We start from the raw sequence: 128184 nt of genomic DNA, 5'->3' as shown, positions 1-128184 counted from the left end.
GGAACTGACTCTTGAAAATCATCCGTAGTCTTCCAAAAGCACAAAGTGAATACACACACACACACACACACACACACACACACACACACACACATACACACACACACACAATGATTAAATAAGTGTAAAAGACTTTAATAAAATAACTGCGGGGACTGACAAGGTGGATCGGAAACTAAAATCGCTGGCCGGGGCTTTCCCAGAGGACCCGATTTGAGTTCCCAGTTCTCCCACAGTGCCTCACTACCTTCTCTAACCCCAGTTCCTTTTCTGGCCTCCTTGGGCACCAGGCATGCATGTGGCACACATGTTATATAGAGGGGAAACTCCTGTATACATAAGGTAAAATAAAAAATGTAATTCCTCTTTCAAGGACAATTTCTTTCCCTCTTCCTCCTCCTCCTCCTCCTCATTCTGTTTTTTTGGGTTTTTTGTTTGTTTGTTTGTTTGTTCGTTTGTTTGTTTTAGAACAGGGTTTCTATGTGTAGCCCTGGCTATCTTTGATCTCAATTTGTAGGCCAGGCTAGCCTCACAGAGATCCACTTGCTTCTGCCTCTCCAGTTCTGGGATTAAAGGCCTGGACCACGACCTCTGGGTCATGGACAGTTTCTATTCAAACGTAGTCCAAACATATCTGGGTACAGAAGACAGACAGCTGACCTCACACACACACACACACACACACACACACACACACACACACACACACACACACCTAGCTTTGTGTATATGCCCAGTAAATCAAGCTATGTCTGCTCTCTGAGTGAACTGTAGGAGAAAATTTTAATTTACCATCTCATGCCTAAGAATAGCTGGGTGTGCACATGACTCAGCTCAGACACATCGCGGGATGTGTGCAATACAGTAAAGCTTCTGTAAATTGTCAATTAAAAGGAAAAAACCACACAAGTCACACCCCTTACCACTGGGCCTCTCTTTTCTTTAGACCATAAAAGAAGCCTTCCGGCCATCACCCGGAGCACAGAGTACTTTCACCCAATTTAGCAGCATCTCCAACAGGGGCCATCACCTTGCCTTTAACTGAAGACTCCTTTTTATTATTTTCATTTTTGAAATTACAATATAATTACGTCATCTCTCCCTTTCGTTTCCCCCGTCTCCAAAACTTCCTATATACAAATCCTTGCCCTCTTTTGAATTCATGGACTCTTTTCTCGTTAACTATTGGTTATTGCATATGTCTATGTATACATATGGACATGGATGTCCTTAATATAACCCGCTCGGTCTGCACAGTGTTGTTTGTAGGGACGTGTTCAGGGCCGGCCTCTTTGGGATTAGATAGCCTGTTCTCTAAGGCTGTTTCTCCCACTCTGGGTGTCCTTAGTTCCCTGTGGTTCTCAGTGCAGGGCTGAGGCTCCTGACCTCCCCCACCCTCTTCAGCTTCTCAGTGCAGGGCTGAGGCTCCTGACCTCCCCCACCCTCTTCAGCTTCTCAGTGCAGGGCTGAGGCTCCTGACCTCGGTGCAGGGCTGAGGCTCCTGACCTCGGTGCAGGGCTGAGGCTCCTGACCTCCCCTACCCTCTTCAGCTTCTCAGTGTAGGGCTGAGGCTCCTGACCTCGGTGCAGGGCTGAGGCTCCTGACCTCCCCCACCCTCTTCAGCTTCTCAGTGTAGGGCTGAGGCTCCTGACCTCGGTGCAGGGCTGAGGCTCCTGACCTCCCCCACCCTCTTCAGCTTCTCAGTGTAGGGCTGAGGCTCCTGACCTCCCCCACCCCCTTCAGCATTCTGTTGTTCCTTTTTCATCTAGTGTTTGAGCCATCATGCCGTTGAGCCTGTGGCTCCAGACATTACTAGGAGACAGGATTTCACGGTAAATTCCCTGATCCCCTGGGTTCTTACAGTCGTACCCTCCTCTTCCGCAATGGCCCCAAACCGTTTCGGATGTCTCCATTTCCAATCTGTGTGTACTGTATTCTTCCATTGTTTGAGTAAGACACCAGGAACCCGGAAACACTCATCCAGACCCTGACACTACCCTGCAGAATGAGACTGTTGGATCCCCATGACTTTCAGGACCCAAAAACAAAAACAGGGGCTAATGAGAAGGCTGTCTCACACACAAATAGATAATTAAATGTAATTTAAAAATTAAAAAAAAGCAAAAATAAATAAATAAATTTAAAAAAGCAAAAAATAAGGATTTGGGCCTGTGAGACAGCTCAGTGGGCAGGGGACCTGCTGCTAACCCTGACAACCTGAGTTTGATCTGAAGATCCACGCAGTAGACAGAGGTGACTGCCCCAGTCCCTCTGATCCTGAGGAATGCGTGTGAACTCATGAGCATACCACACACACCAACTAAAAAACAACCGTAGATGTCAGGCGGCATGCTGGGCAGTGGTGGCGCATGCCTTTAATCCCAGCGCTCAGGAGGCAGAGATAGGTGGATCTCTGAGTTCGAGGACAGCCTGATCTACAGAGTGAGTTCAGGACAGCCAGGGCCACACAGAGAGACCCTGTCTCTAAAAACCAAAAGGAAAAACAAATGAGTCAGGGGCAAGAGTGGGGAAAGTTAATAGGATGCAGGGAAAACAGAAAGCATTCACCAAGCCTCCCTTCTTTCAGTTAATTTATTCATGGCAACAATTAATTTATTCGAGGAAGTCCTGAACAAAGCCAGTCAGCAATATGGCCGCTTTGTGCACTGTTTATAACCCAGATCCTCAGGATGCTGTTTCACTTAGAAACAAAGAATGAACTGAAGGGCCCAGCACACATATATCTTGGGCTGGGGTTGAAGATAACACAGCTAGCATTCACTAAAATGCTGAGAACAGCACAGTTCCTCAAGACTCTTGGCTGCCTCCTCTTCTTCTAATTTTTTTTTTTTTTTGAGACATGATTTCCCCATGTGTAGTGCTGAGCAGCTTGGCACTAGCAGACTGGCTGTGTAACCCAGGCTGACCTGTTTGACAATCTTTTTATCACAGCCTCTCCAGTGCTGGGATTACAGTTGTGAGCCATCACACCCATGCCCGCCTCTTCCTCTTAGGTCCCAACAACAACTGCATGAGTAGACAGCAGAGTTCTTTTCTCTCTTGCTGGGTGGTGAACTCGGGGCCTTGAGCATGCTAGGCAACCCCTCTCCCTCTGCTCTACACCCCAACTCTACAACTACTTTTGGCCAAGGAAACCTCTTTGAGAGAACAGGGCCTCGAATTCTGTCTTGGTTAAGGTTTCTTGCTGTGATGAAACGCTGTAACCAAAAGCAAGTTGGGGAGGAAAGGGTTTACTCAGCTTACACCCCGAAGTCCAGCTTCACTGAAGGAAGTCAGGATAGGAGCGCAAACAGGGCAGAAACCCGGAGGCAGGAGCTGATGAAGAGGCCATGAGGTGAGGGGTGCTGCTTACTAGATTGCTCCCCATGGCTTGCACAGCATGGGGAACCATGGGGTTTCTTATAGAACCCAGGCCCACCAACCCAGCGGTAGAACCACCCACAGTGAACTGGGTCCTCCCACATCAATAACACACTAAGAAAATGCCCTACAGCAGGATCTTATTGCATGCATTTTCTCCCCCTCTCAGATGACGTTAGCTTCTATCAAATTGACATAGAACTATCTCCCACACTAAATTGAGGTGAGTGTGTGGTTATGTGAGAGGCTCTTTGATCAGGGGTTACGTATGTGGAAAAGAAGACCCTTGGGCTGGAGAGGTGGCTCAGTGGTTAAGAGCACTGACTGCTCTTCCAAAGGTTCTGAGTTCAATTCCCAGCAACCACATGGTGGCTCACAACCATCTGTAGTGGGACCTGATGCTCTCTTCTGGTGTACACACAGACAGAGCATTCATACACTAACTAAATAAATAGATAAAGTAAACTTAATTTTAAAAAAAGAAAAGAAGGGGTTGGGGATTTAGCTCAGTGGTAGAGCGCTTACCTAGGAAGCGCAAGGCCCTGGGTTCGGTCCCCAGCTCCGAAAAAAAGAACCAAAAAAAAAAAAAAAAAAAAAAGAAAAAAGTAAAGAAAAGAAGATCTTTAAGTAGCAGCATTTGGCCCTTGAGGGGAGGTGCTCCTCCACGACTGTTCCGGCTATCAACCTGGATCCATGCTTAGAGCTAAGCAGTATCTGAATATTGAGTTACATCCCAGCACTGAAAGGAGTTTAAATCTGACCAGAATCTTTTTTCCCCCAGTTTCTTCTTTTTCTTTTTTCTTTTTTTTTCTTTTTCTTTTTTTCGGACCTGGGGACCGAACCCAGAGCCTTGCTTGCTAGGCAAGCGCTCTACCACTGAGCTAAATTCCCAACCTGTTTCTTCTTTTTATTAACTCATACACAACTACTTGTCTTCTGGTTTGTTGAAGCAGTAAGTCAGACATCACTTGCCATAGTAATGCCTGTCAAAGTGGGTACCCATGGAAACTCCCGCACCACACTCATCAGAAGGGCATTCTTGACGAAGTCAGCTGATTTTGCTATTTTCATCCACCTTATAGTGTTTCAGCACAGTCAACTTAACCTTCTTCCTCTTCTGCTTCCTCTTCTTGGAAATGGGATAAGACTTCCTCCTTTCCTCAGCACCACCACGACGTCTCAGCACCAGGTGGAGGGTGGACTCCTTTGAATGTCATAGTCGACAAAGTACAGCCAGCTGCCAGCTGCTTGCCAGCCAAGATCAACTTCTGCTGATCAGGAGGAATTCCTTCCTTATCCTGGATTTTGGCATTTACATTTTCTATAGTGTCCGAGGGTTCAACCTCAAGCGTGATTGGTCTCCCCTGTAAGGGTCTTCACAAAAAATCTGCACCGTTGCAGCGGCTTCACCCACGATGTCGGACCGGAAAGCCAGAATCTTTTTTTTTAAGATTTATTTATTTATTATATATGAGTACAGTGTCAACTGTCTTCAGGCATAGCAGAAGAGGGCATCAGATCCCATTACAGATGGTTGTGAGCCAGCCTGTGGTTGCTGGGGATTGAACTCAGGACCTCTGGAAAAGCAGTCAGTGCTCTTGCTTTTAATAGTGTAACTGTTACATAGCAGGTCCAGGAAAGGCCAAGGGTGGATAGGCACACCCACGCAATAGCAAGTTTAAAGAATCGTTGCAAGAGGGCAAGGGATGGGGCACGTGGAGAGATGGTTCAGTGTTTGGGAGCACTTGTTCTTCCAAAGAACTAGGGTTTCTTACCCAGACCCACATGACAGCTCACAACAATTTGTAACTCCAGTTACCAGGGATTCAACCAACAACTTCTGGCCACCACAGATACCTAAATGTGTTTGCAGAGAAAGTCTGGTAACTTGAATTCCATCTCCCAACCCGTGTAAAAATGGAAAGAGATAATCAAGTGCCCCTAAAGTCGTCTTCCGGCTTCCGTACGCATATCGTAGCAGAAACAAGTACGAACGATCATGCATACAGGAATAATAACAAATTAAAAAAAAATTGTAGCAGGAGAGTGGGGACATGGCGCACTTGGGAGGTGGAAGCAGAAAGATCGACCATTCAGAGTTCAACACCAGTGTCAGTCACATAATATACTCGAGGCCAGCCTGAGCTCTATGAGCTATATGAGACCTTGTTTCAAAACCAAAAAAAAATAAACAAAAGAAAAGAAAAGATTGTAGTCCATAGTCTTCGCCCAGGGGGAGGGGACAATAAATTCTCAAAATCTTGGAATGCCAATGTAAGGGTTGCGAAATGCAAGGGGTTGGGCACCAGGGGGCGCCAGTCGGACCCGTCCGGGACCCAGCAACCCAGGGTCCCGTGGGCCATGTGCGGTGACTTCTCCGCTCCCCTCCTCACTGTCGTCTCCCAGTGTGAGCGTTGCTGTGCCCTTTTGGGTCCGCGGAGGAGAGGCGGGAACCGCGGCCGCCCGGACGGCGCGGTCGGTCCCTCGGAGACAGCTGTTCTCTCGGGCGGCCGTGGGGGGCAGCAGAGGGGACGGCGACAGGTGCGGGAGCCCCTCCCCGGGCTGAAGTGGGAAGGCGGACTCCCCGGTCTGTTCCCAGGCTGGAAACCGCCCCCGCCCCCCAGGCAAATCCCCCCAGAGGCCGAGCCGGCGCCGGGTCTGCCGGAGGAAGCGGCCGGAGACAGTGCAATTTCACGCGGTCTCCGGGGCTCGGGTTCCCGAGCTGGGTACATGAGTTACGGGGCTTTGCGTCCCGGGGAAACTGAGGTGGCATGAACGCTAGGCTAAAAAACAACCTCCCACTCGAAAAAACTGAAATACTCACACTACGAAAGAAGGAAAAAAAAAATCCCTCAAGTGATCCAACCGGCTAGGGGAGTTGAGTGATTTGGTTAATGGGCGAGGCCAGCTTTCTGGGGGCTGGGCTTCGGAGCGCTCTCCTTACCCGCAGTCACTACCTTTCCCCGGCCTGGGGTCGTTTGGAATCTTGATCTCCTCTGAACCATCTCCGGAGGGAATTGCTGGAGTAAGACCCCTCCTTGACCCTCTTGGCCAGGCTGCGGGCTGGCGGAGCACCCTTGGGCGGGTGTCCCGGGCTACAACCATCAGGACTTCAGCCTCGCACGGGAGGGGGCGCGGCCGTGACTCACCCCCTTCCCCCTTCGCTCCGTCCCTCCCTCCCAGACAGACACCCTCCCCTGCCGCCCCGCTCCGGACTCTGACTCCGGCTCCAGTTGCAGTTTGCAACCTCCGCTGCGGCCGCAGCTACCTATTCGCTGGCTGTTCAGGTGGCTTTCGCTTCGATGTCCTCCTAATCTTGGGGCCCCCGGGCCAGACTCGGCAGGGCTCCCTTCACCATCCGCTGGAATCATGAGGGCGACTGGGACTCTGCAGGTGCTGTGCTTCCTTCTCAGCCTGGCCCGGGGTTCCGAGATGGGCAACTCTCAGGCAGGTAAGCCGCGCGGGAGCCCCAGAAGTCTGGAAGCTGGGAGCGTGTGACCTGAACGCTCGCAGACCCTGGGCAAGGAGTTCGGGCTCTGACTCTTTGAACTGGGGAGTGTGTGTGTGGGGGGGGATGCGACACCGGGTCTGCTCGCACCACCAAGGAGGGGGCCGTGTGCCTCGGTTCTTGGAGTGGAGCTTTCTGGGGGCTGGGACTGCATTCCTGGATGCCTACCCTTCTTCCCAGGGCGTCGCTGACCCTCTAATTGGTCTTATTCTGATTTGGTTAATGAAGAACAGTAGATTCACACTTGAGAGCCTTGGGAGGAGGGCGGGCAGGGACTCTTCTGTAAACGTAAGGAGCCTTGACTTGAAGGGTCTCAGTTTGTTCTCAGGTTCCCTGGCCCCCACCCCATCCCAGGTTTCAACAACCCCCCAGTTTCGTTGTTTTGCTGACAGGGCGGGGCTATGCAAGGGTTGGAAGTTGTTGTTTTCTAATGTTGGAAAAACAAGAGTGGCACCTCCTCTTCCGTGAGTGGGGCTGTCCTGAGAAGGCTGAGATTAACCTGAGGGCCAAGTCCAGGTGACATCAGTGAGAGGTCTCACAGAGCTGGCTGCCTGCTTTCCCATAAGATAAGCCGGTCCCCCAACTTAACCAACGTCTCTTTATCAAGACCCAGGTCAATTCAGTTAACATGTTGGGCATCTATTACACACTACACTATTTCCAGGGTATTATACCCTATTCTGGGGCTGTGGGGAAAAAGACAATCAGACCTATTTCTCTCTCCAATCTGAGGTCACTTCTCCCACCTTCTGAACATTCTATTCTGTGAACTGGCTCCCAGACCCAACTTGTGCCCTCCCCCCATTCGGTGCCATATGAGCCCTTTCCTACGGGTGTCTCTGGGACTACAGACACCTGAAGAACACCGGAGTTGCTATAATTAGAGTCCTGTTGATCTTGCTCCCCCCACCCCACCCCAAGATCTCTGCTTGGGGGTTGGCACAGTCAGTGCCCCTTCCGCAGAGTGGGAGTGGGAGAAACCACCTGTGCTTCCCCCACAGTTGCTGGGCCTAAATTTAGCCCCTGGGATCTTGAGATGTGAACACTCCCAGCTGGTGGAGGGGTGGTCTGGGACTGGGGGGGAGGGCCAGGGGAGTGACTGGAACACTGTCCCATCTGACTGCCCCCACCAACCAGAACCCAAGAGTCCGGGACTCCCACCACCCTCCTCAAGAGGCAGGGAGCAGGCATGCTTGCTTGTCTACCCTTTATCTTCCTCCTGAGCCTCTGGGCATCCGGCCCTGTCTCAAGCCTTGTATAGCCCCTTTGTCCCCTTGTGTATGTGGCAATAGAGGGGAGGCATCTGAGGGGCTGGAGGCTCTTGGTCTGTGCAGTCAATACTCTCTACAGAGAAAGGCTCCGACTTTGATCCTTTGCTCCTCTGTGAGCGTTGTCCACCCTACCCCCACCCGGTATTTTTCACTGCTTCCTTGCCGTGATCCCCAGGTTGCTTGGTCCCTCCTGGGTGGTTGTTTATGCTCCCGTCCTGTCCGCCTGCGCCCTTTGCCCCTGTTTGTGGGATCTGGACTTTACCCTCAGGGTGGCAGGTAACTGAGCCCTGTAGGGCTTTGCAAAGCACAAGACACAAAGTGTGCAAGGCATTGTGGGCAGGCAGGATGGACTGGCCCCTTGTAATGCTTCTGAGTATGGGTTCCAGGGCAAACACTATCTATTTCTGTGCCAGGGTAACTGTGTACATGTTTGTGTGTCAGTCGTACATGTGTGACACTACGCACGCACGCACAGGTACACATCACTTCCCTGTGCAGATATCCTAGCTCCTCCCCTATCTGAGAAGGGTTGGCACCTTAACTTGGAAGAGGGGTGTCCTGCCAGGAAGGGGACAGGGGTGGGGCTGTTCCAGAAATGACTAACCTTCCTAGTCTTTTATTTCAGCCCAAGGACCCTGGAGTTCCCAGGTTCCTCTGGGAGCTTCTAGCTTCTTGCTGGAACTGGCCCACTCTTTCCATCATGGAGAGAGGATAGGGAAGATGATCTAGAAGGGGTCAAACTAGACATGTACCTAACAAGAGAAACTGGGCTTTCTGACTCTCTCTCTCTCTCTCTCTCTCTCTCTCTCTCTCTCTCTCTCTCCCTGCCCCGCCTCAGGGAAGGGTGGTTAGAACAGGTGGTGTACCCCTTACCCCCACCCTCCTCTCCATGTGCTTTTACTGCACCACAGGAAAGAGCTCCAGGGAAGACAGTGAAAGCCCAAGAACTGAAATGGCCTCTCCTCTGGGCTCTCTCCTGGAGTGCCTACTGGGGAACACTGCCATGTTAGCAGTCTCTTTAAAGAATCCTTCTGACGATGAAATTGGCTTTGGAGTGGAGGCTTTGTTCTGTCTCTCTCTGGGCTTCTCTGTTTGGTGAAAAGCACTCAGGGCTGCACAGTGGTGCCCAGGGAGCTGGAGCATGTTGGCTTAGGGGAGGGAATGAGAAGGGAGACCGGAGTTTGGGGAGGGGGAGGCCGCCAGTTCCTTATCGTCCAGCTTTAAAGACAAAGCTCCCATTGACCCCCCCACCCCACTACCAGGGCTTGTCCCTCCAGTGAGGTCACTTTTCTAAGCCCAAAGCTCCGGGGTAGAGGGGAGTGCTGCTAAGGATGGGGTGTCTGAGGCAGGGTGGGGCAGCCCCCTCCTCCTGGATAGAATTGCTTCATTGTGGGCTGAACTGTGGCCCCGGGCACTGCCCCCACCCTCTGCCCCCATCCCACCCTCTGCAGACACAATAGGGGCTGTGTGCTAGCCCCAAAGAGATGTTTATTCCAGGGCCTAGAGAGAGGCAGGATGGGGGCAGAGAAGTAAGTGCCTTAGTTGAGGAGAGGGTAAATGTTCCTGCCTAAAGTGTCCTTTCCAGGGAGAAGAAAAGCCAAGCATGTCTTACTTCTGTATTAACCCCTCAGTGCCCAAATTAGTGCCTGAAGGAGGCACAGTGGGGGCTCTGGTGGGAAAAGAGTCCACCTTCCTGTTTGGAACGGTGAGGGAATCGGAGAAGAATCTTGTGAGAATGAGAAGCAGGGGGGCCCTTGGAGGCCTTGTCAGGGTAACTGGGACAGGGCTTTCAGACTGGGGGCACCTAACTTACCTATCTGCCTCACCTCCACTTTTACAGTGTGTCCTGGGACTCTGAACGGACTGAGTGTGACCGGAGATGCAGACAACCAGTACCAGACGCTGTACAAACTGTATGAAAAGTGTGAGGTGGTCATGGGTAACCTGGAGATTGTGCTCACAGGACACAATGCTGACCTTTCCTTCCTGCAAGTGAGTATGCACAGCCCCTCCCCCAACCTGTCCCCACTCAGCCCCATAGAGCAGGCTTGCCCTCCCTTGAGACCACCCTTTGCTGCAGTCAGCATTGCTGCAGTCAGACTTCCTAAGACTTGCACACTGTAGCTGTCTTCAGACACTCCAGAAGACGGCATCGGATCCCATTACAGATGGTTGTGAGCCACCATGTGGTTGCTGGAATTTGAACTCTGGAAGAGCAGTTAGTGCTTGTAACCACTGAGCCATCTCTCCAGCCTGACTTAGTAGTTCTTAAGGCTCAAACCTAGGGAGACAGTGACTGTAGTATGCCTATAAGCAGGGGTATATAAAAGCTGGCCACCAGGAAGGGAGAGAGCAGGTGGCGTTCTGTCAATCAGAATTGTACAGTAAGCCACCTGAGGAACCAGAGTCACCCGGAGAGGCGAGGACTCCTCACCCTTCTGTTATGACTCAGAGAAGAGATAAGTGGGGAATGTAGATCTGTGCTCATTTCTGTGGCTTGTCTTGGCTCACCGAATGGCATAGTACTGTGACAGCATATCCCTACATATCAGGGAATTCAGAGCTGGGGTTATAGCTCAGTGATGGGGTGCTTGCAGAACATACATGAGGTCCTAGAATCAGTGCCAAGTTTGGGGTTTGAGGGAGAAAAGAAAAGAAACTCAGGGAAGCTGGACACAGGACGGGAGTCAGGGGCAACTGTGGTACACTGGTGGAGAGTACTCACCAAACATCAAGGGCTTGGTGTGGTGGCGCACACCTTTGATCCCAGCACTCGTGAGGCAGAGGCAGGCAGATCTCTGTGAGTCTGTGGCTATCCTGGTTTACAAACAGTGAGAAACCAGGTCTCAAAATAAATAAATAAATAAAATAGAGTTAAAGAAGCCGGAGACCTTTTGTCCTATTCACTGCTGCGGTCTGCTCTGTCACAGTGGATCCGAGAAGTGACAGGCTACGTCCTCGTGGCCATGAATGAATTCTCTGTGCTTCCCTTGCCTAACCTCCGAGTGGTCCGGGGAACCCAGGTCTACGATGGGAAGTTCGCCATCTTTGTTATGTTGAACTACAACACCAACTCCAGCCATGCTCTGCGCCAGCTCAAGTTCACTCAGCTAACAGGTGAGTTTCTGATGCTCCCTTCCAGTCTCGCCCCTGAGCCTTCCTGCCAACAGGCACCTCGTCGATGACCCAAGACCGCTCCCTCTGGTTCGTCTGGGTGCCCACTACCTTGGTGGTCTAAAAGTCCACTACTCTTTAAGCAGTAGCTGGCCCCAGGAGGAAACTGGGGGCATCTGCTCCAGGAAGGACCTTATGTGATGGCGGGGTTGGAGTGGGAATTGAGTCTATTGATAACCCTCCTTCCCTGGAATCCTTTGCCCCAACCAATTGGAGAATGTAGGGGTTAAACAGCCTGGGCACCCGCTGCTCTCCCTGTCTCAGTTGCTTAGAAAACATTCAGGTAGGCCTAGGGGATTGAAGCAGGACGTCCTGCCCCTCCCCCACTGGCTAAACCGAATCTACACAGGTGTCTGAAGAGGCGGGAGATTCTTTAGCCTGACTCCTCCTCTTTGAGAGCCAGCTTTTCTTGAAGCTCGAATATTATTGGTAGGAAGACATAGAAGGGGAGTTGTGCTATAATTTTCAGCCTGTGACTTCTCTTCCCACCACAGAGATTCTGTCAGGGGGCGTTTACATTGAAAAGAATGACAAACTTTGCCACATGGATACAATTGACTGGAGAGACATCGTGAGGGTTCGAGGCGCTGAGATAGTGGTGAAGAACAATGGTGCGAACTGTAAGTGGATGCCATCAAGGCGGCTCACCTCGCCCCAGCAAACTGGAGCGGCTCCTTTCCCATCCCTACTCCATTCATTCCCTCATCTGAACCCACCTTCCTCAAACAGTCACCTCAGACCATTGACCCAAGAGCCTGTCAGCCAGGACCGGGTCAGTCTCCTGGAGCCCAAACCAATGGATCAGGAAAAGAGGCAGAAGTTATCTTGGGTGCTAAGCAGAGAAGCCAGATCTTTGGATTAGCTCCCTGTTGCTCTTGCCAGTATAATATCCCCTACTGCTCCAGTCCACTCAGGCACAGAATTGGCTTGTCTGGAAAGAACCAAGTTCCTGGGATGGCACCAGGCTGAGACTGGCATCTGCCCCAGTCCCTGCCTTTCAGCTGCCCAGTGGGTAGTGTGGAGGAGTAGCTAGCCCCGCCCCTTGTTGACAGGTTCACTTGAGCCCAGCCCTGCTCTCCCAGGGCAGGGAGGGACACAGCCCAGGGCTTTTGCTTCCTGGGATTGAGGTTCCTGTGTGCTGACATCATACCTTGTTGATCCAAGCAAGCCTTTCTCAGCTCTGATGGTCCGGTGTGTCCTCTTGCTTCCCAACCAGGTCCACCCTGTCACGAGGTCTGCAAGGGACGGTGCTGGGGTCCTGGACCGGACGACTGCCAGATATGTGGGTTTGAATTTTCTTGTAAAAAGTTAAAGCTCACATCCTCCCATCCCCTTTACCTGTGCAATCCTGCAAACACTTAGAATGAGCAACGGCCCCTGAATTTAGCCCTGAGCGTCGTGTGTTCTCTCTTTCTGTAGTGACCAAGACGATCTGTGCCCCTCAGTGTAACGGTCGCTGCTTCGGGCCCAACCCTAACCAGTGCTGTCACGATGAGTGTGCTGGGGGCTGCTCTGGACCTCAGGACACAGATTGCTTTGTATGCTCTGACGTGGGGTTACAGGCTTTGGGACGGGGAAGGGGTCTGTGGAAAACATAAATTCTAGGAGTCTTTTACATTCCCAGGCCTGCCGACGCTTCAATGACAGTGGGGCCTGTGTGCCCCGGTGTCCAGAGCCTCTTGTGTACAACAAGCTAACGTTTCAGCTTGAACCCAACCCCCATACCAAGTATCAGTATGGAGGAGTCTGCGTTGCCAGTTGTCCCCGTAAGTGTCAGAGGTGGGAAGGACAACCAGAAATTAGACACAAAAAGTTTGGGATACTAAAGGGATTAAGTTAGGTGTTAACTGGGGGACCTAGATGTGATCATGTGACCTCACCTGGTTAGTGAGTGACATTTCTGTCAGTGCCCGCCCCTCCCAGGCTCTGGGCAGGGGCCACTTGGAACAGTAAAGAGCTAAGAGGCCTGGGGCTGCACCTCAATTGATAGTGCTTCCCTAGCAGTGTGTGTGAAGCCCTGGGCTTGATAACTCCAACACCATAGACACTGGGTGAAATAGTGTACTGGAACCCCAGCACTCTGAGGTAGAGACAGGACGATCAGAGACCCCAGGTCATCCTCTGCTCCATGGAGATTTTGATGCCAGGGCTAGAAACATAGGTCAGCACTTGAGACCAATGGCTGCCCTTCCAAAGGACTCAGTTCTTAGCACCCACATAAGGCAGCCTGGAATAGCCTATAATTCTAGGGGATATCACACCTACTCTGGACTCCTTGGCTACTAGACACAAAAGAGGTCTACACACACATACATACATACATACATACATACACACACACATATATACACACATATAAAGTAAATCTTTTTCTTTTTTGAGATGAAAAACCAATCATTTTTAAAATTTCATTTATTTTTATTTTGTGTGCATTGGTGTTTCATCTGCATGTATTATGTCTCCGTGAGGTTGTTAGATCTTGTAATAGGTGTGACCTGTCATGTGGGTGCTGGGATTTGAACCTGGGTCCTCTGGAAGAGCAGCCAGTGCTCTTAACCGCTGAGCCATCTCTCCAGCCTGCAGTCAGTGCTCTTAACTGCTAAACTATCATTCCAGCCCCTTAAATCTTTTTTTAAGAAGGGGCTTGAGGCCTTATTAAGAACAAAGAGGGGTTGGGGATTTAGCTCAGCGGTAGAGCGCTTGCCTAGCGAGCGCAAGGCCCTGGGTTCATCCCCAGCTCCGAAAAAAAAAGAAAAGAAAAGAAAAAGAAGAAAAGAACAAAGAGACTGTCTCATCTAGAGGACAGACTATAGATGGGGCAAATCCCAGGGCACAGTGGAGAGGAGGGGCAGCGCAGAGGAGAGGTCTCGGTGCTTGGCTATCCCTCATTTCTAATGGCTTTCTCCCCTTTCCTAGATAACTTTGTGGTGGACCAGACGTTTTGTGTCAGGGCTTGTCCTCCTGACAAGATGGAAGTAGATAAGCACGGACTGAAGATGTGTGAGCCTTGCGGAGGGCTGTGCCCCAAAGGTGCAGAAGTGGGAGGCGAAGAGGCAGAAGTGGGGAGAACTTACACCCAGTTTCTTCTGTGAGGCGACTCAGAACGCAGCACTGAGACCGTTCTGTATTTGCAGCCTGTGAGGGGACAGGCTCTGGAAGCCGCTACCAGACTGTGGACTCAAGCAACATTGATGGGTTCGTGAACTGTACCAAGATCCTGGGCAATCTGGACTTCCTCATCACCGGCCTCAACGGGTAGGAGCTTCCGCTTTTCCACCTCGAGTCACAGCCCTATCCACCTCACGGTTCACTTCACTGCCTTAAGTCATGCGGCTGACTAGAAATGTAAATCATGGCAGGTGCACGCCTTTGGTCCCAGCACTCAGGAAGCAGAGGCAGGTGGATCTCTGTGAGTTTAAGGCCAGGCTGGCTACAGTGGGAGTTCTGGGACAGTCAAGGCTACACCGAAAATCCCTGTCTTAAGAAACAAAACCAACCAGACCAAAAAAAACCCACCAAAACCAAACCAAACAAACAAATAAAAAACCAATATAGAAATGTAAGACAGGAAGTCTTAGGGGCTATAAAGGGACCGAGAGAATATGTAACTCCACCTTCCACCAGCTCCAGCGGGAGTCCCTCATGGACATCCTGAGCAGCCGAGTCTTACACCGAGAGGTGACACAGTTCCCCTGAAGGGCTTTAGAAGCTCTTCCTTAAATTTAAATAAAAGGAGGCTGGAGAGTGAGGTCAGTGGTTCAGACCATGCGCTGCTCGGAGGCTCACAGCTGTCTGTCACTCTAACTCGGGGATCTGACATCTCCAGCCTCAGTGGGCACCTGCACACACACACGCATGACAGAAAATAATGATGACCATTGTCTGTTTTTTTTTTTTTTTATTTTTTATTTTATGTATCTGAGTATTTTGCCTACATGCATGTGTCTCTGCAACACGTGTTTACCCGGTACCACAGAAATCTGAACAGGCTGTTGAATCCCTTGGAAGTAAAGCTACAGATGACGGAGTCAAACCCTAGCCTTTTGCAAGAGCAGCCAGTGTTCTTAACTGACCTGCTTTTCACTTTTGCTAGCTTTGTTTGTGTATGTAGACATGTGTGTGCATGTGTGTAGACATCTATGTGTGTAGGCGTGTGTATATGTATATAGATGTGTATGTATAGATGTAGACACATGTGTATGTATGTAGGTGTGTGTGTGTGTGCCTCAGTGAGTGTGGGACTCAGAAGTCAGTGTTAGGGAATCTGTTTTCTCTTTCTACCCTGTGGAGCCTGGGACTAACCCAGATCCTTAGGCTCTGCTAAATCAACCTGGTCTGCTCACCCATCTTGCTGGCCACCTCTTTTAATTTTTTTTTTTTACATAGATATACATTTAGAGTAGCCCTTAAATTGTAAAAAAAAAAAAAAAATGACATTTTCCATACATGCTTTACCCAGATTCCCCTAATATTAGCATAATATAGTGCTTTTATTTAATTTTTTTATTCTTTGGGTTCTTCATAACAGGGTTTCTCTGTACCCCGGCTGCCTTGGAGCTTGCTTTGTAGACCAGGCTGGTCTCGAACTCAGAGATGCACCTGCCTCTGCCTTCCAAGTGCTGGGATGACAGCCAAGCACTGCTCTGCCCAGATACATGTTTTCTTTGTTTGTTTCTTTTCATCAGTTCTCTCTTTTCCTCCTTATACACAGTTTTCGCTTTTGCTTTTTCAACTAAATAATGTCTACACTCATAGCCCAGGCTGGTCTTGATCTTGCCACCCTTGTTTAGCCTCCTGAGTGTTAATGTTGGGATTATAGGCATGTGCTTTATGGACATGGATGGTTTGCCTGCGTATATGTCTGCGCATCATGTGCACGCCTGGCGCCTAAGACCAGAAAAGGGTGTCTGACTCTCAGGCTGGAGTTGCAGACAGTGTGAGCCACCATGGGGGGTTGTCGGGTTTGCACAGTCAACAGTGTCACTGGCTGCATCAGCCCTTGAACACTCCTTTTCTTTTTAAGACAATCCAGGCCTCTGTATATGTCTGTTTCCCCAGCCACCCACATTTCCCCATGCAGTTCTGTGTCCTTTAGATGAAGACTGACTTGGGAGCCAAGAGGCTGTGTTATATAGAAAGGTAGCTTGACCAGAGTGCTGGGGGAAACATCGACATCTAGAAACCGTGTTTTGAGGTGTGGTGACCACTGAGTTGTCTCTCTCCTTTGTTGACAAGTTTTTACTGTTCTCGTAGTGACCCCTGGCATAAGATACCCGCACTGGACCCGGAAAAGCTCAATGTTTTCAGAACAGTCCGGGAGATCACAGGTGAGGAAGAAGGTGGACTTACCCTGCTGGAAGGGGCAGGTGACACAGGGCACACCTTACAGTTAAACCACTTAAAGACAGTCACGCTTGGAGTTTGAAAGATAGCTCAGTGGTTAAAAGTACTGGAGAGGGGGCTGGGGATTTAGCTCAGTGGTAGAGCGCTTACCTAGGAAGCGCAAGGCCCTGGGTTCGGTCCCCAGCTCCGAAAAAAAGAACCAAAAAAAAAAAAAAAAAAAAAAAAAGTACTGGAGAGATGGCTCTGCATTTAAGAGCCTTCCATCTGGAAGAATGGTCTGCTCTTCCAGAGATCCTGAGTCAATTCCCAGCACCCACATGGTGGGTCACAACCATCTGTAATGGGGTCTGATGGCCTCTTCTGGGCATGCAGGCACACATGCAGGTAGAGCCCTCATATGCATAAAATAAATAAAAATCTTCAAAAAAAATGGGGGAGTCACATTCCAGAGCACAGGGAGGCAGGTTACTGAGAACCTTATATGCCTCTCTCCGACCCCTAGGTTACCTAAACATCCAGTCCTGGCCCCCTCACATGCACAACTTCAGTGTTTTTTCCAATCTGACAACCATCGGGGGCAGAAGCCTCTACAAGTGAGTAACGGGCGTGGAGTGTGGAGTTGGTAGCAAGCATCCCTAGACAGTGAGGTGGGCATGGGCATCTTGTTATGGTAGACAGGGCATTTCTCAACCACCAGGCCCTAACAGTCTGCTAATATAGCGAGGTGGAAAGGCAAAATGTCAGGATAATCCCAGATGTGGTTAATTCCAGCACGGACAGGAGGACCACAGCTAGTTCAAAGACCAGTGTGAGCCAGGTCTCAAGTTCCAGACCTGCCTCAGTTATACTCGACAAACCTGCCAGGAGAGGCGACTTCCTCTCTACAGGTCTGACTTAACCTGGAGCGAATTGGTTGAGTGAAAGTAAACCCCCTGTATCTCCAATTTTCCCTTTGCAGTTCATTTCCTAATTCTGACTCCTTATTCCAGCCGGGGCTTCTCCTTGTTGATCATGAAGAACTTGAATGTCACATCCCTGGGTTTCCGGTCCCTGAAGGAAATCAGTGCTGGGCGTGTCTACATAAGTGCCAATCAGCAGCTTTGCTACCACCACTCTCTGAACTGGACCAGACTGCTTCGGGGGCCCTCGGAAGAGAGACTTGACATCAAGTACAACCGGCCTCTGGGAGAATGCTGTAAGAGAAAGGGCCTCCCGGGAGTGAGAACAGGGGTGAGAGGATGTGGAAAGTAGGAATAGGTTTGAGGGATCGAACCGGTGAGGAGGGAGTGGAGGGTGGGGGCAATAAGGAAGAAGCATTCAGAAGGCTTCCTGGTTACCCTCAGAGTCTTCCTAATGTGTCTGTTCTTTTCCAGTGGCAGAGGGCAAAGTGTGTGATCCACTGTGTTCCTCTGGGGGATGCTGGGGCCCAGGCCCTGGTCAGTGCTTGTCTTGTCGAAACTACAGCCGGGAAGGTGTCTGTGTGACTCACTGCAACTTCCTGCAAGGGTACAGTGTGGACAAGGCCAAGAGGGTGGGAGGAAGGCCTAGGGACAGATAGAGTAGTCCAAGTTCTTTATTTATTATATATGAGTAGACTGTCACTGTCTTCAAACCCACCAGAAGAGGGCATTGTATCCCATCACAGATGGTTGTGAGTCATCATGTGGTTGCTGGGCATTGAATTCAGGATGTCTGGAAGAGCAGTCAGTGCTCTTAGCCCCTGAAACATCTCTGCAGCCCCATAAACTGTGTTTCTTTCTCCCTTTTCCTCTCTCTCCCTCTTCATCCCCCTCCCCTCCTCCTCCCCTCCCCTCCAGCCCACTCACACTGTAATCTTTTTGCCTTAACCTTTTAAGTGCTGAGATTACAGCTATGAGCCCCATGTCTGTCTTGTTGTGTGTGCGTGTGCATTTGAGAGAGCAACGGACAGAGAGACAGAGACAGACAGACAGAATCTCATGGTCCTGACCTAGAACTCGCTATATATACCAGACAGGAATGAAAGAGCTCTTCCTGCTTCTGCTTCCTGAGTGCCACCATGCCTGGCCCTCTCTTGCTTTCTTGTTTGCTGGCTGGCCTGCTTGCTTTTGTTTTTAGACAGCACCTCACTCTGTAACCCAGGCAGGTCTTGAACTCAGGGAAAGATGTAAGCCACCACACCTGGCTTCTCAGCTTTCTGCTTGTGCCTTGGTGGGCACGAAGTAGAAGGTCTTCACTACAGGTCAAGGGGATGAAGGGCAGAAGTGATCCTTCCCCATGTCCCCCACTACAGGGAACCCCGGGAGTTTGTTCATGAGGCTCAATGCTTCTCCTGCCATCCAGAATGCCTACCCATGGAGGGCACCAGCACATGCAATGGCTCGGTACAGTAGCAGCCCTGTGATCTGTAAGGGAGATGGGGAATGACCAAATTTCCAAGTCAGACTGGGGAAGTCAGATAGCCCTGGAGTTTGTACACCGACGATGCTGAGGGGATGGGCTGACCCTTACTGGGAGGACTGGAGTTAACCCTGAGATCTCATTCTCAAAGATCATCCTTCTTCTACTCAGGGCTCTGACGCTTGTGCACGATGTGCTCATTTTCGTGACGGGCCCCACTGTGTGAACAGCTGCCCCCATGGAATCCTAGGTGCCAAAGGTCCAATCTACAAGTATCCAGATGCTCAGAATGAGTGTCGGCCCTGCCACGAGAACTGCACCCAAGGGTCAGTCATGGGATGGAAAAGAGGGGCTAGGGAGAGGGTGGGAACCCAGAATTAGCCTGTGGAGCAGCAAGAAGACAGGCTGACTGCTCAAGACTGACTTCCAGCTCTAAAGGCCGGGGGGAAGGGAAACTCAGCACGAGAGTACACCATGCTTAGGGGACGCTGGAGTAGGCTCACTAGAGAGCCGGAGATGGAGGATAGGACTATGGAGGAGGAGAGGGGCGGAGGCCCCTCTGTTTGGAGGTAGGTGTCCGGCTTCAGGATGAGGTGCCACAGTAGGTTTGCTCCAAAGCAAGCCTTTATAAATGGAGGCTCTTGGACTTGGGCCTCTATGGTCTTTAAAACTTTTCCCCTAATTATGTTTATTTATTGTGACTGTGGGAACTATGTGTGCTACAGTGTGCATGTGGAGATCAAATGACAACTTGAAGAAGTTAATTTCTCTCCTTCCCTTACCTGGTTCCCAGGGATCAAACACAGGCCCTCAGGCTTGTCAGCAAGTGTGTTCACCTGCTAAGCCATCTTGTTGGCCCAATCCTCTGCTGTCTACTTACTAAGAAGATGATTTTCTTTTCTAGGTGTAATGGACCAGAACTACAAGACTGTTTAGGCCAAGCAGAGGTGTTGATGAGGTAAGACTGGCTTGGAAATTGTGGAATTCAGGAATGCTTGGGAGAAAGGTTAGGGGAAGAGCAATGCTATTCCTCTGCCTTTTAAAGTTTTATGTGTATCTGGTTGTTTTGCCTGCATTTATGTCTCTGCTCAGAAGAGGGCATGAGCCATTATGTAGGTGTTGGGAATTGAACACAGGTCCTCCACAAGAACAGCCAGTGCCCTTAGACACTGAGCCTCTCTCTAGCAGCTCACTCTGCCCCTTTTAAGTTTTATTTTTTAGCCTGGCGGTGGTGGTGGTGCACACCTTTGAACCCGGCACTCGGGAGGCAGAGGCAGGAAGATCTCTGAGTACAAGGAGCAGCCAGGGCTATACAGAGAAACCCTGTGTAGAAAAAAAAGGACAAAAATATTATTTTTTACATTTTGGTTTATTTTGTTTTTGTAACAGGGTGTCGCCATATAGCCCTGCCTGACATGAAACTTGCTGTGTATGCCAGGGTGTCTTATAACTCACAGACATCCTCCTGCCTCTGTCTCCAAAATACCAGGATTACAGGCTTGCAGCACTATACCTATCTTTGAAAAGCTATTTATCTTGCTTTATGTGTATGAATAATGCCTGGCTGATGTTGTGTGCGCCATGTGCCTGGTGCTCAGGAGACCAGCAGAGGGCGCTGCATTACCTTGGATCTTAGAATGGTTCTGAGCCGCCGCATGGGTTCAGGGAACCAAACCTGGGTTTGAAGCTCTGAACTGCTGAGCCATAGCTCCAACCCTCCCCCCACTTTCAATAATATTTCTTATTTGTTCTTTGGAAATGTAATACAGTTATATGATATCCTTTGATTATACCAATCCACCATTATCTCCTTCCAGCTCACCCCTGTGCCCTCACCCGGATCCTTCCTGATTTCCTGTCCTCCTTTTCATTGTTATTAATAACACCCTGGGTCCCTCTAGCGTCACCTGTATGCACTGGATAAGGGATTGTCCACTAGGGTTGTTCTTCCCTTTTACATAACAGTTTACCATCCCTGGACTCAAGAGTCCTGGCTTCTCACATTCTCTTCCTAAATTAACTTACACCTTCTTAGAAGGGGAAGCCCCATATCTATTGACTCCTTCAGTGCTCGTGGACATTAGTAGAGATGGAGCTAACCCAGATGATGCATATCATATAAATGACATGCGTGAACCCAGGATCCTGACCTTCTCTGTATCCCATAGCAAACCTCATCTGGTAATAGCGGTGACGGTGGGACTGGCCGTGATCCTCATGATTCTGGGAGGCTCTTTTCTGTATTGGCGTGGACGCAGGATTCAGAACAAAAGGGCTATGAGACGCTACTTGGAGCGGGGTGAGGTGAGTACTTAGGGAGGTATCCTTCGCAGTGTGCTCCCAAGGGAAAGCGATGACCCTTAGTTCTCTTACGTGGTCCCTTTCTTTGAGGGGACAGCGTAGAGCTATGGATATGGCTCAGAATGCTTACCTAACATGTATAAGGGCCCAGGTTCAGACCTAGCCACACGCATGTACACGTGCACATATATGGACACACCAGACCATGAAGAGGGAAGATGTTCTCATCTTGGTTTTGCTGTTTGCTCTTGGTTTTGCTCTGTGGATCCATTTACATACCTTAGCCACAGATAGCGTTCATCCTTCCAAGATGATGGATACAGCGGCATGCGCAAGTGCTTTGGAAGCTTAGGCTTTGGTACGTGGCAGTAATCCCGGCACTCAGCCAAGGCAGGAAAGATTGCCCTGAGTTCATCTGATCTACACGGCAAGCCCTCATCTTAGAGGAGAGAGGAATAGAAAACAAGAACTAATCTTGTTTGAAAGGTCTTTGGAGTCAGGTGCCACCATATCTCCTCTGCTCCCTTCTCCTCTGAGAAGGGAACTGGCCCTCTTGACCTTCTCACCTTCTTCAATCCTACTGTGTCCGGAAGGGCGTGCTGTTCCTCAGTAAAATACGAAGCTTTCCAGGACTAAAGATTTCTCCCCTTACCCTGGGCTCTCTGCTCTGCTGCCCTCGGCATCACAGAGACAGTAGGTGAGACAAGGCTTTTCTGAACAACTCCTCCCTGTCCACTCCTCAGAGCATCGAGCCTCTGGACCCAAGCGAGAAGGCAAACAAAGTCTTGGCTAGAATCTTCAAAGAGACAGAGCTGAGGAAACTTAAAGTGCTTGGCTCTGGCGTCTTTGGAACTGTCCACAAGGTGAGTGACTCTTTGGGAAGTCTGGCAAAGTGGGGACAAGATGGAGGGAGAAAAGGGAGAAAGGTTTTGGCAAAAGACTGTCTGAAAAAGAGTGATTTTTTTTTAAACCTCCCTCCACCCCAAACTTTCCAGGGGATTTGGATTCCTGAGGGTGAATCCATCAAGATTCCAGTCTGCATTAAAGTCATCGAGGACAAGAGTGGGCGCCAAAGTTTTCAAGCTGTGACTGACGTGAGTTATAGAAAGGAATTCTTTGTGCCTCTAGAAGAGAGGCGGTGTTGGTCCAGGCATGGAGGCGTGTGATCTTGTGTTGGCAAATGGTGTGTTAACTCTGTCTCAGGCATGCTGTGTTTCAGTGCTGAGGACCTCCGGATGGGTGTGCTTTTGCAGAGCATATGCGAACCCGTTACTTCCTGGCTAACAGGAAGTTACATATATTTTGCAGCATATGCTGGCCGTTGGCAGCCTGGACCATGCCCACATTGTACGGCTGCTAGGACTGTGCCCAGGGTCATCTCTGCAGCTTGTTACTCAGTACTTGCCCCTGGGCTCCCTCCTTGATCATGTGAAACAGCACCGTGAGACATTGGGACCACAGCTGCTGCTCAACTGGGGAGTACAAATTGCCAAGGTGAGGGGGGGTTCAGGGGAGCTTCGATAGCAGCAGCAGCTGGAGAAGGTCAGGGGTGACGTAGGAGGGTCAAGGGTTTGAGGTCCGGAGAGCTGTCCTCAGGGTGTGGGCAGCTGCTCTTGACCAGTGGCTGACTTCCCCAACCATGAGACCACCTCCCCCTCCAGGGCATGTATTACCTCGAGGAACATAGCATGGTGCACAGGGACCTTGCGCTCCGGAACGTGATGCTCAAGTCACCAAGTCAGGTCCAGGTGGCAGATTTTGGTGTGGCTGACTTGTTGCCACCAGATGACAAGCAGTTGCTACATAGTGAGGCCAAGGTGAGGCACTGAGGGTGGGGTGGTTGGGTGGTGGGAGCATGGGGCTGAGGGGCTCTTTCTGAGATAGGTAAATGAGTCGTGGCAGATTCGAAGAGAGGGAACTTGGAGTTTTAAAATAAGGAAGTCTGTGAAAATTGACTAGTAACACCTTTATCTTTAACCTTCAGACTCCAATTAAGTGGATGGCCCTTGAGAGTATCCACTTTGGGAAATACACACACCAGAGTGATGTCTGGAGTTATGGTAAGCACCCCTATGTCAGTACCAGCTCAGGCCCTCTTTTGTGTCTTCTCTTAAAAACTAGATGCCTTCGCAATCCTTGTATTTTTTTTTTTCTTTTTTTTTTTCGGAGCTGGGGACCAAACCCAGGGCCTTGCGCTTGTTAGGCAAGTGCTCTACTACTGAGCTAAATCCCCAACCCCCGCAATCCTTGTATTAAAGCCAGGTCCCCCCCAGCACCATCACATACCCCCTTTCCCTTCGTGCATGTATCTGTTTTTTTTTTTTTTTTTTTTCGGAGCTGGGGATCGAACCCAGGGCCTTGGGCTTGCTAGGCAAGTGCTCTACCGCTGAGCTAAATCCCCAACCCCTGTATCTGTTTTTCATAGTTACCACTCCCCCCCCCCCCCCCCCCCCCCGGAGCTGGGGACCGAACCCAGGGCCTTGCGCTTCCTAGGTAAGCGCTCTACCACTGAGCTAAATCCCCAGCCCTCATAGTTACCACTTAATGTCTTCCTGTATCAGGTGTAACAGTTTGGGAGTTGATGACCTTCGGGGCAGAGCCCTATGCAGGGTTACGACTGGCTGAAATACCAGACCTGCTAGAGAAGGGAGAGCGGTTAGCACAGCCCCAGATCTGCACCATTGACGTCTACATGGTCATGGTCAAGTGTGAGTAGGCCACTGACCCTAGCCTTTTCTAACCGCCTTCCTCCTTTCTCTTCCATGGCTCTGTACTCTCTTCTGACTCAACCTTCCACATCTCTTCCCAGGCTGGATGATTGATGAGAATATTCGCCCAACCTTTAAAGAACTAGCCAATGAGTTTACCAGGATGGCCCGTGACCCACCAAGGTATCTGGTCATCAAGGTGAGTGGGGACTAGAGAAAGTCAAAGTGGTTTAGGGAACAGACTTATCGAGAACGAGAATGCATCTTGACGAATGTCTACTCCTGTAGAGAGCGAGTGGGCCTGGAACACCTCCTGCGGCAGAACCCTCTGTTCTGACCACCAAAGAGTTGCAGGAGGCAGAGCTGGAGCCAGAACTGGACCTAGACCTAGACTTGGAGGCAGAGGAGGAGGGCCTGGCCACCTCCCTGGGTTCTGCTCTCAGCTTGCCTACGGGAACGCTCACCCGGCCACGTGGGGTAAGTCTTCTAACTGCACAAGATTCTGCTCCCTGGACCCAATGAATCCACTCAGAATCACCACTCATCAGCCTCCCCGCTAGGAATAGATTTCTTCCTTCGTTTTAACCCTTTTCTTTCCTTTCTCATCCTAGAGCCAGAGCCTTTTAAGTCCCTCATCTGGGTACATGCCCATGAACCAGAGCAGTCTCGGAGAGGCTTGTCTGGTAAGATGTGCTGGCTTGGGTGTTATGGTCTTGGGTTTATAGAAATGTGGAGATGTTTCGAATCTTGAAGGTTTACTCAGCGTCCGGCAATGGAAAAGGCCCTACCTGAACAGCTGCACCTTCCTCAAAAACTGGGCATGTATATAATCTGTGTAATCCTTATATTGCTTCCTGTGACTTTTCCTCCGTAGGATTCTGCGGTTTTGGGGGGTCGTGAACAGTTCTCCCGTCCCATCTCTCTGCACCCAATTCCACGGGGGCGTCCAGCATCAGAGTCATCAGAGGGCCACGTGACAGGCTCTGAGGCTGAACTCCAAGAGAAAGTGTCAGTGTGTAGGAGCCGAAGCCGGAGTCGGAGCCCGCGGCCTCGTGGGGACAGTGCCTACCATTCGCAGCGACACAGCCTGCTTACTCCTGTGACCCCGCTCTCCCCACCAGGGTTAGAGGAGGAGGACGGCAATGGCTACGTCATGCCAGATACACACCTCAGAGGTACGACTCTTCCAGCGATTTTCTCAAATCTTCCTCTAAGCTTTTTCTCCGAGCTCCCCTTAGTTCTTTTACCTTCTCTGATGACTCACTCACTCCCATTCCTTCTGGTTATTTCTACAAAGTTCTATACGTACTTAAGAGTTTCTCTCACCCGTAGGTGCGTCCTCCTCCCGGGAAGGCACCCTCTCGTCGGTAGGTCTCAGTTCTGTGTTGGGTACTGAGGAGGAAGATGAAGATGAGGAGTATGAATACATGAACCGGAAGAGAAGGGGTAGCCCTCCTCGGCCCCCCAGGCCTGGCTCCCTGGAAGAACTGGGTTACGAGTACATGGATGTGGGTTCAGACCTCAGTGCTTCTCTGGGCAGTACACAGAGCTGCCCGCTCCATCCCATGGCCATCGTGCCCTCTGCTGGCACAACTCCAGATGAAGACTATGAGTACATGAACCGGAGGCGTGGTGCGGGTGGCGCCGGAGGGGACTATGCAGCTATGGGGGCCTGCCCAGCAGCTGAGCAAGGGTACGAGGAGATGCGAGCTTTCCAGGGGCCTGGACATCACGCCCCCCATGTTCGTTATGCCCGCCTCAAAACTCTGCGTAGTTTAGAAGCCACCGACTCTGCCTTCGACAACCCCGATTACTGGCACAGCAGGCTTTTCCCCAAGGCTAATGCCCAGAGAACGTAAACTTCTGCTCCGTGACGCTCTGCGGGCGTGTGGCGGCAGCTAGTGCCTCTTCGAGGGTACCCCTTCCTCATCCCTCTCTCTGAGGTCCCACCTCCATTTCTCCAGTCCTGTACAATGCCATCCAGTTCCTAGAGACTTGTCAACATATCCCCGCAAACTTTGCGGTACGTAGCCCTGTGTGTCTCCTCTCCCAACCCCGTTCCTCCGCTTCCTCAGGGACTCTCCCTGGAGATATGAAGGATTGCTCTCTGGACCCTTTTGCTCAGGTTCTTACTCATGGGGATTAGACTCTTAAACGTCGCCTTTCCTCCCCATCAGACTCTGAAGAAGGGAAATAGAGGAAAGTACACATTTTATGAGACTTTTAATCCCAGGGGAAGATTTAGAAGCTTAAAGCTTTGAGGAATTAAAGTTAAGAGTAGATACCAGTAACTATGAACTGAACATTTACTGTGAGTCAGGCACCTTCATGCTGAACTCTGCCTACAGTGTCTCAATTATAATCTTTCCAGTTTTGTGAGATAGAACTGATCCCACGTTTCACCAATACAGACTCTTTTTGAGTGTTCCAAGATAGCCAGTAGGCCCCTGAATCTGTGAATAATATTGAATCCTGTGGTTTGTTTTTAACATTTTAGTTGGTGTACAAAACTAAGTTCTGTGTTTAGTGACTTTTCCATCTTAAATAAGAACTTATCGTTCTTTTTAGTTTGAGGTGCCACAGCAGAGGTTGTACTAATTTTTCTATTTTTCTAATTTAATGTATTTTTATTATAGACATTACCATATGATCCCCTCCCCCATGTGAAGTCAAGAACTTCCACCTTTTCTCAAAGAAAACGCTTCTCTTTGACATGTCTGAGTTGGCATGACTACTCCTGCACTTTGGGCCTGTTTTTAGATAAAATGGGTCTTTGAACACAAGTAGTATGGTATTGCTGTCACTCGATCTAATAAGCAGGTGGGTAATTGAGTACAGAGCAAGTAGGTTATTCAGTGTGGGCGCACTAGGCAGAGGGATGATTCATCTACCAAGTGGGACAGGAAAGGGTGGCTGTGACTTCATCGTGCTACTCAGAATGGTGTACGATGTAAACTGTAGGGATTATTTATTTCAGGAACTTATCATTCAGCATTTTCAGATTGCAGTTGATCACAGGTCACTAAGACTCTGGACAGACAGCAGAACCTCAGAAAATGGGGGACTGAGCCTTGAAGAAATAAAGCAACAGGTCCAGGATTCAAAATCTTCCCATTTCTCATACCTGTGCTTGTACTATAAAGTGTTGTGTAAAGCTGGGTCTCACTCTGTCAACTGGCCTGAAACCATGTAGCCCAGGATGGCCTAGGACTCCACACACAGCAACCCTAGCTTCACCTTTTGAAGGCTGTGGCTACCAGTCACATTTCTTTATGCACTGAATCAAGCAAATGCTACCAGCCACTTTTCCTCCAGCACCCAGGCCTCTCATCTCAGGAAGGAGTGGAGACTAGATAGAAGGACAAGTAACCAGACATGTTTGTGTAAGCCGCAGGCCATACATGTTGCAGATACATACTCCTTACAAGCCAATTCGCAAAGGTTCCAAGACTTGTATTTTAGGAGCTGTTCTCAACCAGTAATGAGATGGGATAGAAAGAGGATCCACCTTCAGACCTCAGTCTTCCTGGATGGGAACTGGGGGGAAAATGCTTCTTGTACCATTAAAGTTTTTTTTTTATACTGTCTAAAAATGTCAACTTTTTTGATTGTTTTTGTGTACTCCTGTGAAGTGAAAAATGCATGAGGCCGTTCCTTTTCTTGGCTTCTTAGCAATGGATGGCTTTCTCTGCTTCTGACACTCTGTAACAAGTAATGTTCCAAGGCTTTTATTTGTTATGTTTTTATTTTTATTTTTTAAAGATTTATTTATTTATTGTATACAAGTACACTGTAGCTGTCTTCAGACACACCGGAAGAGGGCATCAGATCTCATTACAGATGTTGTGAGCCACCATGTGGTTGCTGGGATTTGAACTCAGGACCTCTGAAAGAGCAGTCAGTGCTCTTAACCACTGAGCCATCTCTCCAGCCCCATTTGTTATGTTTTTAAGATTTTAATTATGTGTATGTGAGAGAGTGGGGGTTTGGGAATGGTGTTACGTTCACGGAGTGCAGTGCCCAAGGAAACCAACACAGTGCTAGAGTTACAGTCATGTAACTTGTGCTTGTGCATGGGTGCTGGGAACTCCCTTCCCGCTGCAAGAATACCAGGTTATAATAGTTGAACCATTTCTCCAGACCCTGTTTATATTCTAGTCCTTTTTACTGGATCGGTACAAAGAAGCAAAAGTGTAAACAATTAGAAACAAAACCCCCAAACTCCGGATTGTTTGGAGAAAATGAAAAACCCCAAGCCTTGGGTTGTTTTTTTATTTTTCCTACACAGGAAAACTTGAAATGACCTAGAACTGGTTGTCTTAAGAGTGACCATATCTCGGGGTTGGGGATTTAGCTCAGTGGTAGAGCGCTTGCCTAGGAAGTGCAAGGCCCTGGGTTCGGTCCCCAGCTCCAAAAAAAAAAAAAAAAAAGAGTGACCATATCTCACTCCTAGTGAAGGGACATGTGGCCTAACTCTTTGGTGAGAAGACCTTCCTGGGAGTATAGAATGGGCAGGATTGTGGCTTCCTGCAGACAGACTCATAAAAGTAACCTGGATGAGACCTTGGAGTTTAGATTTAATTGATTCAACTTATTTAAGTGTGAGGGAAACAGTCATGAAAATTACTTCTTATGGGAGGAGTTTGAATTTACGTTGGAATCTAACAGTTAAAGTCTCCTGTCACATGACCTTAGTTTATCACTCAGTAAGTGAAACTTTTAAGAGTCAGCATTTTCTTAGACCTCTTCAAACCAACTATTATTTTTATATGAATCTCTAAATAAATTAGCTTTCCCCACAAGATAAAGATATAAACCAGCTTCTTGGTATAAATGAAATTTTATGTATTTATTTATAAACAATTTCAATGTATAACTTGAGAATTCTGAAGTTTCCTCCAAATAAAAGAACATGCATATTGAAATGAAAAAAAAAAAAGTGACCATATCTGGGCTGGAGAGATGGCTCAGCGGTTAAGAGCACCCGACTACTCTTCCAGAGGTCCTGAGTTCAATTCCCAGCAACCACATGGTGGCTCACAACCATCTGTAAAGAGATCAGATGCTCTCTTCTGGTGTATCTGAAGACAGCTACAGTGTACTTATATATAATAAATGAATAAATCTTTAAAAAAAAAAAGAGTGACCATATCCCTCCTAAACATTTCCCTTAGATGCCCCCATCAAAACTCATGGTTAGAACAATAGTGCCATTTTATTCTAGTCTAGTAGGAAGCCTGGCTTTCATATTAGCAGGCCACGGTACACAAATAATCACTCAGACTGTCCAGTTAGTGCTCACTCCTTGCATGCACCCTAGGACTTCCACCTCCACTCAGCCCCTCCCTGTTCTCCCGGCACAGGAGGATTTGACCAGCCATGCCGGTCGCACCTGCCGACTCCGGAATCCGAGGCTACGCGCACCGGACGACCGCCCAAGGAGTACACACCTTGACCCTGATCCTATAGCTCCACCCGGCTCCACCCTACCCAGCGGCCTCTCAACCCTTTTCTCCGCGTAGCTCCGCCCCACCTCGCTTGGCCCGCCCCTCGCTGTTAAGAGCTCTGGGTCGGCGCTCTCTTGAATGAGAGGTTTTTCCCGGAGACACCACGCTTTCCTTCAACCTTCCCAACGGCTCCGCCTTCCCGCCGGAGCCAGACTCTTCCCAGCGTGCCCGGCGACTCCGGCGTGCGCAGACTTGGGAGGGCAAGGCCCCCAGGGCCTGGCGGAGGTGCGCGAGGAGCAGGCTGGGAATTGTAGTTCTCGAGCGCTCGAGGGCGGCTGGAGACTGGCCGCCGGCAGGACTCATTGTCCCAGTGTACCCTGCGCCTTAGCCCGCGCGCTCGCAGCTTCTCGCTCTCTGCCCGCCCTCCCGCTCCCTTGCTAGCTCGCGCTTTCCTCGCGGATCGAAGAGACTCCGGCTACAGCTTGTGGCTGGGAAGGGAGACGGAGGCCGCAGCTCAGGGAAAGTGAAGCTGCAGTAGTGGCAGTAGGAAGATGTCGGGCGAAGACGAGCAGCAGGAGCAAACTATCGCCGAGGACCTGGTCGTGACCAAGTATAAGATGGGGGGCGACATCGCCAACCGTGAGTGCGGCCTCGGGGGTCTTGGAATCGAGGCTGAGAGGGAGAGGTTTGGGGCTGTCTCCGAAGGGCTGTAGCGGCTGGGTCTTGCGGAGTGAGCCACCGAGGGGCGCGTGCCGACGGCCGGGGGCGACGTGGTGGGGAGATCTGGTGTCGCCCCGGGAACTGAGCAGCCATGCCTGGGCTGGAGAGTGGAGGTGCGGGCCGGTGACCGCGAGGAGCGCAGAGAGGGGCCCAAGCATGCTCCGACCCTAGGCGGTTGGTAAGAAGGCAAGGCGCGTCGTCTTCTGCCCATCACCCTTCGGTCTATCGGGTCTTTGCTCCTGACTGGCAGCAGTGAGGCCACCTCGAAAGGGAAGCGGCCAGCTGTTGGCGACGGAAGCGCCCCTTTGCCAGTCGCGGCTCTTGACCCGCGGGAGCCGAGCCGGCACGTGTTGCCAGGTCCCTGTACGGATCGCTGACTCCCCACTTCCTCTCCTACCGCTCCTACCGTGCTTCACCACGTGCTTTGCTAAAGTCTTTAGGTCTTCTTGGTGGGGGCCCCCCTTCTCCCCTTGACCTAGCTTGGAGGGACCGTTGGAAGACACGACTGGAGCTTCTAACACAACTCTTAAAGATACCTGGCTCTCGTGTGTGGCTACAGGATTTAGTAGGATTAGCCTTTAATTTTTTGTTTTTAGAGTCTTTGCAGTGTTTTGAGGTTCTGCTTAGACAGCTGGGCAAGCCTGTCAATAATACTCAAAAGGGGTGGAGAGGGATTTTAGGAATATAAGCATTTCTTATATGGTCTTTACTCTCTTTAACAGTTGTCTGCCACTTGGGCAAACAACTTTCCTGTTTTCTTGTTCCAGTTCTTCTCCCTTGCCCTCTTATTTTCTGGGGCTTTCTGTGTAGTCCTGGCTTTCCTGGTACTCCTTCTTAGACCAGGCTGGCCTGAGAGATCCGCCCACCTCAGCTTCCCAGAGTGCTAGAATTAAAGGCGTGTGTAACCACGCCCGGCTCTTTTCCATTTTTAAAAGTCACTTGAGATAAAAACTGTCTTAGGTCTTTAGAAGGTCTTGACAAAATACTTGGAAGAAGGTATTTAGGATGTCTGGTTAAATCTGAGTTCTTTTGGATTCTAAAGAGTAACCAAAACATAAATCATCAAACCTAGAATTCCCATGTATCATAAAGACATACAAAATTAATACTTTTATTTGGGGTGATGTTTTAGTATTTGATAGTGGTTTGAATAAGACAAAAATTTCCAACCCTACAATTGCCTTAGGCGATAATAGCTTTGAAAGGGTTACATGTTTTCTTGATATACTGGAAGTAGACTTGTAGCCCTCTGAATCTTTGAGACCTTAGGTTAATTCCCCTGGGCTTATATCCTTATATGTGGGGAAATACAGCTACATAAATTATGATTACTACTTGGTGTCTGAGGAGGGAAGAAGGTAACATTTAGCAATGCTTCATCTTTGACTCAGCAATTCTCTACCTTCCCATTGTCCCTGACGCCTATAAATTTCTTCTGGTCTGCTTGTGAGTGTAGGGTATCTTGGGGCAGAGTTTCCTGACCATCATGATTCGTATTGCCATAGCATCCTTGGAGTGTGTGAGACTTGGGGCATATGCCCAAGTGTCAAGTAATTTAAAGGAGAGAAGTGAGTCCCCACCTCTTTATTTTTGGAAGGGAAGGTAGAAAGTAGAGCTGGGTGTGGTGGTCACCTTTAGTGATACTTGTGGGAGGCAAAGGCAGGCAGGTCTACACCGTGAATTCTGGGACAGCCAGGGGTATATATGTCCTGAGAACAAAGACATTAACGATCACTCCATTAGGGCGTGTTAGAAACTAAACTGAGCTTCGGGTCCAATCAGATGATGAATGCATACAGAGCTGATGGTGCCACTCTCGTCCCCAGGGGTGCTTCGATCTTTGGTGGAAGCTTCTAGCTCAGGTGTGTCTGTACTGAGCTTGTGTGAGAAAGGTGACGCCATGATTATGGAAGAGACAGGGAAGATCTTCAAGAAGGAGAAGGAGATGAAGAAAGGTAAGAAGGGCAAATCTCCCTCTTAACTTCCTTAATTTCTCCTATTTGAACCCAACCACCTAGTCGCCCTCCCCCGCTCCCCCAATGTCCGGTTAAGCTATTTGGAAATCTGAGTAGCACATGGGATGGGTATGGTTTCCCAGACTGAGCTGAGTATGGAAACCAAGTCCCAGCAGGGGGTGTTCCCTGGTGAGAGCGAGGTGGTAAGGTTGGTGCTCTTTTGCAGGTATTGCCTTTCCTACCAGCATTTCCGTAAATAACTGTGTGTGTCACTTCTCCCCTTTGAAGAGTGACCAGGACTATATACTCAAGGAAGGCGACTTGGTAAAAATGTAAGCTCAAGCCTTTCTGCAGTATTTGTCGTTTTCCTGCGTATTCCAACTGTCAGTTCCTAATGCAGTGCTCTGTCTTGTCTTCCAGTGACCTTGGGGTTCATGTGGATGGCTTCATTGCCAACGTGGCTCACACTTTTGTAATTGGTGTAGCTCAGGTAAGAGCTTTGAGGAGAGGATAGACTGCCGCTTGTGCTTTTAATTTGTACATAGCTTTTTATGTCTTTATTGTTTTAAAATATATAGTCTATGCAGAAGTAAGTGTCCATGACTTGAAGGACGTTTGTGCTTTTAATCTCCATTGTACTACTACAAAATTTGGTCACACATTAGTGGACTTTACAGAATACAGGCTATGTTTCTTTATTTACAGGGGTCCCAGGTAACAGGTCGGAAAGCAGATGTCATTAAGGCTGCTCACTTATGTGCCGAAGCTGCTTTACGACTGGTCAAACCTGGAAACCAGGTATAGTGCTTCCTTGTAATGCCAAAGCTTGACAGGAAAGGTGAAGTGGGCATCTGTAAACAGCAGTTGACTGAGTGCCTGCCATCCATGCAAGGCACAGCACAGAGGGTGTAATTTCTTCTTGTGGAACCCATAAAGGCCATTTTTAGATGTGTGTGTGTGTGTCCATATTTTTTATTATATATAAGTACACTGTTGCTGTCTTCAGACACACCAGAGGGCATCAGATCCCATTACATACGGTTGTGAGCCACCATGTGGTTGCTGGGATTTGAACTCAGGACCTCGGGAAGAGCAGTCGGTGCTCTTAACCACTGAGCCATCTCTCCAGCCCTGAAACACGAGGTTTTACAGTTGTGTGTGAGTGCTGGGTGTGGTGGTATATGCCTTTGCATTTGTTCTTCCTTTTTGTGTGCTTTCTCGTGTGCTAAATGCTCACACTGCACTCAGTTGGTATTCATTCTCCTGATTAAGAAAGTCCCTAGCTGGGGGTTGGGGATTTATTTAGCTCAGTGGTAGAGTGCTTGCCTAGCAAGCGCAAGGCCCTGGGTTCGGTCCCCAGCTCTGAAAAAAAGAAGAAAAATAAAAGTCCCTAGCCTGTACTAAGTTAGGCTAGTTCCTATTTTTCCGTTTGAATTTTTTTTTTTTTTTAAATTGGCTGTTTGCATCATGGTCAGTCCATAGCTGTTGGATCAGACACAGTCTATGAGCTCAATATTTAAAAGTCATCTCTTCCTCCCTAGTGATCCCATCCTCCTCCCTGGATCACCATATGTGATCCTCATCTGTAAACTAGGAAAAGTGTCAGAGGGACTCATAGCTTGGATGAAGAGGAAGATGTCTCCATGGGTAAAGGCCCTCGTACTCTGCCTGCTGACCTACCTGATACAAAATAAGAACTGTCTCTTAGAACTCACATCTATTAGTGATAAATGCATGCACACAAACACTAAGTTTATTTTCTTGTGCTTGTCTTGAAACAGCTCTTATTTTGTGTATGCCAGGCTGGCCTTGAACTCGGATCCTCCTGCCTCTGCTGCCCAAGTTCTGGGAGTAAAGGCATGTCTGCTTTGCCTGGCACAAGTTTTTTTTTTTTTTTTTTTTTTTTTTTTTTGATTTTTTTTTTTCCCCAAATGTCAAGGCCAATGATTCTCACACAACCCCATCTTTTCTACAAACAAACTTATATCCCAGCACTCGAGAGGCATCTGACCAGGCATCTAAGGCAGGCCTTTATAGGTTCCACAGGAAGAACTTACATTCCTAGCAGTCTCATTGGAAAATGTGGGGTTACAGCAAGGTTTCTCCCCTAAATACTTGCTTATCTTTGGACAAATCAGCTAGTTTTTTTGAGTCTGTTTTCCTGTCCTCTGGATTGGGGTGTAGATCTGCTCCGTTCTTGAAGAGGTGTCGATTTGGATCGTGCTTATGAAAGCAGGTTTTTGTGGGTTGAGATCAGGTTTCTTTCCTCCTTGTAGCCCTAGCTGTTCAGGACTCGCTCTATAGACCAAGCTGGCCTTGAACCTCAGAGATCCTCCTACCTCTGCTTCCCCAGTGCTAGGAATGAAGGCGCCACCCTCCCCTGGATATAAGTCTGTAGCAATGATGGGTGAAGGAGAGTCATTGGTGAGGGATGTTAGAAAGTTGGTTGTGAGGAGAGGCTGGAGAGCAGACATAGCCTCACCTCCTTGTGCTTGTGCTTGTACTTGTAGAACACACAAGTGACAGAAGCCTGGAACAAAGTCGCTCATTCATTTAACTGCACGCCAATAGAAGGTGAGACGATAACAGTGCCAAAGGTCTGCCTGTGATGAGTGCTGATAAGTGCTGTAGGATTAAGACCCGTCCTGATTCTGCCTGTTTTCCATAGTCGGTATAATTGAGCCATCAAACTGCTTACATGGGTAGTTTTGGAAGCCATCAGGGGGCCCTATCCCCCCATCCCGGCACCACAAGTTCTGTCCTGTCTGCAGGTATGCTGTCACACCAGTTGAAGCAGCATGTGATTGATGGAGAGAAAACCATTATCCAGAATCCTACAGACCAGCAGAAGTGAGTCCCAACTCCACATCCCTCTCCAGACTACTATGGGTTCCTATAGGTGTTTGATGTTGGGTTTTTTGTTGTTTTTTTTTTTTTTAATTTATTTTATTTATTCCATGTATGTAAGTACATTGTCGCTGTCCTCAGACACACCTGAAGGGGACATCGGATCCCATTATGGATGGTTGTGAGTCACCATGTGGTTGCTGGGAATTGAACTCAGGACCTCTGGAAGAGCAGTCAATGCTCTTAACCACTGAGCCATCTCTCCAGCCCTTTTTAAAATGATCTTAATTATATCTGTGCCTGCCTGCTCCTCGAGCTGAAGTTAAAGGCAATGGCAAACCCACCTGGTTCTAGTGCTGAGAACCAAACTCAGGTCCTGTAAAGAGGAGTGTGTCCCCTGAATTACTGAACTGTCTTTGCCTCTAGGGGAGCGGGTGGGTGTCACTGTGTAGTGGTCCTGACTGGCCTGGAACTGGCCTTCTGATGCTGAGGTTGCAGGCTTGCTCCCTGATGATGTCTGGCCCTCTCTGTTCCTTTTAGGAAGGACCACGAAAAGGCAGAATTTGAAGTGCATGAGGTTTATGCTGTGGATGTCCTCGTCAGCTCAGGAGAAGGCAAGGTAATACCAGAGTTAACAGAGGGATGACTTTTTGAAGATGTGTTCACCAGAACAATTTGACCTGATCAACTTCGCTCTTTCAGGCCAAAGATGCAGGACAGAGAACCACCATTTACAAGCGAGACCCCTCTAAACAATATGGCCTGAAAATGAAAACTTCACGTGCCTTTTTCAGTGAGGTGGAAAGGCGTTTTGATGCTATGCCCTTTACTTTAAGGTACTACATATGGCAAGGAAACCAGTCTGACTCAATTTGTACACCCAGGAATGGCTTCCCATCCTTGGCCCCACCCTCCCTCCCTCGCTCTCCTGCCCAGACTTGTAGCTCCTGCCTGAATGCTATTCCACCCATCTCCTTGTTGAATATAATATAGAACAACCTCAAACATAATTTCTGCACAAGAATAGCAGAGATTAAGAAATGCATGAGGGTTGGGGATTTAGCTCAGTGGTAGAGCGCTTGCCTATCAAGTGCAAGGCGCTGGGTTTGGTCCCCAACGGTCCCCAACTCTGAAAAAAAGAAAAAAAAAATGCATGACTGAGTATGGTGGCAAATGCTTGTGAGGCTGAGGCAGGAAGATCAGGCAAGAGCCTTAAGGCAGCCTGAGCTACATTGAGCAAAACCCTGTCTTAAACAGCAGGCTACTCAGTGTGTACTGTAGCTCAAGAACTGTGTAAGACGACCAACCCAGGTTCAGCCCCTGAAACTCATGTAAGAGTACAGGGAACCAGCTCTACATGGTTGGCCCCTGGCCTCCACACCTATTCCCTACCCCCCCACCATCATACATTCAGTCACACACTAATAAAAATAAATGCTGACAGTTGGTAGGTTGTTAAGAAAACTGAATCCGTCTTTGTCTCCCCAGAGCATTTGAGGATGAGAAGAAGGCTCGAATGGGTGTGGTGGAGTGCGCCAAGCATGAGTTACTACAGCCATTCAACGTTCTCTATGAGAAGGAGGGTGAGTCCTAAGGGCTTTCCATGCAAGAGCTCCCTCCTTGACTTTAGGAAAACTAAGTCAATTTTTACTTTCCCATAGGTGAGTTTGTTGCCCAGTTTAAATTTACAGTTCTACTCATGCCCAATGGCCCCATGCGGATAACCAGTGGTCCCTTTGAGCCCGACCTGTACAAGTCTGAGATGGAGGTTCAGGATGCAGAGCTGAAGGTTAGTGTTGGGTGGGTGTGTGAACATCGGACACTTGTAGACATCTGTGAGAGAATGTCCAAAGTACTACACGTTGTTGTCCCACATTGTTCAGGTTTGCCATCTCCTGTTTTCCAGGCTCTTCTCCAGAGCTCTGCAAGTCGAAAAACCCAGAAAAAGAAGAAAAAGAAGGTGTGTGATCTTAGCAACGCATGCAAGCTCCCCATGCTCTGAGACATCAACGTACAAATCACTTGTCTGTCTCCTGTCCACAGGCCTCCAAGACTGCAGAGAACGCCACCAGTGGAGAGACATTAGAGGAGAATGGAGCTGGGGACTGAGGTGGGTCCCCTCCCCAGCTTGTCACTCCTGCCTCACCCCCTCCCACCGCACCCCAGGCTCTGTCAAGTGCAGTTCGTCTTCTCCACCCAAGACTACCAGCAGAGCGGGGTTCTGCCCTCATCCCGGTCCCCCGCCCACCCGCCCACTCCTTTCAACAAAAAAACCAGCTCCGACTGACTCTGGTGTTGGGAGGCCAGGCTTCCCAACCACCGAAGACTACTTTTAGTAGAAAAAGAAATTGAATAATAAAATCAGGAGTCAAAATCCACCGTCGTCAAGCCCCTCTTTCTACTTTTCTACTACTCTGCCTGGTCAAGGTTTGTGGCCCTACTACAGAACAAAAGAGGAGGCAAGGTTAGCCACCAACATTGGAACCTCAGCTGAGGTTTCCATGACATTGATAGCAGTTCTCACTCGGGTTCTCTTCCTGTTTCCCCTGTCTGTCTTACAGTATTTAATCTGCCCTCAAAGAGGGCTGGCTGTGGCAGACTCCTTGTGATCTGCTTGGGCAGGTATCTGTTCAGGCCCTTACTTCTAGAAACTGAAGTCTCCATTAAGAAGAGATTTTTATCTACTGAATGGATCTTTGTAAAATTTTTAGTCATTTTTCTGTGGAGTCCCTCAATTCTACCCATTTTCACAAAATTGTAAAGTGTTTCCCAACTCTGTTTCCAGTGCATTCCCCCACTTGATTTTAGGCCTACACTGAAAATCCCAGTGGGTTCTTGTTCCCTGTTTAAATGGTGGGGTAGAATTGGTTTGAAACAGGGTCTCACTAACTCTGGCTGGCTTCAAACTATGTGGACTAGGCCAGCCTCACAGAGATCCACCTGCCTCTGCCTCCTGAGTGCTAGAATTAGAGGTGTGTACCACCACACTCAGCTACCTAATTTTTAAGTTGCCTTCCTTGAAAGAAAAACCAGGAACCAGAGGAGTAGACTGAAGAGAACTGACTTTCTGAAGCTGAGGACTTGGATGACTTGCTGGGGGTTTATAGAGGAAGGTTACACTTTGTACCTCTGGCATGCTGTTCCAGGGAACCAAGGCTGGGGTTTTTGAAATGACATGGCATTAAAATAAATTTGGATTTGCTCACTGTTATGTGTTCTCTTTGTGGTGGGGATGAAACAATTTAAGATTTCTTTGTGTAGTCCTAGCTATAGACCAGGCTAGCCTTGGACTCCTTTCTGAGGGCCAGGACTAAATCTAAGCATCACCACTGTCCCCCTGAGCGATGTCTTAAGCTTTTCCTGTTCTTTGGAAGCATGTCACTCAAGGAAGTGACAATCAACTGAAGGGCTATCTATTTTCTCTAGCCTTGGCTGCCCTGGGTGCTTAATGTAGACCAGGCTGGCCCTGAACTCTCAGATCTGCCTCTGCCAGTCTCTCAAGTGCTAGGATTAAAGGCAGATGCCACATTGCCTGGTTTTGAAATCTCAAAATGAGTATGTGCACAAGCGTTGTTAGGTTAGGACCCGGGCACTTAACTAAGTATAAAACCAAGTTTGCTTTTATAGGCATTTGTATGCCTGGATTGTAGTCATATGTTAGTCACAACAGTGCAGTCACAACTGTGTGCGGTACATATGCTAGGCAAGCATCTTCCCAACTGAGTTATATCCCTGGTCACCCCAAATATCTAAGACAAGTTTTCAGTGTCTAGCTATGGTGATTCTTAACCAGTTAAGAACAGTTTTAGTTTCACTACATGAGGCACTGCTGAACCATGATTACTGCAGTGAGCAAAGCAGAAGGGTAAATATACATGTCCTCTAAAAAACAGTGGTTTTGGTTTTCCTGGATTCATGAATTATGTTCTTAAAGTCATGGCAATAAACCACTTGCCTCAGCCTCTGACCCTGGTGTTCTTGGTGTATGTCACCACACCTGGTTGGCTATTAGTGGGCATGCTGATTGACACACTATGGAGACGGGGTAATGTGGAGAAATCGTCAATTATTCTGCAGATCCCAAACCACCAAAAACAAACTAAATGAGCCAAGTTACTTCAGAGTTCATATAAACTGGTAATTCGGATAGGTTTGTAAAATGTTCTTTTCTCCCAGTGTGAGACATTAGCTCAGGCTGTAAAATCGTCCCGTTGAGATTTTTATCTGGATTTTTAAATCAGCTGGAGGTGGAGCTGTGGCCCAGTTAACAGTGTTTATTGTCTGGTGTACGTAAAGCCCAAGGTTGGGTTCCCAGTTCTACATAGTGTATGTCCATAATCCCAGTATTTAAAGGCAAGAGAGTTGGAAGTTCAGAGACATCCTTAGCTATATAACAAGTTTGATAGCAGTTCGGGATACATGAGACCTTGACTCAACAGAAAAAAGGCTGAGGCAAAAGGCTCATGAGCTCAAGTCAGCCTGAGCAATTAGTTTAGTTAAATCCCTTCTCAAAATTTGAAGGTCTGTCTAATCTGGAGACGGATCTCTTGTAGCCTCCTTGTTCCAGAGCAAGTTCCAGGGGAGCCAGGGAAACAGAAACCCTGTCTTGCAACACCAAAATAATATGTTTGAAGGTCTAAACTGGGTGTTGAGGGACCCACTCACTATTCGTCCCAGTATTCTGGAGACAAAAGCAGACAGATTCTGAGGTCCAGGAGAGACCAGGCCTCTCAGACCTTGTGAAGAAGGGAATTTAAAGGACTAAACTCAGTAACAGTTCAATCTCAGCAGTGTGTCCTCTGACTTTTTCTTTTTTTTTTCTTTTTTTTTTTTTTTTTTTTTTTTGGAGCTGGGGACTGAACCCAGGGCCTTGCGCTTGCTAGGCAAGTGCTCTACCACTGAGCTAAATCCCCAACCCCAAGACAATCATTTTATGACGTTCTAGTTGTCCTAGAACTCACTATGTAGACCAAGCTAGCTTCAAATTCACAGAGATCCACTGAGCGCTAGGTTCCTACACCACCATACTTGGCTACAATAGGAAATGTTAAATCACTGAAAAGGAAGGATTATAATCAACATAAAAAAATTCTTGAGGTTGGGGATTTAGCTCAGTGGTAGAGCGCTTACCTAGGAAGCGCAAGGCCCTGGGTTCGGTCCCCAGCTCCGAAAAAAAAGAAAAAAAATTCTTTTTTTTTTTTTTTTTTGGTTCTTTTTTTCGGAGCTGGGGACCGAACCCAGGGCCTTGCACTTGCTAGGCAAGTGCTCTACCACTGAGCTAAATCCCCAGCCCCGAAAAAAAAATTCTTAAGGGGGTTGGGGATTTAGCTCAGTGGTAGAGCGCTTGCCTAGCAAGCGCAAGGCCCTGGGTTCGGTCCCCAGCTCCTAAAAAAAAGAAAAGAAAAAAAATTCTTAAATTTTGAACCAAGTGTGGTTGTGCAGTGTTGATCCCAGTGCTTAATCTGGCTAGATTAAACAGGCTAATCTCTGAGTCTGAGGTTGTGTCATGTATGGATCATGGTTGGTGAAAGCTACATAGACCCATCCTGTTTCAAAACAAAGTTTCTCTCAAATATTTTAACAAGATGAAATCTATACTTAAGTTTCTGGGTTTGTTTGTTTGTTTGTTTTATGTAGACTGGCTTTATACTTGCTGTGTATCACAAGCTAACAGAATTTATAATCCTCAGTCTTCTCTGTGCTATAATGCCTGTGTTCCCTTTCTTTGGGATTAAAGACATACACCACCACAAATAGCCTTTTCTTCCTTTTTGTTTTTGTTTGTTGTTTTGGGGGGTGTTTTTCATGATAGGGTTTTTTTGTGTGGCTGTGGCTGTTCAAAAACTAGGTCTGTAGCCCAGGCTGTCCTCCTTACAGAGATCTACCTGATTCTGCCTCCTGGGTGCTGGGATTAAAGGTGTGTGCCACTACTCCACTAGCCCTCAGTTACTTAGCAGATGTGCTTTGTGGTCAGAAATTCTCTAGTGACATTTGGCCTCTAAATGATCAATGAGGATCAAAGTTGCTTACTGATTCTCTTCCTAAAGAGCTGATCTACCCAGTGGTGAAACCCGTCTTTAATCCCAGCACTTAGGAGTTGGGAAGCAGAGATAGGTAGATCTCTGTGAGTTCAAGGCTAGCCTGACCTACAGAGCTAGTTCCAGAACAGTCAGGGCTATACAGAAAGAAAAAAAAAGAAAAAAAAAAAAAGAAGAAGAAAAAGCAAACAAAATAAACCAAAACAGAATTGATCTAGCACCTGTGATGGCTATTCTTGGTTGTCAGTTTAACTACATCTGGAACTAAAACACAAAGTTGGAAGGCATATCCCTTAGGGTTTTGGTTTGGTTTTGGTTTTTTGTTTGTTTTTTGTTTTGCTTAACTTGATCCACTTTTAATCTTGGTCTTTGAGGTAGGAATGTAGACCTTTCATCCAGATCATTTGAACTGGGAAAATGCACCCCTTTAATCTGGACCTTCTATTGAGAAGACACACCTTAAATCCAGATCATTAATTCAGATTTAATCTGGGCCAGGACTACCAGAATCCTATATGAGGACCGGGAAGAAAGAAGCTTTTGCTCTTTGCCAGTTTGCCTCACCTGCTAGCAAGTCTGTTCCTTTGGGATTCCAGTTTATACTGAAGGGGAGATAAGACATCCAGCCTTGTGCACTGAGCAACTACTGGATTTTTGGACTCTATGTTCATAGCCAGCCATCTTGTAATTCATTCATTTTAATACCCTTTCTCTATAGATTTATATCTAGATCTATAAATTCTATAAATCTATAAATTCTGCTGAGGTTGAGAACCCTGACTAAAACACTACTATAAAAGAGGACTTGGCTTCTTAACTAAACCCCTGAGACCCTCTCAAAACAAAGGGGCAGTAAGTGACAGGTATAGTCATTCCCAGAACCCAAGTCGGGCAGGTCATAACAGCTTGAGAAAGAGTCTCAAGGGATCCAATGTCCTCTTCTGGCTTCAGCTGGTATCTGCATGCCCTTACCTCCATACCAACATACAGACACAATTATGATTATGTCTTTTTACAAAAAGCATACTACAGTATGCTTTCTCTGCTTGCCAATCTTACAGCCTCCAGTTTGCAAATTTTTGGGTTTTTTTCGAAACAGGATTTCTCTGTGTAGCCCTGGCTGTCCTAGAACTCACTAACTCAGGATGTAGACCACGGTGGCCTTGAACTCAGAAATCCTCCTGCCTCTGCCTCAGGGAAAAAGCGTGCACCACCACCTCCTGGCTCTAAAATCTTTTTTTTTTTTTCTTTTCTATTTTTCGGAGCTGGGGACCGAACCCAGGGCCTTGCGCTTGGTAGGCAAGCGCTCTATCACTGAGCTAAATCCCCAACCCCCTGGCTTTAAAATCTTAACTCTTTTAGAAATTCTGATATGGGGCTGGAGAGATGGCTCAACGGGTAAGAGAACTGACTGTTTTTCCAGAGGTCCTGAATTCAAATCCCAGCAACCACATGGTGGCTCACAACCATCTTAAAAAAAAAAAAAAAAAAAATAAGGGTTGGGGATTTAGCTCAGCGGTAGAGCGCTTGCCTAGCAAACGTGAGGCCCCAAAGTCTTTTAAAAAAATTCTGATGTTGACACACAGTTTAACTGGGGGATGGCAGAGGGATCAAATAGAAGATAATTAGTAATATTTTTGTGGGGTTGGGGATTTAGCTCAGTGGTAGAGCACTTGCCTAGCAAGCTCAAGGCCCTGGGTTCGGTCCCCAGCTCCGGAAAAAAAAAAAAAAAAGACCAAAAGTAATATTTTTGTTTATTTACTTTAGGCAGGGTCTCATTATGTAGATCGGATTCACAGAGCTCCGCCTGCCTTTGCGTCTACCTCCCAGCAGATGGTAATAAAGGCGTGCACCACCAAGTCAGGGCAAAACTAGTAATTTTTACTACAAGCCACACCTATCAGTAGTAAGTAGAGATATTTACCAAAAAACTACAATTCCCATGAAGCAACGAGAAGACGGAGGTTATTTTTTTTCCGCCTACTTTTTCTCAGTCCCATACTGGAAACAGGTGCTCGCGCTGAAATAATACAATATCCTTAATATAGAAGGAAAGGTGGGGCTTGGTAACGCGCACTCAAAACATTTTCCTCTAGTAAGGCAACCGGAAGTCACTTACTGTCTCGAGCAGCCCCTCCCTAAGGGAAACAGAAGGGGCGGCTCGGAAGTGACGACACCAAGCACGCCATTAAATAGCAGTAGGCCGGACTCCCCGCTCTCTCGGTCTTAGCGCCATCTTCCTTGGTGAGTTACCGTGTTAGCTGTTGTTTCGACTTCGAGTACAATCCATTAACATCCGACCTCCACATTTACTCTCATCACAGCAGACTAACGGCAATTTCTTCCCTTTCTTTCTAGAGACTCCTGCGCCATGAGAGCGAAGGTGAGCGGTTCATAAGTGGTGAGCTTGGGCGGTAGGAAGGAATTGTGAGGCGGAAAATCAGGCAGTGAATCTCCGCCATGGTTCTTCATCGGGTTTGCAAACGGTTTGCTTCGGGTTTTCACAGAGCCGAGTACAGGCTTAAGTCGTAGCTGGAGGAAGGTGGGAAAACAAGATTCGGATCTAAAATTGAGCCAGTGCCGCACCAACTCTTGATTCTTTGTCAAACCTGTTTTCTGAGTAATGTTCTTACCCGGGCCTACTGCTAACATTCTTTTTTGTCTTCTCACATGATCGGGCTTTTAGTGGCGGAAGAAGAGAATGCGCAGGTACGTTAATTTTTTGACTTAACATTGGGGCAAAGGGGCAAAGCTTGGGGTGGGATGTTTAGAAGAAACTTAATGTGAAAATGTTTGGCGTGGAGGGACGTTTAAGCACGGTTCATCGGAGCTGGTGTTGTTTAATTTCATCGTATTTTGTACGAAGTGCAGATGGTAAATGTGGGAAGGGGAAAAAATTAACTCGGTTTGTGTGCCTGCCTTTCCAGGCTGAAGCGCAAGAGAAGAAAGATGAGGCAGAGGTCCAAGTAAACCATCTTGTGCACCCACGAAGCCTGCGGGAGCAGAAGTAAGGGATGCTGAAGCCCGGAACAAGTGGTTGGACTGTATGCTGCTGTCGGTAATAAGTCTCAGTAGACCCGGAATGTCACCTCGCCGAGATCAGCTGGGAAAATGACTACCTTCCTCACAACCAAAACAGTCCCGCTGGCCCTCTGCCCTGGACCTTTGGCATTCTGGACTAGTTCTGTTCTCTTGTGGCCAAGTGTAACTCGTGTACAATAAACCCTCTTGCTGTCAGCTGAAGAATCAAATCGCTGTTACGTGTTTTTTGCGGCTCCTTTGGGTGGGGAGTTGTGTAGTCCAGTGTAGGCAACAAGAGCCCGGGTGTTTGCGATCTGGCTGGAGCCAGTTGATTTAGTGTGCGCCTGAGTTTAAGTTAGAGTTCGTGCATTCGCAGTGCCACTTCTATGTTTTGGGGGGCCCCTGCGTAGAAGTTGACGCTGTGCGAGTTCCGGGTGCGGAGGAGTCGTGTTACCATGGTGACGCGCAAGGCTTGCTGGGAGCTTCCTGCGGTTAAGAGCACGCAATGGGACCATAGAGTGTGTTTCCGGGTCTGGTGGCTAGAGCGTCCCTTTCTTCCGCAGGAAGCGGAAGAGCCGTAGGGTGGGCGGCTCTTTGTCGAAGCTAGAGGACCGGCAGGCGGCAGCAGCAACTACGGCGGCGGCGGCAGGTGAGGGAGGCGGGAGACTTAGGTGGAGGCCGCGCCCGGAGGGGAGGAGTCGGGGATGGCCCATCGGCTGGGCTCTGCCGGGCCACACGAGCCTCCTCCAACAACCCCCCCCCCCCCCGAACCGACCTGGCTTGGCTTTTCCTCGTTACCCAGAACAGAGCCCTTTTTCTGATTGACCTCGCTTCCCGAGCAAACGCCAGCTCCGTGACGTCACAGCCCTGCCCATCCCCTCAGCTTGATGTCACCCTTAGCCCCCCTCCCCTTTCACTTCGCTTCCTTAGTGTCCTAGTCACCTGGTCCCCGGCTCAGTGCTGGCGCCGCATCACGGAGCCGGCCAAGCCAGAAGACTTCCAGGGGAACTCGTAGGACTTTTCGTGAACTCTAGGGTGTTGGGGACCGTCGTAATCACCGCCCCCAAGTCTTAGATCGCCTTCCCACTGACAGTAGTCAGTTGTTGCCCTTGTCCAGCTTTCAGGTTTGGCGTTCCGAAATCCAACCTTCTGAACCCCATATCCTTCTCATCTTGAGGTAAAGCTCCCCGAACCCTTCTGCCACCAGAAACTATTTTGTTTTTCAGTTCAGCTTCCCAATCTTTATTGGTCGGTCCTAGCCCTATCTTTATTAGGGACTTCTCCCTATGATAGGTGACTGGCACTTTGAACTCTTAAGGGAGCCTAAAAGCCACTTTTTATTAGAATTCATTTCAGTGTATGAAAACCACCTCGTAGCCCTTTCACGTTGTTTTCCTTGTTCTACTCAAATCTCCAGGTTTTTTGTTTCTTTCTTGTTCAGAACCCAGCAGTGATGTGGAGGTGGAGACTCACGGGAGCCCCGGACTTCACCTGAGCTACCTCAGGTATTAATTCTGGGATAATGGGGTGAGGAAGATTATCATATCCAGTTACCTGCTTCTGGTGGGACTTGAAATATAGGTGAGGCTCTGGAGGTATTTAGTCTTCACCCGGTCGTCATTTTTCTTTCAGTAAGGGCTTGTTTTTAACCACTTGTTTCTTTTACTCTGGGTCTGCTCTTCCCATCTTGCATATTCTTGTGTATCTCTGGCTTCTAATCTTGTTAGTTATTTTAGGGAAATCTAAAGGCAAAGTCAAGGAAACGGGTGTGAATGGGATAGGTCAAAGAAATCAAGAAAGGTACCTTTATTCCCAAACGGAAACTATGAACCTCTCCTATTTGACCTGTAGGGGGAGCCTGAGTATTTAGGGAACATTTAGAAGATTAGACACGTGTTAGCAGGGACTCCCAGTCTTACTTAGGGGTAGAGAGAAGGGAGGGCTAGAATTAGGGCAGTGGATCTACATTCCAGACCTCTCTTGAGAAACAGGAGACTTAAAAAGCTTTTATAGAGTCTATAAATAAAGAGGATTTGTATGGGGTAAGGAGTGCTATGGTTTGATATTAGTCGGAGTGCAGTGGGGTGGAGAATGGGGAAAGAAAGGTCACCGTTCCTGTGAAATTAACCCCTTCCCACCTTGAGCATCCCACAGTTTGTCCTAGGATCTAGAAGTAGAAAGTTCAGGTCAGAGCTTCTTCCCCGAAATGAGGGTGTTTGTGTGTGGAACAGACTGGGAGATGAACAGGTTTAAGGATGACCCTGTAACTAGTGACACCAGTCTTTTTACCAAGGGTTTCTACAATTCATGGAGACTTGCTGAGTTCACATTGAAGAGGGATTAAGGGAAGTTCTGTTTCTGGTGTCCCTTCATCCACGAGTTCTCAGAGCAAAATAGCCCAGTGTTCACACACCAACACCTGCTTTAGTTTCTCTCCCACGACTTAGAAGAGAGAAGGTAAAACCTCACACTGCCCCCCTCCCCCTCCCCGGCTCATGTTAGTAAGAGAAGTGGCTTCAGCCCAGCTCTCTCCCTCTTCTGTTAGCCAGGCAAGTGTGAATCACTCCAAATGAGACCAGGTGCACAAGGGCCTAGGCGGGGCTCTGGCAAGGCAGCTGGGCCGGCTGGGCTTCTCCTTGGGCTCTCCATCTCCAGAGCCACTGCCCCAGAGGACTGGGGGCTTCTGGAGGACCTGTTTGACACCGTTCTCTCTCTCTTTTTTAACAGTCACCAAGAGTGGCGAGAGAAGAAACAAGACCCTGAGCTGGGGGGAACCAGGATGCCTGACCGGGACAGCTATGCCAACGGCACTGGGAGCAGCGGTGCAGGCCCTGGAGGTGGTAGCAGTGAGGAGGCCAGTGGAGCAGGGACAGGCAGTGGGGGGGCCACCTCAGATGCCATCTGTAGAGACTTCCTGAGGAATGTCTGCAAGCGAGGCAAGCGTTGTCGATACCGCCACCCAGACATGAGTGAGGTATCCAATTTGGGGGTAAGCAAAAACGAATTTATCTTCTGCCATGACTTCCAAAACAAGGAGTGTAGCCGTCCCAACTGCCGCTTCATCCATGGCTCCAAGGAGGATGAGGATGGCTATAAGAAAACAGGAGAGCTGCCTCCTCGGCTGAGGCAGAAAGTGGCAGCTGGGCTGGGTCTCTCACCTGCTGACCTACCCAATGGTAAGGAGGAGGTCCCTATCTGCCGTGACTTCCTCAAAGGTGACTGTCAGAGAGGAACCAAGTGCAAGTTTCGTCACCTGCAAAGAGATTTTGAGTTTGAGGCTCGAGGTGGAGGAGGCACTGGAGGTGGAGGCTCGACAGGCTCTGCTCCCCCAGGACGACGGCATGATCTCTATGACATCTATGACCTTCCGGAAAGGGGCTTTGAGGACCATGAACCGGGCCCTAAGCGCCGGAGAGGTGGCTGCTGCCCTCCTGATGGCCCCCATTTTGAGTCCTATGAATGTAACTTGGCTCCGCTCCGTGGAGTGGAGTGCAGACTGCTCGAGGAGGAGAATGCTCTGCTCAGGAAACGTGTGGAAGAACTGAAGAAGCAGGTCAGCAACCTGCTGGCCACCAATGAGGTACTTCTGGAGCAGAACGCCCAATTCCGAAATCAGGCCAAGGTCATGACCCTGAGCTCCACTGCACCCGCGACTGAGCAGACCCTGGCCCCCACCGTGGGCACTGTGGCCACTTTTAACCACGGCATTGCCCAGACTCACACTACTCTGAGCAGCCAGGCTCTACAGCCTCGGCCTGTGTCCCAGCAAGAACTTGTGGCTCCTGCTGGAGCACCAGCTGCTCCCCCAACTAATGCTGCACCTCCTGCTGCTCCACCACCCCCACCTCCACACCTGAACCCAGAGATCACACCACTGTCCGCCGCTCTGGCTCAAACCATTGCCCAGGGGATGGCACCCCCGCCTGTGTCCATGGCCCCTGTAGCTGTGTCTGTGGCCCCTGTGGCTCCTGTGGCTGTGTCCATGGCTCAGCCCTTAGCAGGGATCACAATGAGCCACACTACTACTCCTATGGTGACGTACCCCATTGCCTCCCAGAGCATGCGCATCACAGCCATGCCACACTGACAGGCCAAACGGACACTCCCTCCCTGTCATAGCACCTGAGGGCTGCGGTCAGGGGCCCTTCCCCACCCGCAGAGCCCAGCCCTCCCAGGCTCTGTCCAGAGGACCACTCAGAAACTAGGACAAGAGACTACAAGGAATATACTCGGTAGGAGCGTCTCCTGAGGCAGGGTTGTGCTGCTGTGTTCTCCCCACTCTTGAGAGGGTCGTCTCCTTCAGGCCTCAACTCAGACAGGCTTGCACAGGCGTTGAGACTGAAGCCAGCAGAAAGGGCTAAGGGACTGTGTTTTCTCACAGGAATTTGGGGGGGTGTCCCTGGTCTTATTTTCATTGTGAACAGCACAGATTCCAGCACTGATATGGGAGAGAAAGATTCCTCACCCAGAGAGAGCCAGGAAAGATGGAGAAGTGAAAGTCAGTGGTCAGGAGCAAAGACCGCACGTGAGCCTTCAGATGGTTTGGGGCCCAAAAATACTCCTGGGCCCCTGGGGAGGCCGGGACCATAGTACTCCAACCCAGAGTAGGAGAACACTCACTTACCTCGCTTGGCCTGGAAATCTGTAGGGCAGTGCCCACTACTTTCCAAAGAAATAAAAGAACGTTATTTTTTAACAAAAGTGAAAATTGCTTTGATGGCTGTTGGGGAAGATTGGAGCAGAAAGTAGATCTTATGCCAGAAAGGGGGTGGGGGGAAGACCTGCCCCCATGTAGCTGGGTAAGTTGGGACGCAGGGTAAAGATGTCAAATGGCCAAACGGGGCTTTGGTTTGGGGAAGGCACTTTCTGGGATAAAAGAAATGGAGCCACCTAGTCTAGTTTAAAAATAGCCCTGTCTGTCTCTAGTCTCTGTCTTCATGTGCTATTCCCAGGTTGCCTTGGTAACCAGGGCTCTTAGGGTCATTCAGGGGGGCAGGTACTAAGGAGGGCGTCTGTACTGAGAAATGTGATGTTGTGTAGTTAACAGATGCCCTTATTCAAACAGCAGGACAGGCGGTGCTGCCTCACCAAGCCGCTGACAGACGGCAGTTTGTCTTTCTGCTCCAACACATCTTCAGGGCCAGTGCTTTCCAGGCTTCAGAAGTGCTAGGTGTGGGGGCGCAGCTCTAATCCTAGCATTCACTCTGAAGGGGATGGGACCTAAGGATCAGGAGTTAGAGGTCAGCCTCAGCCACACAGTGAACTCCAGGTCAGCCTGAGGCCTTAACTAAAAAACGTAATAATAAAAACAATATGAGAGGGGTTGGGGATTTAGCTCAGTGGTAGAGCACTTGCCTAGGAAGCACAAGGCCCTGGGTTGGGTCCCCAGCTCTGAAAAAAAGAACCAAAAAAAAAAAAAAAAAAAAAAAAAACAATATGAGAAAGGCATTAATCCCTCCCTCCCACTGTGTCTATACAAAGACCAGAAGGTTTTAAAACACTCAAGTGTTGCCAGGGCCAGTGGCCCCATCTACAGCTAATGTAATGGGGGAGCAAACTTGGTATGAGAAATGGTGTTACATCTCTAGTTACCTATTGGCTCTCCTGTCTGGTTGATCACTCCGGGTGGTCACACATAGGATTAGAGATGGGCACTAGATCACGCTCAGACACCGAAAAAGAATGTTTTAAAACTATATGTCCCTGTAATCCCAGCTACAGAGGCTGAAGAGAGGAAAGGAAAACACTAAAGACAGGGTGTGGAGTAGAGAGATGGCCCAGCATAAAGATACCTGTTAACGGCTCTGCTGTGCTGCCTGAGTTCTACAGAGAAGAGAACCAGGGACTGGAGAGACAGCTCAGTGGTTAAGAGCACTGGCTGTTCTTGCAGAGGACCCAGGCTCAACTCCCAGCCCACAACTGTCTGTAACTCCCAATCCCAGGGCTGGCTTCTGACACCCTCACACAGATAATACATGCAGGCAAAACACCAATGAGCATAAAAGTAACATATACTTAAAAAACGAAAAACCCCGTCTTGTAGGTCGGCCTCTGAGCTTCACACGCACTTTCACACACACTATAGCCTGGCACATGCTCACACACACACCTTTTTTTTTTTTTTTTTTTTTGGTTCTTTTTTTCGGAGCTGGGGACCGAACCCAGGGCCTTGCGCTTCCTAGGTAAGCGCTCTACCACTGAGCTAAATCCCCAGCCCCTGCACACACACCTTTTTAAAATTTGATTTATTAATGTTTTTGAAACAGGTTTTCTCTAGGACTCCCTTTGTAGAGTAAACTGGCCTCCGATTCAGAGACCCACTGGCCTCTGCTTCCCCGATCGGTGGGATTAAAGTATATGCCACCATGCCTGGCAGATACAGGTTTTTAAAATGAGTAAATACTGTTTTATGTATTTCAGAAACATCTTGTTAAAATTAATGTTTGTTTGACACAATTTGGATTATTAAAAGAGACAGCTTATTAATGGTTAGTAATATTATTGCCTATACCAGCGTGAATTCTCAAATCCCACTGTTGGGGTAAATATTATTTTGGGTTTTCTACCCCACCTTAGATCATTTAGTTCCCAAAGGAAAGACATAAAGCCTTTATATTTATAATAAGCCTTAAAGCACTAGAGTCGGGCAGATATCAGCCCTCTACACTATTGTGTTAATAACCCCCAGATAATACTTGCCGTGCTCCATCTGGGCCGCTCCTACTCCAACTGGCCAGCATTCATGGCCACGTGCTCACATCCACCTACCCAGTGGACCCTCTTTCTTTCCTGCTCCCCTTTCATGCCCTCTGCCTCCAATACAAAGCCCAGGAACCAAAGCCCTGCCTACTACCTCTCTTCTACCCAGCTACAGGCTGTAGGCATCTTTAGTAACCAATCACAGATAACTTGGGGGTGGGGTTTATATAACAGAAGCATATTACTTGAGTCCCTTCTCAGCTTGAGACAACTAGACCTTGGGATACCGAATTTAACTTTACAACACATAGCAATGGACCAAATCTGAACCTCCTGCCTCCTGTCCTTTATGGAAGAAGTAAATTTGGCAACTTAGATACCAGATGCCTCGCATGAACACACTCCAGCTACTGATCACCAGCAGTGCACATGGGTTGACCAAGTTGGGTTTACTGTTCATTGCAGTGGACAGGATAGCGTACCACTGAGCATCGGAATGTGTTCCAACACGAAAGGGATAGAACAGAGGGTCTGGGGCATGATAGCACAAACGTGTAATCCCCCAACACTTGGGAGGAAGAGGCAGAAGGTGCTGTCCCAGAGGATCTTGGTTCCCAGTAGCCATATTGGGCAGTTCACAACCATCTGTACCCCATCCCTGGAGAGTCTGACCTCTGTACTCAGGGCACGTGCATTCCACGTGCACATACCCACACACAGACTCACAAGTCACACACACACACACACACACACACACACATTTTTTTTTCTTTTTTTCGGAGCTGGGGACCGAACCCAGGGCCTTGCGCTCGCTAGGCAAGCGCTCTACCACTGAGCTAAATCCCCAACCCTACACATACACATTTTTTAAGACTAGAGAAATAATTTGGCATTGGGGGATTATCGATCATATAAGTAGGCGTCTTTTTTTTTTATTAACTTGAATATTTTTTTTTTTTTTGGTTCTTTTTTTCGGAGCTGGGGACCGAACCCAGGGCCTTGCGCTTCCTAGGCAAGCGCTCTACCACTGAGCTAAATCCCCAGCCCCTTTTTTTTTTTGGTTCTTTTTTTCCGGAGCTGGGGACCGAACCCAGGGCCTTGCGCTTCTTAGGCAAGCGCTCTACCGCTGAGCTAAATCCCCAACCCCGAATATTTCTTATATACATTTCGAGTGTTATTCCCTTTCCCGATTTCCGGGCAAACATCCCCCTCCCCCCTCCCCTTCTTTATGGGTGTTCCCCTCCCCATCCTCCCCCCCTTGCCGCCCTCCCCCCAACAATCTAGTTCACTGGGGGTTCAGTCTTAGCAGGACCCAGGGCTTCCCCTTCCACTGGTGCTCTTACTAGGATATTCATTGCTACCTATGAGGTCAGAGTCCAGGGTCAGTCCATGTATAGTCTTTAGGTAGTGGCTTAGTCCCTGGAAGCTCTGGTTGCTTGACATTGTTGTACATATGGGGTCTCGAGCCCCATAAGTAGGCATCTTTAAAAGAGCAGGCTACAGGAATGTTGAAGCTTCAATGGTTAGGAGCAGATGTTTGCTTCTCTGTGGCTTACACGCTAACCTTGTTCTGTGCTTAAGATTGTGAATTAGTTTTTTGTCTTCATCATTAAGACAGTCCTAGTAACACCAAAACTGTGGCTGTGAGCCCGTGAGCTCAGTGATGAAACCTGGCTGGTTCTTTCTGGCCAGTACCTAGATGGAGGGTAGGAGAGAGAGGGAGGGAGGGAGAGAGTGTGTGTAGGGGATTAGTAGATGCTTTCTTCTCAGTGCTTAAGTCGTGCAGATAAAGAGTGCTTGCTGTGTGCATGGGTATCAAGCCTTAGAGAAGTGGCTCAGGGATTAAAAGCACTTGCTGCTCCTGCAGAGAACCCAAATTCAGTCCCAAACACCCACAGAGCAGCTCACAACTGTGTAATTCCAATTCCAGTGAACTCTAATGCTCTCTCCTAGCCTCTGAGAGTGCCAGGCGCATAAATGGTGCACATACATACATACAAGCATGCAGGCATACACTGATACATGTAAAAATAATTGTGGGGGCTGGAATGGGCTCAGTGGTTAAGAGCATTGGCTGTTCTTCCAGAGGTCCTGAGTTCAATTCCCAGCAGCCACACAGTGGCTCACAACCATCATAATGGAATCTGACAGCCTCTTCTGGCACACAGGTTCTATATGCAGGCAGATAGAGCACTCATATACAATAAATAAACCTTAAAAAAAAAAGAAAAACAACGAGAACACCACACCCCCCCACCCCCGTCAGGCAGATAAGTAGGATTTGGAGAATCGAAAAGAACACAATGTTGCATGTGGGGGATTGCAAGTTTTCAGTGATGAGCCCAAGAGCTGTTTAATTTAAAAAAGAAACAGACAACAATGGCTCTGGACAGATGGCTCCGAGGTTAAGTGTATTCTGCTTCTGCAGAGGACCAGAGTTCATTTCCTAGCAGCCATGTCAGACAGCTCACAAACACCTGTAACTAGAGTTAGGACCACGGGGAGTGGACACCTCTGGTTTTCACGGCATTCCTGTGCACATACCCATGCACATAGGCATGTATTAAAAGAAGACGGGAGGGGTTGGGGATTTAGCTCAGTGGTAGAGCGCTTGCCTAGCAAACCCAAGGCCCTGGGTTCGGTCCCCAGCTCCAGAAAAAAAGAAAAAAAAAAAAAAAGAAGAAGAAGAAGAAGAAGGGAAAGGGTGCCCTGGGTTGTGGCTGTGGCTAAGGAGGTGGAGTGTGTGTTTGGCAGGCACAAGGCCCTGGGTTCCACCTCGTACACTTAAGTGTGGTGTCTGGAGCTTGTAATCACAGTACTCAGAAGTGGGAGGCAGAGGGTCCTAAGTCCAAGATCATTCTCAGCACCTATGAAGTTCTAGGCTAATGTAGGCTGCAGGAGGAGCCTGTCTGAAAAACAAAACAAGGGCTGGAGAGATAGCTCAGTGGTTAGGAGCACTGAGTTCAAATCCCAGAAACCACATGGTGGCTCACAACCATCTGTAATGGAATCTGATGCCCTCTTCTGATGTGTCTGAAGACAGTGACAGTGTACACATATAAATAAAATAAATAAATCATTAAAAAAAAAAGGGGGGGCTGGGGATTTAGCTCAGTGGTAGAGCGCTTACCTAGGAAGCGCAAGGCCCTGGGTTCGGTCCCCAGCTCCGAAAAAAAGAACCAAAAAAAAAAAAAAAAAAAAAAAAAAAAAAAAAAAAAAAAGCCAGGCACACCTTTAATCCCAGCTCTCAGAAGCAGAGGCAGGAAGGAAGATCTTTTGAGCTAGTATCTGTTCCAGTCCAGTCAGAGCTACATAGAGAAACTTTGCCTTTAAAAAAGAAAGAGGAAGGGCTGGAGAGATGGCTCAGCGGTTACGAGCACCCGACTGCTCTTCCAGAGGTCCTGAGTTCAATTCCCAGCAACCACATGGTGGCTCACAACCATCTGTAATAGGATCCGATGCCCTCTTCTGGTGTATCTGGTGTACAGCTACAGTGTACTTATATATATGAAATAAATAAAATCTTTAAAAAAAATAAAAAAGAAAAAAGAAAGAGGAAGGGCTGGAGAGATGGCTCAGCGGTTACGAGCACCCGACTGCTCTTCCAGAGGTCCTGAGTTCAATTCCCAGCAACCACATGGTGGCTCACAACCATCTGCAAAGAGATCCGATGCCCTCTTCTGGTGTATCTGGTGTACAGCTACAGTGTACTTATATATAATAAATGAATAAATCTTTAAAAAATAAAAAAAAGGAAAAGAAACAAATATAAAAGATAATAAAAACTATCCTAGATTAGATTATAAAAACCCGTCTGGGCAATAGTGGTAGTGGTACACACCTTTAATCCCAGCACTAAGGAGGCAGAAGCAGGTGGATCTCTAGTTCAAGGCCAGCCCGGTCTACAGAGAGTTTCAGACAGCCAGAGCTACACAGAGAAACCCTATCTGGTGTGCATGAAGACAGAGGGTTAGAGACGCAGTTTGTTGGTAGAGTGTTTGCCTAGCACACAGGAAGTCCCATGAAGTGCGACTATTGCTACACACCCTTGCCCTTGCCCTCAGAAGTGAAGGCAGGAGGATCAGAAGCATCAAGACCAACTTTGATTGCATAGTGAGTTTGAGACTATCATGAGTTGAGATGACTTAAATAAATGAGCGCCAGCAACATGACTTGGTGGGTAAAGGTGTTTACCACGAGCCTGACAACCTGAGTTTATAAATCTTTTTTTTTTTTTTTTTTGGTTCTTTTTTTTTTCTTCGGAGCTGGGGACCGAACCCAGGACCTTGCGCTTCCTAGGTAAGCGCTCTACCACTGAGCTAAATCCCCAGCCCCCACAACCTGAGTTTAATCTCCAGGACCCACATGGTGAAGGAGAGAACTGACTCCTACAAGTTGTCCTCTGACCTCTACACACAAAATAAAATGTAATTTAAAGGATTAACAATTCCATAGATCTCTATGTCTCTGCAGCCTGGTCTACAGTGCAAGTTTCAGGACAGTCATGGTGACACAGAGAAACCCTGTCTTGAAAAAACAATAAAGGGCTGGAGAGATGGCTCAGTGGTTAGGAGCACTGACTGAGTTCAAATCCCAGCATCCACATGGTGGCTCACAACCATCTGTAATGAGATCTGATGCCCTCTTCTGGTGTGTCTGAAGAGAGTGACAGTGTACTTGTATATAATAAATAAAATCTTTAAAAAAAAAAAAGAGAGAGAGAGAGAAAAACCAGTAAAGACCAACTACTCCTTCCTTTTCCGAGCAGCCGCCAAGATGGCCGAAGTGGAGCAGAAGCGAACCTTCCGCAAGTTCACCTACCGTGGCGTGGACCTCGACCAGCTGCTGGACATGTCCTATGAGCAGCTGATGCAGTTGTACAGCGCCCGGCAGAGACGGCGCCTGAACCCAGGCCTGCGGAGAAAGCAGCATTCACTGCTCAAGCGCTTGAAGAAGGCCAAGAAGGAGGCGCCACCCATGGAGAAGCCGGAGGTGGTGAAGACCCACCTTAGGGACATGATCATTCTGCCCGAGATGGTCGGCAGCATGATGGGTGTGTACAACCGCAAGACCTTCAACCAGGTGGAGATCAAACCCGAGATGATCGGCCACTACCTGGGCGAGTTCTCCATCACCTACAAGCCTGTGAAGCACGGCCTGCCCGGCATTGGCGCCACCCACTCCTCCCGATTTATCCCCCTCAAGTAGTGGGGACAATAAAGACTCGTTTTCAGCCCTGAAAAAAAAAAAAAAAAAAAGACCAATTACTCTTCTGGTGTGTCTGAAGACAGCAACAGTGTATTCACATAAAAATAAATCTTTTAAAAGAAAAAGTTCAAGGTCAAAGGCTGGAGAGATGCCTCAGCGGTTAAGAACAGTGGTTGTCCTTGCAGAGAGGGTCTCCGTTAGTTTCAAGTGCCCACATGGTGGTTCACAATTATCTATAATTCTAGTTCTCGTGACCTGCACAGGCATGAGGCATGTCTGTGGTGCACACACATACACTCACCAAAAACATTCATACACACAAAAGCTTTCTTTTGAAAAGGTCAAGCTGAATGGTGGTGGCACACACCTTTAACCCAAGCATTTTGGAGACAGAAGCAGGAGGATCTTTGTGGATTTGAGGTCTACAGTGCTAGTTCTGGGACAACTAGGGCTACACAGAGAGGCCCTGTCTCAAGAAAAGGAGGAGGAGGGGCTGGGGATTTAGCTCAGCGGAAGAGCGCTTGCCCTAGGGAGCGCAAGGCCCTGGGTTCGGTCCCCAGCTCCGGAGAAAAAGAAAAAAAAAAAAAAAAAAAAAAAAAGAGAAAAGGAGGAGGAGAAGGAGAACTGGAAGAATTGCTCAGTGGTTAAGTGCACTGATAGGTTACTCTTCCAGAGGATAAGTCTTGATCTCCAGCACCAACAGGGCTGCTCACAGCAGGCTGTAACTCCAGCTCCCATTACGGCCTCTTCCGGCTTCGGTAGGTTCTGCAAACAAGTGGTGAGGGACATGTATGTACTCCTGAACACACAAATACCCACAAAATAAATTAACAACGATGAATACAAGGTCAACCTTGGCCACTTAGATGGGGAGGGGAACACCCATATAGAAGGGGAGGGGTTGGGGGATGTTGGCCCTTGGGAAGGAGAATAACAATCGAAATGTAAATAAGAAATACCCAAGTTAATAAAGATGGAGAAAAAAAAAAGAAACTGCTGACTTAACCTGATAAACCAGTGAGTTCTTTAGGTTTTATTTTAAGGAGCATGAGTGGTACTCAAACAGCCTAGGAGCCAAAGTGTCACCTCGATGAGCATGATGGTTTCCACAGAGCTGCGTAGATGAGGTTTTCCAGGCCCATGGGAAACATACTGGAGCATCTCCTGAGACCACATGAAACTGGGCAGACTGGCGCAGGAGGAAGTGAGCTGCCGGACTCTCATGTGGAAGGGTCTAATGACCCTACACCAGCCATGGGGCAACTTCAGGCTGAAGATCTTGGGGAGGAATTTTTTTTTTTCTTTTCTTTTTTTCGGAGCTGGGGACCGAACCCAGGGCCTTGCGCTTGCTAGGCAAGCGCTCTACCACTGAGCTAAATCCCCAACCCCGGGGAGAAATTTTTATAGGGTGGGAATCTAATCTACAGTTTTGTGGGGTAGCTGTTCTGGTCAAAACAGATAGGAGAGAGCTAAAAGTGGAGCCTCACATCAAGTTGCCAAGATGGCAAGTGGTAGAGACCAGCATAGCCAAAATGGCTGCATCATATAGGAATCAGAGAAGCTAGGGGAAGAGCGGGCCAGCCTCTGGTTTGAAGAGCTTGAGGTAGGTGGGAGGGCATACCAGCCAGGAGGACTCTGTAACAGAAGTCCTGAGGGTAACTGCTGGCCTGAGTCCCCTTTGGTGTGTGAACAGGCACCTCGGGTAGTCCACTTGTCTTGAGTTTGAGACCTGACAATGAGTGCCTTCTGTTCTTGTAGAGGGACCAAACTACCACCATCTTTAAACGTTCTTCAGGGCCTGCCCACAGAAGCTCATCACAGCTGGGCTATCCCTCCTAGAAGGCAGGAAGGTCACGGACCCTCACCTGAGTATCCAGCCAGTCCTGCCAACCGACTACATGCAATTCTGCCCAATTGCTTTGGGTTCATGGCTCCTGGGGGAGGGGCTAGAGGATACAAGTGGAAAGGCTGAGGGGGGGGGTCTTCTCTATGCATCTGGAGAAGCCATCATCCCTCCTGGGTGCAGACCTTCCAGTGTGGCTGCTTTAAGGTCACCTGTGCTCCTGCTCATAATCTCTCATTCACTGCTCTGTAAGTAAGCCTAATAGTTCCCTGGTTCCCGGGTGAACTTTGGTGGAATTGTACCTTGGTTTGTCTTTGGAATGTTAGAATGAAGAATAGACACCATGTATATCTCCCTAGGGAAAGAATTTTTCCAACGCTTGGCACAGTGTGAGCAGACAGCTGAAGTGTCACTGTCTGCAGGTAGAATTGCAGAGGCAATTATGACATGGTGGCCTGACTCTCTAGCATTTGTGGAGGATACTGACCATGTAACCGTGGTTACTTGCGGACACTTGAAGGTAGGGCATCTGGAGGGGGATCCCTGCTGACCTCTTCTCTGTGATACAAGGCAGCATGACTGCTTGAGGAGTGGGGTCCACCACATGAGTATGGAGAGTCCCTGAGAGAGTAGCACACCAGAGCAGAAACAGAAGTGGGCTACTGCTGGGGGTAACAGGAAATAAGTTCTGGGCCACACATGGTGACACACGCACACTTTTAATCCCAGCACTTAGGGAGTAAAGGCATGTGGATCTCTATGAGTTTGAAGCCAGCCTGGGCTACATAGTGAAACCTCAAACAATCATAACAACAACAAAAAGAAAAGGAAATAGCTAACTTGTGGAGCCAAGTTCAGTGAGACGGTCCTTTTGTTTAAGGAAGGAATTGCACGCATGCAAGGCTTCCACCATGCTAGCCCTTGAGTTGGCAGGGAAAGTGGGTGAAGGAGAGGATGAGCTGCAGACATTGGCTTGCCAGTTCTCATAGCTGGAAGGTCAAGGGTTAAAAAATGCAAATCGGGGCTGGGGATTTAGCTCAGTGGTAGAGCGCTTACCTAGGAAGCGCAAGGCCCTGGGTTCGGTCCCCAGCTCCGAAAAAAAGAACCAAAAAAAAAAAAAATGCAAATCAACTCTGCCTTAACAAACCCTCTTCCTGGGACACCCAAACTCGGAGGCCATGGGAGAAGTTAGGGAGTGAGAAGGAAGGAGCAACGCAGAAACCCCCAACTCCCCTCATGTCTAACCTTCATTATAGAAGGAGGGAAAATCCACGGACAGAACGCACACAGGGTCTCAGTAGAACTCTAGTGCAGGAGACCAGACGAACTCATAACCTGAGAAGGCTCACGAGAGTCAATCTGAAGGACTGCCTGCCTCTCGGCAGCCATTGCAGGCACTCAGGTTACTTGAAGGCAAGTGTGGTAAGATGTGCACTGAGCCCACATTTCTAAGGGAGAAGCTGGGTGAGACTTGGTTCTCAGAAGGCACTGGTGATAAAACTGTACAGGTGCAGAAGAACAAGCTTGTCCTGGGGATATGTGAATATGGGGATATGGGAATGTGTCCAGACTAACCTGGGCACATTTCTCTCCTGCAAAAGGTTATGCCAGGGGTATAGATGGGTGCCCCGGCAAGGGCATCCCCCAGAAAGAAGCATGGTGTGTGAAGAAGCAACTGCTTCAGCTGTAGCCATAGTGCCAACTCGGAGCCTCTCTGACCCAAAGACCCAGCCTGAGCAGCAGGTCGCGCAGCAGGAGTAGGACCATGTGGTGGTTTGTATCTGCTCGGCCCAGGGAATGGCACTATTTGGAGGTGTAGCCTTGTTGGTGTAGGTGTGTCAGTATGGGTGTGGGTTTTAAGACCCTCATCCAAGCTGCCTGGAAGTCAGTCTTCTCCTAGCAGATGAAGATGTAGACTTCTCAGCTCCTCCTGCACCAGGCCTGCCTGGATGCTGCCGTATCCCACCTTGATGATAATGGACTGAACCTCTGAACCTGTAAGCCGGCCCCAATCAAATGTTGTCCTTATAAGAGTTGCCTTGGTCGGGGTTGGGAATTTAGCTCAGTGGTAGAGCGCTTGCCTAGCAAGCCCAAGGCCCTGGGTTCAGTCCCCAGCTCCGAAAGAAAAAAAAAAAAAAGAGTTGCCTTGGTCATGGTGTCTGTTCACAGCGGTAAAACCCTAAGACAGACTTCATCCCCTTGGTAAGCAGTGTGAGCTAGCGCCACTAAGTTCATCAGGGGTGAGGAAACTCATTTGTTTCCAACTTTAATGCCTCCTTAGCTGTGAATGTCTTCCGTCTGGGCCTTCCTCAGAACACATGGTAGTGGACTTTCCCAGTGCTCCATCAGGTCATCCCCACAGTCCCTCTAGTCATTATGGCATAGTGATTTGGAACTATGCATCACTGTTCCACAGATCCTCCTGCAGCCGCAGTTCTCAACCTTCCTACTGCTTCCACCTTTTTTTTCTTTTTTCTTTTTTTTTTTTTTTCGGAGCTGGGGACCGAACCCAGGGCCTTGCGCTCGCTAGGCAAGTGCTCTACGCTCTACCACTGAGCTAAATCCCCAACCCCCTGCTTCCACCTCCCCCACCACCACCACTGAGCTAAATCCCCAACCCCCTGCTTCCACCCCCCCACCCCCACCCCCCCCACCCCCCCCCCCCCCCGGAGCTGGGGACCGAACCCAGGGCCCCAGGGCCTTGCGCTCGCTAGGCAAGCGCTCTACCGCTGAGCTAAATCCCCAACCCCTGCTTCCACCTTTTAATACAGCTCCTCATGTTCTGATGACCCCCAACCATAAGAGCATCTTCTCGATACTACTGTTATGAGTTGTAATGTAATTATCAGTGTTTTCTGACTGTCACAGGTGACTCCTGTGAAAAAGGTCTTTCAACCCCTGAAGGGGTTGAGACCCACCAATTGAGAACCGCTGATCTATAGAAAAGTTCTGTCCTATAGAGACAGCATAATGCTAATCTTTGAGTATTTTACAGATTTAGAGACATGTGAGAGCTTTATGTTTGTATAAGACCCAAGTGACACTCAACCAAGGTGATTAGGAAACTCTGCCACAGACAGGGCCTGTGCATGGGAAAGAGTGAACAAAGGTATCCTGTGAGAGTAGAATTAGATGCTTCCAGAAGCCATAAGCCTGCTAGTTGGGAGTCCTAGTACCATGGGTCATCTCCCAGAGTTGTTGGCTGCAGAAGGCCTACAGGCACCAGAAACAAAGACTGCTGACAGGCTGTTGGTTGCAGTGGTAACCTGCTGCTGGTGTCACACACTTCAGTGAAGACTTGGAGAAATAAAGCTAGGATTGGGCAGGAACTAGTTGCCTGGGGTTCATGGATCTTGGGGGAGGGGCTAGAGGATACAAGTGGAAAGGCTGAGGGGGAGGGGTCTTCTCTATGCATCTGGAGAAGCCATCACCCCTCCTGGGTGCAGACCTTCCAGTGTGGTTGCTTTAAGGTCACCTGTGCTCCTGCTCATAATCTCTCACTCACTGCTCTGTAAGTAAGCCTAATAGTTCCCCGGTTCCCAGGTGAACTTTGGTGGAATTGTAGTTTAGTTTGCCTGTGGAGCTTTAGAACTGTTCAGGCAGAGGACCTGAGTTCGGTTCCTAGCGCCCAAGTCAGCAGCTCCCACTCACCTGTTAGTCTAGATACGCATATGCGTACCCATGCACGAGCACACACAGACAGACACGCTTTTAAAAACCACATGGTCGGGGCTGGGGATTTAGCTCAGTGGTAGAACGCTTGCCTAGTGAGCACAAGGCCCTGGGTTCAGTCCCAAGCTCCGAAAAAAAAGAAAAACAACAACAAAACAAACAAACAAACAAACAAACAAACCACATGGTCGAGTGTGTTGTTCACACCTGTAATTCCTGCACTTGAAAGGCTGAAGTCAGAGGATCAGGAACTCAAAAACAGCCTTAGCACATAGCAGGTTCCAAGGTGCCTTGGGGTGCAAGAAATTCTAGACAGGCTGGAGAGATGGCTCAGCAATTAAGAGCACTGACTGCTCTTCCAGGGGTCCTGAGTTCAAATCCCAGCAACCACATGGTGACTCACAACCATCTGTAATGGGATCTGATGCCCTCTTCTGGTGTGTCTGAAGACAGCGACAGTGTACTCACTCACATTAAATAAATAAATCTTTTTTTAAAAAAATCATTTAAAAAAAGAAAAAGAAAAAGATGCTCACAACCCTAAGTAACTCAAGTTCCAGGGGAATGATTGGGACATACAAGCAAGGCAAAACACTCGTGTGCTCGTGTGTGTGTGTGTGTGTGTGTGTGTGTGTGTGTGTGTGTGTGTAAAGGACTGGGGCCAGCAGCCAGCATTCCAGTAGTCCATCTGACTCCCTAGTATAAGCCATAGAGCTATCCAAGGACAGGAGCACTGTGCGACAGACAGTAGTAGCTTTCGAAGATGAGTACAGAAGAAAGCATCATCAAATCCTGTCTCCCCTGCCGTCTTCCAGAGTGTGCTGAGATCAAGTACTGTCCGACCCTGTGCTTCCCGTCAGAGTTTTTGTACACAACCGCAAATCCAGGAAGTGTAGGTACTCTGCTCAACTCTCGTCAAGACGCGGCCTCTTACAGCTTATGAGCACCAGGTGGCGCTTGAGGCACAATATTGACAACAGATGGAGCCCCACCCTGTTTGTGTGGTTAAGGCATGACACCTTAGATCCTGGGTCCTAGCTGGGACAAAACCGTCCTGAAGATGTTCTGTGAAGGTGTCACGACGTGGTGGGTGGAGGAAGAAGAGAAAGAAATGCATACACCTCTAGAGCTCAGACTGTCAATTCCCCAAGAGCCTTTCGTTCCCTGAGGTGCTGTGCAAGTTTTTGTGTGAGGAAGTTCCTTACTTTGCCATGATGTTATTCCCGCCAAGCAGAACAACCATCTCACCTCCAACCTCTTCTGTTTCTATCTGCTCACATCTGGAAATGTGGAGAACCTGAGTAAAAGAGAGAATTGTGCTCAGGGAGTCTAGATCCTGCCAGGCCTGGGGCTGTAGAGAAAGGGAAGTAAAACTGAACAGTACTTTTTGATGCAGAATAGATTTTGAGTCTTCGTTTTTCTGCTTAGCAGGGGAAGTGGGGTTGGTTAGAAGAGAGAGATTGGGTCTGTAGCTGTGTGTCTCAGTCACTATTCTATTGCTGTGAAGAGACACCATGACCAAGGTAGCTCTTTTTTTCTTTTTTTTTTCTTTTCTTTTCTTTTCTTTTTTTTTCGGAGCTGGGGACCAAACCCAGGGCCTTGCGCTTGCTAGGCAAGCGCTCTACCACTGAGCTAAATCCCCAACCCCCCAAGGTAGCTCTTAAAAAAGACAGCATTTAACGGGAGGCTTGCTTACAGCTTTAGAAGTCTAGTCTGGGGCTGGAGAGATGGCTCAGTGGTTAAGAGCACCGACTGCTCTTCCAGAGGTCCTGAGTTCAAATCCCAGCAACCACATGGTGGCTCACAACCATCTGTAATAGGATTTGATGTCCCCTTCTGGTGTGTCTGAAGACAGCTACAGTGTACTCATATACGAAATAAATAAATAAATCTTAAAAAAAAAAAAAAGAAGTCTAGTCTGTTACATCATGCAGGGGGAGCTTGGCAGCCCCTGCTGGACAAGTATCTAAGAGCGTACGTCTTCATGGGCAGGCTGTTTGTTTGTTTTGTTTTTGTTTTTTTTTCCGGAGCTGAGGACCGAACCCAGGGCCTTGCGCTTCCTAGACAAGCGCTCTACCACTGAGCCAAATCCCCAACCCCAGGCATGGACTTTTGAACCCTCCAAGCGCACACCCTCGGTGACAGGCTTCCTCCAGGAAAGCCACACCTCTTAATCCTTTTTTTTTTTTTTTAAAGATTTATTTATTTCATATATATGAGCACACTGTAGCTGTCTTAGACACACCAGAAGAGGGCATCAGATCCTATTACAGATGGTTGTGAGCCACCATGTGGTTGCTGGGAATTGAACTCAGGGCCTCTGGAAGAGCAGTCAGTGCTCTTAACCCCTGAGCCATCTCTCCAGCCCTCTTAATCCTTTTCAAGTAGTGCCACTCCCTGGTGACTAAGCGTTCAAATCCAAGACCCTATGGGGGCCACTCTCATTCAAACCACCACAACTTGGTGACTTTTATCTGGCTATGCTTGGAGCTGTGTTTCATCAAAGTTGCTTTAAACCTTCTCAAGCCCCACCGTCTATCCTCAGCTCAGCTAGACTTTGGCCCTGGGTCTGCTAGGTCTTAGAGGACCAGGAGATGGTGGATAACTCTGGAAAGGTCAAGTAACTCACAGGCACTCCTCGTCTTTTTTTAGATAGTCTCAGGTAACCCAGGCTGACCTTGACTCTCTAGTCCTCCTGCCCCCACCCCTGAGTACTGAGATTACAGGTGTATGCCACCACCATACCTGGTTTTATGTGGTGTTAGGGATGGGACTCACGGTCTTGTGTGTGCTAGGTACTTAGTTTGGATTTCTATTAATGTCGAAAAGCACCATGACCAAAAGGCAAGTTAGGGAGGAAAGGGTTTAATCAGCCTCACTTCTACATTGTAGTCTATCAGTGAAGGAAGTCAGGACTGGAACTCAAACAGGGCAGGAACCTGGAGACTGGAGACGATAGAGGTCATGGAGGGATGTTACTTACTGGCTTGCTCCCCATGGCCTGCTCAGCCTGCTTTCTTTCTTTCTTTCTTTCTTTTTTTCTTTCTTTCTTTCTTTTTTTAAATACACAGAGTGGAATCTTTTTTTTTAAAGATTTTATTTTATATTTTTGAGTACACTCATTGCAGATGGTTGTGAGCCACCATGTGGTTGCTGGGAATTGAACTCAGGACCTCTGGAAGAACAGTCAGTGCTCTCAACTGCTGAGCCATCTCTCCAGCCCCTTCAGCCTGCTTTCTTATTGAATCCAGGACCTCCCCTTACAGGGATGGCTCCACTCACAATGGGCTGGGCCCTTCCACATTGATCACTAAGTAAAAAACATCCTACAGCTGAGTCCTAAAGAGACATTTTCTCGATTGAGGCTCCTTCCTCTCTGATGTCTAATTTGTGAAAAGTTTGATATAAATCAGTACACCAGGCGAGTACTCAACCAATTGAACAATTTCCTCAAGTAATCTTTACCTGTCAGTTTGATCAGGGAAGTCGTGGGTTTGGACTCCAACCAGCAAAGGGGACTTCACCATAGAGAGAATGTCCTACTGTCTTCAAGGGAGGCCACTGGTCAGGGAAAGGAATTAGAGACACCTCAAGACCAAGTTCTCAGCACAAAGGAGATTGATTTGCCCCAGAGGGACAAGGGACAAAGGCCTGCCTCTGGATGGAGAGGAGACAGATGAAGCCTGTAGGCAAATGGTGGTTTATAAAGGGGTAACCTCATGTTAGGACGAGTTGGTTAATTTTGATTAAGAGTGTTGATTAGGGTAGCAAGGGGGGGTTTCTCATTGCTGGACCTAATACTTTGGAAGCTGGACCTTGTTGATTTGTCTCAGGAATGTGTCAGTGTCCAAATAAGGGAACAGACCTAGGGAGCGAGCAATTCCCTAGGGGGGAATGCAATCTTTTTTTTTTTTTTTTTTTTTCTATTCTTTTTTTCAGAGCTGGGGACCAAACCCAGGGCCTTGCCCTTGCTAGGCAAGCGCTCTACCACTGAGCTAAATCCCCAACCCCAGGAATGCAATCTTAACAGTTTAGCAAGGCAGAGGGAAGGAAGGAAGGAAGGACAAGGCCTGACCAAGCCAAGTTTTCACTCTTTGGCCAGCAAGACCAGCAAGACTATTCTAGTAGATCCCACAACTGGTAGAAAAGAACGAAAAACTAAACAGTTCTTCCCAAGTCCCTACAAGTAGCGCCTGAGGACCCTAACGAGAACAAAATGTGTTCATTTTCTGGCCACTTATCTGGTCTTAAAGACCCAGGAAAATGTAACCAAAATGATAATGCCACAAAATAAAATTCTACAAATCCCCAACCAGGATTCTTTTTTTTTTTTTTTTTTTAAGATTTATTTATTATATATAAGTACACTGTAACTCTTCAGACACACCAGAAGAGGGCATCAGATTCCATTACAGATGGTTGTGAGCCACCATGTGGTTGCTGGGATTTGAACTCAGGACCTCTGGAAGAGCAATGAGTACTCTTAACCACTGAGCCATCTCTCCAGCCCCCCCAATCAGGATTCTTACCCTGACCTGGTCTAGTTCGGGTCACCAATGCTCTTAAAGTCCTAAAAGACAGTAATTCAGTTAACTAGCTATAGCCCATATAAAAGCCTTAATTGTCCATTGTAGAGAGGACCTCTTGTGCAGTGTATAGAAGCATCATCGGGGTTGGGGATTTAGCTCAGTGGTAGAGTGCTTGCCTAGCAAGCGCAAGGCCCTGGGTTCGGTCCCCAGCTCTGAAAAAAAGAAAAGAAAAAAAAAAAAAAAGAAGCATCATCACCTGTTAATAAAAAGCCTACGGCCAATGAACTGAAGCAGGATATAGGAGGTGGGACATCCGGCAGAGAGAGAGTATTCTGGGAAATAGTCGGCCACGGGGAGATTCACCCGGAACTCTGCAGAGAGGGTCGCAAGAATCTGAGAAGAGGTAACCAACCAGGTGGCAGGACTTAGAATAAACAGGTAATTAAATTATGAGCTAGGCAGGGAAAAAGCCACAGCTTATGGCTGAAGCATTTATTCATGAATATTAGGTAGAGTCATTACTTCTGAGAACAAAGAGGCTGGGTGGAAAAGCCTGTGATTACAGTCCTCGGCCCTCCTAACTTTGGAGAGCCTTCTGCGGAGTCTCAGGTGACAAAATCACTAGCTAGGAACCTGCTGTTTTACCATCCCATAGTCAAACTTAAACCCTGCTGCCTTCTGCCAGGCCTTAATGCTAGCTCACAGACGGGAAGATGCTATTAGCCCAGAGAAAGCAACCATTGCCATCAACCCCAGTCTTCTGCCGCTGAGAAGTTCTCAAAGTCCAAGCGAGCAAAGGATGTCAAAGTCTGGCCACGGTCGGTCACCACTGTTCCCCATCTTAAAGGTCAGATCAACGGTGCTAACCAGCACTAACCCACACACCTCTCAACCTTGAAAGAGTTCCCCAGTGATACCACCCGGCTGGCAGCCACGACGAAATGCAGAAACAAACAAAAGCCCAACACTAAAGCCAAAATAAGGAGGCAAGAGCCAGTGCGGCGGTTACATGTCTGCCACCGAGCCTGACTGCCCAAGGACCAAGGTGCGCACTGCTGGAGAGAGGCAAGTCAGCTAAGTCCTCCACTGGCCTTCACTCCCCAACGCCAACAATGGCGGCACGTGCCTTTGATCTCAGCACTCAGAAGGCACAGGCAAGCTGATCTCTGAGTTCCAGGCCAGCTTGGTCTACAGAGTGAGTTCCAAGGAAGCCAGGGCTACACAGAGAGACCCTGTTTTGAAAAACCAAAAAATGAAAATAAAAATAAAATGAAAGTAAATGTTTTAAAACACACAAACAGAACAGAACAAAACTTCCTCTCTCTAAAAAGCAGACCTGACAATTACTTGTGGTGTCAACCGATGCCTAACTTAACGCCTAATGAGCATCATCCCAAACAGCCAGCACCCTCTCAGGGCTGTGGTTCTGAGAATCCATTCACTGTATTTGTGTTTCTGGCCATGGGGTGTGTGTGTGTGTGTGTGTGTGTGTGTGTGTGTGTGTGTGTGTGTGTGTTTACTTACGGGGAAGGTGGTTCAAGACAGGATCTCTCTCTGTTGCCCTGGCTGTTCTGGAACTTGCTCTGTAGACAGGACCGGCCTGTCTTGGCCTCCTAAGTGCTGAGATTAAGGTGTCTGTCACCATGCCCAGCATATTCTTTTTTTTTTTTTTTTTTTTTGGTTCTTTTTTTCGGAGCTGGGGACCGAACCCAGGGCCTTGCGCTTCCTAGGTAAGCGCTCTACCACTGAGCTAAATCCCCAGCCCCCAGCATATTCTTTAAATTTTTTTATTTTATCTGTAAGGGTTTGACCCCATCTTGGAGTCAGCTTAGAACACCTCAAGACGTAAGGTATCAGCACAAAGATTTATTATGCAAGAGGGGGTGCAGAGGAGAGGGGAAATCAAAGACAGCAAGTAGCAGATGTTTTTTGCAGGAGTGGGGTTTTTTTTTTTTAAAGATTAATTGATTGGTTGATTGATTATATATAAGCACACTGTTGCTGTCTTCAAACACATCAGAAGAGGACATTAGATCTCATTACAGATGGTTGTGAGCCACCAGGTGGTTGCTGGGATTTGAACTCAGGTCCTCTGGAAGAGCAGTCAGTGCTACAGTCAGTGCTCTTAACCACTGAGCCAGCTCTCCAGCCCAGGGGTGGGGTTTTTAAGGGGAAAAAGAAGTCTTTGAGTTGGTAAATCCTGATTGGACATGTTCGCCAAATAATGAATTGTGATTGTTGGACCTTGGTGATCATCCCAGGAATGAGTCAGCAGCCAAATAAGGGAACAGACCTAGGGGGCGAGCTTTCAGAATGTAGTGCATTAGTTTAGCACGGGCGACAGCAGTGGGCTGGGAAGACCTGTCTGCAGTGCTTGAGCCTGCTAGAGAGCCCTTCGTTCCCTTCTTTTTGTTTTATTATCAGGTCATTAGGAATTTGCCAGTTGGCATTGTTCTCTCTGGTGATTTCCACCACACTGGGCTGTCATTGTTAGGGACCCAAGGAAGCCTGAATGTTGGTCAAGATGGGGAAGATCAGGCTGTTCCAATGTCCAGACTCTGCAGGACCATCTGGGACTAAGGAAGTGTAGGCAAGGTTAGAGCATTTCCTGAGGTTGGATCACCTGGGGCTAGGATTCGAATTATGAGGGAACACCTGGAGCTGCTTGAATAGTTTGTAGTTGATCTGGAATTTGCTGGGATAGACAGACTAGGGAGTCTAAAGTTATCCTGGTCCTAGATAAAGTTCAGGAGTTTACAGGAAACCTTTCTTTGTGTAGCCCTGGCTTTTCTGGAACTAGCTCTGTAGATAAGGCTACCCTCCAATTTAGAGATCCAACTGCCTCTGCCTTCCAGGTGCTGGGATTAAGGGTGTGTGCACTACTGCGTGAGGAAAATTTTATTTTGGGTGAACATTTTAAACTTTTAAGCCCATGGTCTTGGAAATTGGGTGAAGGTAGTCCCAGAACCAAGAAGGAATGAGAGATCCCACCTCATGAATAGACTGGTGATGGAACTTAGGCTGTTAGTTGACATTATACTTATCTGGGGTTCATTTGAGCTGTGACTGGTGGGCCTGATGCTTAAAAGACTTTACTTTTTTTTACCCCCAGAGCTAAGGAACAAACCCAGGGCCTTGCACTTACTAGGCAAGTGTTCTACCACTAAACCATCTCTCCAGCCCTCAAAGATTTATTTTAAGTCTGAATACACGGTCACTGTCTTCAGTCACACCAGAAGAAGACACCAGATCCCATTACAGATGGTTGTGAGCCACCATGTGGTTGCTGGGAATTGAACTCAGGACCTTTGGAAGAGCAGTCAGTGGTGTTCCCGCTGAGCCACCTCTCCAGCCCAAGGCTTTTTTTTTTTTAATTTTATAAAAGAGATAAAAGCTTTTAGATATGTTAGTATCTAAACTAACTGTAATCTATACTGAAATCCATACTATAAAAAGGGCAGTAGATTTATGTCTTTGAGTTCTAGTAAAAGCTTGGGAATCCAAACAATAGCACAAAGAAAAGGGAATCTGAGACAGCTTTCCGTGTACCTCAAATCCTTTCCTCAGACCTGTAAGTCTCTCTCAAAGCCTCCCTACTAACTAGAGCTTTTTTAACCTGAGGCCTCTCTGACTTGCACTCACAGACTTCAGACCCTCGTGAGTTATACACAGTGTATGGAGGGACAGAGAAGGGGTGCAGGACTATAATGGAAAGTTTTATGTAAGCAGAGAATAATGTCCTGTGCTGAGGGAGGGCTAGCTATACTGCTCTTAGGTTGTGTAGTAGGGTAGCCCGGAGGGAAGGGGAGTAAGTCATTAGGGTGAAGGCTTGACTGGCCCCATCACTGTCTCTACTGACAATGATGTGCCTCGCACAGTAAAAGAGAGGCATAGAGGAGCTCATGACATATGAAGAGTTAGCAATGGCGTTTAGAACACGTGTTCCTTCCAGGGGGCCAAGTGTATTAACAGGATACGAAGAGCATACTTGAAGTCTGTATGCGCCGCTGATGATGTATTGTTGGTGACCTGGAAGGCTCTGGTGAGGGCTATTAATTCTGCCTGTTGCCTGGTCATGTGTGGGGATAGGGACGGTGCTCTGACAATGATATCATCTGAGACCACCGTGTAGTCTGTGACACGGTGGCTGTCTGACAGGAAGGAGTGGCCCTCTCTATAAAAATATAGACAGATGTAGCTAAAGGGCTCTCCTGTATGTGCGGGTGACGGGGGCAGAGGTCTGAGGGTCTTAGGAAGGAGTGAAGAGGGCCTCGAGAACACTGGGTTAAAGGATAAATGAGGGATTGAGGACAATGAGAAATGTTAGTGATGAGTTTTCAGTAACTGAAGTTTGGAGGGATAGAACCTGAGATGGTGTAATTGCTATCCTGGGAGTATAAAGATGGAGGTCTGCCTAGATGAGGGCCAGGCTTGGAAGGAGAGTGGTTCTTTCAAAGAACTGTACATCAGTGGGAGGAGGAGGCCATGGGGAGATCCAGAAGTAGCCTGGTATAGAGGATGTTCTAGAAATCGGTACCCAGTGATCAACGAGCAAGGGAAATTGGGCCCCTCCACAAAGGAAAGCCCATCATATTTTGTTGAGGGTGGAGATAAGGAGCAGAGATGGGTAAGGTGGTCTGACGTGGGGTGTTGATGGGTTGGGGTGAGAGAGAATCCAAGATGGGTGCCCTGGGGAGAGGAGAGTTAAGCTTCAGAAGTGAGATCAGTAACTCCTGAGACTGAGGAAGAGAGGACATCCACATTACCGAAGCAGGTGGAAGGGGAAGAGAAGAAGGCAGGCGGAAAAGGTAGGGCTGCCTTTGAACCCGGGGGAAGGACAGTCTTGGTCAGTTGTTGGGGGCAGTTGAGTATTGGCGTCTGTCCAAGTGAAGGCAAGATCTTTTTTTTTAAACTTATTTTTATACATTGCGGTTGTCTTCAGACTCACCAGAAGAGGGCATCAGACCCCATTGCAGATGGTTATGAGCCACCATGTGGCTGCTGGGAATTGAACTCAGAACCCCTGGAAGAGCAGCCAGAGTTCTTAACCTCTGAGCCACCTCTCCAGCCCCAAGAAGATCTTGGGAATGACTGTCTAGGAGTACTGAGAAAAACCATCCTTAAGGTCAAGGACTGAGGCGTAAGTCATGTTACTGGGGATTGTGGGTAGGATGTGTAATGGCTGGAGGCTACAGAGGGAAGGCAGACAACAGCAGTGTCATGGAGCAAAGGTCTTGGACTAGGTAGAAGGTCCTTTTAAGTGTTTAGGACTGCCAATATGGGAGCATGGCAGGGCGAAGAGGTGAGGCATGGGAACCGCTTGGATAAAGAGACTCCAGGTCCCCTGGTTTGAGGCCTCTGAGGCTGGTTAGGAATAGGGGGTGTTGGGGTTGGAGATGTAGGCAGAAGCTTCCTGAAGTGTGGCCAAGAGCAGCTTTGGGATTTTGGAGAATGGGAGAGTGTACAAATGAGAGACGGAAGAAGGGTGAGGGGATACGTAGGGCTGTCCTGGGAGCTGCTGTTGGGGTAGAAGGCAAAAGTTGTGCCAATTTTGTAAAGGGAGGAGGGTGTGGGGGTAGGAGGAGAAGGCAGTGGGGAGGCACAAGCCTTTGAAGGAGCAAAGACAGGAGCAAACTGAGGGTGGAGTTTGGAGGGATCTGGAGGGCTAAGGGTGTGGAAACATGTTGAGTGCTCCGTGTGAGTTTAGGCAGGTCAGTCAGTATCACTGGAGATCTGAGAAAGATAAATTAAGGAGGAGATATAGTCCAAATGACTTATGTATCAGGGCAGAGACCTTTCGTTACCTAGATTCAAGTTGTCCTAGGCCCCCGTGGTCTTGATGGCTGTGGTGGTGAGTCTCTTGCTATCATGCAGGGCAGTGGGCCCTTGCTGGCAGATCCGGGTCTGAGACAGTTTTCCTGTAGAGGAATTTGGGGAAATTGACCTTACCTTGATTTTAAGTATGGTAATCAACCCGAAAGTATTTACAGGTTGAGCAAAGTCCTGGCAGCAGACAAGGTGTGTGTGTGTGTGTGTGTGTGTGTGTGTGTGCGCGCGCGCACGCGCGTGTATGGTTACCCAGTGGTCAGTGTTACCACAATCCAGGTAGAATCAAACTGTGCATTCCCTGTTTTCTTTGGAGACCACAAGGTTCATGTTCAGTATGTCTCTATAATTACTAAACATTTTAAACACCATGTTTAGATGATCTCTGGAGAGTTTGAGAACCATCCTGCTTAGTATGCTTGATTTTAGGTTTAACCCGGGAAACATTCATAAATCAGGTGTAGGAAGTCCAAGGAGAGAAAGAGTGGACAAATTAAACTCAGCTGAAGGGAAATGAGAGAGAGCGAGAGAGAGCGAGAGCGCGCACATGTAGTGACTGAACTGGCTCGGATGGGTTTGTGCATGGAGAAGCTCTTAGGAAAAAGACAGCACAGGGCAGCTCCAACTCTGTGGAGGGAGAGAGAACTTTTGGAGGGAGCTGAGAGCAGTAGGCTGGGCAGACTGCAACTGAGAGCCGAGAGACAAGAGAACCAGGACGCAGCACAGAGCTGTAGGCGTCTCCTAAGGAGAGGAGAGGAAAGGGTTAAGCTGGGAAGCAGAGTGTTTTATCCGCATGTATGTATGTGCACCGTGTGCATGCCTGGTACTTGCAGATGCCAGGAGAGAGTGCTGGATCCTCTGCGACTGGAGTTACAGCCTGAATCATGGACAGTCGTATGCTGCCCTGTAGGCACCGGTGTCCGTGTTCTATTGCTGCGATGAGACACCACACACCCACAGCAACTCATAAAGCATTTAAGTGAGATCTGCTTACTGTTTAAGGTCCAGTCCATTACCCTCCTGAAGTCAGGGAGCCTGCTGAATGTTAGCCGAGAGTTCTACATCTGGATATTCAGGCAGCAGGAAGGGAGAGACAGACACTCGGCTTGGCTTGAGCTTTTGAAACCCCAAAGTCAACCCCAAGTGACACTTCCTCCACCGAATTCTTCATAAGTATCCCACTCCCTAATGACCCTACACGTAAATGTATGGGCCTATTAAGGTCATTGCTATCAAAACAACCACAGTTAGGACCTGAGTCCAGGTCTAGCAAGAACAGCCGTGTTCTTAACCACTGACCCATCTCTGCAGTCCTACAGTAAATCCATTCTTTATTAGAATTTCTGGGGCTGGAGAGATGGCTCAGTGGTCAGCTCAGTGGTTACAAGCATAGACTACTCTTCCAGAGACCCAGAATTCAAATATCATTGTAGATCACAACTCCAGCTCCAGGGGCATCTGATGTCTCTGGCCTTCTCAGGCACCTGCTCTGGCGTGCACGTATCTACACAGACAAGCATATTCATAATAAAATAATAAAAATAAATCGTTAGCAAAATAATGAAAAAACAAGCCACGACTCCTCTACGGGGCTGCCAGAGGATCAGCAGGTAACAGCACTTTCCATGCAAAGCCTGTTCAGGTCTCTTTAGAGCCTAGGGTGGAGGGACCAAGTCCTGAAGGTTGTCCTCTGAGCTCTACACACACACTCCCTGTAAAGAGAACCAGCTCCAGAAAGTCATCCCTGACCTACACACATACCCCATGTAAGATATAAAATTAAGAATTAAAAGAGGGGTTGGAGATTTAGCTCAGTGGTAGAGCGCTTGCCTAGCAAGTGCAAAGCCTTGGGTTCGGTCCCAGCTCCGAAAAAAAGAAAAAAGAGAAAAAAAAAAAGAATTAAAAGAGGCCAAGCTTGGTGGTGTCTACATTTAATCTAAGCACCTGGAGGGAGAGGCAGTTGGATTTCCCTAAGTCTGAAGCCTACGGTCTACATAGTGGAAGCAACTTTGAAAGTTGTGTGTATCACAGGGTACATGGGGAAGTCCGAGGACTACTCAGTTCATCATGTGTGTCTGGGGTGATGAACTTGGGTCATCAGGCTTGGTGACATGTGCCTTCCTCCAGTGAGCTGTTCTACCGCCCTTTATCTTTCGAGAGAGAGTCTTGCTGACGGTGGAACTTGCTAATTAGGCTAGACTGGCAGGGTAGCAAGCCCTAGAAATCCTCCTGTAAGCTTGGGATGTAGGTTCGTGCTGCCACACTCATGTGTGTGCGTGTGCGTGTTGGGGGTGGAAAGCATGGGGTCAAAGTTCAACCTTGAGATGTCAGTACTCACCTTTCTGCTTCTGAGGCAGGATCTCTCTGCTGCTTCATAAGCCAGGTTAGTTGGCCCAGGAGCTTTTGGAGAGCCTCCTATTTCCACCTTCCACTTCCTGAAGGTGCGCAGTGAGAAATCGAATGCCTGAGCTATGGTGTCTGGCTTTTACAGAGGGGGTGGCGGGGATCCGAACTCAGGCTAGTGGGCTTGTGGGGCAATGGCCTTTACCCACTGAGAGATTTTGTTTGTGGTTGCTGGGGATTGAATTAGGTCCTCATGCTTGGGCTATACAGATAGAGCTGTCTTCCCAGCCCGCCCTTTCCGCCTTCCCTCCTTTCTGAATCCCCCCTCCCCTTTGTTTTGTTTTATTTTATTTTTTGCTATTTATCTCAGGCTGCCTTGACCTGCTGGCCTTATGGCTGTGAGCCATCCTGCCTGTCAGCATTTTAGTGTCTTAGAAATTCCCAAGTGTGCTGGCTAGTTTTATATCAACTTGACACGGGCTAGCGTCCCCTGAAAGGAAGGAACCTTGACTGAGACGATCCCTCCATTCGCTCTGTAGGCAATCCTGTAGAGCATTGTCTTAGTTGATTGATGGGGGAAGGACCCGCCAATGGCCTCTGCATCAGTTCTTACCTCCAGGTTCTATCCAGGTTTCCGCACCTGCCTGGACTTCCTTCAGCGATGGACTATGTAAGTCAAAGAAATCCTTTCCTCCCCGACCTGATTTTGGTCAGCATCAGGAAATATTGGAAAATGTAATCGCCGCTGCAGTTGAACACTCCCCCTCTTTAGCCTTAATAAATCCTCTATGATAGAGATGACTATCTCGGAGATTCTAAAATAAAAAGAAAATCTCACTTATCTACTGCTTTTCTCCCCTCTCCCCACTTCTTCAAGATTGGAGTATTAGAATTCTAATGTTCATGCTCCAGCTGTCGCAGACTCGTTCTCTTTCACGGACATGGTAGGGGGATGAGAACAGGACAGATAGGGACACTAGACAGGTTGGTCATTCTAGGCTTTCGTTCTAAATCGAGTGATTTCCCTAACGTTTTGCAAGGGCAGCCAGTTAAAAACTCAAAGAATATTCTTAGAGGCAAAACCGAGCGTTCTCTGGGTACCAAACGTTGGAGAGTTGACAAAGAATATGTAAGATTCAGACCAAACTCTTCCAGACCATCTGAACGCGTGGAAAGAGAAAAACCCCCAACACTAGCTCACTCTGAACTCAGTAATTAGAGTAGCGGCTCTGCATGACGTAACTCCACAGGCGCTCCAATCCCACGTGGGAGGAGCAGCTGCTCCCGCCCCTTAAGTGGGACGCCACGCCCCGTTCTCTCCCCGACCAGTCAAACACTGCCTTTTGGTTTCTTTCCCCCTTTTCCCGCCATCCAGCCCTCCCATCTTGACCCTCTGGTCCAATCACGGAGGCCCTGCCATCCCAAGTCCTCTCTAGCTTCCCAAGTCTACGCGGCGGGCGCAGCCCCAACAGGCAGGGGCGGGGCGGGGCTTGAGGTCCCGGGGGAGCACCATATATTACTGGGGGGAGCCGGAGCAGACACTGAGCTGCCTGCAGCTGCTCGGGCGGGCACTCCTAGAAGCCGCCCCATGGAGCGCTCCCCTGAAGAGGGCGCCGGCCCCGAGCCCTCAGGGCAGTCCCCGGCCACGGACTCCACGCGGGAGCGGGACGGGGGCTCTGGGGTCCCACCTGCCGGCCCAGGTGCGGCGAGCGAGGCCCTGGCGGTGCTGACTTCCTTCGGACGCCGCTTGTTGGTGCTGGTGCCGGTGTACCTGGCAGGGGCAGCGGGTCTTAGCGTGGGTTTCGTGCTTTTCGGCCTCGCCCTCTACCTGGGCTGGCGCCGGGTCCGCGACGGGAAAGAACGGAGCCTGAGGGCAGCGAGGCAGCTGCTGGATGACGAGGAGCGGATCACGGCAGAAACGCTTTATATGAGCCATCGGGAACTACCTGCCTGGGTGAGTTACCACGTCAGCCCTTGGTGCAGTACAGCTCTTCCCAGCCCCTCAGCTCGGGCTCTGCCTCCCTACGAAGTCAGCTCCCCGACTTAGGGCAGCGGCCCCCAGACTTTCCATCGTCCCGTTAGCGCTTGTTTGCTGGGACTCACCGCTCCAGGACGGCCACCCACTCTCCCCGCCCACCCGTGCCGCAGAGCGGATCCTTCCACGGAATCGGGACTTCCTCGGTCTCCTCGGACTACAGCAGTCCGTCTGAGCTGGCGCTCCCAACCAAGCGTGTAGACTGCTCGCTCCTCCCGACTTTTGGTGCCACTCGCGCCTTTGCCGCGCAGCCTCTGGGGATCCCTCCACCCCACCCCCCTTGATGGCTCAGAGGTTCCCTCGCCTCTGCTAGAGCTTTCAAGGCTTTTTATCTACTTAAGGGCATAAGGGTTTTCCGCTTCCTGCCTTGTCCCTAGGTACCCGCTGAGACCCAGCCCTGCAAGCATTGTTCCGCTGAGTCCCAGCACCTGGGAATGACCTACCACAGTCGCCTTCCAGCCTCTAGCTGGCCGGGCTGCTAGACTAAGGGAGGAGGTTCTGGGAAGAGGGTAGCTCGGGCTGCTGTAGTTCCCGCTGCTCCTTTTGACTCGCACCCTGGCGGCCCCACCCTTTTCCGGACTGTGGGCAGCCTTCGCTCGCTTGCTCAGCTGACCCAGGCCCTTATTACTACACCCTGTCTCCTGAGCTGAAACAGAAGCCTCTCCCTGACCTTGCTAAGCTGAGCGTGTTTCCAGCCCCTTTGGGTACCCTCCCTACTCTTCTCACTTAGAGGTGCCAGTTAGGTAGAGAGAGGCTAACACCAGTCACACTTGCTGTGCCCTGGAGAGAAAAAAAAAAGGAAGAGATGGTTCTATGTACCCTAAGCAGTAACTGTAATTGCTACTCCTTCTCATTGGGATCAATCCAACACCTCCCCACCTCAGTGCAGAGCACAGGTGCCCTTTCCCACTCAGGAAGAGAGAGAAAGGAGGTAGGGAGGAAAGGAAGGAGGGGAGAGAGACAGTGCGGAGGCTTGCGCAGGCACCAGCGCACCAGCGCACAGGCCTAAGTCTCTTCCTGGCCGACTCTAGGTTATCAGGGCTGGCTTTCTTCTTCTTCATCTTCTTATACTGGAGCCCACGCCCAGTCCTAGGGGAGCAGGGAAGGCTGGACAAAGGAACTAGGACTACTCGATCCCAGGTCCCCAGGGCTCTGATTTGACAGGATCTGCTCCTGAAAGAATGTGTCCTTCTCAAGGCTCCTCCCCTCCCCCTCTTCTCCTTTGCCCCAGAAGCTGCCATTTCGCATCTCAGAGCTATCTGAAGCATCTCTATGTGGCCCCACATCCTACCTGCTCCCCTTATTAAAGAAGCTTCAGTGTCCCCAAATACTAAGGAGAGAATTCTCCCACCCCCAGGATTGCGTCCTTAAATCTGTATTAGAACCTTTCTCTTACTGGGCGTGGTGGCGTGTCTTTAATCCTAGCACTGGAGGCAGAAGCAGGTGGATTTTTCTGAACTGTAAGACTGCCTGGTCTATATAGTGAGTTCCAGGTCAGCCAGAGCTACATAATGAAACCCTATCTACAAACAAATGGAGAAAGCAACTTTTTTCCCCTTTGTTTAACCCATAGTCTCATACAGCCCAGGCTTGCTTTGAACTCCCTGCTGTCTTGCCTTTACCTACCAAGTGTTGGCATTATAGGTTTGTGTCCCCACGGCCAGCTAAAACCTTCTCCCAATAAACTCAAACTTTGTTTTTGTTTTTGTTTTTTTTTTTTTAAAGAGGGGGGTAGAGAGATGATGGCTCTTCCAGAGGTCCTGGGTTCAATTCCCAGCACACACATGGCAGCTCGCTCACACTGCCTGTAACTCCCGATCCAAGGGATCTGACACCTTCACACAGACATACATGCAGGCAAAACACCAGTGTACATAAAATAAGTCATTAAAACAAAAAAGGTGGTGGGGGGAGGGAGGGAAGAAACCTCAGCACCCCAGCCCTGGGTATGAGGACCCCTGTCGTACAGACGCGTTCATCCCAGGAGCCTCTTAGGAAGCATGGATACCAAGTGTACTCATCACTGTCTCTGCCCTCTCCACGTCAGGTCAGCTTCCCAGATGTGGAAAAGGCGGAGTGGCTGAATAAGGTGAGGACTGTGTCAGTTTTGATTTTTCCTGGGTGGGGTTTATTCCCCTTTCAATGCCTTTCCACACTCCCGTTTCGGCATAGTCCCCAGAGCTGCCCATGGGACGAGTCTGAGGGGCTGTGTCTCCATGCCCACACCGGGCTCTGGACACTGAGCCCAAGGTGGCCTCAAATGATGCTCCCGCTGCAGCATCCAGCCTCAGGAAACAGCTGTACGCTGCCATGCCCAGATAGAACTCGATTTAGATCGGTGGTTCTCAACTTCCTGATGCTGTGACCCTTTAATACAGCTCCTAATGTTGTGGTGACCCCAACCATAGAATTATTTTTGTTGCCACTTAATAACTGTAATTTTGCTACTGTTATGAATTGTGATGTAAATATCTGTGTTTTCTGGTAGTCTTAGATGACCCCTGTGAAAGAGTCATTTGATCCCCTGAGGGTCACATCCTCTGCTTCAGTGGGAAAGGGGCCTCCCCGCCTCTCTGCTCTCTGACAGTCTGTCTTCCTTCCCTCCCTCCCTCCCTCCCTCCCTCCCTCCCTCCCTCCCTCCCTCCCTTCCTTCCTTCCTTCCTTCCTTCCTTCCTTCCTTCCTTCCTTCCTTCCTTCCCAGATTGTGGTGCAGGTATGGCCCTTCCTAGGCCAATATATGGAGAAGCTTCTGGCTGAAACGGTAGCCCCAGCTGTCCGGGGAGCTAACCCCCATCTGCAAACTTTCACATTTACTCGTGTGGAGCTGGGTGAAAAGGTACTCGTGTGAGGGAGTGGGGCACCCCGAGGGCTGAAGTACACCTTTTCCCCTCCTGCCTCTTCTGAGACCACCTCTCTCTTTAGCCAGTAAGAATCATCGGAGTCAAGGTTCACCCTAGTCAGAGAAAAGATCAGATTCTACTGGACTTGAATGTCAGGTAACTTCCAACCTTCCTCCTCCCCTGCCAGTGGGCCCTTGGTCACCCCTGACTACTCAGCTGCCCCTGCTCTCCCTAGAAGCCTAGCACTAACTTCTTTATTCTCTTCTTACTGCCTCCCAGCTACGTGGGGGACCTACAGATTGATGTGGAAGTTAAAAAATACTTCTGCAAAGCCGGAGTCAAGGGCATGCAGGTGGGGCTGACGTCTGGGCCTTTCTACGGGGTCTTTGCCCTAAGTGTTTCGGGCTCTGGGGAAGGAGGCGGGGCTAGGAACAGCTGAGCCTTGGGAGGTGTGGCAGGACCCAGGGGTCTTCGCTTCTCCCTCCAGCTCCACGGTGTCTTGCGGGTGATTCTTGAGCCGCTCATAGGGGACCTTCCTATCGTGGGGGCAGTGTCCATGTTCTTCATCAAACGCCCGGTACGGAGAACACTGTTGGGAGATGGGAGACATGGGACTGTGGGGCTCTGGAAGAGAGGTGGGAGCGTGGGGTTCAGGAAGAAAGCGGTACATAAAGGTAGCTATGGACATTGACAAGATGGATCAGAGGCTGTGCGTGCCTGTGCTCCCTAGGATCTGTCCTGACTCTCCTGCCCTTCTCTTCCAGACACTTGACATCAACTGGACAGGGATGACCAACCTGCTGGATATCCCAGGACTTAGGTATTGGGCACCCTCCTAAGTACCTAGTCCTGGGCTGAGGGTTCAGAGATACAAAGCAAGACACTTTACCCTGTGCCTCTGAGCCTCACTGTGCTTGGGGAGATTGAAAGTAAACTCCAGGGAAATCTGACTAAGGTTTTTTTTTCCTTCTGTGGGAGGAACATGCACTTTGGTAGGGGACGGAGAGGATATAGCAAAGGGAGTTGGGGGCCAAGAGGAACAAAAGGGTCCTCAGAGTCTTCCTCGCTGGCTGGGCGGGACTGGACCCACTTTCTCTCGGGGCCCGTGGCGCCAGCAAGATGGTCAAGTGTGGTGGTGTCCGTACTTCCGAGAAGCTCCGCAGTCATCGACAGGACCAGAAGTGGCATGATAAACAGTACAAGAAAGCCCACTTGGGCACAGCCAGTCGGTCTGGGGTTGCCTCCCATGCAAAGCGAATTGGCCTGGAAAAAGTAGGGTTGAAGTCAAACAGCCAAATTCTGCCATCGGGAAGTGTGTCAGGTGCAGCTCGTCAAGAACAGCAAGTAGATCACAGCATTCTGGCCCCAATGATGGCTGCTTGAACTTCATTGAGGAAAATGATGAAGTTCTGGTTGCTGGATTTGGTCTCAAAGGCCGTGCCGAGGGTGATGTTCCTGGAGTCCGCTTTAAGGCGGTTAAAGTAGCTAATGTGTCTCTTTTGGTTCTGTACAAAGGCAAGAAGGAAAGACCAAGATCATAATTTTTGACAATGAAAACAAAGTAATAAATTTTCATATTCTGAAAAGGGCGGGCTGAACTACCTAAACTAGGTGTTGGTGGCTCACATCTATAATCCTGGGACGTGGGAGGTTGGAGTTCAGTGCCATCGTGGGCTACATAACAAATTCCAGCTCAGCCAGAGATATGCAGCGAGGTTTAAAGGTTTAAGTCTTTGTTTGCAGGAAGACACACAGTTGGGGTAGGGGAAAAACCTAGACATTGAACCATTCTCCCACTTCCCACTTAGCTCACTCTCTGACACGATGATCATGGACTCCATTGCTGCCTTCCTTGTGCTCCCTAACCGACTGTTGGTGCCCCTTGTGCCTGACCTTCAAGATGTGGCCCAGCTGCGGTCCCCACTACCCAGGGTATGGCATCTCTCAAAAGACTGAGCTTTCCCTCAAGGGGCCTGTGCTGGGTCATAGTTTCTCACCAGTGGATTCCTGACCCCAGGGCATTATCCGGATTCACCTGCTGGCAGCCCGAGGTCTGAGTTCCAAGGACAAGTATGTGAAAGGCCTGATTGAGGGCAAATCGGATCCCTATGCGCTTGTTCGAGTGGGCACCCAGACATTCTGCAGCCGCGTCATAGATGAGGAGCTCAACCCTCGCTGGGGAGAGACGTATGAGGTAGGAAGCCAAGAAATGTGTGTGCATGTGTGCGTGCATATGCGTGGGTTTGTCCATAGATGTGTGTATATATGCTCCTGTGCATGTGTGTGTACACACTCGTGTACATGTTTGCATTTTTGTGTGTGTGTGCACGCAAGTGTGCATGCATGTGCATGCCCACACATTGTGTGCTCGCGTGCGTGTGTGTGCGCGCGCGCACACACACACACACACACACACACACACACACACACACACGGGCTTGAGACCCTGAGAGACGGTGGGAAGACCACAGCCCTCTGTGCTCTCCAGGTGATAGTCCATGAAGTTCCAGGACAGGAGATCGAGGTGGAGGTATTTGACAAGGATCCAGATAAAGATGACTTTCTGGGAAGGTGAGACTACCTATTTAGATTCTAAAGTCCCAGTACTACCAAGATTCTGGAGGCAGCAGAGCATGTACACACAAAACACACCCTCCCTCCCTCCCTCCCTCCCCTCCATGTAATCATTACGCATGCACTGCTCTTGCAGAGGATTCTAGTTTGATCCCTAGCACCCAGGGAGGCTTACAACCTCTGGCCTTCTTAGGCACCTGCACTCACATGTACATACCCACACACAGAATTCTTAAAAATAGCAAAGTAATGGGTTCAGTCCCCAGCTCTGAAAAAAAAATAGCGAAGTAAAAAAGGATTCTTGGATTACTCCTGGATGGTGAGTGGAGGGAAACCTGCTGACTTGCTAATACTTGTGTCACTGTCCTCTCCACCCCTCTTCCAGAATGAAGCTGGACGTAGGGAAGGTATTACAGGCTGGAGTCCTGGATAATGTAAGTTGGGAGAAGAGGAAGGTGGAGCGATCTCTCCCTCTGGGAAGTGACAGCTGCTGCCTTTTGGGTGGTCTCTGACCTCTGCTTGTCACTTCCCTTCGACTCCCTGCAGTGGTACCCTCTACAAGGTGGGCAAGGCCAAGTTCACTTGAGGTTAGAATGGCTATCACTTCTACCAGATGCAGAAAAGCTGGATCAGGTAAGAGGCATAGGACACCGGAAGCTGGGGACACGGGGGTGGGGGGTGAGGTCTGACCTCTGCTCCCTCCTCCCAGGTTCTACAGTGGAATCGAGGCATCACTTCTCGGCCAGAGCCCCCGTCAGCTGCCATCCTTGTTGTCTACTTGGATCGAGCCCAGGATCTTCCTGTGAGTTTGGCTTGTAGTATGGGTGGATTCGAGTCTTGGGGAAAGGATGCCCACTCCTCCTTTGCTGAGGATGCAGATGCCCCTGCCTGCAACGGTTCTGAGGAGGGGTCAGGTCCACCTTGAGGAAGAGTCTGCTGGCCCTGCCTTACATCATCAGACCACAGACACCCAACACTCAAAGGATGATGTCTGAATTCTATTCCCCAACACAGCTGAAGAAAGGCAACAAGGAACCCAATCCCATGGTGCAACTGTCAGTTCAGGATGTGACCCAGGAGAGCAAGGTAGGGGTGAGGACAGCACTGGTTCAGAATAAAGGGGAGCAGGCCTTGCCTGCCTTACGACACTTGCTAGTTTCAAAGCACATGGGAATGGTGCTGTGTCATCCTCCTCAGGCTACCTACAGCACCAACTGCCCAGTGTGGGAGGAGGCTTTCCGATTCTTCCTGCAAGACCCTCGAAGCCAGGAGCTTGATGTGCAGGTGAGAGCTGCCCTGTCCTGACTGCCTCCTCCCAACTCTGCCTCGTCCTGTCTTCCAGGCTTTTATCAGTTGCTTTTCCCCCTGCTTTCTTAGATCTGTGTTGTGTGTGTGTGTGTGTGTGTGTGTGTGTGTGTGTGTGTGTGTGTGTGTGACAGACAGAGAGAGACAGAGACAGAGAAACAGAGAGACAGAGATAGATAGAAGATAGATAGATATAGAAAATAGATTAGGTAGGTAGATAGATAGAAAATAGGTAGATAGATAGATAGATAGATAGATAGATAGATAGATAGATAGATAGGGATTAATTTAGCCTTCATCTGTCTTCACAGTGCTGGGATGTGGGTGTGAGCCCCACATCTAGCTTTGTGTTTTGTTTTTTTTTTAATATTTATTTATTTTATGTATATGAGGACACTGTCACTCTCTTCAGACACACCAGAAGAGGGCATCAGATCCCATCACAGATGGTTGTGAACCACCATGTGGTTACTTGGAATTGAACTCAGGACCTCTGGAAGAGCAGTCAGTGCTCTTAACCACTGAGCCATCTCTCCAGCCCCACAGTGTAACTTATTATTATTTTACTTGTTCATTTTTCATCCTGCTCACTAACCCCCTGTCAATGACCCCCTCCTACAATTTTTCCCAGTTTTTTTTTTTTTTTGTTTGTTTGTTTGTTTTTTTGGATAGGGGCTCACTGTGTAGGCCTGGCTGGCCTCAAGCTCACAGAAATCCACCAGCCTCTGCCTTAGTGTGTCAAAGTGTGCCACCACACCTGGCTTAAAATTTATTTTTATAGTTGGTAACTCTGTACTTAAAATGAGTAATTTTTATGGTGGGGAGATTTGTGCTCCAATAAACTTAGCATGTAGCATTTAAAGGTCATAGAGCAGTCAGGAAACATTGTATCATAGCTTCCTTGCTTACTGGTCAGGTTGAGAGAGGAAACATGTAGCTGCTGATAGTACAGCCTTGGAAGGTCCTCAGAGAAGAGAGGGAGGCTGGAATAAGTAGGGTTGGAGCCTGGGGGCCAGCAAAGCATTGGCTCAGTTGGGAGATAGAGACATAGCCTGGTGACCGGCATTTGATCTCCAGAAAATACTTAAAGGTGGGAAGAGAGAACCAACTCCACAAAATTGTCCTCTGACCTCCACACATGCCCTTGGGACACATTCCATGTATGTCACATGCCCATATACAGCAAACAATCTTTTTTCATTTGGAACAAAGATCTCAACTGAGCCCGAAGGATAGTAAGTGAGGCTGGAATAGGCAGGAGAGAGAATGAAGAAGTTCTCGGGGAACAGAAAGAGCAACAAGGCAGAGCGAAGGTGGTGTTGACAGAAGACGGTCATAGGCCGGTTTGTAACTGTCGGGAGGGAGAGCAGAGCTGGAGTCCTGTTACAGTGTCCTCAATATGCCTCCTTCCCTAGTGATTCACCTCCATTCCTGTGCCCTGCCACCAGGTGAAGGACGACTCCAGGGCCCTGACTTTAGGGGCCCTGACCCTCCCCCTTGCTCGCCTGTTGACTGCCTCTGAACTCACCCTGGACCAGTGGTTCCAGCTCAGCAGCTCAGGCCCAAACTCCAGGCTCTACATGAAACTGGTCATGCGGGTATGGCTATGGAGGAACCGTGCAGGGGGAAGTGGGAGGGGCGTGGGGGGTGGCTGTGGATCCTTTGGTCTTCAGAGAGTGGAATAGGAATACCCTGTGCAGGCACATCAGAAACGGTGTGTAGAGCTGACTGGGGGAAGGAATGAGAGGAGCCCGAGCTCTGTCCTTGGCCTGCGGCCTGCCCAGGAGTTCATCTGCTGACTGCCCGTGCTGGGCACTCACACTGTCTTTCTTTTTTTTTTTTCTTTTTTTTTTTTTTTTTCGGAGCTGGGGACCGAACCCAGGGCCTTGCGGTTGCTAGGCAAGCGCTCTACCACTGAGCTAAATCCCCAACCCCACACTGTCTTTCTTATACTGCAGATCCTGTACTTAGATTCCTCAGAAATGCGCTTGCCCACTGAGCCTGGTGCCCAGGACTGGGACAGTGAGAGTCCAGAGACAGGCAGCAGTGTGGATGCCCCACCTCGGCCCTACCACACGACTCCTAACAGCCACTTTGGGACTGAGGTAAATTGATACCTGGAAGCTAGAAGGCCCTGTCTGTCCACACTGTGTACCAAGCCTGTTTTAGGGGTGCTTCTGAGAGTTCTTGCTCTCTTTGGTCAGCATCTGTTCCTTCTGTAGAATGTTCTTCGGATCCATGTATTAGAAGCCCAGGACCTAATTGCCAAAGACCGTTTCTTGGGGGGGCTGGTTAAGGGCAAATCAGACCCCTACGTCAAACTGAAGGTGGCAGGAAGAAGTCTCCGGACCCACGTTGTTCGGGAGGATCTCAATCCCCGCTGGAATGAGGTTTTTGAGGTCAGAAGTGAGTGGCTGGGGCACCTCTATGTGTCCCAACAGTGACTGTCATTCTTCTGTGATCATCGGATGAGGGTGGGGTCAGCTGATGGGGGTGTGGCTATCTGGTGGGGTGTGGCCATCTGGTGGGGGTGTGGTCAGCTGTTGGGGGTGGGTAGTCATTTGGAGAGGAAAGAGAGAGACTTCCCTTTTCCCCCACTAGGTGATTGTCACATCAATCCCTGGCCAAGAGCTTGACATTGAGGTCTTTGATAAGGACTTGGACAAGGATGACTTTTTGGGCAGGTAAGAGGATAGGAAGCAGTTGGATAGGGCCCGTAGGCCAGGGTGTCGACAGTCAGCCTCGTCTTTACCCTTCACCACAGGTATAAAGTGGGTCTCACCACAGTGCTCAACAGTGGCTTTCTTGATGAGGTGAGCATGGGCTGAGAGGCTGTGTCTCCTGATCTTGACCCAAGCCTCATTCTCATCCTCAACCGTTCCTGCCTGTACCCACAGTGGCTGACCCTGGAGGATGTCCCATCTGGGCGCCTGCACTTGCGCCTGGAGCGTCTGAGCCCCAGACCGACTGCTGCTGAGTTAGAGGAGGTAAGAGGAGCCGCTGGGGCAAGACAAGGCAGGGCGCACCCTCTGTCAGCGTCCAAATCGAATCTCAGGTCCCAGGAAGTCAGTCCCTATCCATAGCCCACTGTGTGTCCAGGTGCTGCAGGTGAACAGCCTGATCCAGACCCAGAAGAGCTCAGAGCTGGCGGCAGCCCTGCTGTCTGTCTACTTGGAGCGCTCAGAAGATCTGCCGGTGAGAACAACCAGCTCCAGCTCTACGCCCAATAGGTTCCTGCCAGGGTGGTGTTGGGGTGAGATCAGTCAAAGCTATGAGGATGGGGGCTGTCACATGAACATGGAGGTGTGGCTCTGTGCTCTGTGACTTTAACATGTAACTGCGGGAGACTAGGTCTAAACTTACGAGTGACTGATATTTCCTTTCAGCTCCGAAAAGGAACCAAGCCTCCCAGTCCTTATGCTATTCTAACCGTGGGAGAGACATCCCATAAAACTAAGGTAGAAGGAGATGCTCTCTAAGGGGATCCTTCCCTGATAAGGTCGGGAGGGGAGGAATCTGCAAGACTGAGTGCCACTGCTCATCCTAACCTCTCGATTGCCAACAGACTGTCTCCCAGACTTCAGCCCCCATCTGGGAGGAGAGTGCCTCCTTTCTCATCAGGAAGCCACATGCTGAGAGCCTGGAGCTGCAGGTACTGTGAACTCCTGACCAGGCACAGGGTGACCTTCTGGAAAGCTCCTGGTGGCAAACACCTGTGATAGCTCCTGGGAATCTGAGGCAGGAGGATTGCACTGAGTTCAAGGCCAGTCTGGGCTAGTAAGACCCTGTTTCAAGAAAAGAACACACCACCACCATCAAACAAAAGAGAAGTGTTAGGGCTAGGGTTTTACAGCTGTGAACAGACACCATGACCAAGACAACTCTTACAAGGACAGCATTTAATTGGAGCTGGTTTACGGGTTCAGAGGTTCAGTCCATTATCATCAAGGCAGTAACATGGCAGTGTCCAGGCAGGCATGGTGCAGGAGGAGCTGAGAGTTCTACATCTTCATCTGAAGGCTGCTGGCAGAATACTGACTTCCAGGCAGCTAGGTCTTAAAGCCCACACCCATAGTGGTACACCTACTCCAACAGGACCACACCCCCTCCAACAAGGCCACACCTCCTCCAACAGGGCCACACCTTCTAGTAGTGCCACTCCCTGGGCAGAGTATATACAAGCCATCACAGGAAGGAAAGCTTGAGTCCTCAGCTCTGGTCACAGTGTCATGGGAGGACAACAGATGGAGGATACTTCTAGAAGAGTAGGTGAAGACTTGAGGAGAGAAGAGGAGGGGTCCTACCAGACCAGGGAGGTGGGGCAGTGAAGCATCCTTGGAAAGCTTCTGAACTTAAGGGCTGACAGGCCCTAAGCAACAAGACTAGAAAGGTCAGTGGTGGATCTCAGGGGCAGCTTACAAACACCTGCCCTCCAGCTCCACAGGATCGGGTGCCTCTTACAGTCCTTGAGTGAGTACTCTCATACACACATAAATGAAATAAAACCAGAATTTTTTTTTTTTCCGGAGCTGGGGACCGAACCCAGGGCCTTGCGCTTGCTAGGTAAGCGCTCTACCACTGAGCTAAATCCCCAACCCTCAGAATTTTTAAATTTTATTTATTTTGTTTTGTTTTGTTTTGTTTTTTTGAGACAGAGTTTTCTCTGAGTCATGAGCCCTGGCTGTCCTGGACTTGCTCTGTAGACCAGGCTGGCCTAGAACTCAGGAGATCCTTCTGAGTGCTGGGATTAATGGGGTTGGGGATTTAGCTCAGTGGTAGAGCACTGCTTGCTAGGCAAGCGCAAGGCCCTGGGTTCGGTCCCCAGCTCTGAAAAAAAAAAATTAAAAAAAAACTTTTGGCGAGGGACAGCTGGTGCGTGCCTGTGCTTCTGGCAGATCACAGGTTCTAGGTTTACTATGGGTAGCTTCAAGGCCAGCCTAGCTCATGAGGCCCTGTCTCAAAAAAAAGAATTTGTAAATTTTTAAAAATTTGTTAATTTTTTTTAAATTTAATCTTTTTTTACAGTTCAGATTTTTATCCCCGTCCTGGTCCACCCTCTCACTGTTCCATATTCCATACCTCCTCTCCCATCTCCCTGAGGATGTCCCTGCCCCCACCCCCCAGACCTCCCCACTCCCTGGGGGCCTCAAGTCTCAAGGGTTCGGTGCATCTCTGAGTGCAGACCCCGCAGCCCTCTGTGTGTGCTGGGGGCCTCATATCAGCTGGTGTATGCTGCCTGGTTGGTGCTCAGTACCTGTGTCTGTGAGATCCTGGTCTGGGGTCCAAGTTAATTGAGACTGCTGGTCCTCCTACAGGGTGGCCCTCCTCCTCAGCTTCTTCCAGCTTTTCCCCATTCAACCACAGGGTCAGCAGCTTCTGTTCGTTGGTTGGGTACACATATCTGCATCTGACTCTTTCAGCTACTCGCTGGGTCTTTTGGAGGGCAGTCGTGATAGGCCCTTTTTTGTGAGCACACCATAGCCTCAGTGTCGGGCCTTGGAGAATTTGTATTTTATGCTAAAGTGTGAGTGATTGTTTTAGACCTGCAGACAGCAGGATGGTGGCCAACCAGGACAGCAGTAGGAGCAGGCGGACCTAAGGGACTAGCTAGTCTGGGTGTGGTGGCACAGGCTTGTAGTCCTATCATAATCTTGGTCCTAAGGTGGAGGTCATCCAGGGCTACATGAGATGCCATCTCAAGCAAGTGAGGGAAGCCTCTGAGTAAGTAAAGGACGACATTATTACAAAGGCCTGCTAGGATTTCTGGGGGAGGGGGGGTTGTTAGTGTGTGTGCATACATGTGTGTGAATGCAGGTGTGTGTGGGTCACAGAATGCATGTAGAGGTCAGGCAACCTGGATGTCGTTACTTGACTGCCACCTTAGTTTATATGGGGTCTCTCTGTTTTTGCTCTAGGTCTACTGAAGCTGGCTGGTCAGGCTTTCAGGGGTCACCTCCCCTCCCAGTAGCATAGGTACTTGTGTTGGTTTGTGGGGTGTGAACTTAGGTCCTCATGCTCCTGTTGCAAATGCTCTTACCCCCTAGGTCGGCTCCTAAAAAAAAAAAAAAAAAAATTCTCATGTAAACTGGCTGGCCTAGAGCTCCCAGAGAGCCATCTTCCTGCCTGTCGCCCAGGTGCTGGAATCAAAGGTGTGAACTACCCAGCCTGGTTCTTTGTTTGTTTTGTTGTTTTTTCCTGTTAGAAATTAGTGCATCGGGTTGGAGAGATGGCTCAGAGGTTAAGAGCACTGACTGCTCTTCCAGAGGACCTGAGTTCAATTCCCAGCAACCACATGGTGGCTCACAACCATCTGTAATGGAATCTGGTGCCCTCTTCTGGTGTGTCTGAAGACAGTGACAGTGTACTTATATAAATAAAATCTTTACAAAAAAAAAAAAAAGAAATTAGTGCATCTAAACAACAACTTCTGGGCAGTTTTGTTGTTAACTTTTTGAGACAGCATCTTACTCTGTAACCCTAGACTGACTGGTCTCCTGAACTGCAGGCGCCCTTCACCCACCTGCTGTGCTTGTTCGGGAGAAGGTCTTCGGTCTTGCCCTTGTGAGCACAGCTCTTACCTAACAACTCTGATAATGGAGGAATACTTCAGGGGACCTGCACTGTAGCCAGAACACAGGTTGCAGGAAACAAGATAGGTTTCAAACGTAGAAGAGGCTGAATATTGCCAGGAGAGAAAACTGTCTGAGCTGGGTACGTGGTGGCAAATACCATGAACCCCAGTACTCCGGAGACAGGAAGGTGGACAGAAGTCCAGGATAGCCAAGGCTACATAGAGAAACCCTGTCTCGAAAAACTAAAACCAAAACCAAAAAAAAAAAAAAAAGTTTAAAAGGTTAGGAAATACAAAATAGAAATAATTGTGTTAGTTATATTTTAAGATCTTAATTATGAGGGCTGGAGAGATGGCTCAGTGGTTAGGAGCACCGACTGCTCTTCCAGAGGTCCTGAGTTCAAATCCCAGCAACCACATGGTGGCTCACAACCATCTGTAAAGAGATCTGATGCCCTCTTCTGGTGTGTCTGAAGACAGCTACAGTTAACTCATATATTAAAAAAAAAAAAATCTTAATTCTGCATAGGGGAGTTGTGTCTGCATGTGTGTCAGGGAAGCCAGAAGAGGGTGACAGTTGTGGGATAGGCTGCCATGTGAGTGCTGGTAATCAAATTCAGGTCCTCAAAGAGCAACCAGTACTCTGTGGTGGCTGGGCCCTCTCTCCACCACTCACATCTGCACAGGAAGGTTTTAGACGTTACATATGGGTTGTAGAAATGAGAGCAGGACAGGCAGGAAACTTTCTGAGCCAGGGAGTCATGGCGGCACTCAAGCTGGCTTCAAACTCGGTATGTGGCTGAGGGCCACTCTCCTGCCTCTACCTCTGCAGTTGGGGGATGACAGACTTGCACCACCACACCTGCTACTGCATTGAGCATCACCCCCCGGCCCTCTGCTGTATTTACTTTTTCTTTTTGAGACTGTGTAGCCCTGACTAGCCTGGAACTCGCTCTGCAGACCAGGCTGGCCTCAAACTCAGAGATCTGCCTCTGCCTCCCTCTCCCTCCCAAGCGCTGGGGTGTGTGCCGCTGCTGCCCAGTTGTGCCTGGCAATTTATTTTAGTTTCTGCCTCTCCTTTTTCCATTCCGCTGGCACTACTGTCAAAGCTTACAAAGTAGAAAGTAGAGGCCGCTTTAGTTGAGAGAGGAGAAGGTAGGCAGGAGGCTTCATGGCACATACCTGTAATCCTAGCACTGGGGAGGCTGAGCTACGAGATCCTGAAGGCAACCTGGATGAGCCCTAGTGTCTAAGGAAGAAGAGGAAAGGGGGAGGGGCTAGCTATAACACATGATCTGCTCCTCCAGAAGAGGAACTTTCACCTAAACCACCAGAGTCTTTGGATCCTTATCAGTGCCTTTGCCCCACAGGTTCGGGGTGAAGGGACAGGCACCTTGGGCTCCATATCCCTGCCTCTCTCTGAGCTCCTCCAGGAAGAGCAACTCTGCCTGGACCGCTGGTTTGCACTCAGCGGTCAGGGTCAGGTGCTAATGAGAGTGCAGCTAGGGGTGAGTACCAGGGCCAGCCCAGAGGGCTCAGGACTCTAGAGGGTGGGAGCTGTAAGGAGAGCCCTCCCGACTGAGGGCTCCGCCTAGTTCACACTTCTCCTGCCCCCAGATCCTGGTATCCCAGCATTCAGGAGTGGAAGCCCACAGCCACAGCTCCTCCTCTCTCAATGAAGAGCCTGAGGTTTTAGGGGACCCCACTCACACCGCCTCCCCAGTCTTAGAGGTCAGGCATCGCCTGACACATGGTGACAGGTAAGGGGCTGGGAAGGGAGTCGCATGTATGCAGAAGTGTGAAAGTGGGTCACTGGTTTCCTAGATCCTGTTGTCTGTTTCCCACAGTCCCTCTGAGGCTTTGATTGGGCCCCTGGGCCAGGTGAAGCTGACAGTGTGGTACCACAGTGACGAACAGAAGCTGATCAGTATTATTCATAGCTGCCGGTGAGACCCTGCCCATCGGTCCTCTATAGTTCCCCCCACCCATTGCCTCCAGTGCTCCAATGCTCCCATCCTTGGTGCAGGGCCCTTCGACAAAATGGACGTGATCTCCCAGACCCCTATGTGTCAGTGTTGCTGCTCCCAGACAAGAACCGAGGCACCAAGAGGAAGACCTCACAGAAGAAGAGGACCCTCAATCCTGAGTTCAATGAGCGGTCAGTAAATGGGCATGGTGCGTCAGCGGGGGCTGGGGAGGCCTGTATCGCTAAGATCTAGTGTCTTCCCCAGGTTTGAATGGGACCTGCCCCTGGATGGGACTCTTAGGAGGAAGCTCGATGTCTCTGTGAAGTCAAACTCCTCCTTCATGTCAAGAGAGCGTGAGCTTCTGGGGAAGGTGAGCGGGCATGGACTAAAGCTCTGGGGCCATCTGGGGTGTGATCATATCCTCACACAGGGGTTTACCTGGGCCGTGACCGTATCCTCACACAGGGGTTCACCCGGGCCGTGACCGTATCCTCACACAGGGGTTTACCTGGGCTGTGACCATATCCTCACACAGGGGTTCACCCGGGCCGTGACCGTATCCTCACACAGGGGTTCACCCGGGCCGTGACCGTATCCTCACACAGGGGTTTACCTGGGCTGTGACCATATCCTCACACAGGGGTTCACCCGGGCCGTGACCGTATCCTCACACAGGGGTTCACCCGGGCCGTGACCGTATCACATAGGGATTCACCCGAGGCGTGACTGCATCACATAGGGGTTCAAAACGATAAAGTATGTTGATAAAGAGTTCTTTAAAAAGTACCAGAATGACATCTTGCCTCGTCACCTTCTGACCCAGGTGCAGCTGGATCTAGCAGAGATAGACCTTTCCCAGGGTGCAGCCCAGTGGTGAGTGTCTGCAAAGGAGTAGGTGGGGCTGGCTATGCCAGGGGAGAAATCCCAATCACAGGATGTAATGAAAGTGAGAACCACAGGACCCCTTGGCATGTTTTTCACGTAGGAGAGAACCCAGCTGGGCATGGTGGCTTATGACTGTGGTTCTAGCCTGAGGGAAGCTGGAGAATTGAGAGTTCAAGATCAGCCTGGGCTCTATACCAAAACTGACATACGAGCCTTCTTCATTCCGCCTGAGCTCTGTCCTTGCTTCCCTAGGTACGACCTGATAGATGACAGAGACAAGGGCGGTTCCTAAGAGCTGGACTGTGACAGCCTGGCACTGCTGACTTCTCGCCTTGCCTCATGCCCCTGTGTAATGAGCCTTCACAGCTGGGGCTCCAGGGCTGAGCCTGTGCCCTTTTGCCTTCTGGGCCCATATAAAGGGTCTTCGCCTGACCAAAGAGGATCACATTGTCCCCACTACTGCACGGCCTTCCTTGCGCTGCGGGCTCCTAGGGCGGGGCCTGAGCTGGTTATTTCCTGCCTGCACCTCCTCCTTCCCACTCCTCAGGGCCTCACGCACCGCACCTGTGCCTGGCCGCTGGCAGCCCTAGCAGTGGCGTAGCTCATGCCAAATACAGCTTCCGGAAAGCCTTTTTTTTTTTTTTTTTTTTACATAATAAAAAAATACACAGAAAACAGTGCCACTGGGTCCGCGCTAATCTCTACCTCGCTCTAAGTCTGCATGTTGTTGAATGGGGCGGAAGATCTTCTGTGGTTACATGGTCATCTTCTCAGCTGTCAGAATGAACATAGGGGTGTGAAGGTAGACGACGGGCCAGCTCCTCAGACTGAGGCTCTTGGACTGCGGGTACGAGATGAGCAACAATCTGGCTGTGTCCAGCTTCTCATATGTGCGCGCTTCGCCCCATGATGGCTGCATCAGTCCCGTGCGCTGTATGAACTGGGAACACTTGGAACACTTGGATTCTATAGAAACCTCCAAGTTGTTAGAAATTGGTCCTGGGGCTGGAGAAGTGGCTCAGTGGTTAAGAGCACTGGCTGCTCTTCCAGAGGTCCTGAGTTCAATTCCCAGCAACCACATGGTGGCTCACAACCATCTGTAATGGACCCAATGCCCTCTTCTGGTGTGTCTGAAGACAGCATCATATATACGTAAAATAAATAAATCTTAAAAAAAAAAGAGAGAGAAGAAATTGGTCTTGACACCCCAAACATGGTACTATACAGATGGACAGAAAGGACTCCAGACAGCAGCAGGACTGATTTTCTGACCAAGTGCCTAGGTTATAAACTCACTGACTAGAACTAATGTGACCACTGCCCATGTCAGACCACTGCATCTATTAAACCTTAGACTCAAACCAGCTGTGGCCCTTTCCCTTGAAAGCTGGACTCCAACCTCTAACAGTGTTTTCCCAACTGTCAAACACCTTCATTCAATTTGAAAAGATCAGTTTACTCAATAGTGAGAACCTATGTGGTAATCACTGAGCATGAGAAAGGCTCTTCTGTGAAGCAGCTGATGCCGTGACAGGGTCTCATGTAGCACAGGCTGGCCTTTAATAACTCCATACGTAGTGCCCGCCAGTCACCTTTAACTCCATGTGTAGCTGGGGATGACCTTGAGCTTCATATCTTCCTTCCAAGTGCCAGGATCATAGCTTTGTGGTACTACAACTGGCTTGCTTTGTTTTTGTCTTTAAGATAGTCACACGCTGTATGTAGCCCAGGCTAGCCTCAAGTTCAAGGCAATCCTGCTGCAGCTTCCTTTTGGAGAGCTGGAATTACAAGCAAGAGCCACCATGCCCAGCCTGAAAGACAGAAAGAAAGAAAAACAGCATAAACGCTACACTGAGTGTGAATGTAGCTGGTTTGTTTCTAGGCACCCTGTGCGCTCTGCTACATCCATCACTAGGTCAGACCCCTTACACCAAAATTCTTTTTTTTTTTTTTTCCCCCCCGGAGCTGGGGACCGAACCCAGGGCCTTGCGCTTCCTAGGCAAGCGCTCTACCACTGAGCTAAATCCCCAACCCCTACACCAGAATTCTTTAAACATTTTTTTGACAGGCTCTTGCTGTGTAATTAGTCCATGGCCTAGAACATGTGGCAACCCCCCCACCCCCACCCCTTAGAGCTGGGATTACTTGTGTGTACCATCACCTTCTCTTTCACTCCAGCCTCTCCCATCTCAGATCTCCGAGGGGGAGGAGCACTGAAGACAGAGTGGAAAAACTTGAAACTTTGAAGCCTTTTATGTAATTATGCTATGCAGGGTGTATACAGCCTGAGGCCTGCTGTTTTAGGAGGCTTGAGAAAATGTAACCAGGGGTTTTGTTTTGTTACATGTGATTTCAAAAGTCACTCTTGGCCTACTTGACCACTTTAAGCAATTACATTTCCAGAAAACCAGAAGACTTGGCACCGCTTCTGCTCTGGAAAAACTCTTACTCTGTCCCAGGGTTTCCAAGTCAGGATACAAAAGGGAAGAACACCGGCTTAGCAGCTCTGAGACACTGCAGTACTCAGTTGTCCTTAAACAGATCTGGGGATAGGATTTTTAAATGAAGGGCTGGAGAGTTGGCTCGGTGGTTAAAAGCACTTGTTGCTTTAACAGAGGACTTGGGTTGAGACCCAGCACCCACGGGGTAGCTCACAACTGTCTATAGCCTCAGTTCCAGGAGATCCAGCAGGCATGTGTGTTGTGTATACACACACATGCAGCAAAGCGTTCATACACATAAAGTAAAAGAACTGTAAAACAAAAATCACTGTCTTTGTTTTTAAAAGACTATGAAGGAATCATCTGCTGTGGAATTACTTGTCATTTAGCAAAACTTTGGGGGCTTGGGGGTGGTTTTTTCTGTACCCAGGCCCTCATGCATGCTAGCTAGCCAAGTGCTCTATCACTGAGTTATGTCCCAAGTTCTCTGAGTTTTGAGAAGGGGGTCTCGACAAGTTTCCTAGGCTGGACTTGAACTTGCTCTGTAGCCCAGACTGGCCTTGTACTTGTGATCCTACCTCAGCCTCCCAAGTAGCTGGGACTACAGGCCTACGCCATTGGACCTGACTTGTGCTTTAATGTTTTAGTTTTTGTGTCTATGGCATATGTATGCATTAATATGTAGGCATGTGTGGGTACAGGTGTGCCTTGCATATGTGTGTGTGTATGCCTTGCATGTGTGTGTGTGTGTGTGTGTGTGTGTGTGTGTGTGTAGGCCAGCGGTGAACCTCAGTGTTGTTCCTCAGGAACTCTCTACACTTGCTTTTCATTACAATGTGGTGTGTGTGTATGTGTGTGTGTGTGTGTGTGCGTGTGTGTGTGTATGCTTCCCTCATCTGTTGTGTGGGTCAGAGAGCAGACTAATCAGCTTTTATACACTGAACCTTTCTGCTGGCCTTACCCTTGTCTTTGGAGACAAAACAGATGTTACTATGAATCCTTGGCTGGCCTGGTGCTTGCTATGTAGACCAGGCTGCCTTGAACTCATGGAGATCTGCCTGCCTCTGCCTCCTAAATGCTGTCCCAGACTCCAGTTCTTATGCTTGTACAGTGAGCCATCTCCCAGCCATATCATGCCATAAAGCCCAGGCTTGCCTTAAACTCGGCAGTCCTCCTGCCTCTGCCTGCACAGTTCTGTGTTTACAAGCATGTGTCTCCATGCTCTGTGGCTTTTTTCTGTCTATGTGTAGTGTCAGGGTACAAACCTAGGGCTGCACACATGCCACTGAACGACTGACTGCCCTAGCCGGCCTCCAAACGGTTTACTTTTGACAGTGACCAGTACAGGTCACTCCCTTAGCTTTATTGGACCAAAGGATATGTAGTGGTGAAGAGGGTGTGGCAACTCAGTCATCTGCCCAGCCTTTTCCCTACGTAGAGAACCCTCCAGCATTCCCAGTTGTAGCACACAGCCTCTGAGTGAGGGGTTAACGTGCCACCTTTCCAACCTGGAAACTCCAGTTCCAAGGGGAGCCAATGCTCCCTCCTGGCCTCTTTGGACACTGAACACCAGGCATGGACATGGTGCATATCCATATATGCAGGCAAAATGCCCATACATATAAACAAACAATAAGTATTACTAAAAAGTACACATGGGCTGGAGCCCCAGCACTTGTGGCAGCTCAGTTCACAGCCATCTATAACTCCAGTCCTAGGGGATCTGACATCCTCTTTTGAACTCTATGGGAACCAGGCATACATTTAGGGCAAGATAGCGGGGTGAAGCACTTGCCACAGTCTTGAAGACTTGAGTTTGAGCCCTAGACCCATATAAAAAAATTGTGAACTTGACACACAGGCCCACACACACCATGCCCATACCACATCCACACAAACATCATGCCCATACATACAAACAATAAAATTGCTGGGGGGGGGTGGGGGGAAAGGGTTATTTTATAAAACAGGGTCTTACTTGGTTGCCCCGGCAGGCCTTGAACTCACAGAGATTTGCCTCAGGAGGAGCTCTGAGCAGCTCCAGGCCAGTCAAGGCTACATAGTGAGACTGTGTCATGTCTCAGAAACCTAATTTAGAAAAAGTGTTTATGAACTAACTGGAGCCCGGAGGCCCTTTTCTCTTCTCTCCCAGCATCTACTTCAGATCTTTATATCCCCTAGAGTTCTCTCCCACTTCCTCCTCCTCAAGTCAAATCACCTCACCAACTTCAGGGTGAAAATGTAAAAACAGTAATGCATGACATTGCTCCCATCCCTCAGGCCGCCAGGGTCCCTCCCTGACGACACCAGCTGTAGTGTCATATCTGTCCATTCATTCTACACACATTTCAGGACTTTTGTATGGACTAGGTGACCTGGCTATGTTTGGTGCTGGAGAGTGAGTGTGTGTACGTGTGTGTGTGTGTGTGTGTGTGTGTGTGTGTGTGTGTGTGTGCGCGCGCTCATGTCTTGGAAGAGCATAGGAGTCAAAGGGAGCAAGCTGAGCAACCAGAGAACCAGAGACAGGTTATCTTTGAAGATCTGCAAGCTCTTGGGTGTGGCAGCACAGAAATGTGGCCAGAACAGGAAATAAGTGTTAGAAGGTGAAGCTGGGCTCTCTTTGTGGGCTACTGGAAGCCAGTACTGCCAGGGTGCCAGCTGGGCAAAGGCTCAGCCTCTGGTCCATTCCGACTACCCCGTCTTTATCCAGGCACACAGAAGCCGATCAGGAAGCTGGGCTCATGGCCCATGTTTTGGCTCCTGTCTGTATGGGACACTCAGGAGGCTAAGGCAGAAGGATTGTCACAGTTTGAGGAAAGAGTGGGCTGCACAGTGAGTTCCAGGACAGCCTGGTGTGGTGGCAAATACTGTGATCTCAGCATATGGGAGGTGAAGGCAGGAGGACCAATTGAAGGTCATCCTCGGGTACAGAACCAGTTCCAGGCCTACCCTGTCTGAGAAAAAACAAAAATAAAATACTTGCAGGCCAAATTCCAAATATGGATGAATTTGAAACAGGGAGATGACGTAACGAGAAAGAGAGGTGGGTGGGAAAAACAGCCCATCTGACGGCTTATCTGTTAAAGCATTTGCCTCCGACCCTGACAACCTGAGGTTGACTCAGAGTCCACACAGTAGAAAGAATCAACTGATTCTCACAGGCTGTCCCTTGGCCTCAGCACCTACTCACCTCCACCAAAGAACAAAGGATGTTAGAAATGACCACTGTTTATTACAGCTTAGATTACACTACTTATATGAAACAAGATCCCCAGGCCCTAGCACTGACGGAAGAGCATCTGCAAGCTTGTTGTTATAGGAAGTCCCAGGAGATTCTAAAACAACAGCAAAGTCTATGACCTTCGCCTTAGTAAACCGCAATAGGAGACCAGCTTTACTTGTTAAAACTTTTCTATTTACACCCCACATCTCACACTGGTCTATAAAAGTGGCCTAAGAAAGGCTTCGTAAATGCTGTATAAGGCCTGTCCTTACCCTCCCTTTTATTATGGGTCACTTATTGTTTTGGGATTTTTATGGCTGTGACAAAACACCATGATTGACATCAAACTGGGAAAGGAAAGGTTTATTTCGCTTTAAACTTCCAGGTAACAGTCTATCACTGAGGGAAGTCAGGACAGGGACTCGAGCAGGGCAGAAACCTGGAGGCGGGAGCTGATGCAGAGGCCTGGCTTGCTCAGCTTGCTTTCTTGTAGAACCCATAAGCATCAGCCAAGGGGTGGCCACACCTTTAACTACTAGTGAAGGAAATGCACTACAGCCTGATCTCATTTCTCTTAACTGAGGTTCCCACCTCTCAGATGACTATAGCCTGTGTACCAAGGTGACATCAGACTACCAAGAATAACTGACACACAAACACATCACTTCAGTATTAAGCCATAACCTTTCCTTTCTGTTCACTCCCAAGATCACATAATCATATTAACATCACGTCTAAAACATCCCAAAATTTAAAAGTCCCATAGGGCTGGAGAGAAGGTTTGGTGGTTAAGAGTACTGGATAGGGGTTGGGGATTTAGCTCAGTGGTAGAGCGCTTGCCTAGGAAGCGCAAGGCCCTGGGTTCGGTCCCCAGCTCCGAAAAAAAGAACCAAAAAAAAAAAAAAAAAAAGAGTACTGGATAATCTTCCAGAGGACCTGGGTTCAATTCCCAGCACCTACACGCAGCTCACAACTGTCTGCAACTCAGTTCAAGGGGATCTGGCACCATCACTAAGACATACAGGCAGGAAAAACACCAATGCATATAAAAATAAATAAATCTTACAAAATTCAAATAGTAAAAGTCCAAAGTCTCTTTAAAACATTCAAAATCGCTCCTGTAAAATAAATGTTACTTTTTTTTACCTCAGAGAAGAACCAGCCCACAGTTGCAGTCTGAACAAAGCAAAACCAAGTTCCAACAGTGTAACTCGGCACCCAGTGTCTGGGGTTCTCTCAGGGCCTGGGTCACTTCTCTGGCTCCGCCCTCTGCAGCACAGTTTGCCTTCCAGGATCAGGCTGGCTCCCCTCCACGCCTTCCGATGTTCTTGGTGGTTGTCCCCTGGTTCTGGCATCTCCAAAATGCTGGAGTCTTCTACTGCATCTGGGCTGTACTTTCACCTCTAGCCTCTCCTGGGCTCTTTTCAGGGACTTCAGGCCTGCCACACAGCTGCTGTCCATGACCCCTTCATACATTTAAAGCACTTATCAGCTGCCAGCATGACGTTCAACCTTGGCCATCTCTGGACCACAGCTTCTACTATCTCTGAGGAAACACTTCCCAGAGGATTTTTTTTTTCCAGAGCTGGGGACCGAACCCAGGGCCTTCCGCTTGCTAGACAAGCGCTCTACCACTGAGCTAAATCCCCAACCCCTTCCCAGAGGATTTTATGTCAGTGAATCACAGCTGATTCTTCAGCTCCAGCTGACCAGACACCAGATTCTCACATAAAAGGCTAGGTGGAGTCTTTGTTTCCCTCTGAAACTCCACAGGCCAGGCCTCTGTGTTCTGCACTGCTCTCCCCGCATTTGTTACCTCCCAAGCTCCCACAGAGCAGCTCACTGTGCTGAGCACTGCTTTTCCAGCCCAGAGCTCAAATGCCACCACAACCCTCAACTAACAGCTACAGTGAAAACACTAGGCCAGTCCTTTCTGTCACAGCAACGCCCTCAGTCCTGGCAACAATTTGTCCCAGGTTTTTTTTTTTTAACTACTGTATGAAACACCATGAGGAAAAGTAACTTGGAAAGGAAAGGGTTTATTTTGCTCGCCCTTCCAGGTGTAGGTCCTTAGGACATCAGGGCAGAAACCTGGAGGCAGGAATTGGTGCAGAGGTCATGGAGGGGTGTGGTGACTGGCTTGCAAGGCCTGCTTCCTTATAAAACCCAGGACCACCAGCCCCGGAATGACCACACCCACAAAGGGCTGGGCCCTTCCCCATCAATCACTAAGAAAATATCCAGCGACTTGGGGGAGGGGCTGATGTTGGGATGTAAAGTGAATGAATTAATGAAAATAAGAAAACTGTAAATGTCCTACAAGCTTGCTTACTTACCTTGCGAAGGCATTTTCTCATAACTCTGGCTCACGTCAAGTTGACATAAACTAGCCTGAGCTAATTACGAGTATGCTATGGCCGAGTAGCTTGGTGGTTTAGTGGGAATCCTAACAGTGGGGGTGGGGGCTGTCCCAGGTTCTGGTTCTTTTGCCTGCTTATGGGAACCTTCCCCTTACGGAGTGGCCTCTCGTGCAGCCTTGATGTGACAGGAGGCCCTAGGCCTACTGTGTAGCTTATTATTTTGTTGATGTTCCTGGGAGGACTGCTCTTTTCTGAGGGGAGGATGTGGGAGGACTGCGGGAAGAGGAGGGGGAAACTATGGCTGAGATATAGTACATTCGAGGAAAAAAAAAACAAAAAACCAAACCAACCCAATCAGCACACTTATTTTTGCTAACAATTTTTTTTCTGACAACTTAGAAAATAAACTTTCTCTCTACCTAAGCTATTGTCCATCTCCACACATTAGCCAGTGTTTTTAAAACTAGTTGTAAACTGGTAGTGGTGGCCCACGCCCTTAATCTCAGCACTCAGGAGGCAGAGGAAGTGGGTCTCTTAAGTTTGAGGTAAGTCTGGTCTACAGAGGGAGTTTGAGGCCAGCCTGGTCTACAGAGAGAGCCCAAGATATCCTGAGAGTTTTGGTTTCCTTAAAGACCCACCATGTTATGTGTTTTTGTTTTAAGCCCAGGTGTGGGATATAGGACAGCTTCAGTTTGCCCACAGCCGCTATGACTGTCTGGTGCTCCAAGAGGGCGTGATCTTGCCATCTGCAGTTAGTTTAGTTGTGGAGGCTCTGCAGAGGGCATAAAAACAAGAGCCCCAAGAAGGCCAGCAGCAGTTGTTGCTCCCCTTGCCATTGCTGGGTTGCTGACTCACCCCTCGAAACACCACAACCCCAACCAACAGGACGTAGCCTGTGGAGGTCTCTGTCCTCTTTTCCCTGTAATCTTTCTCTCCTGCCTAGTGCTGGGGGCAGGAAGGGATTAAAGGTGGATAAGGGTTGGAAGGGAGATAAAAGTATAAGAACTCGATAAAATAGCTAAAGAGAAAAAAGGCAACAGCTAAGTCTATGGACAGAAACCCTGTCTCAAAATAAATAAAACAAAGAGAAAAATCTAGTTGTACGGGGTGAAGCCACAAGCATTCGAGTTTCTGAAATGATACAGTGCTGTGTGATTAGTGACACTTCTTTCTTTTTAGCACTATGAGGTAGAGAGCTTGCCTGGCATGCAGAAAGCTCTGGGTTCAACCTCAAGCACCTTAGAACACAGGGTAACAGGGGCAGAGTGGGCCAGCCAGAGCAGCATGGTGAGACCATTGGGAAAAACAAAACAACAAAAAAAGTCACACTGGACTACATATCTATTAAGATCAGTATAAAACACCTTGCCTCAAAAAGAAAATGATTCCTTTTTGATGATGACGGAGACTGAACCCAGAACCTGAGCGGTGCAGACAACTGCTCCACCAGCAAGCTCTCGCTTCAGCACTTAATCACTGTTGTGGGTGAGACAGCTTCTCACTGTATATCCCAGGCTTGTTTCTTCACTCCCAAAGCTGGGATTACATTTATGTACCACCACGTCTGCTTCATTGTTCTTGTTTTCAAGTTTAAGACAAGCTCTTGTGTCCCAGGATGGACTAAAACTTCATAGCCGAGACTAACTCAGGACTTCCGATTCTCCTCACACATACACACCCCGACCCCTCTCATCTGTAGCCCTGGCTGTCCTGGATCTTCACCCACATAAAAATAAAACTTTGGGCTAGGCATGGTGGTGCAAGCCTTTATCCCCTACAGGGAGGCAGAGGCAGGTGGATCTGAGTTCCAGGACAGTCAGCGCTATGTAGACAGGCCCTGTCTCAATGAAAAAAAAATGTTAACATGTCTAATCATGAGAGTTATTTTACATGGGGGCCAAATGACAGTACAGGCTCCGCGGGGCCTGAAGTCTTGATCAGCACCACAGAGTACCTCGAGAGAGGTCACTCCCTTTATTAGTGTGCAGTCTGCGGAGCAGTCACCTGGAATATTGTTTCCTGTATCAGGTTATTCCTTTTCTTTCCGCTCTGAGACTGGATCTCACTTAGCCCAGGCTGGCCTGAACTCCCTACGTGCCCACTGACCTGTCTGCACCTCCTGAGTGCTGGGACCCAGAGCTCTATACATGGGGAGCAAGCACTTTACCAACTGCGCTACATCCCTTGCACCCGTACAGACCTTTTTACTCTTCGGAGTTTTCTCTAGCTTCTGGCTACAAAATTGGTTTATATCTCATTCTTCCTACGGTGCCGCTGGGAGTCTTCTACCCTGAGCTATTTCTGGTCCACTTTCTTGCACAAGCTCTAGGATGAGGCGCGCTGCCAGAGTTATTTATTTATGTGGTTCGGGACGGTGGGTCGGTTCCCTCTCTGCACCCAAACCTTCGGTAAACGCTAGGGAGAAAGCAAACACTCAGGCTGGGCAATGGTGTCGGAAAAGGAAGGAAAGGCTGCAGAGCCCAGCGCTGCATTTGTTGGGGATCTCCCGGGGACGAACGCGCTGCATAGGCGGCGTCAGCCGACGCCTGCACACGGAGGAAAGTCTGGAGCAGATGACCAGGCTAAACTGTAAATCTTAACATCTACCTCAGTCGCCAGCCTCTAGGCTTTTCGGCTAAGATCAAATGTGTAAAAAAATAAAATAAAAATGCGAAACTCTTCAAGTTACGTGACGCCGCAGCTAACGGCCTGAGGAAGCGAAAGCAGCCCCAGCCTCCGCCTGCCTACCGCCCGGCCCCGCCCCTGGCCTTGCGGGCGTCCCTGAGTCTGCATCCCTAGGGTCAAGGGTGGGGACGTCTCAAGCCCTTTCAATTCCGGAACTGGCGCACGCCTCAGTGTCTGAGTCAACAATTGCCACCACGGGCCGGAAGTGACCGCCAACTCTCACCACCCGGGGAAGGTTTCCTGCGAGCACGTGGGCGTGCGTGGACTACGACTCCCAGCATGCTCTGCGCCCGCCGCTGTTAACCCTTCAGGGACCGGAGCTGCCCTGAGTCCCGCCCCCCCACCTGCCCCTTCCTTGGAACCGGCAAGGTGAGTTTTGAGGGGCTGGGAGGGCCTTTTTCCTCTCTAAGGCTTAGGAGTGAGTGTAAGTGAGGGAAACTGGTGTGTTGTTTGCGGAAGGATTCCTTATTTTCCAAAAATGGGACAATTTGCAGTAAAAAGATTCTGACGCCTTTACAAATGGAAGACACACTGCCACTCTGTGAACTCCAGGGCCTAAGTGGAATGACCAGTCTCTCAGAATGCTACCTAAATCTTCTTTATCCAAGAAGAGAGTAGCCAGAACTCCCTTCCAGCTCCCAAACATCATCTCTTCCCTTTGCCAGCGCTTCCAGCAAGGTTTGTGACTCAAAGCTGAGCCAAGGTTTTTGTTGTGATCCTGACTGGTTGGGTGCCAGTGTGGATACCTACCAACTTCTTAGGAGATTCTGTAACCTTTTTGGGGTATTAGAGGGCTCATTGTCTCCCAGGGTCCTCTCCCTCTGTGTGAGTGTGAGTGTGTGTGTGTGTGTGTGTGTGTGTGTGTGTGTGTGTGTGTGTGCGCACACGAGCGCCTGCCTGCCTGCCTGCCTGTCTGTCTGTCTGTGTCTCCTCATCCTAGCCTCTTGTCTGATTTGAATAACATTGTCTTGTTGGAAAATGTTCCTTCTTTGGAATTATATGTGACAGATGCTAAACCTTGCCTACACTGGAACCCCTAAATCAGCATTAGGTGTAGGATTCAGTGGGTAATGCCATGCTATGGTTACAGTGCGGGGGTGGGGGTAGGTGGGGGCCCAGGGACTTCGAGTTCTAAAGATACAGGAATGAGCAGAAAGGAGTGAAAAGACCCCCTTCTCTCACCTTTAATGTTTCCAGAACATATTTTAAAACTTCCCACTTGACACTAGGTTGTTACTCTGTCCCGCCCCCATACCCCCATACCCTTCACACCCCCATACCCCCATGCCACCCCTAAGTCCTTGCTCTGCTTGGGCTTTTCCACAGTCTAAAAGTAATGAAAGCTTTTGTTTGCTTTTTAGTTTAGTTTTTTCTCTCTTCCCTTAGCTCCTATCTCAGAATCACTGGCAAACGTCCTATCGTCACCCTGGAGGTTACCAGTCCCTGTTCTGAGAAGTCCCTTGTTTCTTCCCTGTACCCTTAAAGAAAACATTCTGTTCAGCCTTAGGGGAGTGGTGTCAGGAGGAAGAATACTTTGGGGGCAAGAGCTCTTTACCACAGGCAGCCAGGGGAGTGAGGGCAGACAGGCAGAAGTTTCTTCTCCCTCACCCTTGCCAACTGGCTCCCTGTCCCCGCCGCTGCCCCCGCCCCTTGACACCCCAGACTCCCTGCCTATTTAAACAGAGATGGTGCCCCTGTCGGCACACTGCTCTTCTGCCACCTGACATCATGCCTCCCAAGAAGGATGCTCCTGTGAAGAAGCCAGCAGGACCCTCCATCTCTAAGCCTGCTGCCAAGTCTACAGCAGGGACCCCTCTAGCCAAGACCAAGGCCGAGCCAGCTGCCCCCCAGACCCCTGTGAAAACCCAAGAGCCCCCTGTTGATCTCTCCAAAGTGGTGGTGAGTCCTGGGAAGTGTGTGAATCTGGAAGGGGTAGTTCAAAGGTGCAGTGCAGCCTTGGGGATTGGGGACCGGGAAGATGTGGGAAGGGTAGGGAATGAATGAACCGCTAGAATGAGGTTGGGGCTCCCAGGCCAGGCCAGTTTCCAGGGGAGAGAGGTGCTGTCTGCTCCTGGCTCAGCTGTTGAACCCCAGGAGGGGAGACTGAAGAGGACAGACTTGTTAGACAATCACAGCTGGGGGCAGGGGTAAATTTAGCCTTTGTTCAGCCCCCAGTTATGTGAGGGATGCAGGACTGGGGTAGCGGGAGGGAAGGGAACAGGTGGTATGGGATTAACCCTGCTCCCAAGAAACCCTCCCCCTATAATTCCTCTTGGGGTGCTCCCAAAGCCCAGGGCTGGGAATGGGACTAAAGTGGCCGGGCTCCCAGCCTCATCCCTTTGGGCCCCTCCCCAGAAGTGGCTGCCAGTTGGTTGTGCTAGAGAGGGACTGAATAAGCCCTGTCATCTCCTCACCTGCCCTTTTTGTCCCCTACAGATCGAGTTTAACAAGGACCAGCTGGAGGGTGAGGAGAAGCCTGTTTCCTAAGCCCCATTGTCCAACACCAAACTCCTGGTCCGATTCTCTGTTCCCTAACGACAGTCCTGACCTTGAAACCTCCCACACTTGTCCTGTTCTCCTCCCTCCTGTGCCCAGCTCGAGCACATAATTTCTAAAGCAAACCTCCCTTCCGGCTGGAGGTGATGGGAATCCCTGGTCACATTGCCTTCTCCCTACATCTCAGAGTTCAGAGAGGCCTTTGAGCTGTTTGACCGAGTGGGTGATGGCAAGATCCTGTACAGCCAGTGTGGGGACCTGATGCGGGCCCTGGGCCAGAACCCTACCAACGCCGAGGTGCTCAAGGTCCTGGGGAACCCCAAGAGTGATGGTGAGAGGAACCTTGAGATTTGTGGGGTTTCCATCTTCTTGGTGTTGGAGGTTGAACACAGCGTTCTGCCCGTGCCACGGAGTGCCATTTCTAGCCAGCAACTTTCTCTTCATCCTGTTTTTTGAGACAGAATTTCGGTATCGCAGCCAAGAATGCCCTTGAACTCTGATCCTCCTACCTGTACCTCCTGTCTACCGCCCACTGGAGTTCGATTGCTCCAGTTTATGTGGTGCTGCTGGGTTGACTCCAGGGCCTCAGGCAAGACAGGCAAGCCCTTTATTATGGAAGTCCTTTTTTCTTTTTCCTTTTACTCAGGTTGGCCTGGAACTTACAGCAGCCCTAGTTGCCAGTTTTCTTTCTCTCTTTACACTTTTAATTAATATTCTTTAGATAGGGTTATTGGTATTATTATTATTATTATTATTATTATTATTATTATATAGGGTCGTCTCTACATAGCCCTGCTTAGCCTGGAACTCACTAGATAGACCAGATTGGCCTCAAACTCAGCCTGTCAGTGCTCAGACTGAAGGTGTGTGCCACCACACATGGACTAGTGTAGTGGTTCTCTCTTTGTGCTTTGCGTGTGTCCTGCCACTTCGATACATCCCTGCCCTCCCCCCCCCCCCCCCCCCCGTTGAGATAGTCTTAAGTTGTTTTGGCTGGCTTTGAACTTGCCTGGTAGCTGTGGTTACAAGACTGCACTGCCGTGCCTGGTAACAGTATCAATTTTCAACAGACTTGGTAAGGTGACAGAGGACCGGGGTGGATCTCAGGACTCAAAAACTGTCAAACACAGGGAAGGAAAACATCCTCAGTGCTGAAAGGGATGAAAGTCACTATGTATAGTAAGGTTGGATCCCACACCTCAGTGATATCTCTCTCTCTCTCTCTCTCTCTCTCTCTCTCTCTCTCTCTCTCTCTCTCTCTCTCGCCCTCTCTTTCCCTCTCTCATCTCTGTCTAATTGCCAGAGCTGAAGTCCCGGCGTGTAGACTTTGAGACGTTCCTGCCTATGCTGCAGGCAGTGGCCAAGCACCGGGACCAAGGCACATATGAGGACTACCTAGAGGGGCTGCGTGTGTTTGACAAAGAGGGCAACGGCAAAGTCATGGGAGCGGAGCTCAGACACGTTCTTACCACTCTCGGTGAGGCAGGGCCCAGAACTGTGGGATGGAGAAGCAGGTGGACCTGGAGGAGCTGGTAGAGCCTAGATGTCTAGCAATGAGCCGAGGGCAGGGAACGTGGTGGGAGCCTCATGCCCTCTTTGCAAGCCACACTTGGGTGGATTTCATGCAAGTCTCAACCCCTGCAGCTCGTTTCTTTGTCTGTCAAAGCTTTTAGCAGCTCCAAGGAACTGTTGATAAGTGCCATACAGAAAGACGACAGGGAGGGTGGGAGGACGAACCACCCTGAGAGTGGCTTGGACTAGTGAGTACGGGAAGGCAGAGGCTCTAACTGTGTTTGGGTTCAGGAGAGAAGATGACTGAGGAAGAGGTAGAGACTGTTTTGGCAGGCCACGAGGACAGCAACGGCTGCATCAACTATGAGGGTGAGGGGGCAGGATGACCAGGGGGGTGAGGAGTCTTGAGGGGGTTGGGAGTGTACCCTCGTTTACTCAAAGGTCAGTTTCTGAAGTCCTCTCCTCTCCTCTCGTGTGTGCAGCCTTCCTGAAGCACATCCTAAGCCTCTGAGCTCCGCAGCCCCTAGTGCCCTCTAGAGAGGCAACGATCCCGGTCAACCAGACAAGCGCAGGCAGTGCGTTTCCCCATCCGACTGTAGCGCAGCCGCCAGCGCTGGACAACTTTCTTTCTACCCCACCCAACTCCACCCCACCCCACGTAGAACCTGCGGGATCGGAAACTTGCCCCACCTCCTGTGCGGCCAGTAGTGCGTTCCTGCCACTAGGGGGCACTTACGGTTTTGAAATAAAAACATGGTTCCTGCTTTGGTTTCCGACTGGTTTCTTTTGAGGAAGGGGAAGGACGGGAGCGGTAGTCCTTTCTTCTGCAAAAGTCCAAATCCCCTGCTCTTAGTGCAGTTCGGAAGAAAGGCTTCCAAGAGTCACACCCTAGGCCTCCGCCGTGCTCCTGAGCAGAGTTGGAGCGCCCCCCTCACCTCATTATTAATATAGTGATGTCATCGGCATGAGCCCAAACTAGTATGCCTATTGGATGAAACTGCGGAGGGTGACGTCAAGCGCCGTGGGACGTACTAAGGTTGGGGTTGGGTCCCGAGTCGGAGCCATTACTGCCGGCAAAGGTCCCGCATAGCTCAGCAGCCAAGATGGTGGGCCCTGGGAATCGGGAGATTAGGGGGATTTGGGGCAGGGAGAGGACCGCGGGTGGGGGTAGGAAAAGCGGTGGACGTGGGCACGCCCAGGTTTTGGGAGGTTGGATGTGGGGTTGGAAGGTCTAGGGCTCTCTCTGCCTTGGGAAGCAAGTCCTCGGCTTCAAACAGAAGTTTGTTAAGCCGGGAGAGAAGCTTGCGGGATTGGACCTCAGTACTGACCAATCCCTTCTTCTCCGAGCAGTGTGACTTCACCGAGGACCAGACCGCAGGTAGGCAGTCTCTGACCCACAACTGAGGTCACCCTTACCGAGAGGGACCCCTTCCTCTAGATCCCAACCTGTCATCTCCAGCACTCCCAGGAGGGTGCCCCGTGGATTTCCTTCTCCTCGGCTCTAGATCCTCCATTTTCTTTCTCATTCTTTCTTCCTTCCCCTTCCACTCTAGATCTGAGCCCCAACCACTGGGTGAGTTTTGGGTGGTGTGGGTATGTGAAACAATGATTACTGCCTGTTGTGTGTTGGGTCTCTTATGCTTGTGTTCCGCTGCTTTTGCCTCTCCTGTGATAACTGCCCCCTCCTTAAGCTTGGATTGCCAATACGGTAAAGAGCAGTGCCTTGATATTCTGTTGAGATGGGGACTGGAGAGTTTGCTAAGCCCGTGGCTTAGCTTCACCCCCTGGAAGGTCTCTGGAAGGGAAGGGTGGGAATGGGAAGCTAGAGTCCAGACCACTGCTCTACTTCCTTATATGGGCAGGACCTAGCCTGGGCGGTGGCAAATTCCTGCCGAGCAGTGTAGTGGTGGTGGAGGGCCTAGCCTGCTGTAGCTCAGGGGGTGTGTAAGCGATGGCTACCACCTTGAGGTAAGGAAGAAGGCTGCGTGTCTTTATGCGGGGCATTTGAGTTGATAGAAATTAGATCCTTAGGCGCAGTCTTCGGTGTACAGGAGGACAAGATATCTGGTCTCTGCAGCATGCTAGAGTTGAGTTGGCAGCAGCACTGGGTTAATCCCTGGTGCTGCTGTTCATCTGAATCCTCAGAATTCAAGGAGGCTTTCCAGCTGTTTGACCGAACAGGCGATGGCAAGATCCTGTACAGCCAGTGTGGGGATGTGATGCGGGCCCTGGGCCAGAACCCTACCAACGCCGAGGTGCTCAAGGTCCTGGGGAACCCCAAGAGCGATGGTGAGCATTTCAAGACCTTAGTGGGTTCATGGTTGTTCAGGTAAAATCATCATATATGTATATGTACACACACACACGTATGTGTGTGTGTGTGTGTATGCGCCAACCTTGAGCAAGTTTTATCTCAGCCAGTTCCACTGATCTCCCTCTTCTGGCCAGTCAGTTGTGTTCTCTACCACTGTGTCCTGAGAACACGTGTGACTGCTCGTCTGGCACTTCTACCTCCCACACGACAGAGATGAATGTGAAGGTGCTGGACTTTGAGCACTTCCTGCCCATGCTGCAGACTGTGGCCAAGAACAAGGACCAAGGAACCTACGAGGATTATGTTGAAGGCCTTCGTGTGTTTGACAAAGAAGGGAATGGCACTGTCATGGGTGCTGAAATCCGTCATGTCCTAGTCACACTGGGTAAGGGTCTGTGACCATGTGGAGCTAAGCTGCCACCTTGATAAATTTCACCGTCATGCAGTTCTAAGAATGTTCCTTCCTCTGCAGGGGAGAAGATGACAGAGGAAGAAGTCGAGATGCTAGTGGCGGGGCATGAGGACAGCAACGGTTGCATTAACTATGAAGGTAAGGGGCACACTATAAACTGGGGCCTCTGAGGAAACGGTCATTCAGGGTATGTTAAGGAGGTACTGTATTCCTAGACTTGGTTCCAGAAGGGAGCCAGCAGTCAAGGGGCAAGGCTCAGGTCAGCCTGGGAGAACTGTTGGGGACAGACCTAACAGTAAAGGAAGGGGCGATAGAATCTGAAGGGTGGGCTAGGGATGGGAAGTGAACAGAATTGTCTGTCCCACTGCCTGACCCCTCACCCCATGTCTGTGTCTTGTCTTCACCATGAATGTCTCTTCCTTCTTGCAGCATTTGTGAGGCATATCCTGTCGGGGTGACGGGCCCATGGGGCGGGTACGGCTCCTCCCAGCCTCTCCTAGTTATCTCCCTAGTGTTTCTTTTTCTTCCCAGCCTGTGCTCTGTAGCCCCTGCCCATACCCTGCTACCATCTGACTTCCTCCTGGCATGACTCTGCATGGAGCTGGCTTGGGAAGGGAGGAATTCCTCAATAAGGAAAGCAGTTTGGGGGTGTGGTACCTCCTTCTCCTAGAATGGTCTCTGAGGTTTGACTTACAGGGGTCTTGGTGTCTGGGAACTCACCAGTTTATAGAGAAGGCTTGTCTTATGGTGGTTCCTTGGCTCATGGAGAGTTGGCAAAGGGGCTGGGGAGCTAACTGCCCCATTCTGCTGCTGAAACACCACAGTCCTTTTTCCACCCCTGCTGGACAGCTTGGAGAGCTTGGAGGTACCTCACCCCAAACTGCCGCTCCTCCTGCCGGCGGCTGACAGTGACTGTAGGTGTAGCTGAGAACCTTTCTGCCTCTGCTGTGTTCTTGCTATTTAGAGTGGGGTGGGGGCTAACAGCTAGTGGGAGGGGAACCAGGGACAGAGAGAACTGGTCACTCATGGTGGCTGTTTTGGATACTGACCCCAAGGTTGGCTGCTATGGGCACGTTCCCTCATGCCACCTTCATGGTCTTGTGGTCTCCTGGCCCATGGGTACCCCTCCCCAGCCCTGTGCTTGGCTGACTCCACCCCATCTCTTTACAGAGCTTGTCCGGATGGTGCTGAATGGCTGAGGACATTTACGTGTCTCGAGCCTGCTCCTTGCCCAGTGTGAGATTCCTGTGTGGCCCCAGAGGCTCCCTAATCACAGCACCTTGCCTGTCTGGTTTCTTTTGGATGATGTTTGCCTTCACCAAATAAAACTTGCTCTCTGTGCTCTCTTTTGGTTCTTTCTTTCCTGAGCAGGGTGAGGAGGAAAAGGTGAGGTGGTAATCATGTTTGTCCTGAAACAGCTCAAGCTGGGGACAGGAAACTAGACTAAGTGCTTGAAGTAATCATGGCCTCATTAATGAAAGCCCCCCCCCCCACTGGAAATGAAGAAAGTCATATATAGGATCGAAGGTAGCTGTGTGTGTGTGTGTGGGGGGGTAATCTATTCCTTGTCGGGTTAAATTCCTGGCCCTTGGGCTTCCTTGAACCAGGCCCCACTGACCCGAGTAACAAACGCCTTTTGTGGGAAAGCCTGTGAATGCTGACTGAAGCTGAAGTACCAGGACATATCAGTCCTGCCAGAGCCGGCCCCGTCTGCTGCAGGGCCTAATAAGGGAGGGAATGCAGCCACTGTCTGAAAGGATTCAGATCCGTGCTGTAGGGATGTACTTCCAAGAGCTAACCTGGAGTAGGGGAGAGCTGTGTCTGCCATTCCTAATGGCTGTGTGGCCTCTAGCCTCCTGCTGCAAGAGGCTGATGTCAGTTGTGGGCCTGTAGCGTTCAAAGTGCCTCTTCAGCCCTTGTAAATGTCCAGAGAGGAACGCCAGGAAGACTGCCCCCAGCCCAGTTTGCTCCCTGCCTCGCAGCCACAGATAAGAGAACACAGAGGCAGCCACAAGACGGAACTGAAAGCAAATTAATTTATAAAAAAAAAAAAAGGAAAAAGAAAAGAACAAAGAAGAAAAGGAAATTTTACAGAAGACTGAACAGAAGAAAGGTGCGGAGATGCGGAGGAAGGAAACACTTGGACAGAGGAGGAGCAGAGCGCCTGGTGGGTGGAGCCAAGCACTGAGTCCTGGGGGCAGGGCCATGCTGCGCTGCTCCCAAATCTTTGTCCTCATTTGGGGAACTCCTAGCTATCACTGGGTTCTGTCAGGCTTGCTGAGGGCAGAAGTTAGCAGACTGTCCCACTGTCAAAAGTAGGTGCTTAAGTGCTTTTCAAAACTCAAGGGTTGCAGACTCCCCATCCTCTTAGAGCTCCACCTTTGTTTGATGCCTGTTGGGCACTCAAGATACAACCAGGAAAGCAGGAAGAAGAGCCCACCTGAGGCCCCTTCTTCCTCTATTACCTACCACAGAATCCCTGCAAACTACATTTCCCACAAGTACACAGACGCTGACAGTGAGCAGGTGACTTAAAAACAACACGAGGCTGACACTCAGAGGGGAAGGTCATTGGCTGAGCTGGGCCTAACAGCCACAATGACAAGCAGCAGGAGGGATTAGTTTGATAAAGTGGAATGGGTGAGGGGCTGACTCAGCACTGCCAAGGGGCTCAGACAGGCTTGGTGCCCTGTTCCATCTCCACAGCCTGCCCCAAAACTTAATTCCTCTTAAAACGTTCCCTTTCCCCTCAAAAATAAAAATAAAAAGTTCTTTTTTGTGGTCTCAGATGTGTCTTTTTAAAACCTCCCTTTTAAAGGGTTTCATTTTCATGTTATCACTTCAAAACTGCAGTAATTCTGAAGGTACACCCTCAGAACCAGTAATAGAACCTTGAATAAACATCCTTCCCTCCTATCCTCTCTCCCAGGCATTAGAAACATCTTAGAAGTCCGTGGATAATATTGGATATAAAACTGCACACCTCTGCTGGGCATGTGGGGTGGTGAAGGGGCAGGAGCTTTCCTTACGTAGTGATGAACTCTCCAGGCTGAGGGAGGGTCCCAGTTGTGGGGGAGGGTGGTTCCTGGACTGTGATCTCCATGGGGAGTGAGGGGAGATAGCTGGCTGGTTCCTCACTGTGGGGGTGGCACAGGGGTGACTGTGCCTGGGCTCGGAGCTGTGGGGTCTGGAGGCAGCGGGGTGCCTGGGTCTGTGGAGAAAAGGAAGGTAAGTGAGCTGGAGCCTGCAGAGGGATGGCTGCAGTCCCAGGCTACACACACACACACACACACACACACACACACACACACAGACCCAGGCATGGCATGCAGGGGTGGGTGGATGAATGAGGTACCCACTATGTATAATTTCTTCTTCCTAACACTCTTCTCTACCTGACACTGGGAACTCCTTATTCCCCAGACCATCCTCCTCTCCCTAAGGACTCTAAGTGGAGCATCTGCATGTGGTGGAAACAAGCAAAGGGCAGCCATCGCCATGCAGACGGTGGCCAGGCTCCAGGTTTACAGCTGAGGTCGTCCTCTGAGCCACTGGGCTCCTCCACGACCCACCAGTGAAAGGCCCCGTCAACCCAGAGGTGACAGCTGCCAAGTTGGGAAACGGAGGACTGCCAAGAGGCCTTTCTTCCTCCCGTGCTCTAGCCCTTTCCTTCCTGGCCTCCCTCCCACAGTGTAGAGCCCTCCCTCTCCCTCACCCTTCCCCTCCCGGCCCCTTCTCACCTGGCAGTGGGCTGGCACTGGGCAGGAGGCTGCCCTGAACAGCAGCCACAATGGCAGGGCTCTGGGCTGCGGCCGATCCGAGCCCCGGCCCGAGAGGCAAGGAAGATGGCATGGTGGTGGTCGCCGGCAGGTTAGGATGTAGAGGGTTCGCCATGGACACAGGCAGGTTAGGTGGGGGGATAGTGCCCGGGGCAAACGGGAGATGGTGGTGACCATGCAGGTTAGGAGGGGGAAGGTTAATACTAATGGAGTCGGCTAGACTACCGAATGGGATGATGGATGGAGCAGCAGGGGGAGGAAGCGGCAAGCCGAAAGGCAAACCCAAAGGAGCATTACCCGCCACGCCTGGGTGCCCGCTGCCTGGCACTGCCCCTGGCATCATTGAGGGAGGAGTTTGTTGGTTGGGGAACGGTGAGGGGCCTAGAAATGAAGAGAACACAGGGTGAGGGACTGGAACCTTGCTCAGCACCCGCTGCACAGCCACCGCTGGTGCCACCCCCTTGTACTGAGACTAGAATAAGCAGGAGATTCTTGGAATGAAACTCCACCAGGTATCTGTTTGGAACACATCCCTGCTAGTTGGGGGACATAGTACAATGGAGCCCACCTGTAGGACCTGCAAGAAACTTTTACATCCGAGTCATCAGGTGGGTGTCCCTTCAGAGGGACCAGAACATCTGCCCCATCTCTACAGCAAACAAGTACTCTGGAACGCACACTCACCATGGGGTCCAGGGGGGGGTACCCCTGGTGGGACTGCCCCAGGCTGAGGGGCTCCAGCTTGTTGTGGCTGCTGTGGCCCTGCAGTTGTCCCTGCCTGCCCGATCTGTTCAGAAGGGCCCAAGGTTCCTGGAGGGGCCCCACCGCCAGGAGGAGCGGAGGCCACACTGGCTGGAGCTACAGCTAGACCGTGGACTGTCGCGGGTGCCGCGGCCCCGGTGGGGGGGATGGGCTGGGAGCCTGGGGGCAGGGCTGGCGGCGGCGGTGGCGGCGGCGGCGGCGGCGGCTGCTGCTGCATCTGCTGGAAGTGTTGCTGCCGCGCCCTCATCTCTGCATACTTCAGCTGCTCCATGTGGAAGGCTTGCCGGTCGGCCAGGAGCTGCTGCCTCTGATATTCCAGCTGCCGGTACCAGTGGGAACTGTTACCGGGTACCAGAAGACGTGGGCAAACTCCCTGACCCACTTCTTCTTTTGAAAGAGCCTAATCTCATGCTAGTGTTTCCCCAAGACTCAACCATGTGCTTCCTCTGCCCTCCCAGGGACGGAGACCATTGACATTGCTCCTCGCTGCGCTGCAGGAGAGGTAATCCGCTGTGGTTCCGGTTCACTTCATTTCAAAACTCTGAACTTGTTATTATTCTGATTTGAAAATGCCTCGAGCTCCTGTCAATTCAAGTTCTTTCCTTCCTTCAAAATCAGCTACAAACTTAATTATTTGTTAGGGAGACACTTCGCTGGCCTCTGAATTTTGACTTTATTCTGATTCTCCCAGAATTAATTTTATTTTTATACGTTTATTGGTTTTTCAAAACTGGGTTTCTCTATGTGGACCTGGTTGTCCTGGAACTCATTCTGCAGACCAGGCTGGCCTTGAACTCACAGAGAGCCACTTGCCTCTGCCTCCTGAGTACTGGGATTAAATCTCTTATTTTAAAAAGTTATTTTTGGGGTGCTGGAGAGATGGCTCAGCAGTTAAGAGCACTGACTGCTCTTCCAGAGGTCCTGAGTTCAATTCCCAGCAACCACATGGTGGCTCACAACCATCTGTAATGGGATCTGATGCCCTCTTCTGGTGTGTCTGAAGATAGCGACAGTGTGAATATACAGTGAATATACAAAAAATAAACAAATCTTTAAGAAAAAGTTATTTTAATGATGGATATGTCTGTCTGTCTGTCTGTGTAAGGGCATGTGCATGTGAGTGCGGGTGCCCATGAGAAACCCCTAGGGCTGACGTAGGTTCTCTAGAACAGCAATCTGTTCTCAATCGCAAGCTACTCCACTAGGACATCTCCGAATCTGAATTTTCCGGTAGTTTAAGGATCTCCATGTTGTATATTTGATGTTTCTAAGAGCAGGGTCCCCATGCTGTATTTCTTTTTCAGTCCTCTCTTTTTTTTTTTCCCCCCCTCCGGAGCTGAGGATCGAACCCAGGGCCTTGCGCTTGCTAGGCAAGCACTCTACCACTGAGCTAAATCCCCAACCCCTTCAGCCCTCTCAAAGAAACTGAATCAATATTGTCTGTCTGTTCTGTCTATTTCCCAAATTTACCTGCCGGGTCTCTTACTATCTCTCAAATCCACTCAGTCACTCAGGTTTGTGAGAACCTAGTGAGAGGCAAGCACCGGTGGAGGACCTAGAGGTGCAGCGGCCAGAAAGCATGACTAGCATCCCACCTATGGATCTCAACCTCTGGGCTGCCTGCCTTTCTCCCGGCTGTGCCACCTGTGTCTGACTCAGCACTTCTGAGCTCATCTTCTGGCAGGTTCTAGGCTCCTGTTGACACCTGACTGCGTGTCACTCACCGCTTCTCGCTCCCGGTCCATTATCGTCTCCAGTTCCTCAAAATGTCGGAGTTTGATCTCTAGTTTCTTCATCTGGGTCTCCACCAACAGAGCCACCAAAGACTTGATCTTCCTCTCCTCGACAGCTGCCAAGTGCTATGTAAGAAGTAGCGGTCGTCTCAGTCAGTCGGGCGGGCATTAGCCAGAGCGCCCAGCTGCAGAAACTCCGGGAAGGTGGGGAAGGAAGGGGCAGGGCAGATGCTGCAGAGGCTGGCAGGTTCAAAAAGGAAGTAGCTGCAATCACAACTAAGAATAGTATAACTGTAATTTATACATGTACTATATATTATAATACACAGTAATAAATATTATACATTATATAGTATATATTATAATATATAAGTATATAATATATTCACGATCTAGATATATCTGTATTATGAAACAACACATACATACACACATATATGTATATATATATATATATATTGTATCTTTATCATGAAAAAAGAGATAAGACAAGTAAAAGAAATTAAAGGGTTGGAAATAGCTACTAAGAGAGTTAAGAAGTTTGGTGATAGCTCACTGGATTAAATAAGAAAGGAACGGGCTGGAAAGATGGCTCAGTGGTTAAGGGCACTGACTGCTCTTCCAGAGGTCCTGAGTTCAGTTCCCAGCAACCACATGGTGGCTCACAACCATCTGTAATGGGATCTGATGCCCTCTTCTGGTGTGTCTGAAGACAGCTACACTGTACTCATATATAATAAATGAATAAATCTTTAAAAAAAAATAAGAAAGGAACGAACAGGCCAGCACTATTTAAGGAGTGAGAAGAGAATGGCTGGCACAGGATGAGGAAAGTGTGCAGCTTCCGAGGGCTGCGCTCACCTTGGCCTTGACTGCAGCAGCAGCCAGGGCAGCGGCCGCAGCTGTGGACAGGTTGCCTTCACCAATGTCGCGCTCCACCTTGGCTTTCCTCTCCCCCTCTGGCTCTGCAACTTCCTTCAGCCCTTCCTCCTGCCCTTCCGTCGGCTCCTTGTCTTTCTCTGGATCGACTGTGTCAGGACAAAGGTGAAATTACCCTTTTCCCTTGTCTCTCCTGTGCCCCTCGCCCTCTGGGGAGGCCGCTCACCTATTGGGTCCCCGTCACTCTTCTCTGACTCCTTCTCACTGTCCGCTTCTTTCCCTTTCTCTTCATCTTTCTTGGGAGCTTCACTTATTTCCTCCTTTGCTTCTTCCTCTACAGCACCTCCTCCTTCCCGAGGTTCCTGCAGTTCCAAAAGGAAAGAAGACATCAGAGGATGCAGCTCTCACAGGAGGCCCAGACTGGAGGCTGACTGGCCCTCTTGTCCTTATCTGTCTCTGTGTGTGCACATGCCAAAGCCAGAGCAGAACAAAATGTTGGGTATTTTATTGCCTTGAGACAGGTCAGCCTCCAACAACTGGGTCCCACAACGATGAGGTCGCAGCACATAAAATGATGCCAAAGCTTCTGTGTGGGTCCTAGGGGTTCTGGGTCAATTTTCAGGCTGTAGAACAACACTTATCCAGTGCTGTGACCCATCTCTTCAGCCCTTACACAGGGTGCCCTAGCTCCAGGACAATCTGTCACTGGATCCAGCCCCACTGGGATTGCCTCTTCAGCCCCAGGTCACTCCCTCTATACCTTTGGCTCCTTCTTCTCATCCGCTGCCTGGCTCTCCGCCCGTGCCTCCTCAGTCCCGCTTTCCTCTGGGCCCATGGAGGAAGGAAAGAAAGGAGAGATGTGTGATAATTTTCGTTTATGTAACAATTTCCCAGTAGCTGAAACCTCGGTGACAGAGACAGGAAAAGTCAACTTTCCCACAGTGATACCATGAAGGAAAACAAAACGCCACGGGCTTTCTCTCCCACTTGTGCGGTGACTGATGTAGACGTGGGCAGGAACAGGGTGGGGAGGGTACAGCGAGCAGCGAGGCCGGCTGACTCTGCTCTTGGAGATGGGAAGAAATCTAAGAGTGCGTGCTCACCAATGCGCTCAGGCTCGTCAGAGGCCGTCCCTGCAATGCCGCTACTCTCCAGACCGAAAGCTGGGTCTGCCTTGCCTGTGACTTTGGCTGCTTCTTCTACCTTGCGCACATGGGCTTCCACCAAGGCTGTGGGCACCTCTTCCTTCATTTTTGAGAACTCTTCTGTGAGACCAGAGGGGAAGAGGCTGGGATGAGGCAGGTAGGCTGTTCTGACTGACCTTTCTCATAAGCCCATCTCTTTCTCTGAGACCAAAATCAAGCTCAGAAGGTGCCTGAGCTAAGGCAGCCTCAGACGAAGCCAGCAGGGTAGAGCTGAGAGGTTTTAATCGGAGTATCTAGCTGTAAAAGCAAAGGAAGAAGGCCAACCCCCCATCCCCAAATTACCTAGGGCTGACTTTGCAGCAGCAGAGGCAACTCGGGGATCGACGACAGAGGCCAGGAAGGCAACAGTGCTCATAACAGGGTTGCCTGACTGACTGAAGGGGATGGGCTGGTAGGCCAGAGGGCCTAGAGAGGCCTCTGAGTCCTCCAGGTATGGGTCTTCAATGGGAAGGCGAAGGAAATGCAAGATGCACTCATCCTGCGTGCGGCTTCCCACATGCTCAGACACTTTGTTCCAGTCGTCCTTGTACATTTCCAGAGCCTGGTGGTAGTGGTGGAGACAGAACTCCGCTTACTTAGCCACTTTTCTAGAAGGTCAACTCCCTCCATCCGACTAAGGGCAGTTGTTTTCAAAGCTCTTTATGTTCTGGTATTTCTGTACTCTGCTGGATCCAGGGGGTGGGGGTGGGGGGTCTCCAAGTAGCACAAAGAAAGGATATGGAATTACAGACAGGCCTAAATCCCTGACCTGGAGCTATTCCTGGGGCAGCTATGACAGGCACCAAGAAGGGGAGACTGAGGCAAGCTCATGTTCCACTCAGTGCCAAACTATGAGTGCTCCCAACTAAGTGCTCCCCACTGCCATGGCAGCTGGGTCCCAGCCCCTGCGTCCTTACAGCATTCCCCTTGCTTTCCCCAATTACCTCCAAGAGCAGCAATGTCTCCTGCTCTGTCCATTCCCGAGTGGCACTAGCTGCAGCTTTGCTCTGTGGGGAAGCAGAGTAAGTCAGCACAGAGGAGTCTAAGCTGTGTGAGAGAAAGCTATCAACCCCAGGTTGGCTGCACCCTGTACCTTGGAGGGGATGTTCTTCTTGGTGTACATGTCTGTGCGCAGCCCAAAGTTCTGCATGTCTGCTGGCTTCTCCTTGCCCTTATCAGGGAAGTTCAGCATCTGCTGGGAAGCAGAGCCCTGCTATTTGTGGAAGGAAAAAAAGGAGGTGAATGCAAGTGGTCACAGGGAGCCAGAGTCAGGAGAGAGAGAGAGAGAGAGAGAGAGAGAGAGAGAGAGAGAGAGACAGAGAGAGAGAGAGAGAGAGACAGACAGACAGACAGACAGACAGACAGACAGAGCCCTGGGCGGGACTTCCTCCCTTACTGCGGCAGCTCCTCTGCTCTCTTGCCTCTTCTTCCCGGGCAGGGGCCCCCCAGTGAAGGGGCAAATAACCAGCCCAGCTGGGTCTGCGCCCCACCTACCAGCTCTGGCTTGCCCTTAGCCGCCTCTGGCACCAGGTCATCCAGCTCTTTGCCCTTCCGCCCAGCCTTGGTATCAGCATCAACCTGGCGGCCCTGGGGGACAGAGCTTGGCGTCATGGAAGCTGGGTAGGAAATGGTCAGGCCAAGGCCTTGGAGGCCTGAATTCAGGCCAAATGCTGGATGGCCCATGAGCTCTGGGAACACTCATGCCACTGCTCCATGCTGCTCCATGATTAATTAGACATGGAGTTGGCATGAGAGACCTTTGTGGCCACATGTGTCTCTACAGACTTCTCCTAGGAGCTGGACAATGGATCCTAGTTCTGGATTAGTCGGCATCTTTGTGTAAGCCACATCTTATCATCTTAAACAATGTACGAGATGGAAATGGAGAAAATGAAGGTGATAATAAGTATGAGGAAAAGTGGAAACACAGGAAACGTGACGGAGTATAAAAATCCCATACAAGTTATCGTAAGCCATTTCTCTGTCGGCCCCTCTCCTACACTAGCCTGCCTGTTCCCAGAGGACAAGGAGCAACTTCTCTCCTTCAGCAACTGCTTACAGCAGGGCCGAGAGAGCACTGAGCACGTGTGCTGACGCCTGTGGCCCTCTCCACCTCATAGTAAAGATGTCCTACAACTCTGCTAAATCACTGCCCTAAAAACATAAAAAATGAAAAACAAACAGGAAAAGAAAAGTCCAAAGGAGCCCATTCCATCCCATCCAGCCTTGTCCCCAGCACCCCTCGCCCTACCTGTGGGGGCTTTGGCTGAAGAGGAACAAGCCCTGATGGTGTGTCCGCCAAGACATGGAAGTGAGAGGTTGGTGGAGGCCCCATTGGGGTTGGTCGACTCTCAGCGTCTACCTGGTAGTTAATAAGACCCCACTGTTCCAGGAAGGCGTGGACCCTGTAAGAGAAAGGGAGGCTAGGTCAAATGGGAAAACCGAAAAGGAGGAACCCACCCCCATGGTCAACTCATCACCTGAGTAGCAGTGGTCCCCAAGTACACACTGCGGCCTGGAGTCTCCCCATGGCCCCACCTAGTAACCATGTCTTCCCAGATAGCTAGTAAAGCCCATCCAGCTGTCCTTCAGTGGAGGCCCAGCCTTCGCCCCGCTTTACAGCACGTTTCCACTCTCTACCTGTTCTCACTGGCTTTCCCTAACGGTGTTGCTCTTGCTGATTCCCTACCTTCTTTGAAAGTATCTGGAGCTCTGCCAAGACATACAGGCAGCCATCCTCTCAACTCTTTCTCCTCAGCAGCGAGACCCACCTCATAATAGCGCAGACATCACCCGCCAAGTTCCGCCGACAGGCAGTGGATGTTAGATACTCCTGGGGGTTCAGCCGGTAAGTGTCAATCATGAAGTTCCGATATGCCAGGTAGCTTAGAAGAGTAAGAAAGACAAGAGGAAGAAAATTAATGTTGGAGGCCCAAGGAGAGGAACAATAGTACAAGTGCTGATGACCCAACATATGCTAACTGTATAGCATCACATGCTTCTCACTGGGCGCTGAGGGTGGCCCGTGGTTAAGAGCACTTGCTGTTCCTGCAGAGGACCCACGAGTTCAGTTCTCAGCACCCTCATGGTGGCCCGTAACCATCCATGACTTCAGCTATGGGGAATCAGATGCTTTCTGAATTCCAGGGGCAGGCACCAGGCACACATGCTACATACACAAAAGTGCGAGCCAAACACTGAAGACACAAAATAAAATTTTTTTTTCTTTTCTTTTTTTCGTAGCTGGGGACCGAACCCAGGGCCTTGCGCTTGCTAGGCAAACGCTCTACCACTGAGCTAAATCCCCAACCCCACAAAATAAAATTGTACTCAGGACTCTCACCCTCTGAAGTGCTGAGACTGCAGGATGTATCATCCTGCTCAGTACCCAGTTCTTTTGCGGGGCACGGCGGGAGGAGCCCTTGTTTCCCAACTCAGAAATCCAAGTCCTTACCAATGTAACAATCTGCCTGGTGCCAGAGAAGAAACTGAAACACTGCTGTTTTAATATGCGTATGGGTGTTTTGCCTGCACGTATGTCTGTGTACTGCAAGCATGCCTGGTACCCAAGGATGCAAAATGGGGTTGTTGCATCCCTGGAATTGGAGACAGTTGTGAGTCACCATTAAGTGCTGAGAATCAAACCTGGGTCCTCTGCAAAAGCAGCTAGTGTCCTTGACCACTGAGTCATCTCTCCAGCACTTAAGGGCTGCTTTTGTTTTGGTTCTTAAAATTGTGATTTATGATTTTTTTAACTTATCATTTTGAGATAGGTTCTTGTGTAGCACAGGCTGGACTTCAACTTGGTCTACAGCACAATTCCACATCCCAGAGGTTGGAGTTATTATATATACCACCATCCTGGCTTTTTTTGTTTTGTTTTGTTTGTTTTTTTTTCTTTTTTTCTTTTTTCTTTTTCTTTTTTTTCGGAGCTGGGAACCGAACCCAGAGCCTTGCGCTTGCTAGGCAAGCGCTCTACCACTGAGCTAAATCCCCAACCCCACCATCCTGGCTTTTAACTATTGTTGTAAAAGTTATTTATTTGAGTCGAGGTCTTACACAGCCCAAGTGGGCTGTAAATCTGCTGGACAGTCAAGGATAGTCCTGACCCTCCTGCTCTGCCCTCAAGTGCTAAGATCACAAACATGTAACACCTTTTTTAAAGTTAGTTTTTATATGTTTATATGTTTCATTAATTTATTTACATTTATTTATTCTGTGCATGTAGGCATTCACAATCTACAGCACACATGCAGAGGTAAAATGATAACTTTCAGGAATTGGTTCTCCTTCCAGCATGTGGGATCTAAGAACCAAACTCAGGAGGTCAGACTTAGAGTCCTTACTGCTAAGTTATCCTATGAACACTCTCCTTTCTCCCTCCCTCCCTCCCTCCCTCCCTCCCTCCCTCCCTCCCTCCCTCCCTCCCTCCCCCTCTCTCTCTCATACCATGACACGCATGTGGACTTGCCCACTCAGGATTGGCAGCCCCTTTCTTGCCTTTTTTGATTTTTTAAAAAAAATTAATCAATCGTGTGTGTGTGTGTGTGTGTGTGTGTGTGTGTGTGTGTGTATGTGTGTGTGTGTGTGTGTGTGTGTGTGTGTGTGTGTGTTGTGTGTGCTCACTCCAAGGCAAGTGTGTGGAGGTCAGAAGACTATGGAAGTCTCTTCTCTCCTTCCATCATATGGGTTCCAGGGATCAAATGCAGTTCATCAGCCTCGGTGGCAAGCTCCCTTACTCACTGAGCTATCTCACAGACCCATTATTTCCTTTAAAAAAAACAAAAACAAAAACAAAAACAAAAAACGAAAGGGGGGCTGGAGAAATGGCTCAATGGTTAAGAGCACTGGCTGCTCTTCTAGGGGTCCTGAGTTCAATTCCCAGCAACCACATGGTGGCTCACAACCACTTGTTTTTTTGTTTTTTGTTTTTCTTTTTTTCTTTTTCTTTTCTTTTTTTCGGAGCTGGGGACCGAACCCAGGGCCTTGCGCTTGGCTCACAACCACTTGTAATGGGATCTGAGGCCCTCTTCTGGTGTCTGAAGACAGCTATAGTGTACTCACATATATAAAATAAATAAATCTTTAAAAAAAGAAAGAAAAGAGAAAAAATGTTTTATTTGGGGGCCTAGAGACACGGCTCAGTGGTAATGAGCACTTGTTCCTGCAGAGGAGCCTCGAACTCCAGTGGAGGGATAGGACATCCTCTTTTGACTTCCAAAGGCACCAGGTATACACATGTGCACAGACATACATGTAGGAACTCTAAAATATTTTTAAGTGTTAGTTATGTGTATGGGTGTGTGCACTTGCATGCAGATGCTCATTAAGGGAAACCTGGAGCTGAGGTATAAATAATCAAATGCTACTTAGGACAGGTGCTGGGAAATGAACTCGGGTCCTCCACAAGAACAGCACACACTCTTAACCATGGAGTATCTGTCTACACACAGCCGCCCTGGCTGCCCTGGGACTCACTATACAGACAGGCTGGCTTTGAACTGTCTGCCTCTGCCTCCCCAGTGCTGGGATTAAAGGCATGCACCTCATGCCTACTTTTTTGTTTGTTTTCTTGAGACAGTATTTTACTTTGTAGTTCAGGCTAATCTGGAACTTGCTTTATAACCCAGACTGGCTTACGACTTGTGATCTTGACTCAGCCTCCCCAGTGCTGGGATTACAGATGTAATTTATAGTTTAAAGTTAGAAAGATCTAGTTGGGGATTTAGCTCAGTGGTAGAGCACTTGCCTAGCAAGCGCAAGGCCCTGGGTTCGGTCCTCAGCTCCGGAAAAAACAAAACAAAACAAAAAAAAAAAAAAACAAAAAAACAAATAAAGTTAGAAAGATCTAAATTCAAATGCCAGTCTTATCATGATGATGTCATACTGTTTGAAATTTAGAAGTCCTTATGTGTCAAACAGGATGTCTTTTTTTTTTTTTTTTTTTTGGTTCTTTTTTTCGGAGCTGGGGACCGAACCCAGGGCCTTGCGCTTCCTAGGCAAGCGCTCTACCACTGAGCTAAATCCCCAACCCCCAAACAGGATGTCTTAGAGAAGTAGGTACCTGGCACTGTAGGAGCCTGAAAGAAGCCAGCACCTGTGTGAGACCCCACTCATAAGGCCAGCTCCAACAGATCCCACACCCTCTCCTGGCCTCTGTGGGCATGGCACTCACATGTACACACCCACAAACATACAGTAATTTTAAAAATAAGATGAATCTTAATATTTGAAAACTAATGAAATTATGAAGTCTAACATGTGAGAATTCGTCCACACTAAAGGACCCAGATTCTGGCTTTACTACTTAGTTGCTGTATGATCTAATTCAAGTGACTTAAGCCATCTGCTCCTCCTACCAGGATCCTATGCTGTAAACTAGAGATGACAATATTTATTAGCCTCAATTAGACTGATTGCCAGTGCACGGTGGAGACTCAGTGCTAGGGACGACAAGTTCTTTGGCAGTTACCATTCACTAGTCCTGACAGCATAGCACAGAGTCATGTTGCCTGGCAATGCCTTTTCCTTCCTGTCATAAACCTGGCTTGCCTCAGAGGAAGAGACCAACAGCAGGCTATGGAGAAAGAAACAAGCTGAGAAGAGATGGTCCGCAGAGGGAGGCTGAACAGCAGGTAGAGAAATCATGCCAGCTCCCACCTCAACTACCTTGTCATGACTCGCCCTACCACAGATTTCTACACACAACCCAAGCCAAGAAAACTGACAGAAACAGCTTTAAAGCAACTCCTTCTTGTTTGATATAGGATCTTACTCTGTAGCCCAAGCTGGCCTTGAACTCGCAATCCATCCTCAGCTTTCCAGGGCTAGAACTACAAGCTGGCATTTGCCAAGTATCTTCAAAGAGTCAGAGAGATGAATAAGAAGTCTGCTGAGGTTCATGGTGGGAGGGTACTAGAAGAGCGTGTGTGTCTGCCTGACACGTGGAGAATGCAGATATCAGAGTCCATCAACACCGACCTAAGCCCGAGCCCTGTAGTTTATCATTCATTTCCAAGCCCAGGCCTCACGGTATAGCCCTGGCTCACTGCCCTCCATGCTGATGAGACTCAGACTCAGAGCTCTGCCTGCCTCTGCCTCCAGCATGCAGAGGTACAAAGACAAGACACTGTGCACATTATCAGGCAAGTGTTCTACTGCAGAGCCACTGCCTTCCAGCCTTAACCCTGGACATACGAGCTACTCTCTCACAGTGGATGCTCCCATCTCATAATTCCCTCAGTTTCTTCTTCTTTTTCAGAAAGTCTAGCTAGGAAGCCCAGGGTGGCCTTGAACTTGAGTTCTTATAGCAGCTTCCCAAGGACTATGGTCATTTGCCACCAGGCGTGGTTTTATCTTGCTTTTGTTTGTTTGTTTTGCTTGTTTTGCTTTGGTTTGGGTTTTGGTGTTTCAAGACAGAATTTCTCTGTGCATCCCTGGGTCTCCTGGAACTCGCTCTGTAGTCCAGGCTGCCCTTGAACTCAAGAGCTCTGCCTGCCTCTGCCTCCTGAGTGCTGGGATTCAAGGTGTGCACCACCACCCCGACATACCTTGTTTGTCAACCTACTCATCGCTGACATTTTAACTAAAGTTGTCTCATACGCTAGGCTGTGTGAATTTCAGGTAACATAGCAAGTAGGGAGTGAAAGTCTCTGCATGCGTTAAAGGCTTGAAGCAATGGGAACAGTAGGGGGGACTTGTTCTGTACAGAAGAGATGTAATGCTCTGCTGCACCGTCCTCAGGCGTGCCTGTCTAATGGTCCACCATGTCCTCATGATGATGTAATGCTCTACCATGTCCTTGTGGTGATGTAATGGTCCACCATGTCCTCGTGATGATGTAATGCTCTACCATGTCCTCGTGATGATGTAATGCTCTACCATGTCCTCGTGGTGATGTAATGGTCCACCATGTCCTCGTGATGATGTAATGCTCTGCTGCACCATCCTCAGGTGTGCCTGTCTAATGATCTACCATGTCCTCTTGAGCCTAACAGAGAGCCTAGCGGAAGGCAGACTGCTGAGTCTGGAAGGTAAAGGCAGAAAGGACACCAAAAGAAAATCATAGGGGCTGGAGAGATGGCTCGGTGGTTAAGAGCACTGACTGCTCTTCCAGAGGTCCTGAGTTCAATTCCCAGCAACCACATGGTGGCTCACAACCATCTGTAATGAGATCTGATGCCCTCTTCTGGTGTGTCTGAAGACAGCTACAGTGTACTTATATATAATAAATGAATAAATCTTAAAAAAAAGATTAAGAAAAGAAAATCATAAACTGAAATCTTACATCTCTGGAGTCTTGGACTTGTTCTTGCCGTTGAAGAACTCAGGAAGAGCCCTCCGCTCAATGGCATGGACACTGCAGGATAAATCACAATGGTTCACAAGGCCCCAGGGGTGGGTAGTTAGCAGCTCTTGGCTGTGGGGCAACAGGAGAAACAGCCCACTGATCAGCAAGGGGAGGAGGAGGGTGCGTAGGGTAGCACCTGTTGTAGTCAAACCAGGCAGCATAGCTGGGGACGATGATGTGGTGTGTCTGCTCTGTCACGTTGTCCTCGTGCAGGTCCGCGCTCTTGGTCTGCTCCCCTTTGTTGCCGGTGCTGTTCTCGTCCTCATCCTAGAAGTATGGAGGCTGCTGGATACTCAGCATTCCCATCCCCTAGCAACCCTCAGCTCCTCCGGTAGCCAGGAACAGGATGCCACCGAAGCGGGGAGGGAGATGAGGATGGGCACCTAGGCCGGGGGTGGGGAGGCTGGGCAGAAGGAGAGGTGGAGCCCTGTAAACACATCACAGAGACACACAGAGACAGCCTGTCTAAACCAGCTGCACCTTGCCCGTGGTCTCCATGCTTTCGTCGTCCTGTTCATCTGGAAAGGGAAGAAGCCGAGTGTCAGGCAGGAAGGAGCACAGGGTCAGCAAAGGCAGAGGGCTGGGGGAAGGTAGGCTGAGCGCTCCATGCCTCAGGCACTGCCTGCTAAGGTCTCCCTCCCTGTCTCACCCAGGTCAGTCATGGTGCCGCCTTTGACTGGTGCTGACTCGGAGTCCTTTTTAGTGTTGACTGTCGGGAGAAAAAGCCACTGCATTAGACATGTTGGCCAAAATCAAGCTCTCACTTCTCAGCTGTTAATAGTTTCACATATCTTGCTTTCTCAAAAAAACTTTCAAACATGTTTTCTATTTTACTGCCTTATGCAACCAATGGCTTCCTTTAGCTTTCTCATCTGTGTGTGCAGTTCCATGACTCCCCAGCCTCAGCATCCTAAGGGCCATTCTTTTCTGGCTGCTCTGTCCCCTATCTGTTTCCCTGTACAGTCTTCTAATTGAAGGATGAGCTCATACCAGGTAAGTAGTCAGATACCAGCCCTTGGTTACTCCTGGCAACTGAACCCAGGCCTCACGCACATACGTCTAAGTGTCTACCAGAGTCACAGTCCCAGCACCAAGCCTTCTTTTGGGGCTTGGGGGTCTCATGTGTTCCAGGCCTCTTAACTTACGAAGAGCGGCCTGGCTCTCTGCACCTGCTCCTGAGAGCTGCTGAGCTTACAGGTGAGTACCCCACCAAGCCAGGCTCCCAGCACTTTCTTCTGGTCTTCCCTTCCTAAACTCTTTATTTTGGTTTTGCCTTTTTCAAACAGTCTCAAGCTAGAGAGAAGGTTGAGAGGTTAAAAGCACTGGCTGTTCTTCCAGAGGTCCTGAGTTCAATTCACAGCAACCATATGGTGGCTCACAACCATCTGTAAGTGTAGTTTCATGGAATCCAATGCTAACAAATCTTACAGGCAGATAAACATCATTTTACATGAAATACATCCATAACTAAAATTTATTTACTTTTTTTTTTTTTTTTTTTTTGGAGCTGGTGACCGAACCCAGGGCCTTGCGCTTGCTAGGCAAGTGCTCTACCACTGAGCTGAATGCCCACCCCCTTATTTACTTCTTTACTTAGTATCTTTTAAGAAGAAGAGACACAGACTGAAGCAGCCAGCCTGCCGAGGGCCGGGCCAGCAGTCAGA

General features: G+C 49.4%; 8 protein-coding genes, 2 long non-coding RNA genes and 3 pseudogenes across 40 annotated transcripts in view; 10 read left to right on the top strand and 3 right to left on the bottom strand.

The window, feature by feature from the left end:
* Rps27a-ps11 (ribosomal protein S27a, pseudogene 11) lies at nt 4266-4817 on the bottom strand (annotated as a pseudogene).
* On the top strand, nt 6613-27658 carry Erbb3 (erb-b2 receptor tyrosine kinase 3). Of its 2 annotated transcripts, none has more exon segments than NM_017218.3 (28): nt 6613-6832; nt 10001-10152; nt 11091-11277; nt 11829-11954; nt 12551-12616; nt 12754-12872; nt 12959-13100; nt 14251-14364; nt 14469-14589; nt 16588-16661; nt 17180-17270; nt 17667-17872; nt 18051-18183; nt 18950-19040; nt 19228-19382; nt 19961-20014; nt 21225-21360; nt 22101-22220; nt 22353-22451; nt 22666-22851; nt 23019-23174; nt 23342-23417; nt 23919-24065; nt 24167-24264; nt 24354-24542; nt 24677-24748; nt 24940-25240; nt 25398-25986. In NM_017218.3, coding segments are annotated over 28 exon segments (4020 nt in total). In that variant the 5' UTR covers nt 6613-6750; the 3' UTR covers nt 25925-25986.
* Nucleotides 27659-29943: 2285 nt separating this feature from the next.
* On the top strand, nt 29944-37412 carry Pa2g4 (proliferation-associated 2G4). Its single transcript, NM_001004206.1, is given in 13 exon segments — nt 29944-30151; nt 32059-32187; nt 32414-32519; nt 32608-32677; nt 32893-32985; nt 34698-34761; nt 34959-35037; nt 35575-35653; nt 35737-35870; nt 36523-36617; nt 36696-36823; nt 36941-36994; nt 37078-37412. Coding segments are annotated over 13 exon segments (1185 nt in total). The 5' UTR covers nt 29944-30063; the 3' UTR covers nt 37144-37412.
* Nucleotides 37413-43242: 5830 nt separating this feature from the next.
* Rpl41 (ribosomal protein L41) lies at nt 43243-44323 on the top strand. The gene is made up of 4 exons (NM_139083.2): nt 43243-43316; nt 43431-43455; nt 43759-43781; nt 44000-44323. Exons 2-4 carry the CDS (start codon nt 43444-43446, stop codon nt 44040-44042), a joined length of 78 nt encoding a protein of 25 aa, NP_620783.1. The 5' UTR covers nt 43243-43316; nt 43431-43443; the 3' UTR covers nt 44043-44323.
* Nucleotides 44324-44689: 366 nt separating this feature from the next.
* Zc3h10 (zinc finger CCCH type containing 10) lies at nt 44690-48794 on the top strand. Of its 3 annotated transcripts, none has more exons than XM_087559100.1 (3): nt 44690-45270; nt 45535-45598; nt 46821-48794. In XM_087559100.1, exon 3 carries the CDS (start codon nt 46873-46875, stop codon nt 48178-48180), a length of 1308 nt encoding a protein of 435 aa, XP_087415226.1. In that variant the 5' UTR covers nt 44690-45270; nt 45535-45598; nt 46821-46872; the 3' UTR covers nt 48181-48794. The 3 variants fall into 3 exon arrangements, with proteins under 3 accessions (XP_087415226.1, NP_001178019.1, XP_087415227.1); NM_001191090.1 differs by having other exon boundaries at nt 44699-44742; XM_087559101.1 differs by lacking the exons at nt 44690-45270; nt 45535-45598 and adding an exon at nt 45803-46550.
* Rps15-ps2 (ribosomal protein S15, pseudogene 2) lies at nt 55548-56031 on the top strand (annotated as a pseudogene).
* On the top strand, nt 75711-93070 carry Esyt1 (extended synaptotagmin 1). 4 transcript variants are annotated; one of them, NM_017249.2, is given in 31 exon segments: nt 75711-76167; nt 78296-78337; nt 78950-79084; nt 79171-79244; nt 79368-79440; nt 79576-79665; nt 79853-79908; nt 80897-81020; nt 81106-81282; nt 81577-81659; nt 82048-82096; nt 82209-82295; nt 82372-82464; nt 82677-82748; nt 82860-82946; nt 84416-84565; nt 84926-85072; nt 85190-85366; nt 85569-85651; nt 85732-85780; nt 85865-85954; nt 86067-86162; nt 86354-86425; nt 86533-86619; nt 90909-91046; nt 91156-91298; nt 91386-91484; nt 91565-91696; nt 91770-91875; nt 92329-92378; nt 92643-93070. In NM_017249.2, coding segments are annotated over 31 exon segments (3267 nt in total). In that variant the 5' UTR covers nt 75711-75801; the 3' UTR covers nt 92683-93070.
* Nucleotides 80115-80719, top strand: Rps23-ps3 (ribosomal protein S23, pseudogene 3; annotated as a pseudogene).
* LOC120093526 (uncharacterized) lies at nt 93009-108026 on the bottom strand. 4 transcript variants are annotated; one of them, XR_015625013.1, is made up of 5 exons: nt 107844-108026; nt 106605-106712; nt 105938-106040; nt 93983-94201; nt 93009-93557 (listed from the first exon to the last, which is right to left on the bottom strand). It is a non-coding gene; the product is annotated as an uncharacterized LOC120093526 (long non-coding RNA). The 4 variants fall into 4 exon arrangements; XR_015625012.1 differs by lacking the exon at nt 93009-93557 and having other exon boundaries at nt 93826-94201; XR_015625014.1 differs by lacking the exons at nt 93009-93557; nt 107844-108026 and adding an exon at nt 107065-107704 and having other exon boundaries at nt 93826-94201.
* Nucleotides 103410-107875, top strand: Myl6bl1 (myosin light chain 6B like 1). Of its 2 annotated transcripts, none has more exons than NM_001432265.1 (7): nt 103410-103468; nt 104783-104998; nt 105536-105563; nt 105783-105926; nt 106899-107072; nt 107399-107476; nt 107590-107871. In NM_001432265.1, exons 2-7 carry the CDS (start codon nt 104828-104830, stop codon nt 107616-107618), a joined length of 624 nt encoding a protein of 207 aa, NP_001419194.1. In that variant the 5' UTR covers nt 103410-103468; nt 104783-104827; the 3' UTR covers nt 107619-107871. The 2 variants fall into 2 exon arrangements, 1 of the variants encoding a protein (NP_001419194.1); XR_015623728.1 differs by lacking the exon at nt 103410-103468 and adding an exon at nt 106057-106193 and having other exon boundaries at nt 104802-104998; nt 107590-107875.
* Nucleotides 108027-108140: 114 nt separating the features above from the next.
* On the top strand, nt 108141-111185 carry Myl6 (myosin light chain 6). Of its 5 annotated transcripts, XM_087559092.1 has the most exons (8): nt 108141-108213; nt 108458-108485; nt 108661-108680; nt 109253-109396; nt 109633-109806; nt 109894-109971; nt 110263-110307; nt 111004-111177. In XM_087559092.1, exons 4-7 carry the CDS (start codon nt 109327-109329, stop codon nt 110289-110291), a joined length of 351 nt encoding a protein of 116 aa, XP_087415218.1. In that variant the 5' UTR covers nt 108141-108213; nt 108458-108485; nt 108661-108680; nt 109253-109326; the 3' UTR covers nt 110292-110307; nt 111004-111177.
* Nucleotides 111186-111855: 670 nt separating this feature from the next.
* Nucleotides 111856-128184, bottom strand: part of Smarcc2 (SWI/SNF related BAF chromatin remodeling complex subunit C2) — a 28113-nt gene continuing 11784 nt past the window's right edge. For 2 of the 17 annotated variants that reach the window (XM_087559058.1, XM_087559049.1), the window contains exons 12-28: nt 127170-127229; nt 127001-127038; nt 126657-126787; nt 126458-126529; nt 120942-121055; nt 120422-120575; nt 119264-119383; nt 119115-119177; nt 118474-118732; nt 118090-118251; nt 117747-117811; nt 117213-117348; nt 116969-117135; nt 116099-116233; nt 114297-114693; nt 113574-113993; nt 111856-113044 (exon numbers count right to left, since the gene is read on the bottom strand). In XM_087559058.1, coding sequence (XP_087415184.1) covers nt 112968-113044; nt 113574-113993; nt 114297-114693; nt 116099-116233; nt 116969-117135; nt 117213-117348; nt 117747-117811; nt 118090-118251; nt 118474-118732; nt 119115-119177; nt 119264-119383; nt 120422-120575; nt 120942-121055; nt 126458-126529; nt 126657-126787; nt 127001-127038; nt 127170-127229 — 2570 coding nt within the window. In that variant the 3' untranslated portion in view covers nt 111856-112967. 17 annotated transcript variants of the gene reach the window in all.
* LOC148004419 (uncharacterized) lies at nt 122601-126451 on the top strand. Its single transcript, XR_015625018.1, has 2 exons — nt 122601-123903; nt 124223-126451. It is a non-coding gene; the product is annotated as an uncharacterized LOC148004419 (long non-coding RNA).

Source organism: Rattus norvegicus, chromosome 7, assembly GCF_021556685.1.
Source record: "Rattus norvegicus strain SHRSP/BbbUtx chromosome 7, alternate assembly SHRSP_T2T, whole genome shotgun sequence".
Lineage (NCBI taxonomy): Eukaryota > Metazoa > Chordata > Mammalia > Rodentia > Muridae > Rattus > Rattus norvegicus.
The sequence above is the reverse complement of the archived record's forward strand: the minus strand, read 5'-3'. Positions and strand labels throughout refer to the sequence as shown.

Bases quoted from the DNA above. Each gene is read 5' to 3' on its own strand.
- Erbb3 (XM_087556026.1), top strand. From the start codon at position 10,096: ATGGGTAACCTGGAGATTGTGCTCACAGGACACAATGCTGACCTTTCC. The intron at 11,955-12,550 runs GTAAGTGGATGC...CTTCCCAACCAG, and splicing joins GAAGAACAATGGTGCGAACT to GTCCACCCTGTCACGAGGTC. The intron at 12,873-12,958 runs GTATGCTCTGAC...TTACATTCCCAG, and splicing joins CTCAGGACACAGATTGCTTT to GCCTGCCGACGCTTCAATGA.
- Rpl41 (NM_139083.2), top strand. The intron at 43,782-43,999 runs GTACGTTAATTT...CTGCCTTTCCAG, and splicing joins CGGAAGAAGAGAATGCGCAG to GCTGAAGCGCAAGAGAAGAA.
- Zc3h10 (XM_087559100.1), top strand. From the start codon at position 46,873: ATGCCTGACCGGGACAGCTATGCCAACGGCACTGGGAGCAGCGGTGCA.
- Esyt1 (XM_087556035.1), top strand. From the start codon at position 75,802: ATGGAGCGCTCCCCTGAAGAGGGCGCCGGCCCCGAGCCCTCAGGGCAG. The intron at 79,441-79,575 runs GTGGGGCTGACG...TTCTCCCTCCAG, and splicing joins CCGGAGTCAAGGGCATGCAG to CTCCACGGTGTCTTGCGGGT. The intron at 85,652-85,731 runs GTAAGAGGATAG...CCTTCACCACAG, and splicing joins AAGGATGACTTTTTGGGCAG to GTATAAAGTGGGTCTCACCA.
- Myl6bl1 (NM_001432265.1), top strand. From the start codon at position 104,828: ATGCCTCCCAAGAAGGATGCTCCTGTGAAGAAGCCAGCAGGACCCTCC. The intron at 105,927-106,898 runs GTGAGAGGAACC...TCTAATTGCCAG, and splicing joins GGGGAACCCCAAGAGTGATG to AGCTGAAGTCCCGGCGTGTA. The intron at 107,073-107,398 runs GTGAGGCAGGGC...GTTTGGGTTCAG, and splicing joins ACACGTTCTTACCACTCTCG to GAGAGAAGATGACTGAGGAA.
- Myl6 (XM_087559090.1), top strand. From the start codon at position 109,327: ATGCGGGCCCTGGGCCAGAACCCTACCAACGCCGAGGTGCTCAAGGTC. The intron at 109,397-109,632 runs GTGAGCATTTCA...CCCACACGACAG, and splicing joins GGGGAACCCCAAGAGCGATG to AGATGAATGTGAAGGTGCTG. The intron at 109,972-111,003 runs GTAAGGGGCACA...ATCTCTTTACAG, and splicing joins CGGTTGCATTAACTATGAAG to AGCTTGTCCGGATGGTGCTG.